Source organism: Misgurnus anguillicaudatus, chromosome 6 (assembly GCF_027580225.2).
Source record: "Misgurnus anguillicaudatus chromosome 6, ASM2758022v2, whole genome shotgun sequence".
NCBI classification, from domain to species: domain Eukaryota; kingdom Metazoa; phylum Chordata; class Actinopteri; order Cypriniformes; family Cobitidae; genus Misgurnus; species Misgurnus anguillicaudatus.
This window is the reverse complement of record NC_073342.2, coordinates 32,839,142-32,961,037: the sequence shown is the minus strand read 5'-3', so window position 1 is coordinate 32,961,037 and position 121,896 is coordinate 32,839,142. Positions and strand designations below refer to the sequence as shown.

General features: G+C 38.4%; 4 protein-coding genes and 2 long non-coding RNA genes across 12 annotated transcripts; 2 read left to right on the top strand and 4 right to left on the bottom strand.

Annotated features, from left to right (window-relative positions):
• Positions 1-12,362: 12,362 nt before the first annotated feature.
• Positions 12,363-33,276, top strand: LOC129434471 (PDZ domain-containing RING finger protein 4). The gene is made up of 8 exons (XM_073869044.1): positions 12,363-12,782; positions 23,986-24,239; positions 25,456-25,555; positions 27,315-27,413; positions 28,035-28,097; positions 28,849-28,950; positions 30,443-30,571; positions 30,993-33,276. Exons 1-8 carry the CDS (start codon positions 12,714-12,716, stop codon positions 32,373-32,375), a joined length of 2,199 nt encoding a protein of 732 aa, XP_073725145.1. The 5' UTR covers positions 12,363-12,713; the 3' UTR covers positions 32,376-33,276.
• Positions 24,229-50,278, bottom strand: LOC141364391 (uncharacterized). Its single transcript, XR_012370138.1, has 7 exons — positions 49,291-50,278; positions 43,382-43,439; positions 29,294-29,361; positions 28,448-28,554; positions 25,763-25,811; positions 25,388-25,472; positions 24,229-24,380 (listed from the first exon to the last, which is right to left on the bottom strand). It is a non-coding gene; the product is annotated as an uncharacterized lncRNA (long non-coding RNA).
• Positions 50,279-52,787: 2,509 nt separating this feature from the next.
• Positions 52,788-57,385, bottom strand: LOC141364390 (uncharacterized). Its single transcript, XR_012370137.1, has 4 exons — positions 57,257-57,385; positions 54,796-54,972; positions 54,301-54,392; positions 52,788-53,559 (listed from the first exon to the last, which is right to left on the bottom strand). It is a non-coding gene; the product is annotated as an uncharacterized lncRNA (long non-coding RNA).
• Positions 57,386-57,432: 47 nt separating this feature from the next.
• gxylt1a (glucoside xylosyltransferase 1a) lies at positions 57,433-69,012 on the bottom strand. Its single transcript, XM_055193401.2, has 8 exons — positions 68,737-69,012; positions 67,918-68,010; positions 62,122-62,308; positions 61,917-62,048; positions 61,587-61,838; positions 61,132-61,255; positions 59,774-59,946; positions 57,433-58,368 (listed from the first exon to the last, which is right to left on the bottom strand). Exons 1-8 carry the CDS (start codon positions 68,898-68,900, stop codon positions 58,207-58,209), a joined length of 1,287 nt encoding a protein of 428 aa, XP_055049376.2. The 5' UTR covers positions 68,901-69,012; the 3' UTR covers positions 57,433-58,206.
• A 726-nt stretch (positions 69,013-69,738) lies between these two features.
• On the top strand, positions 69,739-78,304 carry LOC129434473 (uncharacterized). 4 transcript variants are annotated; one of them, XM_055193404.2, is made up of 9 exons: positions 69,739-69,861; positions 70,170-70,210; positions 70,336-70,382; positions 70,483-70,644; positions 70,887-70,948; positions 73,137-73,249; positions 75,220-75,287; positions 75,568-75,687; positions 77,923-78,304. In XM_055193404.2, coding segments are annotated over exons 2-9 (792 nt in total). In that variant the 5' UTR covers positions 69,739-69,861; positions 70,170-70,209; the 3' UTR covers positions 78,142-78,304. The 4 variants fall into 4 exon arrangements, with proteins under 4 accessions (XP_055049379.2, XP_055049380.2, XP_055049378.2 ...); XM_055193405.2 differs by having other exon boundaries at positions 70,884-70,948; positions 75,238-75,287; XM_055193403.2 differs by having other exon boundaries at positions 70,884-70,948.
• A 112-nt stretch (positions 78,305-78,416) lies between these two features.
• Positions 78,417-96,968, bottom strand: prickle1a (prickle homolog 1a). Of its 4 annotated transcripts, none has more exons than XM_055193395.2 (8): positions 96,679-96,968; positions 84,083-84,268; positions 82,620-82,733; positions 81,899-82,036; positions 81,616-81,819; positions 81,330-81,516; positions 80,404-81,225; positions 78,417-79,687 (listed from the first exon to the last, which is right to left on the bottom strand). In XM_055193395.2, the coding sequence occupies exons 2-8, from the start codon at positions 84,254-84,256 to the stop codon at positions 78,852-78,854; spliced, it is 2,475 nt and encodes an 824-aa protein (XP_055049370.2). In that variant the 5' UTR covers positions 84,257-84,268; positions 96,679-96,968; the 3' UTR covers positions 78,417-78,851. The 4 variants fall into 4 exon arrangements, with proteins under 4 accessions (XP_055049370.2, XP_055049373.2, XP_055049374.2 ...); XM_055193398.2 differs by having other exon boundaries at positions 84,083-84,265; XM_055193399.2 differs by lacking the exon at positions 96,679-96,968 and adding an exon at positions 95,601-95,734.
• Positions 96,969-121,896: the final 24,928 nt, after the last annotated feature.

Sequence of the window (121,896 nt, the reverse complement as noted above, 5' to 3'; positions counted from 1 at the left end):
GTGCAAATTGAAAATACGGACAATGTAAACATGTTAATTTAGCAAAAAATCATATATATCACAAAAAAGTGATATGATTTTTTCTTGCCAATAATGTTTGTATAACACTTACTACATCTTTTTGATTTAAAATAATCTACTATTACCTCCAAGAAACAACTATACATTGCTGCTACTCGGTAAGAGGGGCTTTACTGTTTGGATATAGGGCAGAGCAGGTACCATTTTTCAGAAAAATGTCATATTAAAAGATAATGTTACAGACAGAGATATATTTTTGCTGTGGTCAGTAACTCACAAGTGTGGTCTATTAATACCAGGTGTTATTTTGAACAAATTCAAAACGACTTCAGTATAATTTTACTTTAAACATACAGTAAGTAGCACATTGTTACTTTTGATCCTGTGAGCTGGGACGAAAGTAACACAACAGAACAAGATAGATTTTTGTGTTACACTTGTTTTCAGTAAATATACATGACTTTGAACTTGTTAATATGTAACTGCAAACAGATTTTGTAAAAAAATAATTAAAACACATTTTCATTTTTAATTTCAGTTTCATCAAATGATAGAAGCAACCAGACAGTACAAACTTGAATTGTTGAGAATAAAAAGTATAACACTATAAAAATTAAATAAAATCAAATTGGGATTATATACATTTTAACATAATGCAACAGTATTAGCACCGAGTAACAAGTGTGACATTTAAACCCAATTTACTTTTATTTTGAAAAACTGTGAAAAGTCAAACTTCAGGATGTGTTGGTCACTAAATAACCTGTAGATTGATCAGTACTGTAACACATGAAACCAGAAACACATAAGATAAAAAAATACTGCTTTAGGAATTTACTTATCATGGTTGAAAACAACTTTTTGGACCTACACGCACAAAACAATGACGAAATAGTGCAATATTTGTCATATCTGTCAAGGGTTGTGTGCTAAAGATCCTGTAGTTTTGGGATGCAAATTTAATCAGGGCTCTGAGAAAATCACTTTGTTATGTTCGTCTCGTGTTACTTTCGCCCCGGTTCCCCCCGACTTTTATGCTGTCTTTGGTTAAATATAATGCTGTGTGCGGTGGATGTAAAATTAGTAAACCTACCAACATCAGCCGACGTGATGTTTGGAATGACTTATCACGAGAGGAAGTTTCAGTCGCATATCATCGGTTAATTGAAACGCAGTCATTTCGCATTATTTTTTTGTTGACATTTCGAAAATAACACTAAAGATTTGCATAAATCTGCAATGGTTTTGTTTTATTTTCCTTCAGTTTGAAAAATCTGCAGTGTTTTTCCATAATCCTCCACTGAAATCAAACACAATGTTAACCTGGTTGTGAGTGTTTGTCTATTAGTGCTGTTGTGTATAAACATCAGTAGAGGATTATTGTGTATTTTATGTTAATACTGCTGCTTTTAACACATAAAAAACTCAATAACAGTGTTTCATCACATTCTTACAGTGTCTTACTGCTATTGAACAAAATAAATAAGACTTAGTCTTTAAACCTGAGCTATCATGCTCACTCGTTCATTTACACTTCCTTCAACAGAAAACTAATACTAGTATATAACTGGGAACATTGTGACAGACACGTCTGACAAACTGATTCTCGTCTTAAATCCAGACGACCTTACAACTCCAGCTGAATTATGGGTAGATAAGATAAGCCGGGTCCGGGCGCAGTATGTGAGAAACATTTCTTGGAGAGATACAGGTGATATTGGGCAGTAAAGTGAATGTAGTGTTCTGCACGATGTGATTTCCCATCAGCCTCGTGTGTGCCCGTGTCCGCAGAGGTGACCTCCGTTTCTCTGCCGTGCTTTATATCTGGATGTTGACACATTTTATGAGCGATTAGGTGCGTTTCATAAAGATCCTGCTGTTCGGATCGCTCTCTCTATTCTCACCTTTCACCTCTCGCAGTCTGGACTTTACAATTAGCTGCAGAAATGAGCAGCACTAAATCTCATCCAGGCCAAAGGCTTGACATGCTGACGAGAGAGAGAGAGAGAGAGAGAGAGAGAGAGAGAGAGAGAGAGAGAGAGAGAGAGATGTAGAGTTTATTGGATAGTTTGTTGTATAGGAAACATTTTGTGTTTGTGTTTATTTGTGTTCTTGCTATAGGTTGGAGAAAAGTGACCTGACTGTTTCCTGATCCGCCATTTATTTAAAAAATATTTAGGCCTATTTCATTTTTGTAAAACACATTTTGCTTTATATGTGATAATAACACACTTTTATAACTTCTGCATTCATGATTTATCCTGAATAAGAGGTGTCATTAGATATAAAACAAAATAATAATAATCTCTCCCTCTACGTTACTCTGTAGTTAATGATGTTTGGTCACATGACCTGTGAACCGATGATGTCAGAGCTTCATTATAAAGCATTAATAAGTGTGTGTGTGTTTTATAAATCATCTTTAACGTGATGTTTCTGAGTCACTGAGAGATTCAAACAAGCATTGGTCTGCTGTCTGTGTTTGATTGACAGATAATAAGAAGATGAGCTCTCTCTGTTTGTTATGGTTTGCACATTTGGGTGCGTAAACAACAGACGCATCTTTTTCATAAGAGCTCCTGTGGCCGCTGGTAATAAATTCATAATGTTTCAGACGCAGTCTATGATGTGACTGTAATAAAGTTTATGATGTCGAGATGCACAGATACACTTCAGTGAAAACTCATCTCTACATGTGAGTGAACTTCAACTGATGGGAAATATTTATGTATTTACTTATGGAAAATAAAATATGGATCTGTGTTGTTTGAATCAATAGAGTTTCAGCTTTGTTAACATTCATAACGTTTTTTTAACATTGAATAATATCTCTGACTGAGTTTGATCAGATGATGTTTATTGGAGCTCATGACTAAGTTTTATGGATTTCTTTTATTGTCTGATGTTGAGATTGAAAGTAAAGCTCCAGTGTTCATTAATGATGATTATTATTATATTCATGTGTTGGTTTATATTGAATATGGATTAAATGATCTTAACTCTTTCCCTGCCATTGAGGAGAAAACATTTCCCTGCCAATGACGCTTTCCTGACAAGTTTTACAGTAATCTGTAATTCCGCTATTATCCAATTTATAAAAAAATTGAAGCAAAAGCGAATTTAACAACACTGTAAACACGTGTTATGATAACGGTTCTGAATCTGATCTCTAACAAAATTCCTTTCAAAAATGCAATTACTTCAGATTTTACTTAACATTTTAACATTTATAAGAGGTTATAAAAAGAATAAATGAAGATAGGATGAAACATTCCCGTTTTGTTTGTTTGTTTATTGTTTGTTTGAAAGCATGCAGAGGGTCTATTCTTTCATTTGTTTATATATTTTTAGAACAATTTTTTCCTGGAAAGCATTTTGTGAAACTCTTGTAAAAACTCAAAATAAACTTTTTTTTTTTTTTAAAGTCTGGCGGGGAATGAGTTAATCCAGTCTGTGGTGATCTTTCTTCCTATCTGATCAGCAAACTTAAATCTTCTTACTTTTTGTCAGGCTCATATTAACAGTCAGTGTTTGTTTGATTGTTTATAGTTAGTTTTGTTACAGTTGTTGTGTTAATGTTTGTGTACTGTATAAGAAGAATCAATGGTTTGTGTTTATGTGTTGAATCTCTCTGTGTCTGGTGGACTGTGATTTCTGTCTGTGAAAAGCTCTTGAACTTTCACCTCGTCTGAGATAAATGATAGTTTCTCATGCTCTTATAAGCAGGGTTTGATGGGTGAATATAACACGGACCATTGCTGTAATGTGCTGTGTGCTTTCAACCGGAAACTCCTCATTCATCTCCACTGAATTATCTCTCTGTGTGTGTGTGTGTCTGTCTGAGTTTGTGTTTGTGTCTATCTGTCTGTCTGTATGTGTGTGTGTCTGTATGTCTCATTTTCTGTTAGAAATCATCTCAGTGCTGTACTTCAGCTGAAGGTCTCTCATATGTTTCTTCTCATACACAATTGCTATTTTAACATAGTTGATTTTTGTACACATCTTCAAGATTTAAAGCTGTTTGTTTGCACTTTACAGCAGTGAACTTTAGGGTGTATAAGACTTTTTATGTATAATTTAACTATTTTTATAGTTATTATATCTTCACTCAGATACGCAATCTGCTCTCAATACTGAGGTGACCTGTTGTTTGTCTTTGTGTTTATCGTGCACAGTTTTACGGTATAATGCCCTACAGTACTGTACCGTATCTGCAGCTCTTCTGAGACACTTTAAACCTCTTTAAACATTTCTTTGCACACATCAGCAAGAAAGTACAGATGAGATTTCTGGCTTGTTTTCTCCAGACTGATGTAAATGGCCACATTAAACACAACGTTTGACAAACAAATGTAGTATGTAATAATGTTCATGGAAAAATCTCTCTTTACGACTCAATCATGCCGGCTCAGCTAAAAACAGGCTTGTGAAATTGATTCATCCTCAAGTAGAGATCAAGAGAAACACGACCGCTGTTGTGGCTTTGAGCCGATAGTCACCAACATCTTTACTGTGTCATGTTTGGTCATCAGACTCATTTGCATGGTTTAGGTCACTGAATGCTTCTGTTGTGATGGACAAAGCATTTCATCTCCTCATGCTGACCAGAGATCAGTGGATGCTGAATGTTTTGATCTGTGTAGTATAAGATCAATGATGAATCTTCATTGCAGTACATCTGGTGGTAGATCTTTAGTTGATAGTTCAGATCCAGCTGTAGAAGAGTTTAATCCAACACAGTTTAAATAAGATTATCAAACACATTTTCAGCGCAGACTCTCACTCATGGCTCATAAATCTCTCCACATTACAGATTTGTATTATGTATTTATGAAATTAGATACATTTCATCCTTATTTGAATCTCTAAATGAGATTCAGGTGAAATTATTTTTTCTGTTTCTCTTGTCAAAGCTGATGTTTTATAAGATCACCAGTCAGATGTTTGTCTATGAACATTTGAGTCTGAAGACATGTACTGTAGATGATCTGAGACACAAGACAATGACAGAGATCCAGTGGATCCAAAGATGATTCGCTGCCAGATGTATTCTGAATAAAATAAGAAAACAGTCAAAGTTGTATTTAAAGTTTCTCAAATAGCAAAACATCTTTGCCCACATTTTTTCCTCACAGATATTAAAAGCTGATACTATATTGTGTCCATGAGTGTACCTGCTCAGAATATCAGCTTATAAGTTTTAATACAATAAAAAAGTCAACGTTTGTTCATCTGTTTGTAAACATCAAATCCATGAATCAGTTTTTCTGAATGTGAAGTGATGAAACCGTTAGCATCTTCCCCTCTGATTTAAATGTACGCTTCAGTTTTATTTTTCTGTTTAGTAATAAATAATTCATATTTTCACACTCATCTCTGTGGAGGACAGAAAATCTTCTGTGAAATCCCTGAATAACAAATATTTTGAAACACGAAACTTTTTTTAAAGAACTTGGAAACTGTTGTGGCTCAGAGGAATTCAATTATTCATGTGAAAGCAAAACCTCAGAGTTACATTCTAGTAAACAGGGACAAACAGTCATAAGTTCATCATAAAAAAGCCATGCATTTATATATATATATTTATAAAATAAGTAAGTTTAGATGTGTTAGCTTGTGTAGATGTATTGTGGTATAAGCAGAATCTTGAGTCTGAAACATACAAGATCCTCAACTAGATTACCACAAACACATATCCAGTGTGGCCACACCCCAGACTCAATGATGATGCCATTGATTGACACTTGTCACCAGCCAATGAGAAATCTTCTATCAGAAGTATGAAGTATTTGCGAGGTACATCATTTTCACTGAAACACTGAAGTTATTTCACATGTTGTTGTGTTTGCTTGCTTTATTATTTAAACTGAGTGAACATCCCAGTGAAATCTGTCAGAAATATGACATCCTTCAGGCACAATGTAAATTATTTGAAATATTCTGTTATTGTGGTGAGTGTCAATCCTTATATTACATCAACTCTTTGTGCTCAGTTCCTCCAATTTTAAAGTGAGCAGGTTGGTCAGAAGAAATGCTTTAACCCACAGTGAGCAGTTTAAGGGGATTTTCCAGATGGAGTCTCATGAACTTTAGTAGAAACTGAACCTGCTGTGTTGTGACTGCTAACCGCTCGCTGCTGTTGTGTGATTTCATGAAGCAAACTCAAAGCCCTCGGGCTGAAGATGATGCTGGTCTGCAGGTTCCTGCTGTGCTTATCAGACATCGTCCACATCTTACTGTACATGAACAGATGTTTAATGGGGGTAAATTAAATCAGGCATCTCTCTCTCGCTCTCGTTCACACACTATGCCTCTCTTACTCTCTCTCTGAGGGTTTGTGGGTCATTTGTGTTGCTTGGTGTAGCTCAGTCAGAGGTTGATTTGTTGAGCGCTGTTAGCTGTTATCGTCCTCTAGGCATGAAAACCGTCTCAATATGTGTATGTGTGTGTGTTTGATCAACTGCTGTGATGTTGACCAGCAGGTGATAATGTGTGTCTTGTGTTGTGTGTGTCCATGAGTGTGTGTTTAGTTTGATTGCTCAGTTTTCCTTTATGTTGAGATCTGATTATGCAGGTTGTGTTTTTGTATCTAGTTAGTGAAAGTTTGTTTGTGCTTGTTGTTTAACAGAAAAGATTGACACACTGAACTTTTAACCAGCTCTGCTTAACACAATTGTAGAATATGTTCGTCAGTGTGTGTTTTATTCTCAGCTGCTGTTTCTCATGTCTATATTCAGATGTAAATGAAAGCAGTTTTTCGTGCAGTTGTTTATCTGCGAGGCACTCCACACATGCTGACAGTGCAGTAAAGTAGTGGGTGATGTCAGACAGAACCAGGACACATTTGACACACATGAGTTTCACAAGCACACCTCTGATAGCTGCTTTATGAAGGTGGGGGGTTTACGTCCTAGGATGTTTTTTAGGCACATATGATTGTTTATCTATGTGTGTGTTTTACAGACATCAGCGTCTCTGTGTCTCAATGTTTGGTTCTTCATTCTTCAGACAGAGTGTAAAGCAGGTGGGATTTAAATGCATTTATCAGCAAATGGCAAACACACACCCAGATGCTTGTTGAATGTAAATTTATTTTATTTTTGACATTATACATTTATTGCAGGGATTTCAAAAATAGTTTTGCAAAAAGCTGTTAACTGCAGATGTATGATAGTTTGTTGTGTTTATATTGGCTTGTATAGTGCATGATGAAGATCCTCAGAGAGGCAAACAACAGACCTTTAAAACACTGACTATGGATTCAACATAATGACATCAGTCTTGCTGCAGGAGCCTCAGCAGGTTTAGTAAGGATTTATATTTATATAGGGGTTCTGTTGCAGCCTCAACAAGGGTTCTGTTGCAGGCTCTAAAGGGGATTCTGTTGCAGGTTCTAAAGGGGGTTCTGTGGCAGGTTCTACAGGGGAAGATCCGTTGCGGGTTCTACAGGGGGTTCAGGTTCTACAGGGGGTTCTGTTGAAGGTTCAATGGGGGTTCTGTTGTAGGTTCCACATGGAGTTCAATTGCAGGTGCCACATGGAGTTCAATTGCAGGTGCTACATGGAGTTCTGTTGCAGGTGCTACATGGAGTTTGGTTACAGGTTCAATAGGGGGTTCTGTTGCAGGTTCTAATACAGATTTTGTTGAAGGTTCAATAGGGATTCTGTTGCAGGTTCTAAAGGGGGTTCGGTTGCAGGTTCCACATGGAGTTCTGTTGCAGGTTCTACATGGAGTTCGGTTGCAGATTCTACATGGAGTTCCGTTGCAGGTTCAATAGGGGGTTATGTTGGAGTTTCCACAGGGGGTTCTGTTGCAGGTTCCACATGGAGTTCGGTTGCAGGTTCAATAAGGGGTTCTGTTGCAGGTTCTTATAAGGATTTTGTTGAAGGTTCAATATGGGGTTTTGTTTCAGGCTCTAATAAGGATTCTGTTGCAGGTTCTAAAGGGGGTTCTGTTGCAGGTTCCATAGGAGGTTCTGTTTCAGGCTCTAATAGGGATTCTGTTGCAGGTTCTAAAGAGCGTTCTGTTGCAGGTTTCAAATGGAGTTTGGTTGCAGGTTCAATAGAAGGTTCTGTTGCAGGTTCTAATAAGAATTTTGTTGAAGGTAAAATAGGGGGTTCTGTTGCAGGTTCTAATAAGGATTTTGTTAACGGTTCAATAGGGGGTTTTGTTGCAGGTTCTAATAGGGATTCTGTTGCAGGTTTCATAGGGGCTTCTGTTTCAGGTTTTAATAGGGATTCTGTTGCAGGTTCAATAGGGGGTTCTGTTGCAGGTTCTAATAAGGATTTTGTTGAAGGTTCAATAGGAGGTTCTGTTGCAGGTTCCACAGGGTGGTTCTGATGCGGCTGCTAATAGGTATTCTGTTTCATGTTCATATAAGGATTTTTTTTGAAGGTTCAAAAGGGGGTTTTGTTGCAGGTTCTAATAGGGATTCTGTTGCAGGTTCCATAGGGGGTTCTGTTTCAGGTTCTAATAGGGATTATGTTGCAGGTTCAATAGGGGGTTCTGTTGCAGGTTCTAATAAGGATTTTGTTGAAGGTTCAATAGGAGGTTCTGTTGCAGGTTCCACAGGGTGGTTCTGATGCGGCTTCTAATAGGTATTCTGTTGCATGTTCATACAAGGATTTTGTTGAACGTTCAATGGGGGTTCTGTTGCAGGTTCCACAGCGGGGTTCTGATGTGGCTTCTAATAGGTATTCTGTTGCAGATTCTAAAGGGGTTTCTGTTGCAGGTTCCACAGGGGGGTTCTGATGCGAGTTCTAATAGGGGTTCTGTTGCAGGTTCCACAGGGGTTCTGTTGAAGGTTCTACATGGAGTTTGGTTGCAGGTTCAATTGGGGGTTCTGTTGCAGTTTCTAATAAGGATTTTGATGAAGGTTCAATAGGGGGTTCGGTTGCAGGTTCCATAGGGGGTTCTGATGTAGGTTCAATAAGGGGTTCTGTTGCAGGTTCTGATAAGGATTTTGTTGAAGGTTCAATAGGGATTCTGTTGCGGGTTCCAAAGGTGGTTCTGTTGCAAGTTCCACAGGGGTTCTGTTGCAGTTTCTAATAAGGATTTTGATGAAGGTTCAATAGGGGGTTCGGTTGCAGGTTCCATAGGGGGTTCTGATGTAGGTTCAATAAGGGGTTCTGTTGCAGGTTCTGATAAGGATTTTGTTGAAGGTTCAATAGGGATTCTGTTGCGGGTTCCAAAGGTGGTTCTGTTGCAGGTTCTAAAGGGGGTTCTGTTTCAAGTTTTACCGGGGGTTCTGTTTCAGGTTCTAATAGGGATTCTGTTGCAGGTTCTAAATGGGGTTCTGTTGGAGGTTCTAAAAGGGATTCTTTTCAGGTTCTAACAGGGATTCTGTTGCAGGTTCTAACAGGGATTCTGTTGCAGGTTCTAAATGGGGTTCTGTTGGAGATTCTAAAGGGGGTTCTGTTGCAGGTTCTAAATGGGGTTCTGTTGGAGATTCTAAAGGGGGTTCTGTTGCAGGTTCCACAGGGGGTCTGATGCAGGTTCCACAGGGGGTTCTGTTGCACATTCCACATGGAGTTCGGTTGCAGGTTCAATAGGGGGTTCTGTTGTAGGTTCCACAGGGGGTTCTGTTGTAGGAGTTCAGTTGCAGGCTCTAATAAGGATTTTGATGAAGGTTCAGTAGGGGGTTCTGTTGCAGGTTCCACAGGGGGTTCTGATGCAGGTTCAATAAGGGGTTCTGTTGCAGGTTCTAATAAGGATTTTGTTGAAGGTTCAATAGGGATTCTGTTGCGGGTTCCACAGCGGGGTTTTGATGCAGGTTCCAAAAGGGGTTCTGTTTCAAGTTCTACCGGGGGTTCTGTTTCAGGTTCAAATAGGGATTCTGTTGCAGGTTCTAATAGGGATTCTGTTACAGGTTCAACATGGGGTTCTGTTGGAGATTCTAAAGGGGGTTCTGTTGCAGGTTCCACAGGGGGTCTGTTGCAGGTTCCACATGGAGTTCGGTTGCAGGTTCAATAGGGGGTTCTGTGGTAGGTTCCACAGGGGGTTCTGTTGGAGGAGTTCGGTTGCAGGTTCTAATACGGAGTTTGATGAAGGTTCAGTAGGGGGTTCTGTTGCAGGTTCCACAGGGGGTTCTGATGCAGGTTCAATAAGGGGTTCTGTTGCAGGTTTTAATAAGGATTTTGTTGAAGGTTCAATAGGGATTCTGTTGCAGGTTCCACATGGAGTTCTGTTGCAGGTTCAATAGGGGGTTCTGTTGTAGGTTCCACAGGGGGTTCTGTTGTAGGAGTTCGGTTGCAGGTTCTAATAAGGATTTTGATGAAGGTTCAGTAGGGGGTTCTGTTGCAGGTTCTACTAAGGATTTTGTTGAAGGTTAAATAGGGATTCTGTTGCGGGTTCCAAAGGTGGTTCTGTTGCAAGTTCTACTGGGGGTTCTGTTTCAGGTTCTAATAGGGATTCTGTTGCAGGTTCCACAGGGGGTTCTGTTGTAGGTTCCACAGGGGGTTCTGTTGCAGGAGTTCAATATATGCAGGTTCTAATATTGATTCTGTTGCAGGAGTTCAACATGGGTATCTGTTGGAGATTCTAAAGAGGGTTCTGTTGCAGGTTCAATAGGGGGTTTTGTTCTAGGTTCCACATGAGTTCTGTTGCAGGAGTTCAGTTGCAGGTTTTAATAAAGGTTTTGTTGAAGGTTCAATAGGGGGTTCTGTTGCAGGTTCAATAGGGGTTCTGTTGCAAGTTAATGGGGGTTATGTTACAGGTTCTATCAGGGTTTGAAGTTTATAGTTTAGGTGCTTGATGTTTTACCCATGTTTTTGTCTTTGTTGTCAGACTCAGTAGTCTAAAATATAATTTCAGCTCACACTACACTTAATGTTGCCCTTCAAATTCAATATCACAGAGACACACTTACACCCTTTGATCTCAGATGGACTTTAGAGTGGATGATACTTCAATGATGTATTTGACTATTTGACATGCAACTTCAAAATGCCTGTTGCAAAGATTCCTGCCTATTCCTAGGTTAACAACCTGATGAGAACAGATCAGTGTATGTGCATGCATAGACAGAATTTGTAAGTTATTCAATCATATGTAAGGTAAGGTGTTTAACTAACTAGTCCCATACTAGCACATGTCATGTATATTAAAGTTTGTTGTCTGTATGCGTCTGTAATGGTGTTGTTTGATACCCTGTGCTTTGCCTCCAGGGCAGCTGAGTAAAATTAAAGCCCAGTAAATCTGATTATTTTCTCCCAATGGGCATTGAGTAATCGTCAGCTGATGAGAGTTCATTTACTCATAGGACTGTGTTTGTGTGCGTGTAAACTCCAGGGCCAATTACTTAATAATTACAGTTGGTTCATTCTTTCAGATGCTATCACACAACTGTAATCAGCTCAGTTTGATGTATGATTCTTATGGCTGCTTGTAAAAAAATGAATTGCACCTGCTGTGATGATGCATAATTTGGACATTTTTCTTGCGTTACTCCTGCCTCCCAGTTTAGATGCACAGCATATTAATGACCATATGGATATCAGACAATTTTTAACATTTTAGATAATAAAGCTCAGTGCTTGATGTCACATGCAGTTTGGCTTGATTGCTCCATTGTAGAACATTATATATTTATAATATCAGCCATCATACTGGCTACTATTCAAAACATCAATCACATCAATTTAATCTTTCTATATTGGTGAGTCTCTAATAATTAATGATACATTTCACATGTGACTTTAGTTTTCATTTAACCATGTGTCTAAAGAAATGGTGTCTCTAACATGTCCTGGAGGTCATTTGCATACACAACGACAACATGACCAGTACACATGGGACATTGCATTATTTGTGCAGCATAAGATACATACAGTAGTACACACATAACAGTGACACTGTCACAATACAGACCAGTACACAGACAGAACAACACCAGCAACAATACAAACATATGTATATATATGTGTTGTGTGTGTATGTGCTTTGCTGTCTCTGTATTTGTGTACAAGCATGAGTGACCTACTTTGCTTTCTACATTTTTGGGTGAAATCCTTCAGATTGGTTCCACTGTAAGCTACATTTCCCCAACTAGCAATACCAGTTTAAGACTTAAAACCAGTTTGAATCCCTATCACAACACACACACACACACACACACACACACACACACACACACACACACACACACACACACACACACACAGAGTGAGCACACAATAATCTTGTCCTTTACTGTATTATTAAGGCTACAGTAGTAATGTTATTGAGTGAGTGTGTGTGTGTGTGTGTGTGTGTGTGTGTGTGTGTGTGTGTGTGTGTGTGTTGTGAGAGGGTTTATAATGTTCATCACAGCTCAGAGGGAATCAGTGTTGCTCACACAAAAGACCTTTATTGTCTCAATAGTGACAGATTGTTAATGATGCACTGTTCACTGGCTCCTCCCACTGAGTTAGCCACACCCCATCATGCATACGCATATAGCTCCTCATCATTATTCATAGGCTGAGCGGGAGAAGGGGGTGTGTCTGTGAGTCAGAGAGTGAGAGAGAGGACACACACACACACACACACACATTCGAGTGTGCTGCTGCTACTGCGCCTGACGTGTGTATGCATGCGGACGACACACGCATGAGAGCCGGTGTGTGTATGTGTGCGTGTGGTGTGTTTCTGGAGGGAGACCCCCGACTCACCACGGGGAGAGTGAGAGGTCTGTCGTATCCCTGACGACGAGGATGGGCTGCAATCTGTGTAGTTTACAGAAGAGAGAGGAGCATTACAAACTACTGTATGAGATCTCACAGGTGAGACCAAGATGAGACATTCAGACTCTGTGTGTGTGATCGGACAGCTTCATGTTGTTGTGTATTGTTTACTGTAAAGCAGAATGACAGTGGATGTGGTATCGTCATGGCAATACCTTGTTTTTATGTGCATGTACTGTGGGAATACTGAAGTGTCCTGGACACTGTGCTATACTGATACCTTCAGGTTTTTATGATGGTGATACATTGTTCTTATGATGTGGTGGTATTGTTGTAATACCTTGATGTTCTTCGGTCATGATGTTAGATAGTAATACCTTTACATGTGGTACTTTGATGTTTGGGCTTGTGTCATTGTACTACTTTTCCATGGTATTCTCCCACAGTACTTTGATAAGATGAATGGATTTTACATACTGAAAATAACCCAAACGATTTTTAAGTTCAGAGTAACAGCATGAAAAAAAATGATTGAGAGACATGTGTGAGATTCTCGTGAGATCTCGTGGACAGTTGTAATTAAATTGATTATAATGAAGCAGCATATATACACACATTTATTTAAGTTATTTGAGTCAGTGTGTGTGAGCAGATGTAAGCGTAACGTCTGTGATAAATCCAGAAAGATGTCCAGCGTTTAGATTTCACTGCTGTTGATTTATTCTCTGTTGAGTGTTTCATTAACTCTTATAATGCTACTTCACTCTTTTATCACCTGAAGGGTTTTAATAGACCCCTGTGCTGTATCACACACACATATACACACTGAGTGTTTTCACGGCTCTGTGATTGCGGTCTCATTAAAAATGGTATAAAATGATTCTAGCTGGTAATAAAATGTGATCTGTACTGCTGTGTGTATGATGTTCATTCATTACTGTTGTAACTCACTATAATTAAACTGATGTCTGATGGCCGATGATTGAATGTCTGAAGGTTCAGTCTCAGTGTTCAGTGAGTTTGGGTTGAACAACATGATGGGGAACTGAATTAAGCCACAACAAGCATTGAAAAGATCCGATGATTTACAAACGTTCTGGCCAAAACTAACCAGTAGACATCACATGTGTTGTAGTTTTGTAGGGGTTTGTTCATGTGTCTGTGTTGTGTTGTAGACTCTGTCGTCGTTTTGGATTTGGATCTTCTCACTTTATTAGATCTGTGTGCTCTTTCTCAGTGATTTTAAATACAACATCTGATTCAAGTTAAAGATTCGGAGCAGTTGTGGCTAATGGCTTGTAAGCCGAAGGTCGCTGGTTGGAGTCTGCAGTGATAGCAGCTAAATGCAGAGGTGACTTTTCGAGTATGAGCTACCATATTTGACAATCACTTTGACTTGAACATTGACAGACACGAGTCACTTCAGAGATTACAGGTACATTAAGAGTGAGTGATGAATCTGGATCACTGAAAGTTGGCGTATCTTGCAGGGTAAACTAAACGCATATATTTCAGACTTTACAAAAAGGGATTTTTTCACTGCATTCTGGCATAATCTTTTCGCTAATGATTCATTATATAGTTCTGTTGTAATAGGACATATTTGACTTCTTAAAATGCAGCCTATGTAGACTGCTCACTATACTGTAGGTCAGAATTTTCAAACTGTGGGTCGGGACCTATTGTGGGTAGCGCAAAGTCGCTTGACTGTAGCAGTAAATGACACAAAAAACGATTTAGTCCAACTAATGATAATTATTTAGATATGATATACCATAGGGTATTACAAAGTATATAAAGAATTATAAATTGACAAGGAAAAAAATCTCGGCATACATTATACCTATTTAAATGGGTTGCATAATGAAAAGCCCTGTCCACTGCTGTAGGTGTTGAAAATGACATTTATTGTTCTTCATGTCTCATGACATCTTTAAAGTCTGTTGTGTCTGTATGCTGGTTGATGGTCTGTAAGTAACACAATGTCATGTTACATTGAGGTTAAACTGATTGTTGGGTTAAAGATTGAACTGATTTTCATTATGAATGCTGGTGAAGTATGGAAGAGCAGACGCTTTTAACAGTGTTGTTGGGATTGAACCATAACATGGCATTGCAACCAGTCTGTTGTCAGCATTCAATTTGTGTGCTGTGACCGTAGACACTCACATGTTAATAAACTGTACAATACTCATTCATATGTGTATTTTCTTAACAATGTTTCAACTTTCTCAAGCATTTCTAGCTTAACTTCAACGAAATGCTATGACAGAGACACCTGAGTTACATTTTACCTCTGGGTTTGTTAGTGTGATGTTTCATCGTAAGATGATGAACAATGACATCAGTGAGTTTATGAAGAGCTCAGCTGGACAGGTGTGTGCACATGTGTGTCTGACAAATGAGTTTCATCAATGCCTTTCTGTGTGTGTGTGTGTGTGTGTGTGTTGGCCCCGGGGCCCTGCTGACCTCCTCTATACTGGACTGTACTCTACAAATGTTTCAATCCATCTGGTTGTCGGACTCTGTGAGGCTGACTGATGGTCCTCAAACCTCACAGCTGAGATCAGGAACAGAAGCTGAGAGAAATGAGCCTGTTGATGGATCTCACATCCACAGTCTACAGATTACCTGATAAAGAGAGAGAGAGAGAGAGAGAGAGAGAGAAAGAGTGAGTGAGTGTGTGTGTTATTTTCATTTACTTCTTTACAATCATGTGTAGAGTTTGAAACAGGGCTGTCGTTGGGAAGTTCTGGACCATGACTGTTTTTTGCTATGTAACTCTATGTTTGTTTTTCAGTAGGATTCATAGGAGTTTCTAAAGTGATCGCTATTTATCTGACACCTCTTAGACTCAATAGAGTGGGTTTGACAAATAACAATGTTTGCTGGTAATGTCAAAAGGATAGAGGCACTTTTATTCATTGTATCTGGGATTGTTCAATTATTCAGCCTTTATGGCACCAAACTTTAAATCGTTTGAGCAAATAGCTTCGGAACAACAATACCGTTATTACCAAGTTCACTAGTTCGCCTGCGCATTCAGGTCTTAATGATTAATGGTAAACGAACTTGGCTTGCTGGACACGGAGGCCTGAAGGCTGCTTTATATACGCCCATGATGATGATGATGATGATTGACAGGCCTGAATGTTTAGGCTCCTCCCGTTTAGAACTTCATATTGTGTCTATTGGGTGACAGGGAACAGATGCCAAATATTACAAAGGAAGAGTTCACAGGGATTATTGTTGGGTCTCAGTGACGCTTAAGTCATTTTGAAAAACTGGAAAACTCCCAAAACCCCAGAGTTAAAAGAATGGGTCAACATAATGACTAAGATGGCTTTATACGAATGTTTGCTTTACAAACCACATAATAAGAAGAAAGCAGGGGTTCACGTGGGTATTCCAGTCTGGGAATACTTTTGGTCTTTTGTCATGCTGTCTTTCCATGTGAGACAATAATTTTGGTCATTTCATTATTGTTATTAGGGGTCAAGCCCAGAATGGGCGAAGACCACTATTGTATCCGTTTTGTTATTGTTCTTCCGGCTTCTTCTTCTGCCATTGCGTCTTTGGCAGCCCATAGCAGCGTACATAGGAAAGTTATGAAATTTGGCACGCTTATAAAGGACTGTCCAAAAAGTCTCCACAGCAAATTTGGAGTCTCTATATCAAACCTGCTAGCGCCACCAACAGTCCAAAGTTGCACTTATGTTTTTGCTTATACCTTCTGATCCATAAGGCCTAGAAACAAAATTGTTTCCTCTGATTCATTGGCTCATGACGATTCGAATGGATCCTACAACGTCATTTTCTGTCATGAACGTTTTTCCGCCATTTTGAATTATTCGTAAAACCTTCTTTTGTGAACTCTTCCTAGAGCTTTTGCCCAATTGTCAAGAAAATCGATATGTAGCATCTATAGACCCTCAATGCAAAAAGTTATGGAATTCATGTTGATTCGTCAATCTGTTTCCGTATACTCTGTCAACAAAATTTACGTGGAACGCTAAAAAACAGATTTGAGGCTGTATCTTCGCCAAACTTAAGCCTATTGACACGAGACTTGGTACTTGTGATGGCAGTCAGGACCTGAGGGTGCATGCACAGTTTCGTCACAACGCCACCTAGTGGTCAGACAAATGTTTACATGCCTATAACTTTGGCTGCTGTCGACATATTTTAGTGGGACTTGTTACCTTGTAGTCCTGAACTGTTGCCGAGTCCAACGATACTAAACATGCCAGGTTTTGCCTTACGCTTAGCCCTGCGCAGCAAAATAGCGCTTAAAAAACATGTGCGAATATCTCCGTGGGTGTTATTCTAATCGACTCATAAACACCATAGGAAGAACAATGCATTGTTTTGAACAAAAAACTCTATTGGCACTATATTAAAATTTTCATCAGAAATGACCGAAATTTGCGAAAAACGAAAAATTACCGTTAAATGTTGTGTTTTTTACACACAATTGGTTATAACTTTGCACCGAAAAGAGATTTTTTCACCAGATTTATGACCACAGTCTGAGGCTACACAAAAAAATTTGTATGCTTGCACCACTAGTTCTATAATTAAACAAAACCTTTGAAATCAAGCAACACTATGGTCATACAACTGTTTCTTCACTAAACTAAAGTGTATTGTCATAAAACTAACTAGATGCAACACAGTTATAATCTGAGGGTGCATGCACAATTTTGTCATTGCGCCTCCTAATGGTTTTGAAATTTTGAAAATATTTTTTGCCTAAAACTACTGCTACTGTACAACTAAAACCTTGAGTCATCATGGATTAAGCCTTCAATGGTTTGAAGTATAATCATTGGAGCATTCCAATTCACTCCCTAGCAACCAATGAGAATACCTTATCAACCATTTTTGCAAGAGGTATATTTCTGCATAAGAACATTGTAGAGACATGGGGGTGGGCTCTTTTGACTCATGACACCACTGTAACATTTTGTGAGCTGAGTATTGCCACTGCAGGCACCACTCACGTTTTCTTCAGTGTTCTAGTTGTCAATGCTCTTCAAGAAGAGAGGGAGAGATTTCACTGAATGAGAACACAGCTTTTTTGCTGATAACTGTTATAATATTTTGTCTGAAATCAAGAGATTTTTCTAGGTTCTTTAAACTGCTCATCTGAACTCAACTTTACTTTCTCCTGTGCCCTTTTTGGCTTGACCCTGGCAATTGCTGCTTGCAGCTATATTTATTATTATTATTATTAAAATTATTTTTTATTTCTTAGTATTTTGTCTTGCTCTGTTTATTACAGCTACTGTAAATATTTTGGCCTAATATGCAGTACCTGTATAACGTTGTTGTCATGTATCAGATAAAAACAATAAAAACTTAAATTACAAAAAAATGATCACTATATTTCATGAGTATTGAATGAAAGGCAGGGAAAAGTAGATATGCGACATCTCATCGTGGCAGCCAGCTCAGCATTTTTCTGATGAGAAAACTGACTCTGATTGATGCTGTTATGATGACGATGAAAGAGTATTTCAAAACAAATAAATAAACAAAAAGAATCATCTGTTTCAGCTCGACACGTCTTGACATTGATGCTAAATGTAATTTAATTTCTCAAATGACTTTACTGTACCTACACACTTTGCATATTTATTATTATATATTTTGGCTTAATTTTCTATTCATCTGTTGTTCTTTTAGTTTTTTGTTTGTTTGAAGACATTATACATTAATGTTTTCATCTGTGGGAATAAAGGCTGTAGATTGCATCGCTGTCTGGCGCTCTTAGTTTGATTCATTCAGTAATTTTATATTAAGATTTCAAGAATATCCCTGATGTCATATCAGCTTCTTTCAGTTCTCTTTCTCTCAGTACGAGCGAGCGAGCGTGTTTTTGTAAGGTGTGTTGCTTTGATAAAAGACGAGAGCGTCTCTTTCTCTCATTCAGCTGGACAGCATTGTTCTGTGTGTATGTGAATCTCTTCGGGATGTCTCCAGACAGGCGTCTCTCCTCCATATCTCTTCCATTTGTTAATAAGCAGATGGTCTGTGCTTTTCTCTGCGATATCACCGCTTCAATATCCGCTCTGACATTTCCACAAATGGTCATGGTATCAGAATAGAGGCTCATTTGATCTGTTATCACCTGTTAATGCCTCTCTCTCTCTCTCTCTCTCTCTCTCTCTTGGGCTGTGCGAGCACTGCTTTAAGAGGGAAGGGAGGGCAAAGAAACACAAAAGCTCTGGACTGACCGCGGTAAGAGGCATCTTCCACTAGTCACAGTCCGGGTCATGACACGCACTCTCTGTGGTCACCCTGATAAGACCGAGGGTGACAGAGAGCATGATGGGATAGATCAGACTCAGACTCTGTGAGGTCTGAAGGCATCTGGATGAATAAAAAAACAGACCAGCATCTCAAATCTATTTCAGTATTTATAATGTAAACGACAAAACAAACGCATGATCTAAATGTGCCTTGAAATCCAATTACAGTCAGATCATTTAAACGTGTTTTCATCTAAATTATGAGATTTGTTTCTCTTAAGCAGTGGCACCTTAATTAGCTGCTTCAGGTGGGTTGAGAGACACCGGCCCTCCAGGACCAGGATTGGTGACCACTGCTCTTAAGCTTCGTGCTTTGAATATGTTTCTCATGAGTTGTGGTTGTAACAATATTATACTTCTGTACAAGCACTTGTGTCTACAGCTGTGTGTCTATATTCATGTGTGTGTGTGTGTGTGTGTGTGTGTGTGTGTGTGTGTGTGTGTGTGTGTGTAAAATATAAATGGACTATAAAGTTTTCCAGAAGAACACCTGCTCTTATATGAATGTGATGCTTGTCATTGCAGTGAACACAGTGTCTTCTGGGATAGTGAGCTTTTGTTCAAATGAAATCAATTGTTTGGCTGCTGTGCTCTGATCGCGTAAGTAATTAATTTAGATTACAAAATCCATTGAGAACATCAATACTATCTGACACTGAGACCAGTAGCAATTTAGCCAATTAGATTCCAAAGTCTTTAATGAATGACCATAATGTTGTTACACTTTAACTTGTTTAATATTTTATGTTATGATACCTCAACTCTGTCTGGTCTTCAGAGTCACCTGAGGAAGGATTGAGGATTGATGATTTGGAAATAGCTTCATGCAATGCCTAAAGGGAAAATACAGCAATAATCAACAACAGAGACACATGATGGAGAGAGAGAGAGAGAGAGAGAGAGAGAGAGAGAGAGAGAGATGCTCATCTAGTGTTTTCTGGTGTTTATCACGGCTGGCAGGCAGCTGATATGTGAAATAAAGATTCCTGCGGCAGAAAGTGTAAAGGTCATTAGCAAATGTACAAAATCTCCAGACAGGTTCAGAGTATTTTTTCATGATGCTTTAGGGGATGAATGAGGAAAACCTTTTAAACATCACACCACAGACACAAAGACTCATGGGAAACTTCCACACATCAGATGTGAGATACCTGCAGGAGGTTGTGGGTAAAGACGTCACTCCCCCCACATACTAAACATATAAATAGAAACATGAGTTTTCCTTCTAAAGCACAATATTATTATAGATGAAGTGTATTTCCTCAAGCATGACTCTCTGTACAAACATGTGGGATATTCCAGTTTACATTTACATTTAGTTTGTGCAAATCCTGGATTTTGGGTACCATGAAAATAGCTTGTAGCAACAAGGCCTGATCACATTGGCTTGGATTTGTCAACTTAAAAGGAAACTAATCCTGTAACCCTGAGTTTGTTGAACCATTTTTATAGTTCAGGCCCCTGGTTTTATTAAGATTTGTTGAGTTTAATGGAGACAATACATCTGGGGCCTCATTTATAAAGCGTGCGTACTCACAGATTTGATCGTAAAGCATGCGTACGCAAAAATCCATGACAAAGTCCTTATTTATTAAAATGATGTGGAAAAGTGCTTAGCGCCACATCAGGGTCTGGGCAGACGTACGCACTTTTTCTTTTCTGATTGCTGCAGGTTTTTGGAAATACAAGTCAATCTTGCTGCTCGAAATTTGGTTTAGACATCGAGAAGTGCTCTTTTATATGTCTGTGACATTAATTAGGCATCGTTTAAAGGCGGAGATCTGAAACTGCCCGGCTGCGCACAAGTTCAAGTTCATTTGTGATTTATAGATTTGAAAGGGGCACGCGCGTTTTTTGAATCACACGTACGCATTTTTGATAAATGATCATAAGATCAAATGTAGGATGGTTTTTACGCAGCATTTTATAAATAAGGCCCCTGAACGGAAGTTCTGCAGGGGAATATTGGAATCACTAATACTGTTCATCAATATCATGACATCATTATTGTATCTTTCTCTCATTATATCAGAATGATACTGTATGAGAGACAGAAAGAGGATGTGAGTTGTATCCGATGTATTGATCACAATCAAATGTTATTATGTACAATATTACAATATTTAAATATGTAATACGATGATCATTTAGTAAAGTTCAATGAGCATTCATTTAATAAAGTAAGTTAAAGATTGCAGAAATCAATTTATTCAGATAACTGAAGATTTCTGAAGCGCATGGATTTGCTACAGAGCATCAGGGTGTCAGGAGATGAATTGAACCATAAAATTGTTCACATTGGTTTAATGTAGGTGTTGGGCCGGTGCTCCCGCAGAGCCGAGTGGCTCCATTACAGTGAGAAATAGCCCACGGGCGCGTGACGCTGATGTTTTATGCTGTTTAGAGGTGAGGCCTCTGCGTTTAGTCGCCTCGTGTTGCCATGCGAAAGGGACGGTCAAATTTCCCTGGTGGTCCGACTGCTGTTTTAAATCCCGGCTGAACGAGAGCAGAACCGAGCGCCCGTTCCAACAACCAATCTGTCTGTCCGTGTGATTTATGAACTCATAACGTCTTTACTGTACCGGACCTCAAGTCATATTTTAGCTTGACACTTATTATTGAAATGAGACATTTAGTCTGGTGTAGGGTCGGGCCGTCAGTACCCCGCTTACAATCTCAACCCTTCAACACAATTTTTTGGATTTGATGCAGCTTCACGGCTAAGTGTGCGGCTCTTATAACTTGAATATTAGAGATTGTATTTATGTAAATGTAAATTGCTTTGTGGCACACATATGGGCTGTGTTACTGAGGCAGTCATTCAATCTATCTGAAGAGTAAATCTCTCACAATCCACTGCAGCACTCACGTTCACCTCGCACTCCGTTACGATATAAAAGATTTTAAAGACGCATTGTAAAACTGATATCTTTCACTTATGCACATATGTTACGCTATATGTCCTATATTATTACACGGCTCATTGGTATGCTTGATTCTGATTGGCCAGTTGCGACATTTGCAGGTTTGTTATAATATATATATATATATATATATATATATATATATATATATATATATATATATATATATATATATATATATAACTAGTGTTGGGGAAAGTTACTTTTAAAAGTAATGCATAAGTTACTTTTTAGTTACTTTTGCATTACTTATTCTTGGCTGAGGCTTGATCTCTTTCAGGCCTTGCATGTGTTTTTATGACCAAAAGTTTTGCATTCAGAAATTGCATATTTCATCACAAAAATGTCGAGCTCTGGTCTGCCATCTCAGTTTCTAACTTAAACTGTTCCCACACAGGCGTGTACGCATAGAGTGCATAATGTGACTACGTTTAGTTTAATTCATTACATCATTGTTTTTTAAGTAACTTGCATTACTTTTAACTTAAATATTAATGTGTACATTTAAAGTAATGCGTTACTTTACTCGTTACTTTAGAAAAGTAATATTATTATGTAATGCACATTACTTGTAATGCATTACCCCCAACACTGTATATGACATTATATTTACAAATGATTTTGACTTGAATGATTTGAACATCTTATCTTAAAACTGAAAGTAACATATTTTCCTCACGAAAGGTCTACATTCATTAAAAATAAGCAAATGTAATATTTCAAATCAATATTTAATGCTCCTTACCTTACTTATGAGGTAAATAGCTGTGTAAAAAGTAGGATAATGTACAGACAGCCAGTTGTTGTGTTGTTATCACAAACTAAGACCCTTCAAAGACCGTCCACTTTGTGCTTATTTCTTTATACCTGCTTATACATTATAGCTTACTTAACAGATGTGTATCTGCTTTAATAATCATTTACTAAGATAAAGTGTAAAGGATAAATCCTCTGTTAAACGTGTGTGGTCATCATCCAGTATTCATATCCCGCTGTCCTTCAGAGGTCGTGTCCTTCACCATCTGTGTATATTAGCACTTATATTCAACAGCCGTATGAAACATCATTAGCATTAGTTTAAATGAAGCTGGATGTTAAAAGGTGTCGGGCAGATGCTGACAGTGGCAGAAATCATTCATATTCACATCTTCTATTGGGATTAATTGATCCATCTGGCACTCATTTAAACGATAAAGAGGAAAGCGTCGTCTTACTCTTTCTGCTTTCTTCTTATTCAGCCATCAGACATGACACAGAGACTACATACAGTACAGTAGAGTACAGCTAATGCTCATTTTTCTAGCAGCTTGTCATAATCCACGGGTGAGCTCATTTATCTACACACAGTCCTTTGTTCTCGCGTCTCTGCTTCACCAGAACACAAGCTCAGTGAATCCAGTGTGAGATTATTAAACCGCCTCACTTCACGTTTGGTGTCGGTTGTGTTTAATGTCTTAAAAATGTTAATTTCTGGTGTGTCCGTGAGAGAAAAGTGTGTTTCACACCAGCTGTGCCTGAAGATCTGCCCTACTTTACAGTACAGGTGATGAATGCCAGACAGATTCACACAAAGGTCACGCTGAGCGCTGAGATATCCACCGAGTTTAGTTATTGTTGTCAGAGCGAAGTAGAAATAACTCAAAAACAGAAAAAAACAGATGAGCAGGTGGAGAGAGACTCACTGGGAGCTGTCGTTGTGTTTATGTGTAGATTCTGTCCTGATCGCTGACGTATGATAACTAATACACCCAATCTCACTCCATCGGTCTGGGGGCGAGATTTTGAGAAAGAAGGAATTAATTTGATTAAAGCTGTTTTATTTTTCACACATCCCACTAAATGATGCTTTTTAAAGTGCCTGGATGATATAATGCCCATCAGAGTCGTATGTGTGATTCGATCTGTAGTCAGTTGATTCTCTGAGAGTTTCATTACAGATGACTGATGGACAAACACTGACAGGAGCTTTATAATGTCCAATGAGAAGTCTTTTGATCATGCTGTTATATTTGTAAATCATTTGACTTGAGATGAATGTATTAAAGTTTTCTGCATCATTCGCAGGTGAATGGCAGAGATCTGTCGAGAGCGAGTCATGAAGAAGCGGTGGAAGCTCTCCGCAGCGCTAAAGACCCCATCGTGGTTCAGGTGCTCCGGCGTACCCCACTGTCCCGGGGTCAGGGCTCCGATCAGGACGTCCAGGTGGTCGATGTGTGCACACAAACCGAAATCACTTTTGAGCACATCATGGCTTTGGCCAAACTCCGTCCTACCACACCACCTGTGCCAGATATCTGTCCCTTCCTTCTGTCAGACAGGTAAGACACAGCGTTTTATTTCATGGTCCTCTCTCTTCTGTTGTGAAGTTCAACCAATTGAAGTTTATCGTAAAGTGTTTCTGGGTTTGTCCTCTGGAGACAGAAGTATGAGCTGATCCGAGACTCGGTCTTTGTTCTGTGCTGAAAGTGAATGAAATGTCTGTGAGTCTGTTAGGGAGGTCATTAAAGCTGCACAATGCTTCATTGATAATTCATAGACTAACATTTGTCACCTGCTTAAGAGTCCTGTTTTCTTTCTAAATTCCCTTTGGTGATGGATGTGAACGCTCTGAATTACTTTTTTTTACTCTTCACACAAAAGCATTTAAGGATTGAGTGTTATGCTGCTGTAAAGTGTGAATAAACAGATGAACACAGGTTTGTGTGTGTTCATTCAGATCGGATGGACGTCTGTCTCCTCTCTCTATTTCAGGCAGCACATGTTTCTTATTGGTTGTTTATTTGTCATCAGGTGTTTGAGTCGGTGTAGATGTTGTTTTATAGAGCAAACAAACACTGCAAGTCTCTCAGAACAGATCATAAACTGGCTTTCATTGCACTTTTGTTTTAAAGACACATTGACATATAAAATACAGCTGTGTGTGCCAAACACAATGATGAAGTAAAGCTAATTCAACAACACATACAGTGATGCATGATGCTTTACAACATTATCAGACATCTCTTTAATATCTTCATTATGTTCTCATAACTTAAACTGATGACATTTATTACAAATCTGATGGGTATTGACTGGCTGAGCAACTCTGAATGAGTTTCTTTCAAAAACATCAGTACACAATGCTGGCAAACATAGTCATGAGTCTGAAATTATGTACCTATAGTCAGATAATTTTCTGTTTTTCATGACACGTTTTTCCACCCTTTTGCGTGAACATGTCACGCACCTCTGTCCACGTGTCACTGCCACGCACCCGTCAACTGTTATCACTTCCTATTTTCTTACCATTTTCACTTCGGTTTAGGGTTAGATTTACATAAAATGACATCCTTACCCAAATCCAACTCTAATCCTAATGCCAGGAGACAATGGTTTAAAAATCATAAAATATAAAAAATAAATCATGAATAAAATGTTCCTGAGGATACAGTAAGTAACAATAATTATAGCGAGAAAAGTTCCAAACCTATTTGTTTGAGAATTTAATCTGATGTAGAGATATCTGAGATGTGATTGGTTGTCGTCTCTCTACAGTTGTCATTCTCTGCACTCTGTGGATCAGGAGAACTTTGATGAATCTCAGTATCTCTCCACCATCATAACTGATGACAGACCTGAAGATTTTGAGTATGAGGTAAATAAGAGACACTTTACTAACACCTGGTCTATAATAAAGTGCTAAATAGCATAACACAAGAAATGTGTAAAAAATGATATGTTTATCAGATATATTTCTATATAATGACATGAAGCACTGTGCGCACAGGAACATTTGATCTAAAAATGGAAACTTACCCGTGAATGTTTTGAAGATGAATGATGTTTAAATGTTGAATCTTACCGTAATAACTTGTGTTGAGCTGACCCTATCAACCACTGCTCATTACCTTCTATTAATAAAGAAAAAAAGAAATATATGAATAAACAATTATTTAGTGATGTATTAGTAATGTTTTGTTACACACATTGTCTATTTTGCAGCATCTTTGAATGTTGCTCATCCAATCAGAATTCAGGATAAGAAGGGTCTGATTATTTGACAGATGATGTCATGAGTTTGATCTTGTACTGTAACTCGGAGCACATTTGAACAGACACTGCGTTTTGGAGTGCTCTTCATTTCCGAGTCATTTGAGGACAGAGGCGGAATATTGATTTAAGTAAATTACATCCACTTTATTTGTTTCATTTGAATTTATATGAAGGTTTGCGGCGTTCTCATCACAGGAGATTTGTGCGTGTGTTGTGTTCGGCGTCTGCGCTCCCATTAACATGAAACAAATGTAATATATATGACACTGCGTAGTGCACACTTCATTTCTGAGCGCTGATCCTATTACCATGAGTGTGTGCACTTGATTTCACGCTCGGGGAATAAAATCACTGATGCTTTCAGTTTCTCAGTAAATGATAGGCAATGATGATATTTCAAGATATTTTTAAAGCAATGTGTGATGTGCATACTGTATCATGTGTAGATTTAATGTAAACGTTCAGTAAACTCTTTGTGTGAGAGTGTGTGAATATGCCACCATTAATACACTATACATTATGTGTGTGTGTGTGTGTGTGTGTGTGTGTGTACAGTACATCATCATCTTCACATCCCTCACAAACACATTACAAAGTCTGATAATATACTAAATTCATCTCTATCTCTCTCTGGTCATAGTTGTGATCTGTTATAGATTGAGGTCCAGTTGTGTGAGGTTGGATGTGGTGAGGTAGAGGAGGTTGTGTGTGTGTGTGTGTGTGTGTGTGTGTGTGTGTGTGTGTGATGTGTTCTGTGTGTAATCAGTCAGTGAACATACATGGATGAAATATGTGAACATGTATATGAAAGTCATCTCTACTCAGTGATGTGTTGTTGTTTAAGAGACATAACTGTGTTGAGCCGAGTTGTCATGAAACGTCTTGCTGAGATTTTCATCTCTACACAAAAACAGCACATGAATTTTTCATTCGTATGGTTTCTGTTTGCGCTGGACTGAATAAATTAATGCTCATTTACATAATTACAATCTTATTTACAAAATAAACATTGATTTTGGGGAAAACATTGCACAGTCAGTGCTGATAGATTATTTGGTCTTCTGCTAATAAATCTTTGATGTGTTGCTTTCTTGGGAAAATGTCACAAGGTGAAATATAATAATAGTTTCTCTTTATTGTCTTTTCTATTCATCTACTTTCTTCATTTTTGTTATATTAATATGGACATTTACATTGAGTGTACAGTAAACACTAGACTTTAACCAAATGAAGAGTTTATAAAAACAGTAATAAGTGAATGATGTAAATGTATAATAATAGCTTATATATGTACAGGTCATGTGTTTATGGTCCATTGATTTATTAAAGTCTTTACTGATGCGAGATGTTTTGTTGTGCAGGAGGTTGAATTGTGTCGAATGAACAGCGAGGAGAAACTGGGCCTTACGCTGTGTTACAGGACTTATGATGAAGATGATCTCGCTATATACGTCGGCCAGGTATGTCAGATTACAGCTCATGTGTGATTTTGAATGCAGATGTGGACTGGTTTATTGAAATCTCTCAGTAAGAGTGAGACACAGAGAGGAGATAGATGATCAGACTCAGTTATACATCAATCACTGCAGATTCTCATTACATTTACATTTCTATGGCGTTTTTAACAGTTTTACAATGCAGTACAGCAACTTTACGCTAAATCTATTGAATTGATTTGAATTGACAGATGTTGTACAGTTAATTCAGACAAATAGAAAGTGTGTTGTGATCTAATGATGATGATGGAGTAAATTCATGATCAGCTCTGATTGGATAGATATGCAGTCAGATAGAAATTGACTGGCTGTTAAACAATGAGCCCCCCCCCTACAGGAAATCACTAGAGAGGAACGATTGTGATTGGTTACAATCTTAAAACATTTTTAAAGATATAGAGACATTTCTTCCTAAACTATCAAAACTTTTAATGCTATATAAAATCATGGTAAATTATGTCATTTCATTATAATAGCTGTATTTATTTGAGCGACACAGAAATAATGATGAACGATTCGTCCATGTGTACACAAATTCTCATGATGACTTTGTACTTACTGAAATCTCTTTGCTTTTGTTCTCAGATTGAACCGAACAGCATCGCTGCACGAGACGGTCGTATCAGAGAAGGCGATCGTATTTTACAGGTAAATTTGGCTTGGATTCATTAGATGACCGGTAGCGTGGCCTGTAGTCATTGTGTTTCAGCATTCATTTTTAATGATTGTATGTTACATCTCATTGTGAACTCTGAACTGCGCCCGCAGCGAATCAAAGGTTTGAGTCAGCAGCATCCAGAAACACTGAGCTTCTTATGACACCTGAGGGGATGATACTGATCTCCATAGAGAGTCGTTACTGGACTGTGTGCGTGTGTGTGTGTGTTACAGGACCTGAAGGAAACAGGGGGTCTGGTCAGGGTCATTACACAGATGCAATGATCTTTACTATAGACTCCAGCTGTACGCTCTTATATTAGATGTACTGTATTTCACACCTGAGTATTTTTAGCTGTAGTCTGTCCGTGGGCGTCCATGAGTTGTTTTTGTTTCTGTTGACCTGGAGAAATCCAGTCGTGTTCTCCACTGAGAAATCTCACCGTTTCTGGAAAAAAACATTCAGTCAATTAAATGTGAAACATGACAGACGACCCCTGAAGCTGTTCAATGTGTGATGTGTGTCATTTCTGCTCTATTAGTGACACCAAACAAACAAAACACAAAGAGTTTTAGCTGGAGGTGATTGCATGTACAAAACTCATCGCTGTGATGCTGGAGTGGTTGCTAGGGCAGTGATGGGCGGTTGCTAGGGTCTTTAATCTCATCATCTCTTCTTCATTACTCTCCTAAATGCTTCATGCTGATGCATCGTCTCATTGGCTGACTGTTTGATTGACAGATTAACGGGCGGGATGTGGAGGACAGACAGGAGTCTGTGGCCGTTCTGTCCAGTGAAGAATGTCGAAATATTGTGCTGCTCTTGTGTAGACCTGAAGTACAGGTATGAATGCATCAACACTTTATTATTTAAGTGAATTTAAAACGTTTAATTTATGTGACCAAAAACAAACCCAAACACTTTTTCGAAAAGGTATAAATGAGATTGAAAGATTGATTTTAGTGTAAATGATGCATCATGAACACACCGAGATCTCTGACATTTACTTTGTTTTATTCTCGGATGATAAGATTCACTGTCACTGTAATTGACTTTAAACTGTAGCCTATAAAAACTAATGACATGTTAATATCACCTGCAGCTTGTAAACATGAACCTCATGATTAGCAACTTCACACGAGGTTAAATGAATTGGGTTTTATTTGAGTAATAAATGGACACTGACCTGTGAGACGACTGTGAGGTTCTGATGCTTCTGTGCTTCATTACACTTCATCTGCAGAGACCATCAAACTGTGTGTGTGTGAAACATATAAAACATGCATAATGTCTTTCAAACATCACAGTCATAAAAACACTTTCAGCAAGAAATACTCGCCTCATTTGGTGAAGAAATAAGAAACTATATTTTGCCTTTTTTGCACCATTCAGATGAAGCAAATGATGCTGCCCTGAGGTGGATCACATTACTATGAGGAATATACTCTTCCCATCATGCTTTGCAAACATTATCAAATCAGAATTTGCCTGTTTTTTAACTTTACTGTAAGACTTTCTTCAATGCTTTAACTTGAAAATGGAGAACAATTGACATTATAGCTACAAGAATCGGAATGTCACAATGCAAAATATCTCAGTGGTCTTAAAAAATAGGCTACATTTTTACAATAAATAAATACCAAAAAGATGTATATACTGTACAGCTGCGGTTAAAATTAAGAGACCACTTCAAGATAATTTTTTTAGTTTTTCTAGATTTACGATTATGTGTTAAATTATTATTTTTGTTTCATTCTGCCAGCTACCCACCACATTTCTGCCAAGTTCCTAATAAAATAATGTTTTAATTTGCATTTATCTACTTTAAATTGAAATGGGGAAAACATGGTCCAAATAGCAAAAAAGATACAGGGCCTCATTTATAAAATGCTGCATAGAAGACGTCATAAATCTTAAATCTTATGATCATTTCTCAAACCTGCGCACAGAAAACGTATAGATGTTAAATCTATAAATCTTGAAAAAATAATTTCCGAGCAGCATATTTTCAAAAACCTGTAGCAATCGAACAAGCAAAAGTGCATACATCTGCTCAGACCCTGACATGGTTTTAATTTCTTTTCCATATCAAAGACACTTTTATATACATGGACATTGCAGTGTATTTTTGCGTACACTTTACAAGATTTTTGTCGCTCATGAGGTTTGCTTTACTGGACAGAAATGGTTGTAATACATGTGAAAATGATGATTAAAAGCAAAACTGGAGTGGTCTCCTAATTTTTTCTGTGGCTGTATATGTAATAGATTTTGGGGGGAGATTCCGAGTTTTTGACAGGTCTCATGAGGTTCTCTGGATGTTGTGTTTTTCCAGGAGGAGCCGTGGCTAGATGATGAACACAATGAGTTCTTAGAGGAGCTGAAGATGGAAATGCTGGAGGAACAGAGAAGAGAAGAAGAGGAGATGGACAGAGCCACCAGAGAAGAAGAAGAAGAGGAGCAGGCAAGAAAAACACATCACATAAGAGTCAACTCCCATAACATCCTAACAATGCCACACTTGATTTAGAAAATGTTCAAAAGATTTACTGTAGGCAGATTAAATCTCTTTATATTTCATGAGATTTGCTTGTTTCTCACTGAGCTTTATTAGAACTTGGATTTATTTTGAAAAGCTCACGGCCCTTGTGAGAAATGAATGTATTAAAATAGATGGATTTTCCAATTCCCAATATTCTGAATCATACTTTCAAATTGATTTCTCATATTTTCCTGTTCCTGACAAAAGCAGAGAAATGTTCATTGTTCTAATCGATCTCCCAAATGACTGCAAGTAGATATGAAAACATTCAGTAATGAAGTCTCTGATGTTTTATGTGTAAACAAGAGCGCTTGAATAATTCTCACTCAAAATCTCTCTGCAGGCCAGAAGAATTCAAGAAGATAACATCACAGCCTCCTGTTCCTACAATCACGAGAAGATGAGGAACTGTTCTGTCGAGGGTTCTGAGAAGAACGTCCTTGCACAAATCCAGAAAAGACTGTCACGGTGTCTACGGCAGCGGCGTGAGGCTGCGGATCAGAGCCCGGCGTCCGGGCGAGTCTCAGGTGAGGGAGTGGAAGATGATGTCGCTGAAGGAGATTGTTATCAACAACTGCTGGAGCTGAAGTGTCAGATCCGCAACAGCGGCGAGTACGACCTCTTCTACAGTCACAGCAGCACCATCGAGTGCAGTCTGAGAGATCAGAGAGGCGGCATGGAGCACGAGCTGCGTCTGCTCAACGAGGAACTGCGCAACATCGAGCTGGAATGCCAGAACATCATGCAGGCGCATCAATTGCATAAACGCGAGCAGGTGCAGCAGAGCCCTCGTACAGGCAAACTGGCGGACATCAGCGAGCACCCGGAGAAATCCGACAAAGACAGTTCGAGCGCATACAATACCGCAGAGAGCTCCCGCAGCACGCCGCTGGCCATGGACCGCTCTCCAGAACATTCCATGCACAGGATGGTTAGTTTGACCAATAGAAAGAACCTGAAAAGCAGTTTCTTAACCGGACGCGCTTCGCCTCCTTGTCCTCCCGTCAGGAGAGCACCAAGCGGCAGTCCGGATCACAGCAATCCCTCGGAGTCTGACCAGACGCCTCCGGCAGACGACGAAAGCTCCCCGCGGAGGACCCTTCGCTCACGGATCCCCTGTCTGTCCTCACGACAACACCAGCAAACCAACATCCCGCCCCACGGGCGACATTACCAGAGCGTCGTACATCTGATCCAGCAGCAGTCAGCTGTCGGGTACACCCAGAGTTTGTTGAGCGGTCCACGGGTCGCCCTGCCGACCGAACCCAAGATGGAGTGGAAGGTCAAGGTGAGAAGCGACGGAACGAGATACATCACCAAACGGCCGGTTAGAGATCGACTGCTCCGCGAGCGAGCCCTCAAGATCAAGGAGGAGCGGAGCGGAGGGATGACGACAGATGACGACGCCATGAGCGAGATGAAGATGGGACGCTACTGGAGCAAAGAGGAGCGCAAACGGCAGCTTCTGCGGGCCAAAGAGCAGCGCCGGCGCCGAGAGTTCATGCAGAGGAGTCGACTGGAAAGCCTACGGGAGAATCCACAGAGCGGTGGTGAGGGACGTAAGGACGTCAGCATCATTGAACTCAGCCATCGCAAGATGATGAAAAAACGAAACAAGAAAATTCTGGACAACTGGATGACGATTCAGGAACTGATGACGCATGGCGCCAAAGCGCCAGAAGCTTCCAAAGTTCACAACGCCTTCCTTTCTGTTACAACTGTATAGATTTACAACTCTCTCAAACTTTACCCCATGCGGTACGATCTACTTCTGCCTCGTTCAATGTGGCAATTTTTATGAGAAAAATATTTTTTGCACTTTGTTAATTGATAAATGTTTTGTAAGCAATTAAACAGATTTGTTTTCTTGCAATAACGTAAAGGTAAAGGCAAATTTCATATAACACTGACATCATTACATTTTTTTTATTATTATTATTACATTATTAAATTTTGTGTTTCACTAAGAAAGTCAAACATGAGTGACATGAAGGTAATAAAAAAAGGATTCCTTTAATAATTTATTTATTTGCCATCACAGCATTTAAAGTAAATGACAACTTTCAGTGTTTACATCAGGAAAATGTGAATCATTGTGTAGTTGCCATCACCATGTTTTTGCTCAAATTTGTAATATTTTCAGTCTGAAGACACAAACAGTATGACAGCAGCTGTCTCATGTAGCTGTAGATGAAACGCTTCTACCTCAACCTCTATTAAACACAAAGTTCAGATGAAACCAGCCAACATTCTTTGAGTATTGAATGATTCATCTTTTATAAAAATGAAGTTCAATCTTGTGTTTGAACAGTAGTGATTTGTGTTGATAGAGTAACAGTGTTAATCTTTTCCTAACTGATAATGTCTCATAACAGAAACTAGTTTACAGAAATAAACCAGCGTCTATCTTCTGCTCTATGATCAATAACAGGACTATTTCATTATTGGAATTTTATTTATTGTCTTCATTTAAGTTTTGCTGCATCCTTTTATTATTTTGTACATTTCAATTGTAAATTTCTGTACTTGTTCTGGCTAAATGTTACAAGTCTTATTTAAAGAATCTGTAGTTGTCTCTTCTGGCCAGGTGAATGTGTGGTCATTGTGATATTTTAACGTTTAATAAAGTTTTCTGCAAATGTTTTGTGTCATTCATCATCAATAACACATTATCATCATTTCACTTTTATCAAAACTGACAATCATTCTTTGTTGTCATGTTTTTAAAAACAACAAAGTTTTAAGAGATTTTTAAGAAAGTTTTAAGATATTTAACCTAAAATTGAAAGATGATGACATGAGGATGCCAGATGTTGTTTTGTGGCTTTGATTCATGAACGTTAGTTTTGAGGTCATCTAATGTACAAACCAAATCCAAAATATTGATGACATTTTGGTTGCATTAAACACTTGCTTTTTAGCAGCAATAGCATAAACTAAATCAAGACTGATTTAATCAAGACTTAATTACTGTAAGAGCTTTAGGAAATTTGTCACACCGCTGATCTACTGACCGTCCTTCTACGAGATGCCAAGCCGATGCCTGACCAGCGACCACCGGCGGAACCAGTTTAATTTGCTTAGCCGTTCACATACCCCGATAGTATTTATATATATAAATATATATATGTATCTCTCTCAAGGATTTTTTCCCTCCTAGGAGTTTTCCCCCTGGACTAGCCAGGAGGGTTTTTCTCCTAGGGGGTTTTTCATCCCCTGGAGAGTCCGCCACCTTTGGCTTAACTTACTACTTTACTGTATACGTTACATTATTACTATGCTCGTTTTTCTCGGTTTCATACATCTATTAATGTAAAGCTGCTTTGAAACAATTAACTATTGTGAAAAGCGCTATATAAATAAAATTGAATTGAATTGAATGTAAAGTTTCACTCGCTAAAAAAGGAAAACGTTTCTACTTCTAAAGTGTCATGAAACATTTTACTTTGGTTTTGTATCAAAGCTCAAACACAACAACATGACAGAGACAAATGACCTGACCACATTACTAAACACAAATACTGCTCGACTGCGGCTGCACAGATGCTCATTAACATCTGCAGCGTCAGTGGTAATTAAAGGCAATTTGCTGACAGTGATGACATTTGCATCAACTACATCTAACAGCAATCCTGACAGAAATGTCAAGCAGATAACATTGCTCAACAGTTAGATTGAAAGGTTTGAGGTCGAGATGGACAGAGCCTACGGATCAATGTCTTATCTCACATTTATGGATGATCTGATCTTTGATATGTTAATGTAAGTGTCTGTTAATGGTTCTCCTGGTGACCATCAGTGAATGTGCCAGTCGTTTCAGATTTTGATGATTCTTGCTGATGTCTTCATTATCTAGAAGACTACTCTTATACAAATTCATAGGCTAAAACTAAAGAGAGATCTGTGTTACATGAAGAATTAAAAAAAATGCATTCTAAAATAAATGGTTGCTTTCTAAAGTAAAGTCATTATATCAATGGTCTCAAACTCCCGGCCTGCGGGCCATTTCCCTTTATCTATTCTGTGGCCGGCTTCTGTTGTCAAATATATCTGGCCCGCAGAAAGATTTTTATTTACTTAGTTTTATATGTATAAACGTAAGTCAGGCGCATCTTTGTTCTTTCAAAAGAGCTTGCTCATCATCTGCACCTCACGTCAATCATATCATTGTCATTATGCAATCAGTTAATCTGGTCTGTACTTTGGAGTGTTCGTTCAGAGAAGAGCCGTAACTCTGTAAGAAGAGTTGTGACTCGGGGTTACTCAGAGAAAAGCCGTAATTCTGGGTTAAGGGCTCGTTATAGTCGTGCGTAGGTTTTCATTTATACTTTTGCGTCGTCGTGCAAACACACGCGCGACCGCTGGTAGGCAGTATCCACGCGTGTAACCACAGTAGCAGCACAAACATGAAAGAAGAAGAAACGACTATAAATCGCCCTTTACTCAAAGAAGAGCCATAACTCTGGGATACTCGGAGAAGAGTTGTCTCTCAGGGTTACTCAGAGAAGATCCGTAACTCGGGGTTACTCAGAGAAGAGCTGTAACTCAGGGTTACTCAGAGAAGAACCGTAACTCAGGGTTACTCAGAGAAGAGCTGTAACTTGGAGTTACTCAGAGAAGAACCGTAACTCAGGGTTACTCAGAGAAGAGCTGTAACTTGGAGTTACTCAGAGAAGAACCGTAACTCGGGGTTACTCAGAGAAGAGCTGTAACTCGGGGTTACTCAGAGAAGAGCTGTAACTCAGGGTTACTCAGAGAAGAACCGTAACTCAGGGTTACTCAGAGAAGAGCTGTAACTTGGGGTTACTCAGAGAAGAACCGTAACTCGGGGTTACTCAGAGAAGAGCTGTAACTCAGGGTTACTCAGAGAAGAACCGTAACTCAGGGTTACTCAGAGAAGAGCTGTAACTTGGGGTTACTCAGAGAAGAACCGTAACTCGGGGTTACTCAGAGAAGAGCTGTAACTTGGAGTTACTCAGAGAAAATCCGTAACTCGGGGTTACTCAGAGAAGAGCCGTAACTCGGGGTTACTCAGAGAAGAGCTGTAACTTGGGGTTACTCAGAGAAGAGCCGTAACTCGGGGTTACTCAGAGAAGAGCTGTAACTCGGGGTTACTCAGAGAAGAACCGTAACTCGGGGTTACTCAGAGAAGAGCCGTAACTCGGGGTTACTCAGAGAAGAGCCTTAACTCGGGGTTACTCAGAGAAGAGCCGTAACTCGGGGTTACTCAGAGAAGAGCAGTAACTCAGGGTTACTCAGAGAAGAGCCGTAACTCGGGGTTACTCAGAGAAGAGCAGTAACTCAGGGTTACTCAGAGAAGAGCTGTAACTCGGGGTTACTCAGAGAAGAACCGTAACTCGGGGTTACTCAGAGAAGAGCTGTAACTCGGGGTTACTCAGAAAAGAACCGTAACTCGGAGTTACTCAGAGAAGAGCCGTAACTCGGGGTTACTCAGAAAAGAACCGTAACTCGGAGTTACTCAGAGAAGAGCTGTAACTCGGGGTTACTCAGAGAAGAACCGTAACTCGGAGTTACTCAGAGAAGAGCCATAACTCGGGGTTACTCAGAGAAGAGCTGTAACTCGGGGTTACTCAGAAAAGAACCGTAACTCGGAGTTACTCAGAGAAGAGCCGTAACTCGGGGTTACTCAGAGAAGAGCTGTAACTCGGGGTTACTCAGAGAAGAGCCGTAACTCGGGGTTACTCAGATAAGAACCGTAACTCAGGGTTACTCAGAGAAGAGCTGTAACTCGGGGTTACTCAGAGAAGAACCGTAACTCTGAGTTACTCAGAGAAGAGCCGTAACTCTGGGTTACTTAGCTGTTACTCAGAAAAGAGCCGTAACTTGGGGTTACTCAGAGAAGAGCTGTAACTCGGGGTTACTCAGAGAAGAACCGTAACTCGGGGTTACTCAGAGAAGAGCTGTAACTCGGGGTTACTCAGAAAAGAACCGTAACTCGGAGTTACTCAGAGAAGAGCCGTAACTCGGGGTTACTCAGAAAAGAACCGTAACTCGGAGTTACTCAGAGAAGAGCTGTAACTCGGGGTTACTCAGAAAAGAACCGTAACTCGGAGTTACTCAGAGAAGAGCTGTAACTCGGGGTTACTCAGAGAAGAACCGTAACTCGGAGTTACTCAGAGAAGAGCCATAACTCAGGGTTACTCAGAGAAGAGCTGTAACTCGGGGTTACTCAGAGAAGAACCGTAACTCTGAGTTACTCAGAGAAGAGCCGTAACTCTGGGTTACTTAGCTGTTACTCAGAAAAGAGCCGTAACTTGGGGTTACTCAGAGAAGAGCTGTAACTCGGGGTTACTCAGAGAAGAACCGTAACTCGGGGTTACTCAGAGAAGAGCTGTAACTCGGGGTTACTCAGAAAAGAACCGTAACTCGGAGTTACTCAGAGAAGAGCCGTAACTCGGGGTTACTCAGAAAAGAACCGTAACTCGGAGTTACTCAGAGAAGAGCTGTAACTCGGGGTTACTCAGAGAAGAACCGTAACTCGGAGTTACTCAGAGAAGAGCCATAACTCGGGGTTACTCAGAGAAGAGCTGTAACTCGGGGTTACTCAGAAAAGAACCGTAACTCGGAGTTACTCAGAGAAGAGCCGTAACTCGGGGTTACTCAGAGAAGAGCTGTAACTCGGGGTTACTCAGAGAAGAGCCGTAACTCGGGGTTACTCAGATAAGAACCGTAACTCAGGGTTACTCAGAGAAGAGCTGTAACTCGGGGTTACTCAGAGAAGAACCGTAACTCTGAGTTACTCAGAGAAGAGCCGTAACTCTGGGTTACTTAGCTGTTACTCAGAAAAGAGCCGTAACTTGGGGTTACTCAGAGAAGAGCCGTTACGCGGGGTTACTCAGAGAAGAGCCGTACCTCGGGGTTACTTAGCTGTTACTCAGAGAATAGCCGTAACTCGGGGTTACTCAGAGAAGAGCCGTACCTCGGGGTTACTTAGCTGTTACTCAGAGAAGAGCCGTAACTCAGGGTTACTCAGAGAAGAGCCATAACTCGGGGTTACTCAGAGAAGAGCCATAACTCAGGGTTACTCAGAGAAGAACCGTAACTCGGGGTTACTCAGAGAAGAGCCGTAACTCGGGGTTACTCAGAGAAGAGCCGTAACTCGGGGTTACTCAGAGAAGAACCGTAACTCAGGGTTACTCAGAGAAGAGCTGTAACTCGGGGTTACTCAGAGAAGAACCGTAACTCGGAGTTACTCAGAGAAGAGCTGTAACTCTGGGTTACTTAGCTGTTACTCAGAGAAGAGCCGTAACTCGGGGTTACTCAGAGAAGAGCCGTTACGCGGGGTTACTCAGAGAAGAGCCGTACGTTGGGGTTACTTAGCTTTTACTCAGAGAAGAGACGTAACTCAGGGTTACTCAGAGAAGAGCCGTACCTCGGGGTTACTTAGCTGTAACTAAGAGAAGAGCCGTAACTCAGGGTTACTCAGAGAAGAGCCATAACTCGGGGTTACTCAGAGAAGAACCGTAACTCGGGGTTACTCAGTGAAGAACCGTAACTCGGGGTTACTCAGAGAAGAACCGTAACTCGGGGTTACTCAGAGAAGAGCCGTAACTCGGGGTTACTCAGAGAAGAACCGTAACTTGGGGTTACTCAGAGAAGAGTCGTAACTCGGGGTTACTCAGAGAAGAGTCGTAACTCGGGGTTACTCAGAGAAGAGCCGTAACTCGGGGTTACTCAGAGAAGAACCGTAACTCTGGGTTACTCAGAGAAGACCCATAACTCGGGGTTACTCAGAGAAGAACCGTAACTCTGGGTTACTTAGCTGTTACTCAGAGAAGAGCCGTAACTCAGGGTTACTCAGAGAAGAGCCAGATCTCTGGGTTACTTAGCTGTTACTAAGAGAAGAGCTGTGGTGGGTTCGTTTGTTTAAGTCACAGCTTCCCTTGGCGACATGAGCGGGAGACGTAATGCAACACATATTCAACTACAGATGAGGAAAAAGCCATCAGGTGTCCTGGAAAAAAATGTGCAAAAAGATAAAAGTAGCTTATGTTTGTAGCTCCCTCATTTCAATATGAGTGTATAATGAAGTATATCTAATATATCAGTTTGTTGATTGCTTTGCAGTTACACAGTACTATTTATTTTTACAAAGATGGAACATAATCAAGTCAATACTGTGACTAAAACAGACACATGAACAAAAATGTAGCCTGTAATAGTTCATAAACGTATTCAGGAATTGAATTTGTTAGTTTAGCACAAGGTTTTAATCGAAAATGTGATTTAAGATAAAGTTAAGAAAAGACTTACTTAAATAAAATAATGTATAAAATAGATTGAAAGCACTTCAAGTATTACTATACATTAAATAATATAATTTAAATGCAGTACACATACAGACATGTTGTGCTTTTTTATGTTAAAATAGCTCTGCGGCCCTCTGACAAGATCTCCATCCCAGAAATGGCTCCAAGCCAGTTTGAGTTTGAGACCCCTACATTATATGTTTGATGTTAGGAGATATAATCCCTGACACACAGTTACAGAATAAATGTGAAGTGATATCTTGATTTATTGTAGAGTATAAAAAGAAGTAAAGTTACCAGCATACAGAAAAAAAATTCTTCAAACTCAATTTTATACCGAGATTTGATTCAGAAACCCAGTAAAAGAGAAATTGGACGCAGGTGTTAGTGTGGATCATCAGGTGAATTGAATAAAGGCCTCATACTGAAACAGAATAAAGACGATACACTTCTGGACTCTGTGTTTATATGTATCATTATGTGTATATTGATGTAAAGATGTTTCCTCCATTAACTCAGATCCAGGAGAACAGAAAGACTTTAGTGTGTTTGTTCTCAGTGCTGGCTTTGATTTTAAACTGTAATACATCCCGCGGGAAACTTTGCTTCCATTTCACATAAAAAGACATCAAAACTAGATTTAAAAACTGCAGTAAAATAATTCCTTGGGATATTTCATTGTTAAAGTATGCAAATGAGTGTTAAGTACTGTATGACAGCAGCAGTTGTGTAAATGTTTGGCTTTGGGCAGCTGCTCTCACAATAAGATTAAAGTCATTTCACTAAGTGATGATCTCATCGGCTGTTAACTGGTTACATGAGGTAAACACATTCAGATATTTAGCAGAATTACACTTTCAATGTGACCTCTGTATGAAGCATGACACATTTGTGTGTGTGTTTGTGTAACAGCAGTTTAGCACAACTACACAACTCTTCATGTTCAGTGTTACAGAGGAAACCCTTCTGCTAATGTTCAAGTTTTGTTGTGTTAAACATCTTATAAAACACCAGAAACATTACAGAAAGTAAAAAATGTATAAAAAATTGTACTTGACAGATGAATGATATGTGATGTGGTTGAGAAGGGTTGAGGTACTGTGTGCTTCACATCTCTCAGGGAATAATACAAAAATCCTGAACATATGACTGGAAACAAACTCAATGTACAACGTCTTCTGATTTTGAGTTTCTATGACATCTTCAGATCAAATCTACATTACTATTAGACACCACAAGCACAAGTAAGAAATAATCCTGCTTCATGATGTTATATTATCAGTGAATATAATGGTGATATGATAAGAAATTCATATCCAATAAGTGCGTCAGAGGAGATTAGTTTTAATATTCATATAATATTGTTATAATCATTTATAAATACATGAATGTGTTGTTTTGAATTGGATCTTTTTGCAACACTAAGACTGAATTGATCTGTTTCATTTCCTTTCATGTTTATTATTCAGCAGAGGACTTCTTCATATAGACTGTATATCTGCTGGTCTGGGATCAGGGTTTACATTTATTACTGATCTGAGTACAGCTGTGTCAAATAACATCACACACGTCTCAATACTGTACCCAGATCAGCAACCCTGATGTGTTTCATTTCCTCGGGCTGTGTTTCTGTTTTACATCTCAAAGGTTTTCATACATTAATACTTCTGTTATCTGTTCTTCAGACTGAAGTGATCGTTTCAGCTCTGAGAGAAAATTAAAACCATTTCTTACATCTATGAAACGAAGTTTCTGCTTCTCTTCATTTACGCAATACATCTTAAATCAGATTCACTCAGTTTTCAGTCTAACACACATACTGTATCTCTCTTACTGTCTATGAATAATCACATTGATATGAAACACACAGAGTAACACTATCAGCTCTTCATCTTCAGATATCTCAGTGTGTAACCTTCACATCAAAGCCACTAACAATCACTCAGATTACTGCACCCTTAATGTCTGTGCACGTCGTGTGTGTGTGTGTCTGTGTGTGTGTGTGTTTGTGTTGTGTGTGTGTGTGTCTGTGTGCATCTTGTGTTTGTGGTGTGTTTGTATACTTGTGTGTAAACAGGTGCGAACCCAAGAGATCAACATGAAACCCATATACTGTTAGTGTATTAAACTCTTGAGTGACAGCGCTCCTGTCGTGTGCTTTGAGATTAAACTCTTCAGGTGTATAAACACACAGCTGGAAGAACAGAAAGATGGAGATGTTTTTATTTCTCATGACAGAAAACTCATTTCTGTTTTAGACACACCGTACAACATTCACCTGACACCATCACAATAATAAACACCATCAACCCGTCTAAAGGTTTGCTGGTCTCAGCTGGTTTTGCTGGACATTCCAGCCCAGTCCCACAAAATTACGTACCTATAGGCATGTAATTTTTTTTATTCATTTTCATGATACTGTCACAAATTTCCACATTTTTTTGTTATTGTATCACAAATTTTTGTTTATGTGTCATTGTCATGTATTGGTTACTTAACTGTTTTGTCCTATTTTCTTACCATTTTCGCTTCAGTTTAGGGTTAGATTTACATAAAATGACATCCTTACCCAAACTCAACTCTAACCGTAACCCCAGGCGACATGTTTTTAAATTTAGAAAATATAAAAAAATAAATCAGAAAAAATAGTATAACCAATACTTAAAGTGACATCCTAATGCAAAAGACCAAATCTAGCCCTAAACCGAAGAGAAAATGGTAAGAAAATAGGAAAAAGCAGTTCAGTAACAAATACGTTACAATACAACATAAACAGAAATTTGTGATACGATCATGAAAAACCGCGGAAATTCGGGACAGTGTTACGAAAAAGAATCAAAAAATTACATGACTATAGGTAGACTGGGTAGGACATTCAGCTGTACTGACTATTTGACAGATTAAACCTGATTAAACTAACCAGGCCATCTCAATATGATCAATTTTATATCATGGTAACCTTATGTAAACATGCTTTATATATATATGAGCAGCATATATACATTACAGAAGTGTATTTGCTGCACATACAAATAAAGTGTAAATAAACCCAGAATCTCCTGAGCTCAGACTGACACACAGAAATATTATTAAAGATTACAAAATCAAATCTTTTCACTTTGATCCAAACTCACAGCACATTCAGTGTTCATCAGTTTGTGTTCACTGGGACAGCAAATTTATCCAAAACCAGATTCTCTTTGTATCCGAGATATCATCTACATTCATTCAAGGAGAAAAGTCTGAGATAAACCTGAAACTCAAATCAATATCAGTCAAATCTCTTGAGCTATTAAAGTGAAAACTCTTCATTCATCTGTCTGAGACTTACTGTACTGGAGATATGTCTGGTTAAACTAGTTACAGATATAACCAGCCCATCTCAGCAAATATTCAGTTTCTCATAAACAACAAGCATTTATTGTTAGACAGAATCTGATCAAAGTCTTTCTGTCATCTGCTGCTGTTATTGTCACCTCACCCAGAACAACACAAGACCTTCAGAAACACAAACAACAACAGGAAAAAGATTTGACACTTTCCTGAATCACAGATCAATAGCTGCTCATCCCCAGACACCAACATAACAACTCACATTCAAATGGCTTATGCTTGCTGTTGTGTGACACGCACACGCACACACACACACGCACACACACGCACACACGCACACACACTACAAATAAAAAGACTACAGTCTTCACACAGCTTTATCTCATATAGTGAAATATCTCCTGCTGTCAGACGATTCATTAAAAATCTCTTGAATGTCTTCATGTATCCAAATCAAAAGCAGCTCATCTCCAAAACATCCCAGAATAAACACTGAAGATACAGAAGACAGATCCTGCTCTCCAAGTTTATTATCCTGATGCTGTTTAATTCATTTTCTGCATGTTTAAGACTCATATGTTTCTTATCATTTATATCATATTTAAGGTCCAACACATCTTGTTATCAAGTACAAGCTAGTTTAAGATCTTAAAGTCTCTTCTCATATCCCTTAAACTCAACATCAAACTGATAATAAATCACACGGATCCATCACTACTGTAACGTCAGGATGGTGTGGACATCTGCTGATAACCGTGAGCATGAAGTCAAGACAGATAAGCTCTTTAACACATCAATCTGTGTAAAAATCTCATTTCTATTGACTTTAACAGTCATGAAACATCCATCACTGAGGAGAAACACTTGATATAAGAGCTGTTTGACTGATACACCATTCAACTCAAGCAATGAGGAAAATACATCACTGACTTATTAAACCACGAGAGGAAAGTGACAGAACCTGAGATTCAAATACAAGACAACCTTCATTTCTACAGTTTCTGAATATAACACAGGTGTGCATAAAGAAAGTCTTGTTGATTTATTTTACGTCTGTTTCTCAGATCAGAAAGACTTTGATGTATTGTGCATAAATAAAAAAACTTCATGGTGCTTTTTGGGAACTCACCAGCATCCGTCATCATTCACTGCTGCTGTTTGTCTGAAGGCATCTGTAATCATGTTTCCTGAAAGAACAAAACTCATACAGGTTAATAAATGATAAAACAGACTTTATGTTTAGATCTGTTTCTTTATAAAGCTCATCTAGTATAATCCAGTGATTATAGACACACAACATTATTCTGTCCTGATCCAACCATGAGTTTAAAGCAGAATAAGAGCAGATGTAAACCTGAGGAACATCAGATGTTCAGAAGAACCTCCTGAGACACATCTGAGATGTTTGTGAGAACTCCGCTCTGATTCAGAGTCAAATAAACCTCACACATCTCTTCTGCATACACACATGAACGTTAAAAACATCTACAACAATCAGTAATTAAACTTTAAACAGAGTTGGAAGATGGAAGTGAATACTTGAGAGATTCTTATAAGTAGTAAATCATCAGATATTGGTGACCAGATGGATTTTCAGCTAAATATTTGCACAAATGACTAGACATATGAATGCAAACAGATGATCCACAACAACAACAACAACATCATCTCTGCATCAGATCAACATAAAGAAATAAGCTACTCATGTCTTAATAATGACAGTACATTTTCCATAGTTAAACTAAGCTCCCTCTTAAACATGGTAAAATCACTGTCATGCACCAATTTATTATAAATCATTATTACAATAAGTAATTCTTCTTACTGTAGGCGCTTACAGATGACAGATAACATCATTTCAATACATGAATACAGAAGGTATGTCTTCATTATAAAATGATTTACAATGCAGCATTATATCTATATAACATTAAACAATATCTGTCCTGTTGACACAATTATTTCATAAATAAAAGTGTGTGATTTTCCAAAGAGCACAGAGGAAAGTGAAGTTTCTGTCCTAATTCATATTCCATCTGTACGTTCAATTCATTTTCCATTTGTTAATGGGGTCACAAGGAAGATCCCGGTTTCTAATCCTCTTTTCTGTACGGACCGCAGGGAAGATTCGTGTTTGTCTGAAACGTTCAGAAACAACCCGACAGAAAACATGACATCATCCAATTATACACGCGAAGCGTGCACACGGACGCACAGAATACAATGCATGCGCGCATAATCTATATGCAAATGAAGAATAATCCCCGTCTTTCTCTCCAGCCCGTCCTTGGGTGGCTCACTTTAGCATAATGTGCGGCATGCTGCTATTAGACTCTTAGAATTGGATAATGATGAAGCACGATTAAATCATTTTCAAATGCATTACAACACAGCCTCGTGCTTCCTAAAGCCAAAACACACACAGGACAGGAGAACACAAACCTCACAGAGATTATACTGATATTAATGTGAATGATGAAGGTGTCCCCTTAAAATACAACATCAGATTAACTGTGAAGTAAACAGCATGAATGTCTATAGATGAATGGTTGGTTTACTTCAGTCCTAGACCAACAATGATTTTAGGAGAGGGAAAAATAAATTGAGACTAAATTCTGAAATGTTTGGATGTCTTTAAAATGTCATTTGTTTTCTATCAGTCGGATATTGTGAGAGTCAATGTTTGATCTCATCTGACTTTACTGAACACAAACTTCTCATACAAACACAAATGCAGTTAAACACACATGAAGTCAGTATAGTTTTGTCCATGTGAAAGAAACAGAACAAATGATACACAAATCTCTTTTATATCTCAATTGTTGTATAATTTGATGGATTATGAGATGTTGTCTCATGAATTGATTGAGGTGTATAAAGTCATTCATTTCATTTCACTGTATATAAAGATGAAGACTTACAGAGCAACAGATGATCAATACTTCATCACTTCTTTATTGTTCATGCACGCACTTTGAAAATAATTGCTCAGTTATCATTGAGAGAGCGAATGTGCCGATACATCACAACCTCTGACTTTATGAACGTCATTAAATAGAAATATTTAGAAAACGACGGATCGTTTATGAAAGTTTGCTAGAGTAATTACATTCATTACAATACCGCTGTAAACAGAAGTGAAAGAGATTTACAATGAAATTAAAATGACCTCCACAAATATTTTCAGCTCTTTAAACCCAGTGCATGCTGGGAAAGTCTTCTAACATTTACAAAGAGAAGTACAGTGTAAGATAAAAATGCACTTGTTAAACCTTTAAAGAACCCGATTTAATCATTTGTGTTTGTGTGTTTTTTCATGCATTTAAACATCTGAGTTTATATAGTGCTCCTGTATAGCTCATTGGTTGAGTATTGGGTTAACAACACAAAGCTCATGGGTTTGAATGCAGACATCACACTTGCTGAGGAAAAAAACAATGTACAGTATACCTTTTAATGCACTGTAAGTCACTTTGGATAAAAGCGTCTGCCAAATGCATAAATATACAGTTAATACTGCTGTTTGTGTTGATTCTGTTCTATATACAGTAAATGGAAACATAATAATGATTATTGTGTTGTGTTTTACAGTTAGGTCGATGTTTGCTTCTTCAGATCTCTATCAGCCCGTCAGTAAAACACATCAGCCTTTCTCTTGCCTTTATAGTGAAGTGTCTGTAGGAACAGAGAAACGCTGGATGATTTCTCCAGAGACGTCTCTCTTCAGGTTTGTTTAAACTAAACTCAGATGATCTGCTTCCTCACTGAGGTCACTGTTTGATTCCCACCTCATGCCTGTAGTTATACCTCACTGTCACCTGCTTTATAAATTGGGTAAACACCAAAGACAAGACTTCAATTTTAGGTGAAATCGCCAGTGGCCAAATTGTATTACTAACATTTATAATCTCTGAGTGTGAAGTCGCCAGCGGCCGGTGAGATTTTACCTGAACCGTGACGACCCGCATCACAAAACGACTTACATTACACGCACACACACACAAACAGTTGATGTGTCCTACTTTAAAAAAAACACACACCTGTGTAAGGTTCCTGTGAGTTGGAGCTATAATGGCTCATGTTAATAGATATATTATATGATTATTCTGTGTTCTCCTCTTACATCTATTTATGTTAAGCTGCTATGAAACAATTAACAATTGTGAAAAGCGCTATATATAAAAATAAATTGAATATAAAGTGATTCTGTATTGTATTACAGTATCTGACTTATTAAAGTAATGAAATGAAAATGATGCAGGCTATGCAAAAGAGATGGGTGAACATCTAATGAATGCATTCGTATTTCAACATAAGTGTCATTAAACAATAAAACTATTTACATTTTTAAATAAATGTAGTCTTATATTTAGTGACTCTATAGGTGACAGCAAGTATCTTTCCTTTTTAATTTTTTCAAAATCATGACACGCTTCAGTCACATTTCAGCAGATTACAGCTAAACTGACTGAAGTGACTCAGTGACAAAGTGTTTTATATCTGAAATGTATATTTACAGATTTCTAAAAGTGTATGAATAATAATCCATCTGTCTGTGATTGGGCTTGTGTGATGAATCTGATCTATAAGTGCATTGTGCAGATATTCAGATCATGAATAATGAATGACAGCAGCGTGTGTCACAAAGAAAGAGGAGGGGCTTGTTTGTGGATGGTAAATGGGGTCACTTACATGTCTCATGAATATTCAACAAGCATCTGACAGACACTTTAAATAAACATGATGCAAAGACTTTTGGGAGAAATATTGTGTTCATCCGGAATATAAAATGAAATGAGAATCTAGTCTAGTTTTGATTAAGGCCTGGTTTCACAGACAAGGCTTATAGCTAAAGCCAGGACTGGGCCTTAGTTAGGATGTTTAAACCAAAACCAAAAGATGTTACTGGAGTGTCTCTTGACCAATCAATGGCACTGCACTAGCTTATTTTAAAGGGGTGCTAACCTAGATGTTTTCAGCAATATAGTCTTTGGTATCCCCAGAATGTGTCTGTAAAGTTTCACCACAGATCTTTCATTATACAATATTGAACATGCCCATATGTGGCTGCAATGAAAAATGTGCTGTTTTTGTGTGTGTTTCTTTAAATGCAAAGAAAGCTTCTGTTCCCCTCCCTGTATGTAAAGTAGGGGTAGAGCACTTTTGACTTCATCAAAAAATAGGCTTGTTCGACTTCATGTGGCGCCACAAGAATCGACAGCCAGATGACGTTAATGTACGATTCACGAAATCATACGGAGAAGTTTGCTTTTAAATCGCTCTCATGGAACTTTGCCATCACCTGGCTGTCGATTCTTGCAGCGCTGCATGAAGTAGACAATTCTATTGTCTGTGGGTGGGGCATAATCAATGTGACATCACACTGATAGGGGATCCCCAACAGCCTGTTTTGTGTGACTGTTGCAGTTTAAAAAATATTACACAAAGAAGAATAGATGTAACATTTTCTGATAGAAACATCTGAAAGAAAGATCTGTACATGCAAGTTATTTTTAGTTGAGACAGCTCAAACATGTGTTTTAGTTTAGGACTTACCTTGATCGACCTCGGTACTCAAAACTACCAAACGTTTACAACTGGTGCACGAGGGAGCTGCTCTCTCCTCAATACTCAATATACAAGCCAGAAATTAAGCTATTTTTGCACAGGCAAACCCTAAAGGGTTAATGGTGTCACATGGTGATCAACAGTAAAAATGACAAATTTTACCTCTTTGCAAACGGAAAAACCACCAAAAATCAAGAATGCATGATTTTATGATGTCATGGCTTTGCAATCAAAAATTTTTATTGTAATAGAAGTCAATGGGGCAAAAATAATCACGAACAGTAAATCTGATGTTGCACAAAAACAAAAAATGCATCAAAGCCAATGTTTTTACTAATCTTTGACATGCCCAAGACCATCATTTTTTCAATTATTTTTTCACCATCACTTAGGAACTTGGCAATTAAAGAGTTAAAATCATGGAATTTTGTAAACATTTGGTAGTTTTGATCGGTACTAAGGTTGATTAACAGATTTATGCAAAAAAGTGAAAAAAATATTAACCTGAATGTTTTATAGCCGTTTAATTTTTTGGATTTTTTCATCCACAAACAACATGAAAGGCTAGTAAATTTGCCAACCGTATAGTTTTTGAAAAATTTCAAAGCATTTTCCCAAAATTAGTATCAATATATAATTTGTCAACAAAAATCATTCAATTTGCTGAAACGCAGAGAAAGTTGTGGCCAAATTAAGACAAAAAACAAACAAACATATATACAGCTGGGTTGCCGGTAATTTACCGTAGATTTACATTTATGTTATTTACTGGCAAGAGTTTGTACAAAGTTAAATGAACATTAAACATTTACAAGTCTTTGTCTTTACAGAGTAAAACTAAAAAAAACAGCATCAAGCAAATCATTCTAGGAAACAAAATCTGAAGCAAAAAAACAAAAAAGGTGATGATGATTTCTGATTCCCAGAATGCTTTGCATGAGGCTGTTATTGTGTAGTTTTATTCTGTAAAGATAAAGACTTGTTAATATTTAAAATTTGTTTAACTTTGAACAAACTCTTGCCAGTAAATAACATAAATGTAAATCTACGGTAAATTACCGGCAACCCAGCTGCAATAACATTGAAATTTCTACGGATTTTTTTTAAAGTATAGTGTAGTGTTTTTCAACCCGGGCCCTCGAGGACCTCCTTCCAGAATGTTTTAGATGTCACCTTCATTAACACACCTGATTTAACTCAACAGCTTGTTAGGGAGACATTCTGGAAGGAGGCTGATGAGTTAGTTCAGGTGTTTCAAATAAGGAGACATCTTATTTAAGCACCTTATTTCATTATCTGTATTGTAAAGAAGATCCTTTACTGAAACTCAAGACCTGATCCTCAAACTTAACCACTATCATTACCTTACACAAAAATATTAATATTACTATGACTAAATGCTATATGATAACAAAAAAATAAGAATTGATGTAAAAACTGAATTAATTTCACACATGATGGATTCTTTACCTTGTGCTGTAGTTATGTTGATGTTTAAAAAGACATCAGCCTGTAAACCCAAAGTTGGTTCTGATTCATACGTCAGGGTTTGGACTAAACAAAACAAGAAATGTAAACTGAGTAATGTCACGTCAACAAGCTTACTAGACCATCAATAACTGAAGCAACCGTGTGATATTTCAAACATCTCATTGAGCTTTAAAATCCCTCATTGAGTTTTATATCAGACAGACGTGTGTAAATAAAGCTTTGATATCATACAGACTGAATGTCAGATTCATTTATTCAGCGAGATTTCAGAGAACAGCCATTTATCTGAACATTCATTTTACATTTATTCACTAGAAGATTACAAACACAACCCTGACAAACAAGTTTATGTATTCGAGTCCCTGAGATCGTATTGTAAAATGAACCTTATAAATTGTTTTCATGGTGTGACTTGCAGAATGATCCCATTAACACAATTTTATACTGAAACACAGCAATATATACAAGTAAAACTGTCTTTGTTTATGTGGATACATCTAAAGCGTGTTAAAATGACAAAAGAGCTCAGCTGGGAACATGTTTACTTGATGTCAATAGAGACCCATCCATCTGTTTATGATGCTGAACTCAGATCTGTTTTCTGTAGCTGTACATCTGACACACATAAGAGTTTAGAAATCAAAGGTTTGTGTTACTGTATGTCTCCTGACCTCACAACAGTTCTTAACCCTGTATACATATCAGCTGATGAAGACACTCATTGTACTTGTGACAGATAATCAGAGAGCAAAACATGTCTTGAAAAATCAGCATTCGATGTATTTTGTGTGATAATGGGCTGTCATTAAAATACCTCAGACTTAACAAATCAATTTAATTCACACAAAAACGCTTCCTAATGCATCGATTCCTCATCGCCTCAATGCGAGTTTAAGAGCTGTCCGTCACCGGAGACCAGCTTTCAATTAAAACAAGAGATTTTATCACCATGGGAACGGCAGCGCTGCATCGCTCGGGCGCCGGAGGCACTCGTTCCATTTCGGATTTGATTAACTCTCTCCGTCTTACACAGATTCACCTTTGGGGTTGAACCGGTGACACACTCAATACAGCAGATGCACAAAGAGAAGTGAAGACACACACCGAATCACCGACGCTCCATAAAGACGTTCAAGCGTAAAGTCATTTATCCTATAGTGAAGAAAGACTACAGAAAACCTTTAAATACCTCTCAGTTAAACAGTCTGATCTTAGTTAAGTCACTATTACTTTCCTCATAGTTAGAGTTAGTTAAAGGTGCAGTGTGTGATAATTAAAAGGATCTCTTGACAGAAATGCAAAATAATATTCAAAACTATATTATCAGGGGTGTATAAAGACCTTTCATAATGAACCGTTATGCGTTTATTACCTTAGAATGAGACGTTTTTTTTATCTACATACACCGAGGGTCCCCTTACATGGAAGTCGCCATTTTGTGCCGCCATGTTTCTACAGAAGCCCTTAACGGACAAACGTTTTACTAAGTTGTCTCCCACGATGACATGTTTTTTCCGGTGGCGGCTACCGTAGCCTCTCTATGCGTTTCAAAATTGAGGGGTGAGCAGTGGACTGAGCCGTTGGTTGCAATTCAAAACCTCACCACTAGATGGCGCTAGAATTTACACACTGCACCTTTAAAGGTGCCGTTTTTCCTGTGTTTTCCAGGCTTTGATTGTGTTTACAGTACATTCACACGGGGCCAAAGCAGTAGGCTAACCCTTGATGGAAGGCTTGTCTGAAGCATGGCCAACAGCCAATCACAGTGGCCGCAACACATGCTCCAGTCATCCATAAACGCAATTGCATACGGCGATTTGATTGGTTGATGCCCTGTTTGCGCTTGAAAGTTGAGAAATGTTCAAATTCTGCAGTGAGCAATGGCAGTGACGCGGTGCAGACGGATCCATAATTCAGTTCGGCAGCGCATGACGTCACCCATTAAAAGTGAATGGGAAGCGTTAACGCTTACGCCCCGTGTAAATGTACCGTTATATGGACGTAATATATATCCCGGAAGTAGAGGACTGTAGTCCATGAAAAGGGAATTTGGTTAAAGAAAATAATTGGCATTGAGCTTTATAATTTTACAGGTATTATTTATGCTCTAACATTACACACTAACTAAAGTTTAAAAATGGGATCACAAAAACAGCACCTTTAATATCATAAATATTCATAATAGAAACCATACACCACCGTAAAAACACTTGAAGGTGCAGTGTGTCAATTTTAGTGGCATCTAGTGGTGAGGTTGTGAATTGCAACCAACTGCTCAGTTAACTGCTCACCTCTTGCTTTTAAAACGCATAGAGAAGCTACGGTAGCCATCACCAGACAAATACGTCATCTTCGGAGACAGCTTCGTTAAAAAGTTTGTCCGTTAAGGGCTTCTGTAGAAACATGGCGGCACAAAATGGCGACTTCCATGTAAGGCAACCCTCGGTATGTAGATAAAAATGTCTCATTTTAAGGTAATAAAAACATAAGGGTTCATAATAAAAGGTCTTCATACACCACTGATAATATAGTTGTGTATATTATTTTGCATTTCTGTCAAGAGATCCTTCTAAAAATTACACACTGCACCTTTAATAACCTTAGCAAGCTTTCATAGGCAACCTAATGACATTATAATCTATTAACCAAATATAAACACCAAAACAACTGAATTTACTTGTTCATTTAGCTGATGCTTTTTATGCAAAGCACTGGAGAGTTGTATACTATAAGATTGGTAAATTGAAGATCTTAGAATAAAATGTTGCCATCACTTCATGTGCATCTGTTGTTAAACAACACTTCAGAGAAGATCTAACACACTTTATATCTCTGAGAAAAACTACAATAGACTGCTGGGAATGCACTCATGGGTGTGAACTGGTGTTATTTTAATGGCCTTCAGCGAACATCATTTCTAAAGAGTCTGAATGAGGACGTGTCCTACAGCGAACATAAATAACACTGATGGTTCTGTAGAGGACGAATAGAGCGAGATGTGGGGTCGAGGGGAAATTAGCTCTGAAACGTCTGTAAAATGAAAAGAAGGTTTGACTAATGATGTTCCCGAGGTCAGATCCACTGAACACACATTACTGAAGCATGAACTTTAGACATGATGTGGAAATGAAATCGTTTAGCTGTTGGGCAACAGAAGCGCGAGCACGTCTGAGTTATTCTTCAATTGAAGATGAAACTTCTTCTTTAAACACTCTACAAAGCTCACTTTTTCTCTCTTGACACTAAACACATCTTCAACTCTTTTAAAGAGACTACATTCATTATAGAATTAAAAATTAAGATTTAATTTCATTTAGGTTTATGAGATCCTGCATATAATTTGCTTGGTGTGATGCATGGGTTTAAAAACTGTGCATTGGATACAAATACGCATTTGCATTGCGATGCATCATTTCAGTAAAGAAAAACAGATTTCTTTCTGTATAATTATGAGTAGATGTGCTATCATTTTATTATTTAGAAAGTGAGCAATATTTTGAGATTGATTTCTCCTCTCTTGCTATGTGCTGCTGATGTATCACAACAATATGGGGCGTGTCATGTAAGTCACGTCGCAAAGCTTTAAAGCAGATCTGCATCCTCCACAAAGTAATTACAAATCCAATGTGTGGAAACTATCTGTACCATATTAAATTGCATAGCATCATAGTTTTTATTGCATCACACTGCATTGAATGACATTGTGTTGAACCGAATCAAAATTGGTCCGCACTGAATCTTAATGGGTTTCAATTCATATGTATCTTTAATGTATTGTATCATCGAGCTGCGTATCGCATCTGCCTCAGTTATGGAGATGCACATCTCTATTTAATACTGCATACAAGTTTGCTATATTTTCTGGTGGTATTGTAGTAAAGGGAATAATTATACAGTATATACAGTCATCATACTATTGCTTAAACAACAGCTAGCATTAAACAGTCTAATGATGGCCAAAGACCTCAGTACAGTACTGTACGTTAATCACATATACATCATCTAGTTTTTAAACCCTTTAAGAGGACCTGAGAAAGTCACTGCCTCTCCATTTAAATCAGAAAAGAGTTTAAATGTGAATCACTGTATTGAGTTGCTTTATTCAGATCAAACCAGTTTTGTGTCTCTGGAGGTCTTATACTTTCATTTTCTCCCTCCAGGCATCTCTTCTGAACTTCATGAGTGGACGATCGCTTCAATCAATCATACTGAAGACCGTCATTAGATTCAATGTAAAACAATGAAACCCTTCAAATACAAGAAGAGATATAGATCAGGTGAAAGTTTGAGATGTCCTGTAGATGAATTATTGCTTCATTAACTTAACCCTGCGGCAAACATCTGGAAAAATCCCTCAGAACAGCATTTATAATGAGGCAAAGCTATCAGGACACGTGTGGGTTACTAACTGACTAGTTAAGAGCTATCAACAATATTATAGAGGACCTGCAGTCACAGATCCTATAGAGAAGAGTGGGATGTGTTACCTGAATTATATTGAATATTCATATTTGAATGTAAATGGGTCCAATGTGTTTTTTTTTTAGTAATTTAAGAGTAGAGACTTGATGAGAGGTTCAGAAATATACAAATCTAATCATTTCTGTTTTATTGAGCTGCAAAAAACAAATAAGCTTTAAAAAAGAGGTTTTCAGAACAACATGATATATCAGTAAGAGATAAGAGCAGGATTGTTGTATTAGGGGCTTCATAATTTCAATTATATTTATTGTTTACTTTTTTGCCAAAACCTGAAAGCAAGTCTTACATTACAATGAGAAACGGGTCAATGGTAAACAATTGCACTGAATTGTTAGAGTATCCAAAGTAATCTATGTAAAGACAACAGAATTGATCAAACATCTTTTAAATGATTTCTAATCACAATTTAGGGCTCATAAATCATCTTCAACTTATTTAAACCTATTCACATACAATAACAGAGAGGTCAAATATTGAATCTTGAGATGATTGTTTTCTAAGACCTACAGCACGTGTGAGTCATTGATTAAAAGCTGTAGTCCTGCAGCCGGAGGTCAAAGATCACCACCGGTCCGGTCTGGACCATCATGATTGAAAACCTGAACAACACAAAAGAGTTTTCTGTGATGAAATCAGAAGATTTATTTCATACCTGAATCAAAAATCTCAACATGAAACTCAACGTTTCACTTACATAAAACTATGAGTCTTCTTGAATGTTATAAACCTCACTGATAATGTTCTGGATTTATAAATGTTCATTAATGTTGTACATGCTCAATACAAGAATAATGGTGATAAAACAATCTCTCCTTAAGCCACCTGATCTGTCAATCATTAGCAAACAGTATTAATAATCAATTCACATTTATTTTTTTGCCAAAGCAAAAATTATTATCAATAATTTTTTTTGAATGAAATTTTTTGTCTGTATTTCTGGAAACATGCAGTGTATCTAAACAGACAGACAGACAGACAGTACAGATAAAAGACATCACTGACCTCTTATTTCTATGTCTGTCTTTTAATTCCTTCTGAAGATCTGACACCTTCACAGATTTACAGCACATTCATCATCATCATCATCATCATCTATGTTTGTCTGCGGGTGTGATTCAGTCACAGGTGTGATTCAGTCGTGGGCAGCATCACTTCACCATCTGTATCTCTCAAAAATTCCTACAAACCCGTATTGGTATTTAACTGATCTCATAACAGCTCACTGCTAGAGTTGATCTGCTCCAGATCTTTATTCAACAGCTTGTTTTGAGTACAGGTTAAATGTAACTTATGCTACTGTAAGCAATGTTACTGTAACTATACTGTAACCAATGCTACTGTAACTATACTGTAACTAATGCTACTGTAAGCAATGTTACTGTAACTATACTGTTACTAGTGCTACTGTAACTACACTGTAACCAATGCTACTGTAACTATACTGTAACTAATGCTACTGTAACTATACTGTAACTAATGCTACTGTAACTATACTGTAACTAATGCTACTGTAACTATACTGTAACTAATGCTACTGTAAGGAATGTTACTGTAACTATACTGTAACTAATGCTACTGTAAGCAATGTTACTGTAACTATACTGTAACTAATGCTACTGTAACTATACTGTTACTAGTGCTACTGTAAGCAGTGTTACTGTAACTAATGCTACTGTAAGCAATGTTACTGTAACTATACTGTTACTAGTGATACTGTAAGCAGTGTTACTGCAACTAATGCTACTGTAGGCAATGTTACTGTAACTTTACTGTAACTAATGCTACTGTAACTATACTGTAACTAATGCTACTGTAAGCAATGTTACTGTAACTATACTGTAACTAATGCTATTGTAACTATACTGTTACTAGTGCTACTGTAAGCAGTGTTACTGTAACTTATGCTACTGTAGGCAATGTTACTGTAACTTTACTGTAACTAATGCTACTGCAACTATACTGTTACAAGTGCTACTGTAAGCAGTGTTATAGTAACTATACTGTAACTAATGCTACTGTAACTATACTGTAACTAATGCTACTGTAAGCAATGTTACTGTAACTATACTGTAACTAATGCTACTGTACGCAATGTTACTGTAACTATACTGTAACTAATGTTACTGTAACTATACTGTAACTAATGCTACTGTAACTATACTGTAACTAATGCTACTGTAACTATACTGTAACTAATGTTACTGTAACTATACTGTTACTAGTGCTGTAAGCAGTGTTACTGTAATGTTACTGTAACTTTACTGTAACTAATGCTACTGTAATTATACTGTAACTTATGCTACTGTAAGCAATGTTACTGTAACTATACTGTAACTAATGCTACTGTAACTATACTGTTACTAGTGCTACTGTAAGCAGTGTTACTGTAACTAATCCTACTGTAAGCAATGTTACTGTAACTATACTATAACTAATGCTACTGTAACTATACTGTAACTAATGCTACTGTAAGCAATGTTACTGTAACTATACTGTAACTTATGCTACTGTACGCAATGTTACTGTAACTATACTGTAACTAATGCTACTGTAACTATACTGTTACTAGTGCTACTGTAAGCAGTGTTACTGTAACTAATGCTACTGTAAGCAATGTTACTGTAACTATACTGTTACTAGTGCTACTGTAGGCAATGTTACTGTAACTTTACTGTAACTAATGCTACTGTAATTATACTGTAACTTATGCTACTGTAAGCAATGTTACTGTAACTATACTGTAACTAATGCTACTGTAACTATACTGTTACTAGTGCTACTGTAAGCAGTGTTACTGTAACTAATCCTACTGTAAGCAATGTTACTGTAACTATACTGTAAATAATTGTACTGTAACTAATGCTACTGTAAGCAATGTTACTGTAACTATACTGTAAATTATTGTACTGTAACTAATGCTACTGTAACTATACTGTAAATAATTGTACTGTAACTATACTGTAACTAATGCTACTGTAAATATACTGTAACTAATGCTACTGTAAGGAATGTTACTGTAACTATACTTTAACTAACATTACTGTAACTATACTGTAACTATACTGTAACTAATGTTACTGTAACTACTGTAAATAATTGTACTGTAACTAATGCTACTGTAACTATACTGTAACCAGTGTTACTGTACCTAATTCTACTGTAGATTCAAATGACTCGGAAATACTAGCAAATAATGTTTATTTAAAAAATACACAGAAGTTTTTTCAATGTTGACGATACAAAAAATGTTGTTGTATGTTTGAGACACAATGATGATAAAAATATAATGAATTAAAAGTGATTCTTTTGGGTCACTAAAACATTTTCACATTTTATAAAATGTGGCGATACTCTCACTTAATAGTTTAAGAAATAATATGTAGCACTGTAATAATGTTACATAACTATATCCTTTATAGAAATAAACATACAGTATATGAACACATGACTGTATATGCATTACCTGCATGAAGAGAGATTGTCCTTTAACCTGTCAGGAACAACCCTATTATTATAATAGTCAACATTTAAGACTAAGATTTGTTCTTTACTAATTGTAATGCAATCTTAAATTCTGTATATTTATATTAAATATGTAAGGAATAATTGACGACGGGCCATTGAATTATAAGAAAATAATGCACACCAAGGTGGTAATGCGGCACGACGCGAAGCGGAGTGTCGTTACACCGCAGGTGTGCATTATTTTCAAATAATTCAAAGGACCGGAGTCAATTATTCCGCTTATACCACGGTTACCACAAACATTGCTCTGGTGCCTATTTTTAAGACATTTGAAAAGTTAGGTGTGCGGTTTACAGAAAAATAATCAACACCCATAGAACACTTCTCAGCCAATCAGAATGCAGCATTCAACAGACCCGTGGTATAAATATATATATATATATATATTCAATGTAATTTACACATATATTACCATCTGTACCCGTCACATTTCATCCTATCCAGACGTGAGTGACACAATAAAGTGATGAGAGCATTTCATTTTTAAATTCCCTGCAATGGCACAATAAAACCTCATTGGTTCAGTTCACAGTCATGTGTTGGTGTATTATTTACCAGACATACACAGCTAGTTGCTTTCTGAGTTAATGTGTCTATTAGGAAATAGTTTTGGTGCTGATGACACCTGAAGAGACTTTAAATCTTTGAACAACAGTAACATGTGACAGATGTATTTTATTAGGACACGTGTGTGTCTCCTGTAGTTCATACACAACACTGAAGTGAATTCTGTCACAGCTTGTGTTTAAAACTGATCGCTGGTCAGTGATGTAATGAGGTAGTCTCTGTCATATGAAAGATATTCAACAGATCTCAGTGTTTAGAAGTAAGATTTTGTGTATTTGTGTTGAATGATTGTCAGTTTCTGATGGTTTTGGTTTTAAAAACTCATCTTGTTTTCTCTCGATCTCTCTGTAATCCTTTGACACTTTCTTGTAATTGTTTGGTGAAGATGTGCCGGACTCTTCCGCAGTACGTGTGCTCGGCGTCCTTTAACTTTTCCTCCAGCGGGAGAAGTAAACCGTGGACTGCATCTCCTCCAAACGGATACTGAGGACAGATAAATACAGAACAGATCTGAATCAGATAATCTGACAAACCATCAAACAACAACACCATTTATAGCTATATAATTGAAAATAATACAAAGAAAGAACATCTTTTTCTCTATAAAATAACCCATCATCTCAGTACCGCTCACATTCATTCTCATTTAGGGAAAAATAAATCTGATCTCACATGCAGAACAGTAAATCTGATCGTATCAAACCACTGATAAGCACTTATTTTGACCCAACATGAGGTCATTAAATCTGTGTCGTCTTCATGGAGTATACGTCAGGTCGCGATGGGCCACATTTACCGTAGCTCTAGGTTTATTTACGAGAAAATGAGCGATACAAGCCAACCAAATGCAGCAGAGGTACTAAACATTTTACTGCTCTTTGGTGGCACTTGGTCGGTAATGCCGAGACCTTTTACTGTCAGCCAAATTCAAGCTATAAACCTAAATCTGTAGGGAACATCAAAAGTGTGTGTAGATGAAGATTATACACAGACACACACTTTAATGTCTTCATAACAGACAGACACAATATGACACAATGATGTGGATGATACAAGATTAAAGTGAATCTGATGAAAACCTTAAAGCAAATATGTGCCATTATGATGTGTTGTTGGTCTGGTTGTGAACTTTGTGTGTTGTTGTGTGTGTGTGTGTGTGTGTGTGTGTGTGTGTATAGGAGTGATGCGCACACATTGAGGAGTTGAATCATGTGCCTGTGCTAATGGCAGCTCTCATTTAGCTAATGGTCCACAGCTCTTCCTGTCATATGAACACAACAATGACCATAATGACACACACACACACACACACACACACACACACACACACACACACACACACACACACACACACACACACACACACACAGGTCTTTGAATTATTTGAAAATAATGCACACCAGCAGTGTAACTCCACTTCGCGCCATCACTTTGGGTCTGCATTATTTTCAAATAATTAAACGGCCCGTCGTCAATTATTCCTTATGAAAACTAATCCCATACGCCAGCAAATAAACTGTGACAAAGCCGGCAGTAAGATTCAATAAAATAACCAAAAGGCCAATGAGCGACTGAATCCAACCAGACATCTGTGATCAGTAAAGCGTTTTACTCCAGCAGTGTTTGATTCTGAACTGCAAAATGTGTGCGCGCGAGCCGAGCACCCCAAAGGAGTTTTCCCAAATTAACAGCGTCTAATTAGATTTTACAGGTTATACAAACACACCTAATGAAATCTCATCAACGTGATATTAAACACCCACGTTAGGGGACCGCAGCTAAAGGCTAAATAAATAATGCTAAAAATAACCTGGACGTGTCTGAATGATGTTAATCTTAAAACTAGAAATGAGAACATGCATGAGAGATTAAATTAAAGGTAAGATACCTTCTGAATGACATCATATACGGCTCTGAATACCGGTTGCTTGTCGTCGTGATAAACCCCTCGGTTTCCATGGAGAATGGAAATGCCGTGATGTTCGGCGGAGACACAGTTACTGCCGTAGATACAGTGATCCGGACGGTAATTCCACTGACACGGGAACACCAACAGACTCTCTGTGGATCCAGAGAGAACAACAATAGAGATGCTGATTCACAATAAACACACGCACACACTATATACTCACAATACACAGTACACAACAATAAGTGAACAGGGTTCCCACACCTCAGTTAACTTCAAATTCAAGGACCTTTCAAGGACTTTCAAGGTCCAATACTCTCAAATTCAAGGACTAAATGTGGGGACACATTTCAAGTGAGAGCAATGTTACATTGGTGTTACCTTTAAAGATACATTGTTACAGTTCCCATTCGAGGGAACTTGCGCTGCGTCACTGCGGTGACACTTTGGAGACGCCTCCAGGGCTAAGTGCGTCTGAATGTGTATATCAAATTCAACCAATGATGAGGCTTAACGACAAAGACAGGGTGACGCGGGAGCCAGGAAGTTATCACTATCTTAAATGTTGCCAAAGACGGCGTTACAGGGACACAGTAAGTATGGCAAGAGAGACGCAGCGTCTCGTTTCCTTCTCAGGGAACAACAGTTACATACGTAACCCGAGACGTTTTTATGTGTCAAACACAACTATGCAAAAAAACATTTTAGTATGAATCAACATTCACATACAGAAGATATAAACATTTAAAGCAAACAGTTTAGCACGTAAAAAGTCTAGATTTTTTATGATATTATCCTACACTACACAGGGAATAATATGGATTTTTTTCCAGAAAACTTTTTGCATAAAATAGATTCAAGCACTTTCAATGACCTGAATCTATGTATGTTTATTTTCAAAAACTTCCCAAGGCCTTGAAGTATTTCTCGCAGATTCACAAACTTTCAAGGATTTCAAGGACCCGTGGGAACCCTGAGTGAGCTCAACTGGTAAAGCATTGGTTAGCAACACAAAGGTCATGGGTTTGATTCTCAGGGAGCAGACACTGATAACAATATTTAAATGTATGCTACACTGTTGTGACATGAATACCAATGCTAATATTACTTTGGTTTATTAGTCATTTTGAGTGCTCATTCACACAGAGTGCTCTTATCATTAAACTTATTGAAAACTTACAGTACAGGATAGTATTAGCAACTCAAAGGTCATGTGTTCATTCACAATACTGATAATGTGTATATATTCAAGTCATTTTAGATAGGAGCGTCTGACAAATGCACGCATAAACCTGCAGTCATGTTTAACATCAGCACGGTTGTAAATCCGAGCGTACCTGGATTATAGTGAAATATGATGTTAAGCAGGTCTTGGTCACCCCAGGTGATGTTGAGTTTATATTTGTGTAGTAAAGGCATCAACAGCTCATCCCACTTCAGATTCACTGTTGTCATGTCATTCTGTTTAAAACACAAACCGGCGCATGAATGATGCTCAAGCTATAGCAGTCAGTCAAACAACACCACGTACTTTACTGAGCAGCAGATACATAAAGGATCTCAGGTGGGACATTTCAAATATATATGACAGAGACAAATACAGAAGAGAGACCTTTACAGTAATGGAGAAACACACAGTAATACACAACAACACTGACACCTGCTGGTACTGTGTGATATATACACACACATCACTAGATTATAAACTAAAACCAGCAGTCACAGAATAAACCAGGACACACAGATAATGATGATGATGATGATGATGATGATGATGATGATGTTTCAGTACCTTAAAATATTTAGCTCTGATTCGTGTCAGGTTCATCAGCATGACTCCTGAGTTTACTCCGGTCCGGCCGTAGTACGGGTGTCGAGCGAAACGATTGTACCAGCCGATCCGTGGCTCCTCGTGCTCCGGTGCCATGGCAGCCACGTGACTGCCGTTAAAGCCTGAAAGAAACTTCCAGAGGTCCTCCACCGGCCGCAGGAACAAGATGTCCGTGTCCACATACAGTAAAGAGTCCACTTCCTTCAGGATCAGCTGAATCAGAAACAAACGAGACGCTGATCAATAACTGATGATTGTAATCTTTCATAGGTGTTAGATGTCGTTACTCACAGGAAGAAAAAGTCTTTGGGATGCACACGGTTTAAAGAGTTTCTTCCACTCTCTGCCGTTCTCACTGGGGAATGTGATGGGATACATGCTGTAGTTAAACTTGGAGCGATATTTCGCCGGCCACGACTCCAGCTGTACAGAGACAGGATTTTATACACGTGAACATTAACATGCAAAAAAATATCACGTTCGGCATAACGCTCACCATCCGTCTGAATCCGACGTGTAACTCATCCTCTGCGAAAATATAAAAGTGAAGATTTGTGTAGCTGAAGAGGACGGCAGATTTTAGCATAGTAAGAGATTCGTTCAGTCGGGAACCACACGTCACTACAGCCAGTCTGACGGGCTCTGATCGCTGATGTCCCACGGACGCTGGAACGGGCATGTACCTGCACAAAACACAGATAAAACATGGCGCACTACACAAACTTAAAACTCCTGGTCGTCTTTAGATTAATCCACAGACGCGGCTGAAGGAAAAAACTTGTTTGGAAACAATTTTAATATTCCATTTTGTTTGGTCATGTTAGTCAGTCTGAAATGACTTTAAGTTTATGTTAAAGGTGCCAAAGAATGCATTGTATTAATCTGTTAAATAGTTAATTAATCTGATATCTACACAGAAGGTGTGTGGCTTTATTACGTGCAAAAATGACCCAGAGTCAGTTTTTCATGTCCATTTACAACCCTAGGATTTTAATGAAATGGTCTATTATTACCTTATTTGTCATGGTTCTGCCATCTTGTCCTTTGTTTTATCTAGTCTTGTGGCAGAACCATGACAGACCCATGTTTTGTGTGAGAGCACTGGCTTTGTTTATTCCTAGCCATGTGCTCTCAGTCTCGTCTCTTGATCCCGCCCCCTTGTTTCCTCATTTATTATCCCATTATTGTTTGATTCCTGTCACCTGTTGCCCTCATTAGTTCTCCTCTATTTAATCCTGTTGTATTCATTGTCCTGTGCTTGTGCATTGTTTCTATACCCGTGAGTAAAAGCTGTTTTGTCAAGTCTAGTCTAGGTCTTTGTATATTTAGTGTGAAGTCAAGTTTATTGTTTAGTGTAACCCAGTCTAGTGTTAAGTGTAGTTATAGTCTTGTTGAGTGTTCATTTAATATCTTTTATGTTGTTTTGCCCCCTCGTGGGTTTTGTTTTCTGTTTATTGTATAATAAAAGTCTTTAGTTTATATCCACCTCTGTCTGCACTTGGGTTCCTCCTACACCACATAACAGAATGCACAAGCCAGAAATGAACCCAGCAGACAGAGTGGACCCAGCTGAGCGAGCCCGCCAAGCTCACCGATTATTCAGCCTCCGCCAGAAGGAGGTAGAAGTCTTACCCTTTGCGGTGGACTTCAGGCGAGCAGCAAGAGGCACCAATTTCACTGAGGATGAATTAAAAGTGATTTTTAGTCGTTGCCTCAACGAGCCTCTCAACCCCGGCGAGATGAGGTTGCTGAGGTACCTGGGTTTCAAGGACTTGGTCCGTTATATCAGTAACCGGCCGGAGCCCAGGGCCTCAGCTAGGGCTGCACCTCCACCTGCCCCACTGCCTTCTATACCTGAGGGCCTCACCGTTGGAGTGCTGGCACTGGAGGACCCAGCGATCACCACTCCTGTTCCTGCCACCTATGTCCAACCCCCTGACCTCAGAGGTAAGCGAGAGCGGAGAGTTTCGTGGGAGTCACCGTCCGAGGGGTCCTCTTCGGAACCTGCTGCTCCCACCACAGTTCTCCCCTCACCTGCCACGGCATCTGCACCACGCCCGAGGAAGAAGAGGAGGAGGAAAGGGGTTGTGGACCCTCAGCCTCAGCCCGCGCACCCGCAGTCTCCGCTGCGGTCCCTGCCGTCTGCGCAGCCACCGCTGCGGTCCCTGCCGTCTGCGCAGCCACCGCTGCGGTCCCTGCCGTCTGCGCAGCCACCGCTGCGGTCCCTGCCGTCTGCGCAGCCACCGCTGCGGTCCCTGCCGTCTGCGCAGCCACCGCTGCGGTCCCTGCCGTCTGCGCAGCCACCGCTGCGGTCCCTGCCGTCTGCGCAGCCACCGCTGCGGTCCCTGCCGTCTGCGCAGCCACCCACAGCGCCTCCTGTCACGGACTTTGTTTTGTCTCCGCTGCCTGGCGCAGCGCCCCCTCTCATGGTCCCCGTCTCGTCTCCGCTGCCGGACGCAGCGCCCCCTGTCTCGTCTCCGCTGCCGGACGCAGCGCCCCCTGTCTCGTCTCCGCTGCCGGACGCAGCGCCCCCTGTCTCGGCACCGCTGCCGGACGCAGCGCCCCCTGTCTCGGCACCGCTGCCGGACGCAGCGCCCCCTGTCTCGGCACCGCTGCCGGACGCAGCGCCCCCTGTCTCGGCACCGCTGCCGGACGCAGCGCCCCCTGTCTCGGCACCGCTGCCGGACGCAGCGCCCCCTGTCTCTGCACCGCTGCCGGACGCAGCGCCCCCTGTCTCTGCACCGCTGCCGGACGCAGCGTCCCCTGTCTCTGCACCGCTGCCGGACGCAGCGCCCCCTGTCACTGTCTCGTCTCCGCTGCCGGCCGCAGCGCCCCCTGTCACTGTCTCGTCTCCGCTGCCGGCCGCAGCGCCCCCTGTCACTGTCTCGTCTCCGCTGCCGGCCGCAGCGCCCCCTGTCACAGTCCCTGTCTCGTCTCCGCTGCCGGCTGCAGCGACCCCTGTCTCACCGGCTCCTTCTGTTGCTTCCTCCCCTGCACTGTCGTCCTGTTCGTCTGCCTGGTCCCCTGCCTCTGTCTCCATGTCCTCCCTGAACTCTCTTCCCTACCCTGTGAGTCCTGGCTCGCCCTCGTCTGCTCCCTGGTCTGCCCCTGTCATGCCCTGGAACCCTGCCTTGCCTCCTTTTGTGCCCCCAGTCATTCCTGCCTCTACCCTGCCTCCGTTTACTCCTCCCGGAACTGTTCCTCCTTGTCCTTTCCCCACCAAGCCTGCCCGGACTCCTCGTCCCAAGCCCTCCACTACCCCTGAACCCAAGACCCCTTGCCCACCCAGCTCCACCCTACCTGGACTTCCTCACATAAACTCTGTTCCCCCTCCCCCCCTCCCTTGTTTATTGTTTTTATTGTGTCACCCCAACCCTTTTGTAATTCTTCATTGTTTGCCATTGCTGTTATTTGTCATGTTTTTTTGGGTTCTGTCTAGTTTCTAGTCTGTCATGTCTCGTGTTTAGTGTTCCCCTGGGGAGCGTCTGGTAGCCGCTCCTTAAGGGGGGGGTTCTGTCATGGTTCTGCCATCTTGTCCTTTGTTTTATCTAGTCTTGTGGCAGAACCATGACAGACCCATGTTTTGTGTGAGAGCACTGGCTTTGTTTATTCCTAGCCATGTGCTCTCAGTCTCGTCTCTTGATCCCGCCCCCTTGTTTCCTCATTTATTATCCCATTATTGTTTGATTCCTGTCACCTGTTGCCCTCATTAGTTCTCCTCTATTTAATCCTGTTGTATTCATTGTCCTGTGCTTGTGCATTGTTTCTATACCCGTGAGTAAAAGCTGTTTTGTCAAGTCTAGTCTAGGTCTTTGTATATTTAGTGTGAAGTCAAGTTTATTTTTTAGTGTAACCCAGTCTAGTGTTAAGTGTAGTTATAGTCTTGTTGAGTGTTCATTTAATATCTTTTATGTTGTTTTGCCCCCTCGTGGGTTTTGTTTTCTGTTTATTGTATAATAAAAGTCTTTAGTTTATATCCACCTCTGTCTGCACTTGGGTTCCTCCTACACCACATAACATTATTTGAAAGGGTCATGAATAATAATGTTGAGCTCTGCTCTGATTGGCTGTTTCTCCTTCAGTAACTCTGTGTGTGTGTAAACAGATCTTATGTTTGAGTCTAGTGATCGACCGATATATCGGCCGGCCGATACATCGGGCCGATTTTAGCAGGTTTTAGGTGTATCGGCATCGGCCGATTCGCGGCTTGCGTTCGCCGATAGCTTTTCCCCGCCATTAATTACAGACAGGCGCCCACAGGCAGCTATGTGTTCCTGGAGGCTGCCTGCAGCCCGTGCATTGCCCCTTTCCCCACCTGCAGAGCGGAGCGCTCCAAGCCTGCTCTGGTAAGTTTTAAAGCATCTTTTAACCGTTTGACTGAAATATTGCCATATACTTTGAAAGTGTAAGCACGTTGCTCTATATCTGCGTGCAATCATAGCTAAGAAAGTTTGTTGGTCATAATGGAAAACGCGAATGCCTATAAAACTGCTTGCCATTGTATTTAGGGAGCTTCAAATAGCCTTTAGGCTAACCGTATGCATATGGCAGCTGTTACAAACACTGGTCATAGGATTAAATAATGCTGAAGTTGTTCCGTGATTTCGTGGTATTTATAGGAGTTTTATTCAGCGACCACCAGTCTGACGTTTGGACGCGACGCGTGATCATAATGCCGCAAGCGAACGCAGGTCATCAGCCGACATGCTGTTTTTTTAATTTTCATCTCCATAAATATATGTAGTAGTAAAAGGCTAAAAATTAATATCCATTGCTGATAGTTTCTCGTCATTGTGGAGAGCGCAGTTCATGGTTGCATACGTTTATGGTTGTTAACACGGAGTTTCGCGGAATTTTCGTCAGCGAAAAAAATAAGAAATTCGACTCAAAGCACTTAGTTCCAAACAGTTCCCACAGGACTTTTATGTGACCGGAGAAGTGTTTTTTTGTAAGTTTTGTCAACATTTCTGTTCACTGGGAGCGCAAAGATACATGCACTCTCTCATCAATGTCTCACTGCACCTCTCCCACGTGCGTGCGCTCTACTATCTGACCGAAGTCCGTACACAAATCCTCATGTATTTGTTCAGTTTTATGCGTTTTAAGCGAGCTGAGGCAAACTAACTATCCCTCGCATTTATTATAGGGCACTAGGGTGTGTGAGGTACAGAAGTGGGGCAATTGGCATGTTAATCAGAATTCTTTTTAAGTTGTTTTTTGTTCAGTATTGCTGTTTACATTTTTTCTTGTCTTCTTATTAAAGACATTTGCTCTACAAGAGATTAAGTTAAGTGCACTAAAACTTAGACCTAAGCATCAAATAGGTTGTAAATAGTTGGTTACTTTCATTGATAAAGTAAAGTGTTCCCCTTGTTATGCTGCTTGGTTGCTGCTACTGTGTGCAATGGTGTAATTATTATTTTATTTATGTATTTTAAGCAGCACTGAATTTTCTTACTTGTTCTACCTCACCTGTTTTTACTATTTGTTAAATATAGTTCAATAAATGTTCCTTTTTTAAATTAAGAGCTGTAACATTTGGTTTTATCATTGTGTCATTTATATGATATAAACTGAATGAGAAAAAGCAGTATCGGCTCCAAATATCGGCTAAAGAAAATCGGCAGCCTGTATCGGTCATCGGCTAAAGCTGATGGGAAAAAATCGGTATCGGCATCGGCACAAAAAATCCATATCGGTCGATCCCTATTTGAGTCTGTATCAGATGAAGATTTTGAGGAATAATCAATTGTTTGGAGATTGTTAATGGAGGTTTCTGAGTGGTAAGTGTGTGTTTTTTTCAGTATGGACCTGCAAAACGTAACTAACTTAAATTGTAGAACTTTAGCCTAAACGCTAGCATATAGCATTAACTAGCATATAGCATTAACTAGCATATAGAGCTAACTCAACAGTCACAACTTTGTTTTTATCATTGTAACAACATTGTAATAAATGTATTATTGTGGTGTACATCTGGACTGTAACGTCAGAGTTGGTGTTATGTTGTGATTGGTCTGTTTTCAAGCGCTCTTTTGCATGCACGAGGTTTACATAAGAAGAGGAAACAACTGTGTTTGATATCTCATTACAACAACTCTTATTATTAATACAGTTTTATATTCTACCGCACCTTTAAGCCACTTGAACTATCAGTGTGTTTATTTTTAATATAGATGAATGCAAACCTGTATGTAACAGCAAAAACACTCAATCCCACCGACACATGACAAGATGACTTTACTAATCTCTAATCTAAACTGAAGGCTGATTGAGGGTCAACACGGCCTACCTAACAGCCGTCTCCATAAAGCAGTTCTGTCCACATACAGCAGAGGGCGTCATCTGATATGGGTCCCAATGTGTGACCAAACCTGAATTACACCTGACGGAAAACAAGAGATCCTAAACTTAACATAATAATACACTACAAAGCTGTCTCTGTCAGAGATGATGATGAGATGTAGTCTGACTTTAAATACTCTGAATATGCTGATGATCAATATTGATTGTGTAGCGATCAGTGATTGGCTGAAAGGCAAACGCTAGCAAGTCAGACGACAATTTTTTAAGCAGTTGTGTAGACAAAACTCATGAATATTAATGATCAGATTACCAAACACTGTAATCAATTAATGTAATTAAATTAATTTTTATTTTTTACTACTTTATGATTTCAGCTAAACGTCACAGTGAGAGCTGTCTTTAAAATAACACTCATGTAAAGATTCAGATCAGATTCAAGTGAATGATAACAAATGTGCAGACATTTAAAGTTGGTATGAAATATTCAGCAGATCTGTAAACAAACACTGATCAGAGTTCAGCTGCATCTCTTTTTGAACACATCTAACATATGTACTGAATGTGTATTTGTGTACGTTTATTTGTGTATAATTATGTGTGTAGTGTGTACGGTATTGTGTACAGTCTGTGTGTAATTCATGTTGTGTCTTACAGTTTGTATGTATTCGCATGTATGTGTGTATCATGTTGTGTGTCAGTATGTTTACAGCAATGTCGTTGTTTGTTTTGTACAGTATATTTGCTTGTGTTGTGTAGTATTGTTTGTATGTATGTCTCTCTGTGTGTTGTGTTGTGTTGTGTGTACCTGTCATTGCTCTCGCGTGGCCCCGGATCTGCTGCGCGTGTCCGGTGTGCTCGCGCCTGATGACTGTCGCTCTCCAGCGACGACACGAGTTGATTAAATGTGTACAAGAGCGAACCGAAGATGAATAACGTGCAAACGAGCAACGCGCGAATATAGCGACGCATTTTCTACCTAAACAAGCTGCCATGAAGATAAATCATAATGCACAAGAGACCTTCACTAATCCTACTGCACCTCATGAATATTACTAAACTACACTACACTTCCTTCTTCTTCTTCTTCTTTTCTTTCTTAATGGCGGTTGGCAAACCCACTTAAAGGTGATTTTCCGCAACCTAGTGGGCTGGAGTGTGGAGCATGGTTTTTATATTCATAATAAAAAAAGAAAAATAATATATATTCCATATTTAAATACGTATTTACTTCATTATGTGATCTTCTAATTCTATCTATTAGACCTACTGATTTCAAATAATTAATAATTGCGTTATAGATTGTATTACTGTCTGGAGCATTCTCTAATATTGTCTTAATTGTTATATTTTTAATATTCATCACTTAATTTCTCAATTAATTGCATTCTTTCTCTTTCATATACTTTACAATCTCTGGTATACCACAGTTATTACTGCAATTACCCGATTCATGTTTACCAATAATAAATCGTGATTGATTAAGTGCTGCATCAATACAGAGTCTTTATTGTGTCCCACTTCATACCTCCAAAGTTTCTCATTTTATTTCAAACTTGTTCACTACACGTTCCTGCTGCGTCACAGTATTTTTTATGGAATGCTACTAAATATACATACACAGATTGTAATAGATGCATAATAAGCCAAATAGTCATTTCTATAAAAATCAGTCTGTATTGACATTTTTGTCATCCCATAAAAGCAATCACAGAGGTATTTATGCTGCAGTAAATATTACAAAATAATAAAAATCCAAATCAAATCATTCAAAAGTATTATTAAGTGTTAACAGTATACAGTGAGTGCAGCTGTTAGTCGGTAGGGGCGCCAGTGAGTCTCATTAAAGTAGGCCCGCGCGCGTTCAGAAGAAGAGTCTACGTAAAAACGTTTATTTTAATATTTTTATTAAGCTTAATTTACTATTTTCCAGGTATGGCATAAACAAAAGAACTTTCAACTGGCACTATATTTGTTTTAGGAAGCTTTTCTGTTTAAGTAACCTTTCTTTTAAGTAAAATTAGAAATATTAAACGGCCGTACAAACTTTAACGTTATTGACAAGTGAAATTTTACTAAACTGTTAACTAGTTACATGTTTTCTAAGTTGGTAGTTGGTTTTAAAGTTTCACACATAGTCACCATATTTGGTGGGTTTCCTTTAGGGGAGCTGATAATGTTAAAGAAAACTTGTTGGTGTTTGTAATTAATTCAAAATGATTTGTTTCTTCGCTGTTTCAGATAAACCCGCTATTTACAGTAAAGAAAGAAGAATGATATAAGTGAGTATTTTATGATAACGACCGCAGATGCATTACAATTGCATTTTGTTGAGCTGTTCATTAATTTTAGTCAAATGTTTCATTATTAGACCGAACGTGACGTCATTGTGTCTGTTGTGTTACAGTGGCGTACAGTAAGATCAGAGAGCTTTATGAGAGACACTTCACATCAGTAAGATTAAATACAAACACATTCATTTCTCTGAATCATGTATTAATGACGCTCTTAGGGCCCTTGATCCAAACGGCCCCTAATGTTTGTTCATGTACAGGTGCTGTATGATAGAGAGAAAGTGTTGAAGATTGACAGCTGTTCATCAGAAGAGAAACTCAAACACAATGATTATTATGATGAGTACAGACGCCTCTCTGATGCTCAGTGTTATTCTGATCAGATGATGATCTGTACAGGAGAGAAACTCCACATGGAGAGGGTACGAGGGACTTTCTTTACTTCTATTATTTCTTTATATATTACTCCAAATGTGATCTTCATGACTGTTTATGTTTTTAAATCAAAAGAAGTGAAACAAATGACTTTACAATTTGATCAAATACATCAAATCAGTAACTGCATTACAGTCATGAGAACCACATTCAAATAAAAAGCTTTTTATGAAGTAAAGCCACATCAGTCAGTGTTAGGTGTAAGTGTGAGTTTTGATTTGATCAGCAGGAGACACTGTACACCCATAACACACATGAAGATTCTCCAGCAGGACAACAGCTCGATTTCAGGTAAAAACGAAAAATTCAGATTGTTTTCAGTGAGTACAACAGTTTGACTGCTATTTGTAAGCATGAAAGTGAAAGATGAAAGTGTAATGTCAGGTGTCATCCAGCAGGTGACAGTACAGCACTAGAGTATGTAACAGAATGAAACATTTGTTTTAATATCATGTTTATAACAATAATCAGACATCTGTCAGTAGTCAAACAGCAAAATGTCTGATTCACAAAAAGATTGTCCTAAAACCCGAATAACAGTTAACAGTTAGAGAACTAGTGATTAAACTTACACACATAACATCAATTACACACAGTTATACCTCAAAGATGAATTTTGTTTAATGTCAGGTCAGTTATGTGGTGGGATGTATGTGTCCTATAAATAAATGTGTTTTTGAAGTCTGGAGTGTTTGTGTTTATCAGACACATGGGTCTGTGTGGGTGGAGATTGTAGTCAGACCTCACAGATCTCTGGGGCGTCTGATCCCGCTGTGTGGTCAGAGAGGGTGTGTCAGCACTTCCTGTGGACCCATATCACACCACAGACATCGTCAGCTCTTAAAACCAAACATTCAGCCCTGTCTGAACTTAAATCAGTTTAACTTTGCCTTATTCACTAGACCAGATCAACTCTTTCTGTGTCATTTGTGCGGTGTGAATATCAACACAATCCATGAAGAAATGCATAGAAACATTGATGACATCTTATCAGCCTTATAGCGACTATGACCCAGGCATGTTGTTGGTGACTGGTGACTGGTTTTGGGGTAGGTTAGGGTTAGCTGTGGACTCCCTGTAGCTCATCTCACCCTCATAGATCCTAGCAGTCGTCTGTCATGCTGTGTATAAAGAGATCTAATGTTTGCTTTGTGTGTGTGTGTGTGTCTACCTGCAGTTTTGTCTTTGTGTTTATATCCTGTTTGAAGTCACACACACACACGCACACACACACACGTTCTGGTTTTCATGTTTTGTGGGGACATTCCATAGACGTAATGCATTTATACTATACAAACTGTATATTCTATTTGAAAAAGCTTAAATTGTTTAGGTTTTACTAACTGAAGTCATTTTTAAGCTGATCCAACTTTTAGGTTATGTAGTTATGTCTGCGCATAAGTTTTGTTTGAATTCACTTAATGTAATGACTGTCTATAGATTACTTTATCTCATACTATTACATTTAACAGGACAATACATGGCATTCAATATAAAACAATAAAGAAATGTCATGTCCAGATTTTAAAATATAAAGTGAAAAGCATTGGTTTGTTTATAATTTTATGTTTTCATACATGTTTAACAGGATTCATATGTGGGTTTATTCTGTAGATTAAAGTTGTGATGAAGTGTTTGAATGACTGTGACTTTCTCAAGGTGACTCTGTGTAACAAATGGTGGCTCAGACAGACTCATTAAAAACCCCGGCCGGCACCTTCAGACGTCTTTGTTTTCTGATCCTGGGTCAGAGTTCAGCGTTGGGTTGTGTAGTTTCTGTTCATCCAGTGTAAAGTTATAGAGCGGATCTATACGACTGATAACCAGCTGCTCGATCAAAGCCATGTAAACAACAGCTGCGTCTGCGCATCAAACATTCAAATATCTCACAATGACGAGAAACTTATTTCTTTATAATGCTGCTCACTGGTGTTGGGTTGACCAATTACAAGACATTAAAAACTCAAAGCAGACGTCTTGGGTCCGTAAAACAGCACATCTGGGTTTCATCTAACAGATCTGATCTCATTCTCTCCAAACAGCCCAGAGGTTAAGAGGTCACCTGCTCATGTCAGCGTCCCACAGCCCTGTAGACTCCACAGAAAAGCCACAAAACCCAGCGTGAACTCTTAAAACAAACAATTAAATGAGAGGTTAAAGAGAAATCCATGCTTTCTCCTGCACGGCTGCTGTTTAACCTGCATTAGTCTGCAGACGCAGAGGTCACAATCTCAACTAACCCGTTTCATTAAGAATTCAAGAGTTGTGCTTTACAGAAAACCTCAGGAGATCTCAGTGATGCTTCATTCAATTTGTCAATTTTATCCGTTGACTTGTTATGCATCTCACAGCAGAAGATGACGACGTCTGGAGAGACCGAGCCAAACCTTTGTAGCATTTTGTTATTGAGTCCACTTATAATGTTAGTCAATGGTTCTAGTAAGTTTACAATGAAATGTTACCTTCTGTCATGTTTCAGGAGTTATGCTAGAAGATCCTCCCTATCTAGTGATCACTACAGTCCTTCTAGATCTGACAGCATTTTCATACAAAACCAGAAGCTGTTCCCCGACCTCAGCAGCATCGCATCAGGTCAGATAACTTGTCTCGTCTCGTCTCATACACATCTCTGTCTTTTTATTGTCTCAGACTGAATCACTTGTGTTTTATTTCTAAGACATGTCTTGTGTATGATGGGGTGTTATGGAAATATTTAGAAAAGTAGATCACACACACACACACACACACACACACACACACACACACACACACCATTGTAATGTTATTTGGTTCTCAGTACTGATGTGGGATCAGAATATTCTCAACCTGGTTTCACTGTAGCCGTGACTTTGGTGAAGTTCCTGATCTTCATCTTGTAAGCAGTCATGATAATTGAGTTCTGGATTGGATCTGTTGAGGAGCAGGCGCGTCTAATCGTCTGATTTCAGATCAGTGAAGTCTGATGAGAGCAGAAAGTTCAGGTCAAACCCATGCAGAAGTTCAAAATAGAGACACTTACGTTTCTTGGTGGAGTTTGTCTCCATGATTTTGCTGTTAATCCCTCTGGATCCTGGTGGTTAGGGAGGTTAGTTAGTTAGTAACCACTGTGTTCTTTAATTGATCAATGCAGCACTCTTCCATTTAGAAGCAGTAAACATTAAACTATTATTAAACACATCAAATAGAGAAACGATAATGTGCATACCTAACATGTTATATATTTATGTTTATATAACAGTGTAGAATTATAATAGTGTAGTTCAGTAAAAGCACAAAATGATTGAACATCAAATCCATAATTCAGCATAAACTTTAGTGTAGAAACACTTACTGCGTTCTAAAGGCTGTCTATGTAGGCAGTATTTTAAGTCATCATGGCTAATGTGACTGCATGCTGAATCATCTACAATTGAAAAAAAGAAAAAACTTTCAATGCAAACTTCGTTCTGACCCAACATGAATGAGACTTTAACTTTAGATATCAACAACATAAATCCTTACATATGTCGTTTTTTTCCTTCAGGTATAATTGGACACATGACGTACGTCTCAATTAAATCAGTTTTTGTAGTGTGTGTACTATAAAGTCTTGGTGTTGTGTTTCAGTCCTCACACATACAGATGGAATGTGTCACCTTGTTTTAAAGACACAATAAAAGTCCACACAAACAGCAGCTCTGTCGGTTCATTAACACACACATAAAAGACATCAGGAATGTGCTGAGATTAAAACTAAACCTCACATTACACTGATGAAAAAAATCACATCACTTCAGTCTTCATGCTTCTGAAGTTATTCATCTGATGAGGAAAAGATTTGTTTGGATTAATTGTGTGTTTGTGCATTTACTTTATTAACACATCTTAAGGAAATGTACACTGTAAACCAAGACAAGTTGAATTTACTTATTTAATCAATTGGAGGAAAGTTGATGTGAACTACATTTTTCCAACTTCATTCAGCAAGTTCATTAAACTTAATTCAAAGTTGATTTAACTTGAAATCATTTGCTCTGTCTCCACTTGATTAACTTAGTTCAATGATTTTCTATTTTTAATTCATTGATTTTACTTCTTGTGTTATAAATGACAGTATAACACAAAATGCATGCCTGCCTATAAGTCAAACATTGAATAAACTTGATTCTTCACAGAAACACACACAGAACTTGCATTGTCAGTACTGTGGAGAGAAATACAATCAAATGTGCTGAACAGGGTTCAGTTCACTTATATGTTTTAGTTTAATGGATTTTATATGCTTAAAAGTTAAATTAACTAAAAAAATTAAGTATAAGTTTAAAAAAATATGTAATGTTTACTTCATTGTTTAAGTAAAGACAATACCTAGTTTAACAGTCCAGAAACTGTAAGATTTCTGTGAGATACAGCTGTAAATGCATTGAACATGTGTGTGTAGAAAACACATCAAACCCACAGCAGCACGACTGCGCAGACGTCTGTTCTCCTGCAGGCACACAAATATAAAGTGAGACTGACCTGATTGAATGATTCAAAGATCTGGACTGATTCCTTCAGCTCACTTTATATGATGTTTATAGATGAATCTCTTCACACAGAGAAACACAATCATCTCACTGGAGGATCTGAAGACGCTTCTGCCAACAAGGTATCAAATATCAGACAAAACTACTCAATGCTACACTAAACATCATAATAGATCATTGAACAAACTAAAGGTTTAGAGGAGTCTAGATCTTGAGCACATGAGGTTTATTTTAAATTTAACCCATACAGGAACATCTGAGATCTCAGTGTACCAGAGCTAATAAAGTTACATTTCAATGAGGCAGTTTATGAATACAGAAGTATATCTTACTGGTTAAGAAGCATCTAAAACAACAAGCTATAGTGACTATGATATGATTAAAGTTGTGTGTTGTGTGCAGATGTTTTTTTCAGATCTGGATGAGATTCCAGGTTTAGATGGAGAACTAGAAGAACCAGTTGAGACTCCAGAAGAAGATTGGGCTGAAGCCATCACTGCCAAAGTGCTGGACATGAAGCAGGTAAACACATTTCTTTCTTCATTTCTGATCTCTGGGTCATGAGTTAAACGTCTGGAAATGATCTGACATTACTTTAGTCACCATCAACAAAATATATCCTTCCTAATGTGTTTCAGTATCATTTCTCATGACTTCTAGTGTTTGGCCTCTTCACATAAAGTCACAGTTGTGTGTTTTATTTGTAGTTTTACAGACCATTACCGTTTAACTCTACAGTATATACAGCACCGTGTGTTGTGTGTGTTTGACCATCTGTTTGTTTGTGTGGTCCTCTGTTATCAAACCTTGAGATCGCATCATTCTCTTCCTCCAATCGGGGGTAAAAACAACACAAACTTTACCACACCAAACAAAAGAAAAATAAATCACACCACAGTCAAACATTTCATCTGGAGACACGCAAACATTCACTCAGAAATATCAGCACTGACTGCAAATCCACACACTGTGAAGAAAAGTAGTACGTCAGGAAAATACATTTGCTTATACGACGGTGCTGTTGAATGCTTTATTCTGATTGGTTGAGAAATGTTTCACGGGTGTTGATTATTTTTTTAATGACCACAGAGCAACGTTTGTGGTAACTGTGGTATAAGAGGAATAATTGACTCCGGTCCTGTGAATTATGTAAGGAATTATTGACGACAGGCCATTGCATTATTGGACAATAATGCACACCCAAGGTGATAATTCAGCACGGCCAACATATCACGGGTGTGCATTATTTTCTAATAATTCAAAGGACCGGAATCAATTATTCCTCTTATACCACATTGCTCTGATGGTTATTTTAAGACATTTGATAGGTCAGGTGTGCGGTTTACTGATAAATAATCAACACCCATTAAACTAATTCTCACCCAATAAAGCATTCAACAGAAATAATTGAAAATAATGGACACCCAAAAGGCACAACGTGAAGTGTAGTGTATTATTGTGTGTGATTATTTTTAAATAATTGAACAGCAATGATAAAGCAGGCTGGAGATCTGCAGAGTCCAGTAAACAACTAACAAATCTAACAAGCACACGTAACACTTAACTAATGTTCACCTGTCGAGTTCTGCACAGGTCAAACAACATGGTGAAGTTTTTCAAAACATCTTCAAATCTACTGACGCCAGTAAACATCAGAAGAGAAAATAACAGATAAGATCAGAAAGAGTCATTTTGAGCTGATGTGATTATAAAGCCGTGTTTGCTCTGGAGATCTAGCGGACATCATGAAGTGATATTATGTGTTTAGTTGCAAATGGATTCGTGTTTGGATGAAAACTTTGCGTCGTTAGGAGACAGATGATATCACTGTGCTTATTTTGTCTTTTTGAGATGATTGTCTGTAGTTTTACAGGTTTGAGATCAGTGGCTTTATGCTCCTTTGGATTGAGATCATATTACAGATGAATGTGTGGAAAGATGTTTGCTTTAGATAATGAAATGATCTTTAATATAAGAGTGAAATTGTTTAGTTGTTATGATGTTAACGGTTTAAGGGTTGACGCTCTACTAATAGTTTCAGTTTCTTCAGTGGAAACATGCAGAACGGCTCCAGACGTCACATACGAGTCTGTCTGTCTGTCTTTCTTTCTTTCTTTCTCAGATGGTTTTGTTCTTTTTGGCTTGTGACAGAGCCCAGATTCCCCTGCAATCTCTCCGGTCTGTTTTTAAACTGGACACGACTGTGCAGACACTATCGATAAGAGGAAACAGACCTCGTCCTCTGCTGAACCCGCCGCTATGATAATCTATTTGGCCTGAAAACCGTTCTGTCTTTTCTCTTGCGCTCAGATTAAACCGAGAACCAGACGCAGTTTAGGAAAACCTCTTTAGAAGCCAAACATCCACTTTATAAGTGAAATGAATGCCGTCTCTCTGAACGACTGGGTTAAATGTGACCTCTGAACCCTTTCTCTTTAGATGTATTCTCATTAAACCCTTAGAAAGGTTATGTGTCTATATGAACTCTAGACCAGGTCACCTAAAGTCAATAACACCTTTACTGATACCTTCAGGTAATGACAGACCTCTGACATCACACCATCATAAAACCCTTCAGCACACGCCTTTACATCTCATGGGGAATATGTTTGGCATTTTAAGACAGCTGCTGTAGTTCAGTAACTAGTTTAATACTTCTGTCTCTGCGATTATACTAGAAAACACACATCTGATATCACACATCTTACAGTATCTGAACATCTCCTCTCTTTCTCTCGTTTGTTTTTTTTTTCTTAGTTGTACAAGCAGGACTGTGAGACTTTTGGACTGGTGGTGAAGATGCTGATTTATAAAGATCAGACCCTTGAACAGAAACTTCTGATGACAATGAAAAAGATTCTGATTGATCTCAAAAAAGAAAATCTGCTGGAGCTTCAGTGCTTCATCTCTGATGTGACTGCACCGCTGAAACCTGAAGAAATTATCAAACTTTATCAAAAAATCACCAGCAGCTAAACACTTCTGTTCTTTACTCAGTTGTCATGTTAGTACAACTTAATAGTTTAAGCTTTAAGTTTTAATATCAGACTACTTATAATTTTCACATTTTCAAAGTGTTGCATTGTTTTGCTGTTCCTTGATTTTGGCACAGTGTTATAAAGATGCTGAAGAACTCAAATCTTTTACTTTGTGTCTGTTGTTTAAAGGGTTAATTGCATGTACAACAGCAGAGCAAACATATTTGTATTTAATAAAGCGCATATAAAGATGTTCACAAAAGAAACATAAGCGACTATGGCATGTTATGTATTTATTTTTAAAACCCTGATTAACAAAAGTGGAATCGCTGCAGACCTTCGCTCTGTATTACATACACACACAAAAAAATCTTTTGAAACTCAGGGATATAAAAATATTAGCTTTAACTCGACATTTTACAATATATACATTCATATATGCAAAGTTAAATTATTCTCTCTGTTAGTCTCTAAAAAGCGGCTTCATAAATATTGTATTTATTTGTTTCTTTCTTTCAAAGACTGCAATGATGATGTATTTTACTGCTGAAGTTAAACCGGAGTTTAACGTCACTGCTTGGCAAGAACTTTTCGACGACCGCTGTGTCATCGTGACCGAGTTGTATTGTATATTTAACAGTAAGCAGCTTAAAGCAGGTTTAATACTGGCATTCGCTTAAATATGCAGTTTTATTTTCCACTCCGACTCTATGAAATGATACAGTTTTTGCCCTTACGTCCTCTCTTCTGTTTGGACTTTGTTCGTGTACTAAAGGGAAGTTCATCAGCGTAATACTGGTACCGAGGTTGTCTCGGTTGTGGAATAGGCTGACCCAGGAAAAATCCTTCCTCCTCTGACTCGGATGATGAAGAAGAGCAGGTAGAGCACCAGTCATCGTCTTCCCCATACAAATGAGGAAATCTCTCCATGGCTTGGCTGTGCAATCCGTAGTTTTGCGAGTCGGCGTGAGTACGCGGGTGTTGTCCGTATCGAGCGTCGGGACCTGGGCCGTAGTGCCGACGGTCCTCCTTAAAGTTCATACGGGCTTTCTCTTTGGGAACCATGTGAAGCGCGTTGTCCGAACGAGATTTCCGACTTCTCCGTCTGTGATGATGGCGATGACGCCGTTGGTCTTGTTCGTCAAAGTGGTACGCTCGTCTCCGTGTGCGCTCGCTCATGGGAGGCTGCCGCACCTTTAGGTCATCGTAGTGTCCGTTATCTATGACATCATCTGAAAATTTAACCTGCTGCGGTTTGGACTGGGACTTGCTCCTTCTTAAAACTGGTATGTGAGCTGGTTTTGGCCTCTCTTCTGGAAGAGGAACCACCTGCTCTTGTTCCTCCTCCTCCTCCTCCTCAATGATCTCCACACGCTCCAGGTCAGACGTAAGACTCTTCAGAGAGTTGGAGCTTCTGTGTAGCATTGAAGAGTTCAGCGTCCCCATGTTACTCGTGTTCTCACCGTTCTCTTTTTTAAACCCAGAGAACTTTTGAAACGAGTAGAGCATTGTTTTCTCTTTAATATCCCCATCAATCGAAACACCTGTAATGATTAAAAGCACAACAATGAAGAAACAAAGCATACATTCAACTTTCTAGAGGTACAAATGCAACGCTGCAGACTTAGAAGTCTTTTAGAGGTCTAACCTAGAGGTCTTCTTCTCGGGTCTAAAGAAATGTACTCAACCCAAAATGACCCGAATCACTTTTTACCTGAACCCGACGTGCATAAATGTTTTTTTTAAGACCCCACCTGAGACAAACCCTAGAAAATTAGACCTGGCCCAGTGGCCATTTTTTAACCCGAACGGACCCGAATGTAAACAGCACCAATGTGTGTGCAGGCCCGCTGCTCCATTTATTTTCATTTGTTATCTGACAACGACACCAAGGTAACCGCTAAAATGTGCATTCAAAATTGATTGACAGGTCTGGCTCAACGAAAATTAACTACTGTGCTAGCCACATGATGTCGCAAGCGCTCTTGGCAAACACAGGAGGGGTTGGAAAAGGACCCAATGCACACATGCAAGATTGTTTGGGTCATCTTGGGTATGTTTGGCAAAAACACATTCATTTTAAATTACCCGAGACCCAAAGCTGCTAACATTATACATGTGATGCTTTTAGACCCAAACTTGCTCGGGTCTTGGGTCGAACCTCGAGTTTTCAGATCTAAGTGGACCTGTGAAGACCTCTTATATAACCATTCAATACCAATTATGCATCATGCAGTTCTTTTAGTTGTTTAAGTCTCACCTGTGATATTGGAGAGTGCCAAGGAATCCATGGAGTCTCTGATGTTCTGCTCTGCTTGTTTAAATTCATCTGTGATGCACTCTAGCGAGTCATTATACCACAGTTTATCTTCTTGTTCAAGCTCCTGGAGTTTCCTGCTGCTAGCAGGTCCGGGGTGACTACCGTACGCGGAATCACCCAGTCCATCCTGAGACTGGGCCCAGTACATGTCTGCCTTGTACTTTTTACTGGCAAGACTCTCGCTCTCGGCATGCGCCGGAAGCCTTCGCTGGCTCTCGTTTTTGACCTCGGAGTCGGTCGTCCACGAGTCAGCCGGTCTGCCGTCCTCCGGCTGCTGAAACATTCCATGTTCGCCAAACTTGAGGAGCAGCTGGGTCATGTAGTCCTCGTGCTCCGCCCATTCCTCATGGTCTTCAGGTGCTTCCTGTTCTTCCCCGTTCCTCCAAAAGTGGTTGTCTGCAAAGTTTAGCTGCGACAGCTTGTCGGACAAGGTGTCGTCTGCATTCCCGGACAGTCCAGGGAACTTGTAGTTACTTGTGGGGGAGAAGAGAAGCGACTGTCGACATTGATCGGAGCGGCTACTCTTTCCCATCTTTACGCTGCGACGTGATTCCTGAGATCTCGCCGATAGGAAGGCAGAGTCAGAAGAATCTGAGGCATGGATGTCCTCACCCAGACTACAGGCTTTAGAGCAGTAGATTCTGCCTTGCTTGGGGAGAAAGGGACAACCGAGCAATGAGCTCTTACATTGAGCACAGCTGAAGCAAGCATCTGTGGCGTGCCAATGGAGGCCATCATACGTCATTTGGGCATGGTCCACCCCTGAAGAAAAATAAACAGGAGTAAAAGGTCAAAAAGGCGTTTCACAGGCAAAAGTGGAAGATGCTTTGTGGTAAATGACGTCTAAAAGTGACTTCTGTGCTTACCGATGTGTTCACCGCAGGCCTCACAGTATTCTGCATACAGAGACTCGAAGCAACCGCAACAGTAGGGCCGACCGTCTTTCATGATGTACCGCTGACCACCCAGTAAGGTCTCACATTCAAAACATGAAAAGTGCTTCATGTGCCAGTGACGACCTTCTGCTTCTGTGCATTCATCTGCAAATATAATCTAAAACACAAGAATAACAATGATAAAGGTGTCACTTACTTCACTTACAGAACCACAAGCTAAGATCCGCTCTGATGCATTAAAGAGAATGAATCTCACCTCATCACAGGAAGAACAGCGTGGCTTTAACAGTTCAGCGTGATGTCTTCCACAGTGGATCTTCCCCTCATGACAGAAGTAAATGAGATCCACTAGGAGTTCACTGCAGGTGGAACATCTAAAGCAAGCCGGGTGCCAACACTGTCCAGGTTTGGCCCGTGATGCAGACACCACCATCTCTCCTCCACTGATGTTCTCTCCACACTACAGACGTAGAAAACAATATTTCAATAACAAATACAATCGGCATCAGGTGCACACAACTCTTGATTTAAACACGTACATGTTCACACGTGGCACGAAGGATCGTCCTCGGCAGCAGTTTTAATGTTCCTCGTCCAAGGGCCTCTTTCTTTCTCTGTGTGCTGAACATATGAAGCTCGTTCTTCTCCTCTTCACTGAGAGATTGGCAGTATCGCACCTGAAGAAGACACAATTTAACACAATACAGGTTAGAACGAGTGTTTCTTCAGATCATCTACACACAGGAGAATGGATAGGAACGCACATAATTCCTTTTCCTAACAAGCTTATTGTTGATATCCAGCACATCGTCTACTGCAAGTGTTAAAGTGGTTTTTAAATATTTGGACTTTTGCTGAGATGGAAATTTAGAGAAGGGATGAAAACCTCTGACTCAGCCAATCTACTCTTAAACTTACTGATTACTTTTGTTTAACTCAACTTAAATGAGAGGAAAAGAAACAAAAAAACCTTCATGTTTACAGCAAAATCAAGAATCACACTCAGACTCGAGAGTAACAGAACCACACACACACACCAACACAACAACAGACATTGAGTCACATCGAGTTCTCAAGCGTCTCATTGTAGAAACACCTCCAGAGATCTGAAGAAACAAAGCATCTTTCTGTGATGGTGTAAGGAATGCAGAGGACGTGCTGAAGCTAAAACACCCACACCATGCGCCACATAGAAAGATATCTGAGGGGGTTTGAAAATGCTGAGAAACAACAACAGACTGTTTGTGTTTAAAAACTCACTTCATTGTCATGAGGAGGCAGCTGATACAGAAGCTGTTTGATACGATTCTTCTCACCCGGGCTGTTCACATACGGCACTTTATCCTCAGGTAGACATGAGAAGTAAAGCTGGACCTGGAGTAAGATAAAGAGAGATCAGACGAGTTCATAAAAGTGTTGATCAGCAGTGTAATGTTATGTGAATGCATCAGTGGATTATCAACACAATGTAATGCTGCAGCGAGAGTCCAGTTCCCGTGGATGAAGTTGTGTTCACATGAAGAGCATTTCAAACACATGGTGTGAATGTCAATCACTCTCAGCTGTCCACTTCAGATCAAAACACATGAGACCAATGTTAAAACCAGGTGTAGATGAAATCCAATGGTTTTGTCCAGGGATGCACCGATACAAAAGGACTGAGAATGCATCTTCAAATAACAGTACCAGTAATTTACCTTTTAAATCATTGCTTCTGATGCATTTAATTGTCAAGATCAAATCTGCCCTGATCATCGCCTTTTTTTAACAATCGGTCAATGTCTGAAAGCAGGAAAAAATCTGCCGATACCGATTATAGGCCGATATATCGCTGGTTTCGTCCTACGGATTTACTGAAAGCAATGACATGAAATAGTTCTCCTAAGATTTGTCAAAGGAAGCACCAGGTCTTGTTGTGATCTCATTGAGCTTTACAGAAACCTGTTTATCATCACAGAGGCTTTTTACTGTAATCTATTGTGTTTCTTTGACACTTTGACCTTTGCCTTGTGAAGAGGATAGGGGGGCTTTACGAGTAGCGGTCGTAACAGCTGGAACGAGCTTTGAGAAGAACCCTGCTGATGTTGAGCTGCTCTACTGGAAAGCCATTTAAAGCTGACAATCATGAGCTCATAAATCACAGACTCAATATCCAGCCGATGCGTTACCTTCACTGCCCCCTGCTAATTCAACAACACGCAATCATCACCTATAATACACGGGGCAATTCACACAACGACTGCTATAAAGACATTACATTTAACACAAAAGCTGTGCTTTAGTCCTAGCATTAAAAAAGTTTTTTTTATTTGGTGTTCTTCAAGAGAATGGGAAGGCGTTTCCTCGTGTGCTAACTGGGTTCAGATTCACATCAGGTATGAGCGACTGCACACACATCAGGGGAAACCCCTAGCAAACCCCTGCGCTCTTCACCGTTTCGAGCCCCCGTCTGGCATCTCTGACATAATGACTTACAGATTTTCCATGAAGCAGTTTGTAAATAAAAAGCAGCATTTCCTGTTTTCAAAATGCCTGTGGGCTTCGCTGTGGCTGCAAAAACTTCAAATCTCTCAGACGTGGAATTGGATCTGAAGTAATACATATTCATTGTCTAACAGCTTACATATAGTGTTGAAATATGACCAGCAGAAAACAGAGCAGATTATCTTCATTACAGAAACCAGACCCCCCTCAGATGTCTTTGGTTCAGTATGATGCTTTACCTTTTCTGGTCTGAGTCCTGGTGGTACCCAAGCGTATTCCTCAAGAACACAACCAGAGTCATCATCTGACGTGGAGCTCCGCTGGAAACCGAACGTGAGCTTGTCGATCTTCGGCTCCATGTCCCGTCGCCTCACATCACCACGGAAACCGCCGGACTTCATCTCAGAGTTCATCAGATAGACCTGCTGGAGAGGGAACAAGGTGTTATCACCTACAGTAAGACACACTCACTCAATTCATGTATATACTCTCTAACATTAAAAACTGTAAAAAGAATTCGTTTTCAACCATTCAATGATCGATATATTTGACAGAAAATGTTATCGACCAAACAAGTGTCCAAAATTCCAGATTCTGCTGATAAACTGATGGTGAGGTTTATTGTGATTGTGTTGATGAATCAGACTGAGCTTTGATTGTGATGATAATGATGTGGTCAGATCTTCCTCTATTCTGACTCTGTTTCATTTACTTTCATCTATTTTCCTGACTGATCATCACTGGAGAAGCTTCTGGTTGTTTCTCATGATGGATTCAGTAAGAACATCTCAAGACAAGATCTCTCATGATGTCCTTCTCTCAGCCCCTTTGAAGCTCTTTCAGTACACAAAGCACAACAAAGCCATATGGTAACGCTTGAAGCGCGTGTCTTTCTCCAAACCCAGAACCTGTCGCGCTGCATCAAGGCCTGCTGAGCGACATCAGACGCTTTCATCTCACAACTGCTGTGTGTGGAATGAAAACAGGTGAGATGATGAACTGAAGACACCGACAGGTGGACCGACACCAGAAACCATCAACAATGTGAAGAACAGAGGATCACAATGCAGCAAAATCTTTGGGCTTCATTTTCTTTAATAAACTTAAAACCTTATTTTCTTGATTCGCAAAGAAAACACATTCCTTCCTTAAAACCACTGAAAGTTTATGAGAAAAGACCACGATCAGATGGATTTACTGTACATTTATGATGGATATTGAGCAGATAAACAAACATACATCAGACTACAGATGGCACACAACTGAAATAACTCAACACACTTGTGCTTTCTTTGAAGTGTCCAGGCCTGAAATTCTCGCTGATTTGTTTTGTGTGTTATTTACACAACAACATTTTAAATCTATTTGATCTTTACCAGAAAGTGAAGTTTTAATGTCCTTTTTTCAACAGAGATAATGACTGTAAAACACTTGTCAACTCTTGAGACCAGAATAACCACCACCAGAAATAGAAAGAAAAACACATCTGTGAGAAAGAGTTATCATTTATAAATCTGCTTATTTCATGCAGAACAGACAAATTTTATCTGTCAAACATGTTGAAGTTTTCCTCTATGGGCTTTTAAAAGAAAACAACAATATAAGCGTTGTGAATTAAACAGGAGGTCAATGAGTAAGACAGATTAGTGATCAACACCCTTTATAAGAATGCTAATATCCGCCTCAGATCCCATCAGCATCATTTCCTCAACTTCCTGATCTAATCTACAACTGAATTTAAGAGAAACTACAGTCCCGTCCCATCCAAAATAAACAGCCACTTCACAAGCGAGTGGTTTTGTGTGAACCTCAGGGAATCAACGGCGGTTCGTTCTGCAGAAGAACCCTGGAGCTCTGATGTTTAACAGGCCCTTGTAGGGTTGCTTGTTAACATGGCTTTGGAGGTCCGAGAGATGCACATCTCCCTAGATCCACCCACAAGAGCCCCGAACGCCACCCAATGGGGGGCAGACAGGGGTGTTGGGGGGAAGGAGGAGATCATGCAGGGCTAACTACCAACAACTCATATGGTAATGGACCATCAAAATAGCACAGAACCATTTACACAAATGAAGAAATGTCTGGTGTAGTAACCAAAGAAGATTCAAACTCCCAGGACTGTTTTGCATAAATCCTGATGACATCAGGTTCAGACCCAACACATGACATTCCTGACTTTGCTAGTTGATTTCCATAAATCCATAAAATGTGAAAATGGGTTAACTGCCATTTTCATCTAGTAAATGTGACTGGTTCCAGTTCAGCAGAGTGTTTTATCAATCGGTTTGATTTGTTTCAGTCCACACCCTTGCTTGAGTCACTGCTAAAATTCTGATTGTTTGAAAGTTTCTGTACAATACAAACTAAAAGTTTAAAGGTTTCTTCTACTTTTGTTGTGGCAATAAAAAACAATTTCTCTTTCAGGAAAAGAGTTTTATAAAACTCTCTGTAAATCTTTTCAGACAAGGCTTAATAATCATACAGAACAACTGAAAACAAGAACTTAAAACTAAGATCTCTGCCATAGCTTTTCCTAAAGTATCAGACAGCCTTCATTATTTTACCATCAATGCAGAAATCTAAAAATGGATGCTAAATTCACATGCAAAATATTCAATACTTTTACAAATTCACATTATGCACGATCTTAATGCATGACAATGAATGAGAATCTATTATGCGTGACAAGACTTTGATATCAATTATGTTCATTAATCAACTGGACAAAGCCCATAATGACTCCCAAAACCATACTATTATGTGCTATTTGAAAAGATTAATAGGGTATATAAAATCATCAGTAAAATGCCATTGCCGATTTCTAGATGTTGGACATCCAGCAGCTCTGACTCATTCGAGAGCATTTGGGCGATCCTCGCAAACTTTTGGCCAAACTTGATTCATCGCTGTGAATGTTATTGCAAGAAGACCAAATGGTTTCAAGGCTTCATTCCAGCAGACTTCTGAGGAAGACCACCTGCATACTGAGCCACTGGAGACTAAATGACTGAAACCTTCAGATATTTACACACACCACAGCTCCTTCACACCTCTCAACAGATCCTCATCCATCTCATCGAGACCTACAGTGACTCCTGGATCTTACAGCTTCCAAATATAACTCGATAAAGTAGGACTTGACACAGTAAAATATAGGTTACATGATTTACTTCCGATGTCTGTATAATCCTGTGAGATATACCTTCATACAGCACTCAGATTTAAAAATCATTTCACTCACCTCTGTCTTCAACCAATTCAATGCTTTCCAAAGATAAAAGTCTCCAAAAGTCCTCTGGTCCCTTGACTACATGTTCTCAGTCTTATCCAGACTTTTCCCATCTAAATCCAAACCAGACGAGATCTTGTGATTCTCATTCACATCTGTGAGCAGACACAACGCTCATGAGTCAAACACAAACACACAGAGGATCTGTGGAGAAAGATCTTCATCTACTGCTGTAGAGCCACACCCCTAAAACTCCAACCTGACCATTCACAAACTCACTCACATCCCCCTTCACAGCAAATACCTCATTCACTATCCTGACATCTCGCTTTATCACTTTTACAATCAGACACTAATGTCAAAGAAAATCCTCTTTGTCTTGTTGAGATTACATTGAAGATACGTTGTTCTGATAAGCAAAACTACACAGATGAATCTTATTAGACATTTATTTCATCAGATTTAGTTTCACGGGTTTCTCTCTGTACTGAAAGCGGCGTTGTCACAAATCAAAATAACTCTTTATGAGTCAAAGTCCACAGTGATGCCATCAGATCTCAAAACATCCACACGTTACAAACTGTTTAGCATATAAATCACAGTCTGTCTTTATCACACGATCCACTTCCACGTGGATGTTTTGTTATTTATAAGTGCTGTTTGGTGAAATAATGTGTGCGTTAGATGAACAAAAGCTTTCATGTTCCTTACCAAACCACCAGGAGACCCTGAAGAACAAGACATCCGACATTCATACAGTGACACAAACATCTCTGAATGTGACACTTGACCTCAAATTGAGTCCTCCTGGCTGTAAACTGAAAGTAAATCAAACTTCATCTCTGGAATGTTCAAACGCTGAAGATCTTTGTGTTGTTGAAATAAACAAAGCACAGATTTGTGTTGGGTTCAGCAGGACAGAGGCCGGAGGATGTTATGAAACTGATTCACCTCAGGGTGGTCTTTAATGGTGACCCTTAACATTTCACGAAACAGAAAACTTCCAGTGGGATCTTCACGACGTGTCCGATTCAACAGCTCAGTTAATTGGCCGATGACATGATCTACTGTAGAAGAACTGCTGTTTAATCCATTCGGTTCATCTCTCTGACAAGATCACTTTGTGCAAACCTAAAAATACTCTGCAAAGAGTTCTATGATGGTTTCCCTGAAGAAAAGCCAGCTAATGGGACGGTGGTCGTGGAGGTTTTTTGGAGGACAACGCCATTGTTGCAGTCAAGTCCACAGAGATGTAAACACAGCAGGACTCGAGCCGAACCACGGCACTTATTGTTACTGAAACAAAAAGGAAGAAGGGATTTGTTCTCCCTGGTATTAGCGGGTTGTAGAAAGATAAACAAACCTTACTGAGAGACTATTCATGAATGTGAAAAGTTCAGACTCCTACTGAGAAACACCAGGACAAAACTTCTGAATGCAGATGGTAAAAGTGCTTTTCTGAGTCCAAATGAACGATCATGTGATTTTACAGTGAATGTTTGAATGAACATTTACGGTCATCATTTGGTCTTTCTGGTTTGGTTTGGTTAAGTTTTAATGCTTGGGAAACTGAGCAGTATGTTTGCTTAAGCTGTGATTTAAGGACTCGATGAAATAAAGTCTTTTAAAGTGAATCTAAACATAATGTCAAACTTTGCCATTTGAGACACATCACAGGTCGGTGATCTCTGACCTCAGCAAACACTGTCTGATGCCAACGAAGTCATCCTGCTCCAAAAATACTTCTATAGTTTCCTAAAAACCTTTTAGCGCTGTGTCTCTTCTGCTGAGGTAAAGTTAGCTCTGGTTTCACAGTTCAGGGTTAAAGTGAGGATTCTTGTGGAATAAGTCAGACATCCATGACCTGAGATCCTTTCTGAGAAGAGAGGGCTCATAAATCACCCCCACCCATTCATCTCTCCACCCCTCACGGTCACAGGGATTTACCAAGCACCTAACACCTGGCTCGACCCTGTCGGGCTGTAAAACAGAAAGACCGGCACGTCCGGACGTATGCCGAACCCAAACCTGAAGAAAATCCAAAGCTGGAGTCACATTCCTCTCTTTAATGTTCTCTACTTCAGCCCCGGAGGACTGACCTACATCTGCCTACGTCCTAAATTCAGACACTTAATGTGGGCCAACAATCACGTGGACCTATGGAAATTATTTTAGCCGACTTGTGCGAGAACATCTCTGGAGTGAATAAACATATATATACAGTACAGTGTAGGGTATTAGCATGAGAGTTGTAATGTTAAAGGACTGATGTGTGAAACTTTTGTAAGTCAGGTCATGTGTATTGGCTGGAGATATCCCATCATGCTTTGTGAGTTCAGCTTTGAGGGTCATTGGCTGCTATTTATGAGAGCTATTGTTTCACATAGAGCACTCCTTCTCATAAAAGTGAGACTGTTCTGTGACTTTAATGACCCGCCAATGGCCGTTATCAGAAAACAAGACTGACAAAGAAACGGTCATAAAAAACAATAAAACTGTGTTATTCTACTGTAAAAAACCCAACAGCCCCGGAGAACAGGCAGAGGTCAACGGCTCAATCCTCATCACGCTGATATTGACTGACAAACACAGACAGACCAACACAAAACTTACAGACAAAATAAAACAAATCCTCACAAAAAACATGAAGAACGATCAGACATTTATATCTGGAAAATAGTGAGTATGTCAAAAGATCTCAAACTATTAAAGGTGCTTTATTACTTGTACATCACATGGCCAACTTGTTGAAACTCAAAGATACATCAAGCGTCTCTGCTTCAGTTAAGACAGAATCATCAAAGTCAATGGACAGATCTTGAGTTCATTTCTCCTAAATCATTTACATTTGTCAGAAACTTTAATCCCATATTACTTACAGTGCATTCAAGCTATACATCAGTATTTGTGTTTCCTGGGAATTGAACCCATGACCTTTGCCATGCTAACACAATGCTCTACCAGCTGGGCTACAGCAACACCTTTAAACTCAAAGCATTCATACAGTTTATACAAAGCAGCACATAATGGAGGTCATACACAAACTCTTTTCTAAATCCATCAATCAGTTTATCCCTACAGAAGAATTTAAACTACACATCAAATATCATAAATGATCACAACAAAAGAAAAAAAAAAACTCTATGAAGATGAAATGAAACACACACGCACATGCACAAACACACATACATGCACACAAACACACAGATGCACACACACACACACACACCGACACATGCACAGACACACACTTATACCTGCATGCACACGCACGCACACACACACATGCACAGATACACACACTTATACATGCATGCACACGCAAACACACACACACACACACACACACACACACACACACACACACACACACACACACACACACACACACACACACACACACAGTTTACATAGAAGGCAGCAGGTTTTGTGTGTTGTCAGTTAAGTGATATTGTAACAGTTTACTCACACAAACAATCACACAATCTTTATAAAAAGCAGAAACACTTCAGCCAATCAGAGCTGAATAATAAACTTCTGTCATTATTACAGGAATATAAAACATTACAATGACATTAAACACTCAATCATTCATCATAATAATAATTGTTGTATATTGTCAACAAATGTTTAAGTAAAGTATGTTTAGATTTAGTATTGGTGACGACTACAATAATGAAAAACTGAGATTCAGCAGTAAGTGCTCATGAAGGTCTAATAAACACATTTAACTAAACTCCTGCTGCTGTAAACATCAATGATGTCAGACAGATTCATTACAGTAAACTGTGCATGTGTATTAAACCATCAATGAATGAATTACAGACTTACAGTTGAACTCAGATCTGCTCTTATGTCATCCTACATGTACGAGACAAAAATACCCACAATCCCCTTCTCAACTAAAACACTACAAGCTTCATTCAATGAGACTCATAATGGATCTGCCCAAGGCAGCATCCGTCACAACACACAGATCTGCTGACCGTGGCAATGGTTGAGAGGTGTTTTACTCGGTGACCTTTGACCTGTGCTGCTATACTGGACCTTTAAAAGAGAGTTATCAACTCCCTCGTGTTCCTTAAAAACAGCTGGAGTCCCTTTGAGTTACTGACCCTAAAGATTGACCCTTCTTTACTTTACTGATCTAACTTCAATCAATGAAGAATAAACTCCAAATACTTTTTAATCTTATTGAAACAAACCATCACGTTAAAATTAAAGAAATGATATTTGTTACAATAAAGAAACTGCAGGTGAACTATGCTGCATCATGTCGCATTTCATGCAGAAACAGAGAACAGTTATAAAGTCTAAGCCTGGATTTACACTGAAAATCTTGATGCCCAATTCTGATTTGTATCCATTTTTTTTTTTTATGCCCGACTTACATCATATTTTAAAAGTGACTCGTATCTGATATCTGCATTTACACGAAACACTTGACAAAACTATTCAAGGTAGACATACAGACCCAGAACAGCTTAAACCACAGAGGAAGTTAAAGAGGCCCTTCCACATAAAACCGTTTTTACTTGTATTTTTTTATATGTGTTAGGTCCATATGTGTTTGTGTTTGTGTTGTGAATGTGAAAATTAACTTCCATCTCCTCTGTCAGCTCTAGCCACTGAAAAGAAATAAGCGCAGAAATCAGGTCAGTTTGAAAAGCTTATCAGTGTGACGTGGAACTGATCGAGGTCATTACTATTCATGAGCTCTTCATCTTGAGACCGCGCCCACATATTACGTGTAGTTGAGTTAGTTTTCATAACAAGTTACAGCAAGGATGGCTAAACATCAACCGTACCGTATTCAGGCCATTGTTTTTCGTCGAGAGACATCATTCCTATTAAACGAGGGAATCATAACAGTTGCTACATGTTTGGATGTTCAGAAGAACGCTGGATTTGAAGAGAGACTGCGATTAAAAAGCAATGCTCCTCCATCAATATAAGATCCAAACAGAATGGCGCAGCTTATGTGAGTAAAACACTTTAGTACTATGTGTCACTGTGGCGGCCGGTGTTTTCTCTTCCGAGGGGCGCGAATTCATGCTGCACACACATTGAAAGGGTTTATGATAAAAGACACGCGTGTGTGTGTGTGAGTAAAACACTTTAGTACTATGTGTCACTGTCAGTTGCGGCCGGGATTTCTCTTCAGAGGAACGCGATTCACGCGAATTCATGCACATGCATCGAATGTGATAAAAGACACGTGTGTGTTTATGCGTTCGTTACACACGCATCGACGGGTTTATGTAAAAGACGTTTGTGTGTGTGTGTGTGTGTGTGTGTGTGTTTGTGCGTGCGCTGCTACACGCGCATCGAAAGGGTTTACGATAAAAGACACGCGTGTGTGTGTGTCAAAAGGGTTTATGATAAAATATGCGTGTGTAAGAAAGACACTGTCTCTTAAGACACTCACTTAACATTAAACTGATTACACATGAGATTAAATTGAAAGTTAGTTTGAACGAAAAACTGTTACCAATCATAGCAGTGGGCGTTTACTTCAATGCGGCCCGCCCATTAAAACGGTTCATTTCTCTAACCAGCCTCAAAATCAGGGTACAAAATGGCCTATTACTTATTGCTTTTGATGTTTTTGGATGTAAAAACCATGCAAACGTCATGAGTAGACCTCAGACAACAGTATAAAGCAATAAAGACGACAGAGGAAGGGCACCTTTAAATGTTGCGATATGCAATGGACGAAATGATTAAAGATTATAGAGCTTTATTTCTGTAATAACACATAAAACTTTTCAAACATGTCAATCTTGCGCTGCTAGAAGAGTCATGTGATCACAGGTGGTGTCCACTTGAGTTGACGTCATTTGCCAGCGTCGCATTTTTAATGACGCACGACACAAGATGGGAATATCTGATCTGACCGCTTACATTGCAAATCCAAATGCATGTATCTGATTCATATCAAATTTATTTCCACATATGAATAAAGCCTGAAACCGGTGGGAGAATATTGGATTTTGTGCGTTTTTCCTGCTTACACATTCGTGGGTCACATCCAATCTGTGCCACATGAGGAAAATATTCAGTCACATCAAACATGTAGTGTAAATGAAGCCTAAGACGACATCTGAAAACTCTACTACCACTACTGATCAATCTCATGCTAAATCTGATACTTCATAATTAAAAATAGTGTTCGGCTACATCAAATTATGTCTGATGATGAGAGAGAAACATGCATATCTGAATCCATTTCATTTAATATCCTCAAGCTCAACTCAGTTATTATATAACAGTGTCTCTGTGTGTGTGTTTGTGTGTACAATGTGTGCATGTCTGCGTGTGTGTGTTTGTGTGTGCGTGTTTGTGTGTGTCTAAGCACACATCTGGTTTTGTGCAGTTTGAATGTTTCTTTAGCTTGGAGCAGGAAGACGGCGTGTTCACTCCAAACAAACCTCCGCTCTTTGATCATCTGTTATTCTCCATCAGCGCTGTACCATCAGTCTGAATCCGGTTCTGTTCACACTGAAACTCAGTCAATATTGACTCACCTGTACAGTAATGACCTCTGACCTCATCACACATACAGTATTATAAACACACACACACACACAGATCTACGACCATCACAGCGTGTCTTCTCATATACAGAAACATACAAAGATCTTTCACACTGAGTCCAAAGATGCTCCGGCACAGCAAATGGACGGTGGCCATGAAGCACCTGTCTGCGTGAGATGAGATAACTTTCTGTACCAGCAGGTGGCAGTAGTTGTTGTCCTTTAATCAAAACTGGAAGAGCTAATGACTGCCAGGATACAAAATATCACACTCGCTTACAAGTTTCGCACAAATCTCACTCACCGCAGACAGGTGGGTGATGTAAGGAATAATTGACGACGGGCCATTGAATTATAAGAAAATAAGGCACACCAAGGTGGTAATGCGGCACGACGCGAAGCATTATACTGCATTATACTGTGTGCGGTTTACAGAAAAATATTCAACACCCATAGAACATTTCTCAGCCAATCAGAATGCAGCATTCAACAGACCAGTGGTATAAATATCTGTAATGTTTTTTAGCACAAATATTCTTAGAAGTCAAAATTTTGGCTGCATTATTTGTGTCCCCTTCAAAATTGCTGCTTAAAAAAAAAACATCACAGCTATGATATTGGATTGACTGGATTTTATGGGAATTGTAGTGGTTGTAATGTAAACTTAGGGTGACCATACATGCCATTCTTCCCGGACGCGTCCTGGCCAGGATTTCGGGTTCGCCTTCCGGAAGTCGTAATTTTCGACCGCATACGTCATAGATGATTATTATTATTATTACAAAAAAGCAACCGTTACATTTTAAGGTAAGAATGAAACTACGATTGTATGTCTTATGTTTTTAACTGAATGGCGTATGCGGTCAACAAATACGACTTCCGGAAGACGCACCGAAATCCTGGCCAGGACGCGTCCGGGAAGAATGTCATGTATGGTCACCCTAGTAAACTATAATTGACTCTGTTGGTCTCTACTGGTTTGTGTTGGGTTCTATTAGTTGGACCATTAAATCCTACTGGAATAATGCCCAAAACACACCACAGAAAAAACTTTTGTTGTGGTTTTAATGGTAAAAGCTAATGGTTCCTAATGACATTTTAACAAAACAAAAAAAAGAATTTCTGTGATGGTTTCTATTGTGTTTCTTCACACAAATTGATGTTTAGTATTATTACCCACAATTCTCTTTGTTAGGGCGGATCATACTGATGAGTGATGAGTTTCCGGTGCATCATATAACATATGCACAAACACACACACACACACACACACACACATGCACACACAATCTGTTAGATACTGATGACAGATAATTTCCTGTAATCTCCTGTAATAGCATTAATTCCACACCTCAGACACACAGTACTGTAATCGTATGTGAACATCAGGTCAATTACAGCAGCTATTAAGATCCAGATCAGATGATCCGATCACGCTTTACCCCTGATGATAGCACATGTCAATGTCACATAACTACCAAACACATCCAGAAGATAAACAAATATACTACCAGGATTGAAAATGCTAAAAGTTAATCTAGTTGACACAACCTGGAGCCAGACATGCATGCAATGATCAACCCCACCACTAGAGAGCGCCACCACATCAACTTCTCTACTGCAGGTAAACTCTACGGGGCGGTTTCCTGGACAGGGATTCGTTTAAGCCAGGACTAGACCTTAGTTTAATTAGGAAATATAACTAGTTTTAACAAACATGCCTTACTAAAAACATTACCTGTGTGCATTTTTAGGCAAAACAAAGAGCACTGATGTATTTTAAGATATGTCAGTGTTTTCAGTTTTGACATCTCTAACATTTATTTAACTCTAGGACTAGTCTAATCCCTGTCTGGGAAACTGCCCATACATCTCCCATTACAATCATCATTATAGCATACAAAACAGCTCAGAGTCCATCTGAGAGACTTCAAACTGAATGAAACACATTCATTAAACAGCAGGAGGATGGAGAGGAATCATCAAACTCACTGAAGAAAGAATCTGTTTGTTGTTGTTAAATGAGTCTCCATATGGAAACTGAGTCCTGTTGACATCTGTGGGGCTCAAACCCTCGACCAGTTGGCATCAAGACAAACAGCTTAATGATCGCTGTCAGAGACTGTAAAGATAAACTACTGTACCAAAGTTAATCTCATAGAAACACCAAGTCACGCCTAAACGCTTGCTAAAATAAAACTAAAGGATTAAGGGGAAAGTTCAGCACCTAAATATGGAAATTTCAATAAATTACATTATACAGTTATTTTCCACACAACAACAGCAGGGATGAAACACAGAACAATAAAGGTATTGTAAAAATAAGAAGTCAAACGACATTTAAAAGGTAAGAAAAACACGAGCTCTGTTCTTCACATACAGTTCAAACTTTTCTTACTGATATCTAGTTGTTTTATGTTCACATCAGACTACCAACATGAAATAAACTGACTGTTTAAAGAATAAAACCGTACATCATTTCAGATCTGTCACAGAGACAATCAAATAAAGAGAAGTTTTGTTTTAGGGTGAATGTTCCCAAAAGAGAGACACTGAGATGTAAAATATAAACAGAGGATAAAAACTCCTGAGGAATTGAATGGGAATCTCTGAAGATTAACATAAAAAGCCTTGCGGTTAAGCTGGAGATGGTAGATAACCAAGACTGGTTACACACCAGTTGTCATTAAAGTGACATGCACAGCTGAGTCCAAACATCTCAATCCAAACATCTCAGTTTAAACAACTCACTCCAAACCACACACACAAACACACACACACACACACACACACACAAACAAGTTCAATTCAATTTTATTTATATAGCGCTTTTCACAATTGTTAATTGTTGCAAAGCAGCTTTACATGAGTAAATGTATGGAAGAACACAGAAAATCAATAGATAATATTTTAGTACACACAAACTCTGAGGTGTACATGATGAAGCTTTTGTTTTACATTTCTGAAAGAATGATCCCACACATTTACTGCGCAATTTCATCCCATGAAAACTTCACTGGATATAAATGTTGCAGATCTTCATCACTCGTTACATTATAACACATCTTACCTGAACGCTATTTCTCAAGAAGAGGTAATTTCTCGCGTCTCCAGTTCAGATCTCCTCTATGTGAACAACAGATCCGCGTCCGCGTTCATTTGAGTCAGTAAAGTGTCCACGCGTGCACGAAACGCGTCGATGAGCGCAGATCCAGAGTTTAAATCATGATAAAGAAAGAGAAATGAAGCGCGTGTCTGTGTTTGTGTGTGTGTCTGTTAAGTGTGGAGTTAACAGAGAGCTGTGGCGCAGCGGCGGTGGGAGGTTCAGGTTCCTCTTGCGCGCAACGCCTTTGCGTCACGACGAGGACACGAGCACGAGCTCTACACATTCTGAGGTGCAGCAATACTTTTGAGGTGGTTGGTTTTATTTTACATGAGAACTTTATTGTCTGAGAAGTTATTCCATGGTTTCATGGTTTGACCTTGTGAGGGACACACACACACACACACACACACACACACACACACACACACACACACACACACACACACACACACACACACACACACACACACACAGGTCACTGTATTTGAGTCACTATCTAAGTCACTTACGAGTCACTGTATCTGAGTCTCTTTATGAGTCACTTTGTCTGAATCACTTTTTTGAGTCAGTTTGTCTGATTTATTTTATCTGAGTCACTGTATCTGGATCACTGTATTTGAATCACTGTAAAAATGTATTTGCTGCCTTAAATGTTTTTGTTTAATCAACTCAGATTAATAAGTAATGTCAATTAACTATTAGTTATCTTGACTAGAGATGTGTTGTTACAACTTATAAAATAATGTTGACATATTTTATTTTGAAAGTTATAACAACACATCTCTACTCAAGATAAATTAAAGTTAACAAGTTGACATGACTTGTTAAAGGCGGGGTGCGTGATTTTTGAAAAACACTTTGAAAAAGGGAGTTGTGCCGACTACCAAAACACACTTGTAGCCAATCAGCAGTAAGGGGTGTGTCTACTAACCAACATTGTTGCCTGGGTTACGTATGTGTGGGGCGGGTCTATCAAATGAAGGTCCAGATTCTTTTGGGGTTAATAATCAAGGACTTTGCTGCAGTAACATGGCTGCAGGAGGCACAATGATATTACACAGCAGCCGAAAATAACCCCCTTAGTATCTTTCAATAGCGGGGGACTATTTTCAGGCAGTGCGTAATATTCGTCCTGCAGTCATGTTACATCAGCAAAGTCCTTGATTATTATGCCAGAATGAGAGTATAGTTCTTAGACATATCTGCTTAGAAAATCACAACTTTTAATTTTCTGTCGGTCTTAGTACACGATGTAACTACAGAAGAGTCAAGTTTTAAATAGGAAAAATATTAAAACTCTTTGGTTATTTTTTGCCTGATGCTAATGGTCTAATCAGATTCAATGGATTGTGCTAAGCTATGCTAAAAGTGCTAGCGCCAGACCCCGAGATCAGCTGAATGGATTCCAAAATGGTAAAAATCAAAGGGGAGCTGGAACATGAGAATATTTTCAAAAAAAGTGGAATGTCCCTTTAATCTGAGTTGATTCAACAAAAAAATTTGAGGCAGAAAATTATTTACAAAATTACAGTGAATTTTAAAAGTTATGTGTGTGTGTGCGCGCACGTGTGCATTTGTGTGTGTGTGTGTGTGTGTGTGTCTGTTGAATGTGAGGTGAATTCAGGGTTTTGACCCGTTGAACTTTCTCTAGCAATCGCCGTCAGCATCGTTTAAGTGAGAGCCGTCACAACCTGTCAATCAAAGACTGCTTGATCTGGATTCTGTGGGTCAACAGCAGATGTGATTGTTTTAAATCAGATTCATCTGGAGCAGCTGACCACAGATCAGAGATTTGTGTCTCAGGAATTTTGTGTCCTGTAAAAGAGGGGGAAAGACAGAGGATCAGCGTGACTGCTGTAAACTCTTCTGTTAGTTTAGATTAACTAGTGTCATAGCTGAGTAACAGTGTGAAGAGAATCATGAAGTTAAAGTTAGTTAAACTGGTGACACGTTTATATCATCTAGTAACACATCTGGTTTAATGATGATAATTGTGGTCTCAGTAGTTTCACATGAAGTCTAAATACACAAGAAGATAAAGAGCTGGAATGAAGAGTAGCATATCTATCAGAGAGATTGAGAAATGTGAAGCATTCCTGCCAGAGATCTTAAAACATTTACTCCATTATTCTGACAATAACACAAAATCTTTGATAAATGTATCCATCACATCAACCGAACGTGCTGATTTACTACAAACATAGCTGAAGACATGAGAAAGAATTTACATAAACGATCTGCTCTGCGCTTTATCTGCCTCAAAATCTACAGCCGAGGGTTGTAAAAATGCTTTCAACAACATGATAGAGCTGTAAACTAAAGACTGCCTTCACTTACACTGTTTTCTAATGGACTTCTCTTGTACCACGCTCATTTATCTTTACTTTTATGGGCTACAGAAATAAAAGTGACAATTTTACACAAGCAAAGTCAAGCAGTGATGTCAGAATAATAAAGCAGAATTTAAAACCATTAATGCTATCATTAAAGTCATGAGATGTAAAGATCTCCTGAAGAATGAGTTAAACAGTCAACTGTTGACATACAGTAAGTGTTTCCAGATGGGAAATAAAATCATTCGATGTTGATAGATTTTGATGAGAATATTTGAGTTCATATTGAGATCTCTGAGTTTTTATTGCAGGCTTTGGTGAAGTCTAGATGAGACACACGGGAGATTACTCAGGAGAAACATCTGACAAACATCTGAGAAATTTCCATTTGTAATATAAAAATGAATCTGGGTAATTTTATCATAACATGTCTCCAGCTTATATCAGCAAGCTCTTAGGATCTGTTAGGCCGCTGAGATTGACAGATCATAGTCCCTCGTTTAAAGAAGAAGTCAAAGGATGACCAAGATTTCCCAGTAGCTGACCCTAAATTGTGGAACAGTCTTCCTCTTTATATTCAGCAGGCACCATGTATAAAGGTTTTTAAGCTGAGAAGTCTATAATTAAGTGTATAATGTTGTGTTTTGTAGTCATGTTACTGTTTTTTACTATGTTTTCTTTTTGTGTGTGCATTATGTATCTTATTGTGTACTTTTTCCCTTATTATTCAAATTGTGAAGCACTTAAATGTGCTATATAAATAAATAAAAAGCTGAAAAGTTCTCCAAACTTGTGATCATTTCTGTTGCACTGCTCCAGTCATAATATTAAAATGACATGAAAGGATGGTTTATGTTGAGACTTAGTTAGCTGTTTTGAATTAGTATGGGTCGGTCAGACTGATGTTGGCTGGATTGATGAGTGCAGTAAATGTGTGGAGTGAATCTTTAATCCTTTAAATGTGTTTGAGAGCTCAGGTCGACTCCTGCAGTGTAAGAGCTTCAACAAACTCACGCCACTAATAAACCAAAGATGTCATTAAACCACTGAGAGCTTCTCATGGTCCCATCAGCTTAAAGGTCTTCATTTATTCACTCTCATCATAGTAAGCACGGTACACACTGACTCCCATAGTAGGAAAAACAAATACTATGGAAGTTAATAGGGTACTGTCAGCTATGTGCTTACCATCATTTATCAAAATATCTTCTTTTGTGTTCACCAGAGTAAAGAAACTCATACAGGTTCAGATCAACACGAGGATGAAGAAATGATGAGAGGATTTTCATTCTGGTTAAAGTTCTTCATCTTCTGCATGGAGAAGCACTAGGTGGGTTTCAGAGTAAACTCAAAGCTCTTTTTATTCCCCGTCCAATAATTCATGAAGAGGTTTATGGTCTGAAATGGCTCATGGAAAAAGTACAGAAGGCATTCAGGACAATAAAGCTGAACAAAATGTTAAAGATCAGATAAATATTATAAGACATGTTTAGCATGAACTCAGAGCCTCTAAAAGCCAAACAATGTTCAGTAGATGTCCTTCATCAAGTTGATCTGAAGTACTAATGATGAATTACACAAACTGACCATCAGTGTTGATGTTATTTACTGTAAACCTTTCAGAAACACAGTGATGGAGTTTACACACAGAATAAACAAAGACAGAAAGTCAAACAAACAAAGTGGAAGCACCGAAGTCATTGAGAATCTGTTTGTCAGTAATCTGTTTCACCCAGATTCAGCTCATGTTTGTGTTTGTATGTATCACCAGTTGACTAATGAATTTGTATTATTAAAGCACACATGGTAATAATGTCTTTTAACTTCAACGATCTGTTCATGAGATATTACTGTAATGCCTCACTGAATTTTGCTCCACAGTAAAACCTCATTCACGGCACTTTGGTCCCAAAAAAATCCTGTTAAATTGTCAGAGAGTCTTCTGTGTAAACACAAACATGTCCTGTAAATGTTTTGGGATCGCTTTCATAAAGAGGACCTACGGTAATAACATTGCTGTAACATTCACAGAAAGCATTCTGTGTGAACAAGAGGCAGAAACGATGCCGTAAGGAGCGTGCTGTAGTAAAGACGCATGTATCATCGCAACAAGTGGTTCAGCTCTTTGACACAGGGATTTATACACAGATCAACATTCACTACAACAAATGTCGGCAAACTGGACTAAAGCAGAGATCAGGGAGCTCATCACTATCAGAGATCAACCTAGTATCACAAAATAATGTACCTATAGTTATGTAAATTTGTGTCTTTTCCGTGACACTGACACGCTTTTCCACCTTTTTGCGTGAACATGTCACACATTTCTGTTTGTGTCACTGTCATGTATTTGTTACTCAACTGTTTTGTCCTATTTTCTTACCATTGTCGCTTCGGTATAGGGTTAGATTTACATAAAATGACATCCTTACCCAAACCCAACTCTAACCCTAACGCCAGGCAACAATGATTTAAAAATATTAAAATATAAAAAAATAAATCATGAAAATAAGGTATAAACTAATACTTAAAGGGACACTTCACCCATTTGCATTAAGCTTTGTATAGTCAGAACCCCAGGCATGATTTGAATGGTCATGCATAATTTTCTCAGTTGCCACTGAGACAGGAGAAATACAGATTTCAGTGTTGCACTTCCTTCTTTCAATGATGTAAAAATCATCATTTTGGATCATTGAAAGAAGGAAGTGCTATATCTTTGTTGAGGGAGTGAGACTACAAACACCCCTTTTCTCTGTCAAATAGGCACCAAATTCGAAATGTATGTTACATTTCGACTACAAATATGAAGCACTTTCAATACAGATTAATGTTTCTATGGGTGAAATGCTCCTTTAAAGTGACTTCTTAATGCAAACACCAAATCTAACCCTAAACCGAAGCGACAATGGTAAGAAAATAGGACAAAACAGTTGAGTAACAAATACATGACAGTGACAAGTAAACAGAAATGCGGGACATGTTCATGCAAAAAAGCGGAAAAACGTGTCAGTGTCACGGAAAAAACTCACAAATTTACGTGACTATAAGTACATAATTTCATGATAATGGGTTGCAGACATCATTCACCAGCATGACAGAACAGAGCATCACGCGCATAAACATAAAGACACAAGCACAGAAATCACAGAAAATAAGCAAACTTTAGATGCTGAGGAGAAAAAATATATTTAAAAACACACCACGTGTCTTTACGGGACCAAAAATCAAACGATCCTGAACAAATACTGGATGCACTTTCCTTCTATTTTCTGTAATGTCTCTGTAAAAAGGGCATACAATTTTGAAGTTAAATGAAGCTTAAATCTAGCTCTAGTTTTTGTTAAGTTTCTGCCATTATAACTGTAAGAATAATTGAGGTTATTTCCTTATGAGAAAGTTGTTGAACACAGGCCCTGTCTGCAAAATATCTTACTGAAAATAAATGTCAGGCTGTTAAACTGTCAGAAACCTCTTTTGAAGTGTGTGTGTATGTGTGTGTGTGTGTGTGTGTGTGTGTGTGTGTGTGTGTGTGTGTGTGTGTGTGTGTGTAATAATCTTCAGTGTTTTATTTGATTCATGCTGTATATAAATTACTTTTGCAGTCAAACTCTGTAATGGCTGAAATCTCTCTTTCATTCTTTCAAACATTTTTCTGTCTTTGACGTTCAAAAATAAACGTTCAGGCAGTGTTTTAGTAAAGGTGCACAGGGTTGAGTCTGTGTCTGGTGTATATGTTGAGTTAAACTCTGAGCTGCTGGGCTGTAATTTAATGGTCGCTCTCGGTATTCAGCGCAGCAAAACAAAATCATCAAATTCCTCAGACGTTAAATAAAAACCATCATTGCACAAGCGTTACATTCACTGACCTCAATGTGCTGCAAAGCCAACTAACTGGATTTACTGGAAATGAAAATCACCTCTGTGTGTCACAAGCTGCATGCACAATGTGTTTAGAAAAGACTCGGAAATCAGTTTTGTCTGTGGAATCTGTGGCCATGAAATACTTCAGCTTTCAGAGCGCTGGGATCGGCTCTGTGCCAGGAAAGATCTGTCTACACTTCATGTCTGGAGTTTGGGACGAGACTCTGGAGATAATGGTTTTCCTGAGGGTTCTGGATGAATTCTGGATATGAGCCAGACGAGAACTTTCAGACTCCAGAAGAAGAAACTTCAGCACAGCTACAAGTTCAACCACTTTCATCATTTATTCATCTGACGTTAGTGGATGTCTCTGTGATGTTCTGATGGACTTGAGTTTTATTGTAGCTCAACACTTTATCTGAATTGTGAGTTTTCCTTATAAATGCATATTTTTTATTTATATTATCTCATCAGATCAACATAAATCTGTATGGTTTAATGTACTGTAACTTTTGAGGATAAACAAACCTGAGAATATATAAATAACTGCTCTTAAATCATTAAAGAAATCATTATCTGAGCACACATTTGCTTTATTCTGCCTCTCTTTATTTGTTTTAACAAGCGAATCATTTCTTTTGATTTATTAAGATTTGAATGGCAGCTGTTAAAAGAGAAACAAATGCAGCTGGTTTGTGCTGGTTCACATTATCATTGAAACATTTCTCCTGTTGAAGGTCTGACCTGACGCTGGTGTTATGAAATGAATGCCATAAACAACTCTGTTAAATATACCAGACAGCAAATGGTTTCCCTATTAGTACGAGACTCGACCTGCCCAAATTTACACAGATACACGCTGTGATGAGTGGAAAGTATGTCAGCCACATATAAAACACATTGACTGAGTTCCTGTGAGCCCAGCGGGGTCACGTTACACCCGCTCCTCTCATCAGACCGTCACAGTTATCTTCTGAAAATACATTTCACATGTTTTTGGGTCATTATAAAAGACTTCACTGAGCTAAGTGACTAATTAAATGTCTTTCTTGTGCCATCTTTGAACCATCTGCACAGTGTTTGGCATTACGTCCATAACACTTCACAAGCAGAGATGTCCAGCTGTGTCCGGACGCTGAATTAAACATACATGCCATTAATAATGTATCTCCATCATGAAGCGCAAATAAAACCATAGATCTGTTCAACTGCTCAAGATAAGAAATATAGCAACTAAAACAATGATGAGTAACTAACATCTCTCATTACAAACATTAAAGATTTGATGTGTATAACTGTGAGATTTGTGCTTTTCGAATAACATCTCTTCTGAATGTCTCTGAGGCCTGAAGCTCTGGATTAACATGATAATGTCAAGACTTCGCTTGATTTCTCTCATTGTTTAGATCACAAGCAGACGGGCGACTTCTACCCTGCAGTCCATCATTAACATACTCATGAATCATTCAGACCAGAAAACATGATACATGTGATCACATCCGCCTGTGAATGAAGATTCATTGAGATTTAAGTTTCTGACTGTGGTTGAATGAAGTTTATTGTTTATGAAGATCTCAGGTTCATCTTTAATATCTCATGAGATGTAACAGTTCATTTCAGTGATGGGATGTTTCTCTTAACAGCTTCATCTCAGATATTTCTCCTGAAAATCTTATTCATTTGATCTTGAAAACCGATTTGAAAACGGTCACTGTCTTTAAAGGAGACACATGTGAGATTTGTTTCTTCAGTGTGAGATTTATTTGAGACGCACGGGTCGTGTGTATGATGTCACCGGTCAGGAAGTCTGTATTTAGCAGGTGTAATGTAAATGAACACACGATGTTATTTAAAAGCTAATGAGTTGAATGTAATGTTAAGCCTGGGGAGTTCCTCTGGGAATTTTATGCCAATACAGAGATCAACAGTATTGATTATAGATCACAGTGTGAATATCATTCAGCTCTTTTATATTCATGATTTACATGAAATCAATAAACTCTCATCAGTATATTGCAGCTCATGCATGGAGTTCAGAAGCCAACGGGCTTGAGAACAATGCTCAGTTTACCCATCATGCATCAGGAAAAAACCAATACAATCACTTGTATAAAGTTACTGCTCTTATGTTAAATAAACAAAATGGATTTGCAGAAATGAAAAGAAACACATTCAGTATACTGTACAGTATGTTCAGGATTGAGAAGCACAGATCTAAAACAACAAACCTTCATATTTTTGCACTAAAAATCCCTTTAAATCACAGAAATGATGAACTGCTATCTACAGAATTTGTCCATAAGGTTACAGGCTACTTTATAATGTATTTAAATAATGCTTGGATGAGATCTTTGAAAGCCAAAGTCCCCAGGTGTGTATCAGTAATACAATGTCTTCTCATTTCAAAGTGTCTATCCATCATTGTAGACCTCCATGCTTCCTCTCTCTCAATCACTGTTTGGGTTTTTGGATGTGATGTCCAAACACCTGCTGTGATGGATGCTGGTGGTTTGAAGGGAATTGTGCTTTGACTGGGGATTAATGGGGGAAAACCTCCTGCATCCCTGCAGGCGACATTTAGCTGAAAGTGACCGGCTCGATTTCTCTCATCTGATTCACACCAACGCCTCTCGCTTACAGAACACCGTCCATCATACGCGATACAGTCTGTCAACACAATAATGCTCTGGAGATTAAAATGACGCCTGTGGTGGGGAGGTACGGGCGTAACTAAACGCTGTCTGTTTTCTTTAATATGTCTTCTACAAGAGAAACCTCAACAAAAAGCATAATGCAAAAATAAAGGATTAGGGGGTCTTAAAGAGGGGGTTTAATGCGATTTTATGTATTTTGACTTATTAACACAGTTTAAGAGTTGTAATCCATATGCTTAACAAAGCACGTGATGGAGTAATTTTGGACCAAACTCACTCCTTATCTTTCCTACAAGTTTCAGAAAGCTTTTTTCAAACATGGGTACCCGTTACATATCAGTGACCCCATATTCCTTTTATGGGCACTTCCCCTGGAAAAACACGCCCACACGTCAATCAGAGTGAGAACGACGAGCACGCTCATTAGCACGCGACAATCTAACAATTCAACCCAGAAATTGTTCCCCAAAATAATTAAAAGATGTATGAAGATGACATACTTCACAACCCTTATGACTGTTTATATGTAATATAACTTATTTCAACAGATTGAGTTCTGCACACAGTCTTTAGATCTTCTGTCAGTAGACCTGCATAACACAACACACATGGCTCTGTTCTCATACATCACAACAAGAATTAAATCATCTTATGAATGGTCAAACTACAGCCTGTTTCTCATCTCTTTCTTTCTGTGGGCAAAAGTTGATCTCAGATCTGTGTGTAGCGGATGACAAGCAGATTGAAAATGGATGCAGCGAGTATTTTTTCTGAAGGAAACATCTCTGTTATCTCCATGAATTAAATGTGTGCTGGCCGTCACAAGATCTCTTTCATAAACACACACAAATTGGATCTTTCCTCCCAGCACATATATTTTGAGTTTACAGAGATGATTGTTGTCAGATCTTCAGTGACTGATGCACATTAAAATGTTTGAGTCTCCACATTCCCTCAGACATACATCTCAATATCTGTTAGTCATTTTAAACTTTAAAGAGCAAACACACAAACCATCACAGGTGTCAATGAAAATAAAGCATCACGATTATTCATTCTCATGGATATTAATCTTCATCTTAGTCCAGCTGTGTTTGATGTGATGTTCCAGCTGTTTTAATCTAATACTACAGAGACAAGCCAAACATCTGAACTCATATTGATAAACCTTCAAAGATGTGTTTGTAGTGGCAGAAGATTCAAACCGGTCAGTCTGAGAGACTTTTACTTGGATACAGAATCATTTTAGCTGTCAAATTAACTCAATGTGAACCTGATACAGAGTTTGGAGTGAACTCAACAGACAGACAGACAGACAGACAGACAGACAGAAAACCTTCTCAGTGTTTAGATCAGTGACTGCATGAATCATAACTTAACAAAGATGAAGATATTACTACTTTAAAGGTGTCTTGTCTTTGATAACATCATGCAAACACAAAAAACATGGTACTGGATTATTTAATTTTTTATATTTATTTTTTTGAAATAAACATCTATTTTATAAATAATAAAACTAAAATATATACATTTTTACATTTTAATTACAAATATGCCATCCTAGTCCCATGTTAACCATATTTTCTGATATTAAAATGAAGTTTTTTATATGAAGTTTTTCCTAAAGCACTTGAACCTTCTGTGATCTGTTTCAGGAGCGTAACCCCCCATTCCCCCCTCCCCTCTCGCTCTCGTCTCTATGTCCTGTAAACGTCTGGGTTCAAAGTCACATGAACCCTGGGTCCAGCGAGGTCAAAGGTCAAACAGAATCCAAAGACATTTAACAGTCCAATCAGAGTCTTGAGTTTAACTGCAGACTGTCAAATAACAAATCATCTCGACTGAGACAACAAGAGGAATTAATAAAAGACTGTAGTGCTGTTCCATTAGTAAAATCAACTAACGGTTCATTGATAAACTCTGTGTGAGTTAGTGACAGATGAGTGTGCAAAGGTTGAAAATGATTTTCTGATAAAAATTTATGATAAATGTTGTGTGTAAGTGTGCCACAAAGAGAAGTGTCAGCATTTAAATAATACAAACCTAAACAATCCGTATAGCAAAAATATATTTTCAAATATAATGTTAAATATATTTCAAAATATAAAAAATATATGTATTGAAATATATTTTGAAATATGTTTACCAAAATGTATTTTGCACCAAAATGAATTTTTTGGCCAGTTTCTGTATATTTTAAAATATATTTTTAAAAATAAATATATTTTCAAGCATTTATACACATGTTGCATTGGAATAAATACTTGTATAAACATAACAGTCTTGAAAAGATTAAAACCTAACTGCAAAAATATGCTTATAATTTTATATTTTATACATACTTTGTATATTTTGGCCAGAAACAATTTTTTTTTTTTGCTGTATGGGATGTAAAATTATAAATGTATTTCAGGGGCAACGAAAACATTTTGAAATATATGTTACTATATGAAAAACTAAAACTAAATATATTTTCAAATTCAAAAATATATTTAATTAAGCTTTACTTTCTATAAAATGTATTTTAAACATATTTTTGTCCAAAGAAATGCATTTTTTTGCGTATGGGAAAGTAATAAAATGTAAAATGCTGTGCAGTGTTACCGTGGTAACTTCATGGTAAACATTTCATTTGCCCTTTATGACACAGAAGTAATCACCTCATTTACCCTCAGGCCTTCATTTACTGCCACCCGCCCTGGATCTGAACAAAAACACTTTTAACATGTCACACAGGCACTGATTTATGTTTGCAAAAACAAATTCTCAACATTTTCTCATAAATAAAAAAAAATTGTAACAAGGCTTCATTCCAAACGTGCTGAATAATAAAGAAATAATGTGACTTATGCTATATAGACCAGTTCAAATGATGTAAACAACACTGGTCCAGAAACACTTCCTGTTACAGTTTGTGACAGTTATTTTTTTATTTTACATATATTATTATCTTTAAGATGTTTGTTTAACTTCAGTTAATTCAGGTTTATACGTTCTGTTGGTTTATTTTATCCCAACGTTTATCTAGTGTTAAAAAACGGAAACAGGAAGTGCTTTTGTTTACATCTTTTGAACTGGTCTATAGACAGATCATAATAAGACGCCAGAATAAGCAGATGAGTGTCACATGTGATGACATCACATCCTGTTTGTGTGTGTGTGTGTATGTTTGTTATCATTCACACAATCTCTTGAATCATCTGAGACGTCTCACGTGGAGAAACAACAGAGATCTTAAATAGAAGAGAAGATGAGCTTGAGCTGTGATGTTTGATTGTCTTCTCATTCAGTGCGGTTGGGTTCAGCTGGGAAACTTTTAATAGGCACATTAGTTGATGGATGTGTTTAGAGGTCTGACACTGAATTACTCCATACATCAGTGCTGTAATTGACTCCACTGAGACCGCTGACACATTAAACACTAAAAGCCTCACAAATGAGCAGCTTCTGAAAAACACACTGAAACTCTTTATTTACTGAAGATGAAATAAAAAAGCCTTCATCTTCATCTTAACAAGGTTTAGCTGCTTTCAATGCTCACATGCGTACATATAACATTTATGCAGTCAGATGCTTTAATCCAAAGCTATTCACAGTGCATTACAAGATGTTTATCAGTATGTGCATGATCTTTAATGCAATGCTCCACCAGTACAGGATCTTATAAAAGCATATGAAGGTTTTGCTCTGCATTTGTTGTTTTCTTTGGACACATACTCTTAGTTTTAGTGTCATCAATAATCCATATGAAGTTTAAGTAATAATGCGTCTGTTGTGTGTATATGAAGTAAACATCACGTTCAGCTCGCTCTGTAGAACTGCAGTGAACGCAGGCCATGAATGAGCGCCCTGTTCTTCACGACTCGACTCTGAATAAACGTTTACACAAGACGACACATGGATTTATGAAGGTCTATTTATGAGTTATTTTCTTTAAGGAAGGAGGGAGAAGTAACCTGATAGCTTTTCCAGACTCATTAACCTTAAAACTGTAGGTTAACAACTTTATGGGCAATCAAATGTATATTTCACCGCTGGGACAGAACTCACAGTCACACACACACACACACACACACAGCGTTCACACTGATATAGACAGAAATAAAAGTGAGATTATTGCCTCAGTTTAACACGCTGGAGTCTGGAGCGTGTGTCATTAAACTACTGATGCTTATTTAAAGGTGCCAAAGAATGCATTGTAATAATCTGTTAAATAGTTCTGTGATATCTACACAGAAGGTTTGTGGCTTTATTAAGTGGTAAAATGATCCACAGTCAGTTTTACATGTCCATTTACAATCCTATGATTTGCCTTTAGAATGAAATGGTCGATTATTATCTTATTTGAAAGAGTCATGAATAATAATGTTGAGCTCTGCTCTGATTGGCTGTTTCTCAGAGCAGCTCCTTCAGTAGCTCTGTGTTTATGTAAACAGATCTTATGTTTGAGTCTCTATCAGATGAAGAGACAGATTTGAGGAGTGATAAGTTTGTGTTTTTTTTCGGTATGGACCTGCAAAACGTAACTGTAACGTCAATAGTAGAACACCAGCATAAATGCTAGCATGTAGCATTAACTCAGTCACAACATTGTTTTAGCATTGTAACAACATTTTATTTAATTTAATGTTGTAGGCATACAAACCTGTATAATAAATATTGAGTTTTATCACTGATGTTTCATGCATTTGAATGTTTACATGTCAATGATATTAAACAGCTCTGGACCATTACTAGTAAACAATGTCTTCAATGTGGAAAATGTTTGTGCTGAACAAAAGAAATTCACATTGGTGTTAAAATAAATAACAATGAGAGTATTTTTCTTCATAGGTGAATTTTCATACTGCATTGTAATAGTAGTCCATTTATATGAAATAACACTTTTGTAATCTATCTAATAATGTCTAGAAGTGTTGTCCTATTTTATAAAAATATAAAACAAAGATAATTTTCTGTCATTGAGTTTGAGGAAACATCATTAAACATCACAGCAAATCTCTGCTCTCTATCCATAAGCAGTGAAATATCTCCCCCACAGCTCTTCATGGCAGCTGGTCCTCCATACGACACACGGTCTTCAGTTGAGATCCAGCAGAGAAGAGACGAGACCATCCGTCCATCAGTCAGTCTCTCTTTAACTCACCGCAGGGTTCCTTTCTGTGTGTGAAGATGAGTCTCTTTACTGCTTGACGTGATGCTTTAAATCCTCTTAATCCCCAAACAGATTAACCCACCAGAGAAACCTCCAGAAGACGTGAAGGTCCGTCTGGTCTGTATTTACACGACATACGGAGCGATTCAAACTGAAAGTCTGTTGTTTAAGAACACTCGTTTCATGCCCGAGGGGTTAAGATCTAGAGAGTTGTCATCTTTTTATAACAGCCTGGTTGAACCCTAAACCAGCTCATATGATGTGGTATATAAATGTTTAACTAGGACCAGTAAGAAAAACCCATCCCAAAACCCATTTTATTTCTTTACCAGTTTTTGAGGATCTGCAGAATAAAGTATTGGTCTGTCAGATTGCGTTATTCCAAAAATTATTTAATTGGATGGACTCAGTCAGTTCAAATGGAAAGTAAATTGGAGATTTTTAAAGGTGTTCCTCAAGGGTCTGTATTAGGTCCCCTTTTATTCAATATATATATAAACAGTCTTGATTATGACAGCCTCATTTGATTGGAGTTATCTTCAGTCAAAATTGAAGTTACAAAATCTGGTGACTCTTGCTCAATTTAAGGATATTATTTGGCACATGGAGTCTGACTCACCAAAATGTAATTGTTTTAATTGATTTCAGTGTATATTTTAATGTTTTTCTTGTTCGTTTTGTTTGTGACAAAACTACTTGTATTGCTGCCCATTTTGGTCACTCCTGGAAAAGAGATTTTTAATCTCAGAGAGTCCATCTGGTTAAATAAAGGGTTAAACACACACAAATGAGACAACATACACATTATGGTTGGGAAAAACATGAGTTGACACGGTGGAGATGTTTAGATCATCTCATTCTCCTCTTAAAGTTTCTCCAGGTGTCATTGAGCAGTCAGTGCCTGTGATGGACAAACCTGCCAGTCAGATGTCACTGAAACATTTTTTCATCTCGCTCATGGGATCTGTTTTAATGGATAAGAACAGTCTGAGTTCAGTGCTTTATTCTTCAGCAATAAATCAAGCAAGACCAGAACTTTACAGTCAAAAACCAAATGATCTGAGCCCTGCTATCCACATGAATTTCATTGCTCTATACTTCAATTCTATGAGATCTTTATTAAAATCATGTTTCAGAGTCAGTATTTGGTGTGTTAAGCATACATTGACCTCTTTCAGTGATTTGTTGTCTTTTGTCAGGAACTTTGACCGCAGTCCTGGCAAGATCTTCTCACTAGACCCAATGTAATTACTTTTAAAAGAAAAGTGGAAAGCTGTTAACATTCCCATAGGAATGGAAAGCCGGAAGGTTGATCGTCGACCCTTCTGCAGGATTTAAGAGTTTATTAGCTTTGGTAAGTTATTCTGGTTCGTCCTGTGGGTAAAACCAGGTGTTCATCCTTGAAACATCCTTTATAGTCTTACTGTACAAACACACAATTCATTACAGACTCTACTGGATGTCATGTCTTGAACATCCAGAATCATTTGATTCACTTCCTGCATTAGGGTTAATACGTTGCATTGTTTGTTTGCATAAAAGCTGATGATCTTATCTTATATGAATGATATATTATTTGATCAGTTTGTCATGAATTACTTAACATTTTGTAATGAAATACACCCATAAACTTGAACTCAGTCTCCGCTAGCTGTCGCTTCAAACTAACGCATGAAGCTGTAAACGTCAGTTTAAGTACTGTAGGATTGAGAAATGGCTTTGATCAGTCCAAATGTCTTCTGGATCAGCTCACATTAGACTCAATGATCAGATGGTCCTGGTTTACTTCAGTGGTGTTTTTTTGAAGGTTCAGAGGAACACAGAGAGATGTGAGGGTGGGCCGAGGGTGAAGCGGGTTTGGGTTGTGCACTATAAAAAGGGAAGGCCGGATCAGTTGCACCGTGCAGATTTTATCTCGGGCAGCACTTAGTCTGTCTTCAGTCAGCTATTTTCTGTCGTCTCCTGAGGTGCATTCCAGACGCGGGGTCACGACAACAGTTCCCGTTTGAAGATTACTACAACATTCAGGAATAGCATCTCATTTAGACACCTGGTAAACCAAAGCACACAATTCTCTTTTATAGTCCATTACTGGATACTGTTTGCTAAATTTGAGCTTTTGGCAGATGAGAATGAAATTAAGCAGCGAGTACATTTTAAATGATTTTGACACATTAAGATAACATGAAGCAAATCATAATAAAACATTTCATGTTTGCTACATAATTCACACAGCCAAAAATATATTTTTCACCCATTTTTTTGGCAATTTTTTGATATTTTGAAATATATTTTATAAATAAACATTGCACTGGAAAAACTTTTAAAAATATCTTTTTAGTTTTTTAAAAAAACATATATTTAATTACAAAATGTATTTAGCATATATTTAAAACATATTTTGACCAAAGATATTTGTTGTGGTATGGGAGTTTAAGATTTAAATGCATGAATACTAAGCAAGGTTGATGACATTTCTGAAAGTTATGAGTGAGTTATGACCTGAAAAGACCCCTCACATCTCCTCTCATGAGTCACATGATATAAAGATTCATTCATGTCTGTTGCACAAACACTGAGGTGTGAGATGAACACTAAAGATGAAATCTCTGACACAAAAAAACTCCACCAACTTACATCATTCACTAGCTCATATTAACATTAAGTTGTTGCTAAGCAACCTGTCACATTAATAAACTCAGTTAGTTAATCTGGCCACAGGTAGATGTGTATCAGCTTAAACACGCCTCCATCCAATCAGGTTAATAAAACATTTTTTCTCTCATCTACATATGAATGTGATGCCATCAGTGTTTACTATATTAAAACCACTTGTACCGCGATAAGAACTGCTGTCGTCCTCTGATTGAGTCCCTTAACGTCTAATCAGAAATGAAGATTCAAAATGAAGCAGTGAAATCATGAGCTTGACCTCTGACCTCTCTGAAGATCTATTACAGATGAGATCAGACAGCTCAAAGTGAGGCTCATGTACAGATGACTGTAGATGTAGTGTTTACTATGGGCCGCATGCAGAGGTCATTCATGAGGTTTAACCTGAAAGTCATTCAATACTGACGTTGGTTCACTGTTAATGCCCCTCCAAACGTGCATGATGCATAAAAAAGATGCATCAAACATCAGCGTGCTTTCTCCAGATTCAGTGTAACAATTAATGTACAATCGGTAGCTCATTATTGATCCATATACAGACTGAATGATGGATGACTGAATCTAATATCCTACATTATCGAGGCGGTTTACCAGACAGGGTTTATCTTAGTCCCAGAGTAAAATGAGCTTCCTTCATTTAAAAACACCTTTTATACTGATGTATCTTATCAGTGCCATTGTTTTGTCTGATGATGCACACCAGTAATGCTTTTTGTAAGATATGCTTGTAAAAACAACTTAAATGTCCTAATATAACTAAGGTCTAGTCCTGGATTAACCTAAAATCTGTCTGGGAAAAAAATATTTATAAAAGAATATGTTTAATATATATATGTTTAATAATACGCACACAGCTTTTCATGAGAATGAGTTGAATGATCTCACGGACACATCAGTTTCTGTAGATAAGCTTGCAATACATTTCATTTACCTCATGCCAATACCTTAATGCCAGTTATCATTTCAGACGAGCCCATCTGTCACAGAACAATTCAAAAACTTTCAGCTGGGATTGATGTCAAAAGCACTTCTAATCTGTTTCTGTCAAATGTAATTTATGTTTATTGTATATCAGTGATGCCTGAAGAAAGCACAGTACAGTATCTTGATCTTGTTTAACTGGATGTACGAGTGTTTTCTTCATCCAGATTCTTCTCACGGCCCATGATGACCCCGCATAAAAATTGCTCTGTTATTAATAATGACATTGTAAAACTACAGTAATATTTTTTATAATAAATTCTGGGGATTTCAGTGAGGTTTATGTATCAGATTTCTGTGGTGTAAAGAAGTGATAAAAGCAGGGCCGTTGTTAGACATAAAGCTGTACACTGTAAAAAGTCATTCTGCAGGCTTGTAGATTTGATTAAATTGAATATGTAAACTTTATTTAATAAAATTAATTTCATGTAGTTTGGTATTTTTTTTTGTGTTAAAATTGGGATTTAGCTATTCTTATTGTGTATCTGCGCATGTAGCGAATACTGAATAAATCCAACATAATATTAATCAGCTGTTTTAAATCAAAAACCATTCCGGGTTGTATTGCAGGTTGTGAGCGCTGAGCAGACGGATTTAGGAAATATTTCTGTTATTGTGCCAAAATTCAAAGTTTTGAAAGCATTTCAGTCGAAAATGTATGTTTTTTAAACAAGAATCTGCAGTAGGTTCATAAAGATATCGCCTATTTAAACATTTCCTTCGAGTTTTGTGGCGATGGGAGCTCCATATAATCAGCGGGCGCTCCGCGCGTAAATATACGGGACAACGGCGCCTCACCTCGGCCAGTCTCTCTGAAAATCTCCGCTGGTTGTGACGTCAATGTAGTCTTTAAACTGTGGATAAAATTCATTTCGGGCAAATTTAACGGGCAATCTTTAGTCTTATAAGTCTATAAGCAGGGTTTCTTTGTATAATTTGTTTGTAATTTGTAAATATTAATTACAATAAGGATTAATATGAACTGGGTTTGGACGTAACTTCAGCTTTAGGACCCAGTAGGTCGCATATCTAGGATGCATTCGTCGATTCGCATGCTGCGATTGGTGGTCCAGATGCAACTCATTTTGAGTAACAGAAAAACTGACCAATCATACTGTTCCTCTGAATGGGTGGGTTCTCTTATCACTTACTCTCATAGATGTAATATGTATGTATCTATTATGACAAATTCTGCTCGCTCGCTCGCTTGGTTCGTGTTTTAAAGATAAATGTGACTTTACTGCGGTCTTTTTCGCTTTATTTAGTTTTGTGTTAATTATATCCACAAAGGATTCGAATAAATTGGTAATGTAAAACTATTCTCCGCTGTAAATTAATTGTGAACTCAATTGCGACGCCCTGTGTTGAATTTTCCCGCGAGTACAGTATCATTACTGAGGGGAAATATAACATTATTCATTTAATTCCACAAAAGGTGAGTAAGATATTAAATGTTTAAGTTGTCTTTTTAAAATGTTTAAGCTTTCTACATTATGTAAATTGAACATTTATTATTATTATTATTATTAATTCGCGACCTATTATCTAAATTGTGTGTTCATGAAGGCCTGTAACTTACTGCAGCTTCCTGCAGGCAACGTGAAACATTGCTGAGGGAGAACTTTATTCACAACAAAAGGTGAGGAATATTATTAAATAAATATATTGTACATATTATATTGTGTATATAGTGTATGTGTGTGTGTATACACATGTGAGTAACTTGGTTAACAAATAAATATGTGACTGTATCCTATCGTGTGACAGAAAAAAATGTAGGGAAAAGATTTGCCCTAATTATAAATATAGATTATATATCTTCTCAAACATTTTTTTATATTATTTGTCATTCCAATGAGAATTTATTAACAGTTTTCGATATTACTGCACATTTCAAACACACCTAATAAGCCACAAACTCAGATGAACTCCATTGCACATATCTTCCAGTTTTCTTTAAAACATTTTAATATACAAGTTTAATGTGTGGATTATTTCAATATTCAAGCTGTATACATTTATAAAGGTTTTAAGACATATTTGCTGTTTAATGTTGCAGGATAAAGATGAAGAGGAGGGACTTGAGCAGCTTGTGATGGCTGTAATTGTAAAGAATGGATCTTCTAGGAGTGGAAGCCCAAAGGATGCTGGGATTGTTATCGAGGCCTTAAAGGTGTTCCCAGGGCAGGCTTTATCCTCACTGGATTGGATTGGATCTATGCATTGAATCTCCAGTATCCCAGGCATCTTTTCAGGTGTTTCAGAAACTTTTCTTGGAGCAGGATTCTTCAGAGTTTATGAACTGATTACAGTACAGTAAGTCTAAACTGCTGTCTGATTTTCTTGGTGTGAATCAATGTAGCAAAACACAAACATGGAACCTTTCGTCGGGAAATGTGGACGGTTTTCTTTAAAGACTGTAAAATACTTTTTGAAGTGTACACTGTTACAAATACATCATTAAAATGAGATGCTTTCCTGTTCTTTTGACTGCAATAAAATAAAAATTGATTCATCTTTGTCTGTCATTCTGAAATCAGATATAATACTCATTACTAATAATAATATTAATGGATGATGTTAAATTAAAATAGTATAATTGAATAGTATTTATTGTATAGTGCTAGGTCTTTGTCCTGTATACCCAATATTTTGTTTAAATTTAAATTAATTTCTAGTTGGAAATTGCAGATTACCTTTTTGAATGGGTTACTATTAAAGAGTTTATGGAGTGATTCTAACTCAATTTTTATTTCTTGAATTTAATTAATGATATTGCTTGTAATCTGTTGCCACACTTTTATTGAGTAGATATGGCATAATATTTTTTATTGTATATGGCTAGATCTTTGTCTAGTATACACAATATTTTTGTTTAAATTTTAATAAAATTTTTAATTGCAAATTGCAGTTTGGCTTTTTGAATATGTTAATATTAAGGAGTTTATAGAGTAAATCTAAATCAATTTTGATTTGTTGAATGTAATTAATGATATTGCTTGTAATCTGTTGCCACAATTTTATTGAGTAGATGGGGCATATTATTTTTTACAGTGTACTGGGGCACGAGCCCCATCACTTTTTCTTAAAAGCTTAAGTTCAGAAGTGTGTAACACAATGCACTATACAAATTTCCCTTAGCCCACTATCCCTACCCTGATAACGTACCTCAATCATGTATCGTCACCTGGACTTGTGTACACAGATGTGTTGGTTGTCAGATCTGCGTAACAAAACCAGCCTAATGGCCATTGAAAACAAGCCCAGAAGCATCCCAATGATCATTCACATCCCAAATACCAGCAGCTAATAAACAAAATCCTTTCATTTTTAACACACGGAAAAAAAATCAACTCCTTGAAACAGTTACAAAATGAAGCCAAAATTTTAACTCGCCTGAAGGCCGCAGACTTGGCAACTTATAGTCACGCTTGGACATGGATTTCTGCGTCAGTTTTTTTCAATTAAAGTGTGAATGGTTTGCTTTTATAAGTGTGAAATGGGTTGCAATGCATACAGATTTTTTGCCATGATTATCAATGCAAATAAATACACTGACAATTAAAGTAAATTGTAAAAATTTAGTAAAAGGGGCCTAGCGATGTCCCTGGATAAAAGTATCAGAAATCTCAGTACCTGTGAATTAAAGGATGTAAGTTATGCTTTCAAAAAAAAAAAATGCTCAAGATGACTTGAGCAGAAATCTTGATATTACATTTTTAAAGGATTCTCAAACACTTTAACTATCTAATAAATTGAAATATTAGAAAAAAGAAGGAACGCTTCTTTGCGTCAAAAAATATATAAATTATGTACAAACAATTCATGCCCTGATGAAAACTCTTTAGTTGAAACGTGTTGACATGTAGACATTTTTTGATTAAAGACTTTTTTACATTATCAGGAGTGCCTCATTTTTCTATTTTCTTAAACTGGAATATTAATCACATACAATCCTCCTACAATATAAAAACATGATTCATCTAAATTAATACCAAATCTAATCTGCAACAAAAGCACAACCTACAGTAAACAACACAAACCTTTCAATAAGAAACATTTTAAACTCTTTCAAATTCATTTCTGTTTGAAAAATGCTTCACTGTGTTAGACGAGTCTCTTGTAAAACTTTAAATTTATGTGCGGACTCTTAAAACAAAACCGAGTTAAACCAGCCTAAAGAAAAACTACTGACTCCATTTGAAGAATAAGAAATGATTTTAATCTCTTTATTAATTTCTTCATCTAATCCCTTAAATGACAGTCAAACAACAAAAACACATCAGACACCTCACAGTCCCAACACTGGTGGAGTATTTGTGTATCGCATTTAGTCTATTTGTCATCATAAAGTTTGTCCTCACTGTAATGAACGAGCCTCATGTGTTAATATGATTTTCTGTGCTTTTCACGGCTTCAATTAATGTAAAGCTGCTTTGAAACAATTACCAATTGTGTAAAGCGCTATATAAATAAAATTGAATTGGATTGAATATGTACACCGTGTTCACACACACACACACACACACACTCACACACACACACACACACACACACACACACACACACACACACACACACACACACACACACACACACACACACACACACACACACATATATAGGTCAGGAAACACAGGATGTACATCACATTGTTATTTCCTTTAGTAGATGTGTTCTGAAGCTGAGCGACCGCGGCACGCTGGGATACTGAACACAGAACCCCCACAGCATCCACAGATAAAACAACACACACACACACACACGGACGCACACACACACACACACACACACACACACACACACACATAAACACACACACACAGGTCTTATGTCTCATCACCTTTCATCTGTTATAGAGAGTCTGTGGTAAAACACTGGAATCTGATGTGTCAGCGGTTTGTAAAGCCGGTCAGCATCCATTAACTGATGAGAATCTGCTCTGCTATGTTAGTGGATTAACAAGCTTCCGCTTTAAACACAAACACACACACATATCAGATTGATGACATCACTGATGGATGGGCAAACACCAGGATTAAACTCACAGAGTTTAAGACGATAGCTGACCTCCATCTGCGACTTTTTTATTTTTAATTTTGGTCAAGTTATATTTTTAGAGCCTTTTATGTCTTTATTTGGATAGTGTTGTAGTAAAGAGTTGACATGAAAGTGTTGGGTGGAGATAGGGGAGCAGGATCGGCAAAAAAACACAGAGATGGGAATTGAACTTGGGTCGCCATGAACACACTGGCACTATATGTCAGCACACTAACCACAGGGCTATCTAAACTACACTGTAAAAAATGTCTGTAGAAATTACAGTATTACTGGGTATTACTGGCAACTAGCTGCCAGTAACTTACTGTAGATTTTACATTTATGTTATTTACTGGCAACATTTTGTTCAAAGTTAAATGAACATGAAACATTTTTTGACTTTATCTTCTACAGTAAGTTACTGGCAACCAGCTGCAAAATTACAGCAAATTTTTTAGAGTGTAGTAAAGAAGATTAGCAGAAGAGATGCTACTAGTTACCTAACTTCTATACTGAGCAAAGTTTTTTAACCTGGACAATCTATATCAATTATTTTCACAAACATCTGCTAGACACTAGATTAGTCTCTAATCTCTGACCACGTGCCACAAGCTTTCCATTCAAACGTAACGCAAATCTTTTAAATGTGCAAAAAAAGAAAACAAACAAAGGTGAATTAGGTGCGTTTCCATCAAGTTTGAGCACATTTATGATGGTATTGGTAACCAACAGTAAATAAAACAAGGCACACTTAGAAAATAGAGACAGGACTGCATTAAGTTATGATTGGGCAAGTTATAAATTAACTAGCAGTGCAGTTTGTCATCCTCAAACTGAATGCTGTGCACAGAAGAAGGAATGCAGTGTTTTTGATGCAGGCACTAACAGCAAGGGCATTATGACGACATCAAGCTTCATATATGATAAAGACAACAACAGCTGATACAGTCAGACAATCAGTCATGTGTGTTTAATGTTCACTACGTCAGAATTTATATTTTTTATATATATTTATTCGTCAGAATTTATTGTTTCCATCTCCAATTATTCACATTAACTCTTTATCGCATAAGACAAAACACAGCTGAGCATAAAACTTTTTTGCAAATGTTGGCATTTACTGTATTTGTTTTTGTTTTTAATGAAACGTGTTGGGATGCAAGATGACCTTCACAAATGAATACTAACAATGACTCTCTCCTCACACGAGATCTCTTCCATGTGTCAACTGTTTCACTTAGACAGCACAGAGATTAAATCAAGTGAAAATGAATTCAGATTTGTCTAGTCTTGGTCTGAAATAAAAAAGTTGTGTTTTTTGTGTGCCTGCTGATATTTCTATGCAATTTCAGGGGAAATGTCAGATATGTAGTTAAAATACAAAACTCAGTTATATAAGAGCAACATCTGAGCAATAAAAGTTTCCTCTGGACACACATGCACGCACGCACGCACACACACGCACGCACACACACACACACACACACACACACACACACACACACACACACACACACACACACACAACACATTTAATTGCTTTTATTTGGATCTAAAAGACATTTCAAAGACAACAAGATCCAAATACTTCGGGAAGGGTCTTTAGCAAGATGACAGATCTACATTACGTGGCTCAATACAAAAAAAATTAATAAAAGTCCTTCTATTTATGATATAGCCCTTTAAGGATAAACAAAACATCTCTGTCTCCATATTTTCATGCTCCCTATGGTGGCAGAAACAGGACAAAATTTTGCAAGCCTTTTAGCCTCCTTTTTCCGTAGCCCTCCTAACTGCACCCCCCCCCCCACACACACACATCTGTAGGATATAATATGAAGATATATTTACTATGGTTTCTGGTGGGAATTTACTGCACACATCTGCATCATAGTGGTGTTAAAATAACAATCATCTGACTCAAACATCTGCTGAAAGATCACAGAGCTTCACAAAACTGAAACATCAACACAGTTCAGTGCACACGCGGGACATAAATGATCTGAGGTCAGCATCACTCAGTATCATACAGTTTTAGTGTAATAATCTTAACAAACTGCTGGGCCTCAGTCTTGTCATGATAGTAAAACAGCAGCAGGTTTGTATAAGAGGACAGCACAGATGCAATGATGTGAAACTTTCTGTCTGTTTCTGATCTCAAGTGAATGATCTTTACACAACAACTCTTGTCTTGATTTCTCAAGCGTCAGCATCATTTCTTCTCATGTTCAAATCTGAATAAAGAGATGTACGGTATAGATCAGCAGATAATCCTACATGAACACGTCTGATGTGACACCCCAACCATGAAGCATCATCCTGATAACACAAACATCTCGTCAAGACCTGAAATCTCGATCATGGACTGAAGGATTTGTATGAAGTCGTCTCAAACTCTTCTAGACGAGTGAAGAACAAATGACAGACGTCTGCTCCTTTAGTTTGACCATTTACAAGCCTGGAGGATATATGATGCTTTTAC

Coding starts and splice junctions, on each gene's coding strand:
- LOC129434471 (XM_073869044.1), top strand. CDS start 12,714: ATGGGCTGCAATCTGTGTAGTTTACAGAAGAGAGAGGAGCATTACAAA. Junction 27,414..28,034: donor TCGCTATATACGTCGGCCAG/GTATGTCAGATT, acceptor TTTTGTTCTCAG/ATTGAACCGAACAGCATCGC. Junction 28,951..30,442: donor TGTGTAGACCTGAAGTACAG/GTATGAATGCAT, acceptor GTGTTTTTCCAG/GAGGAGCCGTGGCTAGATGA.
- gxylt1a (XM_055193401.2), bottom strand. CDS start 68,900: ATGCGTCGCTATATTCGCGCGTTGCTCGTTTGCACGTTATTCATCTTC. Junction 62,309..67,917: donor TTTATGGAGACGGCTGTTAG/GTAGGCCGTGTT, acceptor TGTTTTGTGCAG/GTACATGCCCGTTCCAGCGT. Junction 61,256..61,586: donor TCAGAGCTAAATATTTTAAG/GTACTGAAACAT, acceptor TGTTTTAAACAG/AATGACATGACAACAGTGAA.
- LOC129434473 (XM_055193403.2), top strand. Junction 70,645..70,883: donor AGAAACTCCACATGGAGAGG/GTACGAGGGACT, acceptor TGATTTGATCAG/CAGGAGACACTGTACACCCA. Junction 73,250..75,219: donor CCTCAGCAGCATCGCATCAG/GTCAGATAACTT, acceptor TGATGTTTATAG/ATGAATCTCTTCACACAGAG.
- prickle1a (XM_055193395.2), bottom strand. CDS start 84,256: ATGAACTCTGAGATGAAGTCCGGCGGTTTCCGTGGTGATGTGAGGCGA. Junction 82,037..82,619: donor TGCCTCCTCATGACAATGAA/GTGAGTTTTTAA, acceptor TGTCTTCTTCAG/GTGCGATACTGCCAATCTCT. Junction 81,517..81,615: donor GCTGTTCTTCCTGTGATGAG/GTGAGATTCATT, acceptor CTTGTGTTTTAG/ATTATATTTGCAGATGAATG.